At 35.9% G+C, this 144,179-nt stretch overlaps 10 protein-coding genes and 2 pseudogenes across 17 annotated transcripts; 6 read left to right on the top strand and 6 right to left on the bottom strand.

Annotated features, from left to right (window-relative positions):
• Nucleotides 1-28,323: 28,323 nt before the first annotated feature.
• On the bottom strand, nt 28,324-37,638 carry LOC121256934 (polyadenylate-binding protein-interacting protein 12-like). Of its 3 annotated transcripts, none has more exons than XR_005939133.1 (12): nt 37,108-37,426; nt 36,410-36,995; nt 35,977-36,087; nt 35,726-35,770; nt 35,557-35,629; nt 35,360-35,472; nt 35,147-35,206; nt 34,960-35,007; nt 34,807-34,875; nt 28,814-28,875; nt 28,571-28,710; nt 28,324-28,477 (listed from the first exon to the last, which is right to left on the bottom strand). XR_005939133.1 is itself a non-coding variant. In XM_041157743.1 (11 exons), the coding sequence occupies exons 2-11, from the start codon at nt 36,938-36,940 to the stop codon at nt 28,653-28,655; spliced, it is 1,170 nt and encodes a 389-aa protein (XP_041013677.1). In that variant the 5' UTR covers nt 36,941-36,995; nt 37,108-37,638; the 3' UTR covers nt 28,324-28,652. The 3 variants fall into 3 exon arrangements, 1 of the variants encoding a protein (XP_041013677.1); XR_005939134.1 differs by having other exon boundaries at nt 28,324-28,469; nt 37,108-37,400; XM_041157743.1 differs by having other exon boundaries at nt 28,324-28,710; nt 37,108-37,638.
• Nucleotides 37,639-51,580: 13,942 nt separating this feature from the next.
• Nucleotides 51,581-53,351, top strand: LOC121258112 (60S acidic ribosomal protein P1-like). Of its 2 annotated transcripts, none has more exons than XM_041159479.1 (4): nt 51,581-51,741; nt 51,853-51,949; nt 52,633-52,845; nt 53,113-53,351. In XM_041159479.1, the coding sequence occupies exons 2-4, from the start codon at nt 51,881-51,883 to the stop codon at nt 53,167-53,169; spliced, it is 339 nt and encodes a 112-aa protein (XP_041015413.1). In that variant the 5' UTR covers nt 51,581-51,741; nt 51,853-51,880; the 3' UTR covers nt 53,170-53,351. The 2 variants fall into 2 exon arrangements, with proteins under 2 accessions (XP_041015413.1, XP_041015414.1); XM_041159480.1 differs by having other exon boundaries at nt 51,598-51,741; nt 51,826-51,949.
• A 2,599-nt stretch (nt 53,352-55,950) lies between these two features.
• Nucleotides 55,951-57,218, top strand: LOC121258110 (annotated as a pseudogene).
• A 5-nt stretch (nt 57,219-57,223) lies between these two features.
• On the bottom strand, nt 57,224-58,467 carry LOC121258111 (annotated as a pseudogene).
• Nucleotides 58,468-61,366: 2,899 nt separating this feature from the next.
• On the bottom strand, nt 61,367-70,174 carry LOC121258644. The gene is made up of 8 exons (XM_041160188.1): nt 70,169-70,174; nt 68,564-68,852; nt 64,107-64,296; nt 63,414-63,576; nt 63,018-63,194; nt 62,833-62,916; nt 62,035-62,116; nt 61,367-61,806 (listed from the first exon to the last, which is right to left on the bottom strand). Exons 1-8 carry the CDS (start codon nt 70,172-70,174, stop codon nt 61,367-61,369), a joined length of 1,431 nt encoding a protein of 476 aa, XP_041016122.1.
• Nucleotides 70,175-74,736: 4,562 nt separating this feature from the next.
• LOC121258183 (ABC transporter F family member 4-like) lies at nt 74,737-79,746 on the top strand. Of its 2 annotated transcripts, none has more exons than XM_041159570.1 (3): nt 74,737-75,938; nt 79,009-79,109; nt 79,225-79,746. In XM_041159570.1, the coding sequence occupies exons 1-3, from the start codon at nt 75,105-75,107 to the stop codon at nt 79,355-79,357; spliced, it is 1,068 nt and encodes a 355-aa protein (XP_041015504.1). In that variant the 5' UTR covers nt 74,737-75,104; the 3' UTR covers nt 79,358-79,746. The 2 variants fall into 2 exon arrangements, with proteins under 2 accessions (XP_041015504.1, XP_041015505.1); XM_041159571.1 differs by having other exon boundaries at nt 74,739-75,938; nt 79,009-79,088.
• A 1,514-nt stretch (nt 79,747-81,260) lies between these two features.
• Nucleotides 81,261-83,650, top strand: LOC121258643 (transcription termination factor MTERF8, chloroplastic). The gene is made up of 4 exons (XM_041160187.1): nt 81,261-81,290; nt 81,547-81,937; nt 82,022-83,351; nt 83,450-83,650. Exons 1-3 carry the CDS (start codon nt 81,261-81,263, stop codon nt 83,314-83,316), a joined length of 1,716 nt encoding a protein of 571 aa, XP_041016121.1. The 3' UTR covers nt 83,317-83,351; nt 83,450-83,650.
• A 2,409-nt stretch (nt 83,651-86,059) lies between these two features.
• Nucleotides 86,060-91,188, top strand: LOC121257763 (two-component response regulator-like APRR9). Of its 3 annotated transcripts, XM_041158977.1 has the most exons (9): nt 86,061-86,485; nt 87,734-87,895; nt 87,983-88,113; nt 88,226-88,381; nt 89,049-89,220; nt 89,295-89,616; nt 89,977-90,226; nt 90,332-90,745; nt 90,834-91,188. In XM_041158977.1, exons 1-9 carry the CDS (start codon nt 86,194-86,196, stop codon nt 90,954-90,956), a joined length of 2,022 nt encoding a protein of 673 aa, XP_041014911.1. In that variant the 5' UTR covers nt 86,061-86,193; the 3' UTR covers nt 90,957-91,188. The 3 variants fall into 3 exon arrangements, with proteins under 3 accessions (XP_041014910.1, XP_041014911.1, XP_041014909.1); XM_041158976.1 differs by having other exon boundaries at nt 86,060-86,485; nt 89,977-90,745; nt 90,851-91,188; XM_041158975.1 differs by having other exon boundaries at nt 86,063-86,485; nt 89,977-90,745.
• A 4,291-nt stretch (nt 91,189-95,479) lies between these two features.
• On the top strand, nt 95,480-96,509 carry LOC121258142 (NDR1/HIN1-like protein 26). Its single transcript, XM_041159515.1, has one exon. The coding sequence runs from the start codon at nt 95,707-95,709 to the stop codon at nt 96,337-96,339; it is 633 nt and encodes a 210-aa protein (XP_041015449.1). The 5' UTR covers nt 95,480-95,706; the 3' UTR covers nt 96,340-96,509.
• Nucleotides 96,510-104,355: 7,846 nt separating this feature from the next.
• On the bottom strand, nt 104,356-105,671 carry LOC121258146. Its single transcript, XM_041159521.1, has one exon. The coding sequence runs from the start codon at nt 105,466-105,468 to the stop codon at nt 104,596-104,598; it is 873 nt and encodes a 290-aa protein (XP_041015455.1). The 5' UTR covers nt 105,469-105,671; the 3' UTR covers nt 104,356-104,595.
• Nucleotides 105,672-107,173: 1,502 nt separating this feature from the next.
• On the bottom strand, nt 107,174-110,982 carry LOC121257700 (protein TRANSPARENT TESTA GLABRA 1). 2 transcript variants are annotated; one of them, XR_005939264.1, is made up of 3 exons: nt 109,780-110,982; nt 107,511-107,650; nt 107,174-107,353 (listed from the first exon to the last, which is right to left on the bottom strand). XR_005939264.1 is itself a non-coding variant. In XM_041158863.1 (2 exons), the coding sequence occupies exon 1, from the start codon at nt 110,771-110,773 to the stop codon at nt 109,781-109,783; it is 993 nt and encodes a 330-aa protein (XP_041014797.1). In that variant the 5' UTR covers nt 110,774-110,982; the 3' UTR covers nt 107,174-107,650; nt 109,780. The 2 variants fall into 2 exon arrangements, 1 of the variants encoding a protein (XP_041014797.1); XM_041158863.1 differs by having other exon boundaries at nt 107,174-107,650.
• A 27,644-nt stretch (nt 110,983-138,626) lies between these two features.
• Nucleotides 138,627-143,903, bottom strand: LOC121257803 (caffeic acid 3-O-methyltransferase). The gene is made up of 4 exons (XM_041159042.1): nt 143,256-143,903; nt 140,294-140,604; nt 140,002-140,066; nt 138,627-139,197 (listed from the first exon to the last, which is right to left on the bottom strand). The coding sequence occupies exons 1-4, from the start codon at nt 143,672-143,674 to the stop codon at nt 138,895-138,897; spliced, it is 1,098 nt and encodes a 365-aa protein (XP_041014976.1). The 5' UTR covers nt 143,675-143,903; the 3' UTR covers nt 138,627-138,894.
• Nucleotides 143,904-144,179: the final 276 nt, after the last annotated feature.

Here is a 144,179-nt window from a genome sequence, read left to right as displayed (position 1 = left end):
TGTGTGAAATTTGCCTACTTTAAAGCTGTAACTATCATTACTCTTTAAATATACTATATTAATATAATTTTCTAATTGTTGTTGTACAACAACTTAAAGAAAAATTATTTATGTAAGTCTCATATAGATAAATCTAAGTATTTATAAAAAAAAAATCCCACCTAAAAAAAAAAAAAGAAACTTAAAATCCTCCATCTCGACAGTCAGTAATCAAGGTCATCAGTCACGACTCACACTACTCATGAGTTTCTGTCGAACTCACATTTTGTTGTTGCTTTGTTAAGCAAAACAACCAACTTCCCATAAAAAGGTCTTACAAAGAAGGATATCTTTGTCCTTATGATCATCATGGCATTTCTTAAAGCATACATAAAATTAGGATTTTTGGCACAAGTTACACGATTTATTAATCATGCGGAATAGCTGATGGTCATATTAATTCCAAATATTTGCATAATAGTTGGAAAGGATATTTACGTCTCTTGGTTATAAGCCCATTACTAGTGGACGGGTTCAGCCCATTGGTTCGAGATTGGGAGACATACTATTCAAAAGCCCATATGACCCGCGGATTTAACTGTGTGATATGATAACGTCGATAAGTTAGAATTGGTTAAATCATTCGCTTCTTAAGGGATAACTAGTCATTATCTATATCTTCAACACTTCTATAAATAACACAAATAGGTAACACTAAACTCTAACTTTGACTGATATACGCTTATTGAGATCACGTTTTTCTAACTTAGGCATCGGAGCTTTCTTGAGCGACTAGTGTCGTCTTTTTCGTTTGTTGCAGATCATCTGAATAGTTAGTGGTGTGAAACACGTCCTTTACAATAATAATACAAACAGTGATGAATATTGGGAAGATTCGTTGATCAGATCTTATGATTTTGCTTCTTTTTTTTTTTTCTTTAAATCAAGGTATTTGATTTTAAAAATTTAGAATTACGACCAGATTTTAAATTTAGAAATAATATTTACAATTTTAGGATGTACTAGTCTCTCATACTTCTTTTAATAAATTAAGTAAATCTAAAATTCACATAAAAAAATTATTTTTTTAATAGTGGATGTTATTTTTTTAAAAAAGAGTACACGAGACTTACACAACATAAGATTATATCTAACATTATTCTTTTAAATTATTCATTTTGTCAGCACTCCATTAGATTCTTAATAGAAAATACTAACGTGGCTGTTGATGAGCCCATTAACACCAATCGAAAGACAACACATAACATGGTATTTACAAGCATATATTGCATCCTAACCATAATGCAAACATTGTACAAACCTTTTCATATGCTGAAACATGCATCTAACCATTGCTTGTTATTTTGTGATGTTTTTCTATCTTGTTTTGTTGTTAGTGTAGAATCCGAATTAGAATAAGTGGCCAGAAATTGCAGCTTAGCATAATGCAATTAGTGGTGCTTTCGCAGTGAACCTGATTCTACAAAATATGGACTTCTCATTCGTTAGACCCCACCAATCTTACCGCTCTTCAATTACTCAAAAGTAGATGAAGCACCTGTATATATGTTTGGCAAATGATCCATCCACCGAGGATATGCGTCCCATAAAAATTACCCATTTTATTTTTATGGGCAGGTTTCGAATTTTTGTGATTTTTTTAATATATAGTGATTTAAAAATATATATATATATATTATATATAGGGGTCAAATAAACAGTCTATAATTTAGCTTCGAGATAAGGCCGAAAATCAAGCTAAGAGATAAAGTCAAAAAAATATATGACAAGTTGACTCAGACTCTTAAAAAGAAAGACTCAGACTTCTAAAAGAAAAAAGATTTCACAAGACAAGTTAGACTCAATCACTCTAAGCAAATAGACATCTATATAATGAAGAGATCCTTCACAAATCTAACAGACTCTCCATGAGCTCTCTACACAAAATATCACCACAGAAACTCTATACGCCAAACTCCACCACACATAGCGATTCCAAAGGATCTCCCCTAAAATTTTTCATTATATTGTGAGATATGTGAAACCATGAGAGATTGTAAAATCATCCATTATAGTGGATTTCACCCCCAAACAACCTGTGGATGTAAGCATTATGCCGAACCACGTAAATTCATGTGTCTCTCTTTATTTGCTTTTATTTGCTTATTTATTACTTATGTTATGGATGAATGCAAAGAGCATCGTATTGAAGCCCGAATTATCATCGTGGATCGAGGATGATTATTTCCTCCCTTCTAGTCTGTTGTGTAAATTAAGGCATTAATAGTTGGCGTCGTCTATGGGATCGACTAATCTTTTGTATCGAAATTAGGAGAATGATATTGTTCGACTCATGTGACCATCTACAAAAGTTCATATAAGTTTTTCCACTTTTTACCTTTTAGTTTTATTTTACTAACAGTTTTATTTTACTAACACTTGCACAAAAAAAAAAAAAAAAGTCTCCAGTTGCATGTGCAAGATGTATGGTTTGTACTGTACCTATAAGGCATGAGCTGTGCACGTGACACAAATTGTGCACGTAAGGCAACAACTGTGCATGGCACGCACAGTGGGCTTGACAAGCACACACCACCTTGCAACTAGTGGCCTTAGTTGGTAGGCACGAGGGCCCGACACCTCCTCTGCCCGGTGAAGGGAAAGGCCGGTAGCCCAGTCGAAAAACCGGACGGAGCCATCGGGAGCCTTTCTATCACTGATGATATGCTCCCCGACCATGGAGGCTTTGTTTGCTACCATTCCTTGCCACTACCATCGACGTTCGACACGGGAGCAGCTCAACTCCTTTCCACCATGACGAGAACGCCTCCTGCCATGAACCTCAACCCGGCTGTACACACCCTCACGACATTGCAAAGTGATCATCAGCATGCATGGCGTCAATCCGCTAACTTTTTCCGCGAACACCACCGCATCCCCAACCCCACAGAGAGCTTGAACACATTGCACCCAAAGATCGAGCCTGCTCAAAGTTCAACCGTAAAGCTCCTCTGTAGCCCCATCCACCATGGCACTCCTAGACCCAGAAGTTGTCGACAAGATCGACCACTGGAAGCTAACTAAGGCGCAGTTCAGCCGCGCCATGTATGTGCAACCAAAGCCAGCCAACGGCCAAGGCCCTGCCCGCGTAGCAAGATGCAACCCAAAGTCTCATCATGCCGCCCGCCACCTCATCCAACAGCATGGTTTGAGCACAACCATCACCCTAGATGGCCAAAAAGGGGTAGTAAAAGTCCTCCTGCGAGGTCCTCGCCATTGTAAGAGTCCTCGCCAAGTCCAAGTGTTGCGGCCCCATAAGCTCAACGGCAGTTTTTGTCGCTAGCACATCAACATTCAACCACCGTAGAGCTCCTCTCCACCTCCACTACTCGCAGCAACACGCCTCCACTGCTGCAAGCCTCCTCTGGCTTCAAAGCTTGCCCAACCACTAAACGAGAGATAGAGACTGTAGTCTACAATTCCTGCCGCCAGTTTCTGCGAAGACAACAAATAGTGTGCAAGTTCACTGCCCACACCCACCACTCCTCGCCACCGTTGTGGTCGGCAACAAGCGCGTAGCACCCCCAATGGGCAACAACCATGAACCGGTACAACATGTCGCCACCCCATGGCGACCAAGGTTTAATGCCACGGGAGCTCCCCACCTACGATCTACACGGAAACCTCACCGCCACTCGTACCAGTGCTCGCCACAGAAGCACTTAGCCATTGTTCGCCATGAAGCTTCCTCACATCCTCGCCCAAGCTTGCCGCGGAAGATGGCGAGATAACATCTCACCAGCCTCACCCGAGCAGCTCACACGACCCTAGGCGGTGGACAACCACTCCAAGGCAGGCAATTGACTATGGCAGGAAAGATGGCGGTACACTTTGATCGCTAGTTATAATCAACTGGGAGTGACGATTCACACAAGCAAGAGAGAGAGAGAGAGAGAGAGAGAAGAGAGATAATCATTTGGAAACAGACAATCTCCATTTGGTACAAAAGACAAACAACATCTCTATGCAAAAATTATTCACCAGCGAACAATTTCAATAAGGAAAAATGAAAAGCAGGGGAAAAGATTTCTCTAGTTTGTCTCTCTCAAATATGCTATTTGAATTTCCTTTTTCTACTAACAAATTTGGTGTTTGGAGATTTTCCCCACCAAAAGTCTTCAAGGTTCCACGAGAATCCGAGTGGCTACACGCACGGGAAATATATTTCACGGGAAATCGCCCGCGTGACATGGAACACCGACCGCAAAGCCCCTCACAGGCATCACGCAGGCACCTTAATCTGTTTGCATCAGAATAAACCGCTCGATATTGTAGGCATCCCAAGCCTTCATCAATGCTAAAGCATCGCTATGCACAGGCATCACCCGTGTATCACCAACCTTCACCACACTTTGGCTGAATGTCTCAGGTTTACAAATCTCAAACTTATAATTTGATTATACTAACCTATTTAGTTTTTGGTGAAAACCTTTCAGGGCAGTCGAACTCAACCTCCCGCCACAACAGTGCGGTCGAGCATCCCCTAAACACCAATGATGAGTATAAAGATTCACGGTGCCAGGGAAAAAGGGTGGAGGTCAACAGGCTAGGCGACCTTTAAATACCAATGACGAGTACAAAGACTCGCGGTGCCAAGGCAAAAGGGCGCAGAGATCAACAGACCATGCGACCCTTAAACACCAATGACGAGTACAAAGACTCGTGGTACCAAGAAAAAATGGCACGGAGGTCAATAGACCATGCGACCTTTAAACACCAGTGACAAGTCAAAAGACTCGCGGTGCCCATAAAAAAGGGTACAGAGGTCAAGAGACCATGTGATCCTTAAACACCAATGATGAGTCCAAAGACTCGTGGTGCCCATGAAAAATGGAAAGGCCAGGGACTATCCGACCCCATTCATCTCTTGTTGAGGGTTAATAGGCGGGACAAGTTATCAGACTTCCCGACCTCCTTCGTCAATAGCCAACAAGCGGGAGAGGTCAAGAACCCCCGAACTCCCAGGCGCCTGACAAGTGAGCAACTCTCTGGATTGCCCGACCTCTCTCACATGGATAGCAATACAAGCACAATATCTTCTCCACCAAACGCCGAGTGTGGGTTACCTTCGAAACGAGCCACCGAGCTCTACAACTACATCGTGCAGATTTCATTTGGGAACGATTCGATGGGCTTGGCAAGCGCCTAATGTGGACCCAAGGAGTCGAAAGGCTTTTTGACCACTTAAGCTTGGGTTATTACTAACAAACAACAAAACAAGAACACTAACAACAATTTACACCAAGGGGCAGAAAATCTATTACTACCAACAAAGCAAAAACGATCACAAAAATAGAAATAAAAAACCAATCATGGAAATATGCAATCTTCGCCGACAATAAACAATCTCTCATGGCAAATATCTACATAAATAAACAAACTCAAAATCGAGGTTCACGCTCACACCTAATGCGGATGAGTATATCTCCTGCCAAAGCAAAACTCCACGCTCACACCTAATGTGGTTGAGTACATCTCTCGCCAAAGTAGAGCTCTATGTTCACAGCTAATGCGGTTGAGTATACCTCTCACCTATCTCCCCAAGCTAAGCTCCTCACCACTTAGCACAAAACAAACAAGGACCAATTTTCAAAATTTATTCTACAGATTATTGATTTGAAGATTCTCAAGACTTTCTTGTCCAGCAAATCGCCCTTAAGAATCGCTAGCATCTATATGGGTCAAATCAACAGCCTATAATTTAGTATCGAGATAAGGCCAAAAATCAAGTTAAGATATAAAGCCAATAAGATAGGACAAGTTGACTCAGACTTCTAAAAGGAAGGATACTCTCCACAAGCTCTCTACACAAAATATCGCCACAAAAGCTCCATACGCCAAACTCCACCACACATAGCGACTTCAAATGATCTCCCATAAATTTCTTCATTGTATTGTGAGATATGTGAGGTCATGAGAGATTGTAAAATCACTCATTATATTGGATTTCACTCCAAATGGACGTAGGCATTATGCCAAACTACGTAAATTTTGATGTCTATCTTTATTTACTTTTATTCGCTTATTTATTATTTATGTTATGGATGAATAATGTAAATGTAATTCATGTTTGGCTAGGATTAGATGAGTCTACTTTTAAATTCAAATTATGGATGAATGTAAGTGTAAATAGGACTCTAGGATTGTATCCGATAAGGATGAGTATTTGAATAGAAGTTATCCGACAAGGATAAGTGTTTGAATTGTAACTCTTATCAAATTTTGTTTATATTATAAGATAAGAGTTTACAAGAGTTTTATGTATGTTTCGAGTCTAAGAGTCAATTGAAGAGATAACGATGCAAGCTTTATTGAAGAAACTAAATCTGATTTGAACTCGAGGCAATCCAGAAGAAGTGATCCACTCCGAGATGTTTGTAAATAGTTAGCAACGTATCAGACTGAGATTCTGGATAAACCTGTCAGCAGAGTCCTTCTCCAAATCAATCACAATATTGCCTATTTATAGAGGAGTCGGTTGAGGGTTTTAGAGCACACTTGAACATCACATATTCACAAGTATTCAGAGCTTGAAGATCTGGATAGAACTTCAAGAGATCGTACAAGAGAAAATTCTTGAGAGAAGGATTTTTCAAAAAACTCAATCCGTGAGATTGAGTGAAAGCATACTCCAAGGGGGAGTTGCCATGCTCGAGTTCAACCATTGGAGGTTCCAATAGAAAATACAAAGATTGGAGAGTGTCAAAGGTTCTAACTACCTACTGTGTTAGAAGACAAGCGAGTTGCGTGTTTTGGATAAACGTGTCTAGTTAAAAATGTTTTGTAAACGTTTTACTTGTAATATTCTCAATCGATAAAATTGGTTTTCCTGAGTTTGGTTACTCCGTAGAGTTTTACCTTTGATGAGTTCTTCAAATGGTTTCTCTTCGTAACTAAATTATTGTATAAATGCTCTAATATTTTATATTGGTTATTAATTCGTACTAATAGTTTTTGTTTAGTATTAACGTGCATAATTAAGGATATTTGGACAATTTTAAACGTAAAAAATACCATATAGAAGCCTAAATCATCATTATGGGTCGGAGATTATTATTTCCTCCATTTCGATATGTTGTGCAAATTAAAGTATTAACATTATATTTTTCGGTAGAAACTCGAGGCAACCTTTGAGTGGTCCTAGAAGTCCCCCGTATGTTTTGGGCAACTCAAAAACTCACCTTTAGTGCTCAATATTTTAGTACTCAATATTTTAGTACTCAATATCGCCTCGTGGACTTTCCCCATTTTACTTTTATAATTTTTCGTAAATCTTTAAAGTAAACTAATTTTTATATTTTTACAACAATAAATTCAAACAATAATGTGCAATATGAAATTGATTAGGTTACATTAGTTTATATGATTAGAGATAATTAAATTTAAAATAAGGACTATTACTCATGAAACTTAATAATATCCTATATTTTCCTAATTTACCAGCTAATCAATTTCATGAAATTTAATACAGTCGTAAAGGCTGTAATTATAGAGTAATATTATATATAATTATAGAATAAGTAAACGTCGCGCAATATTTTACAAAAGAGTAATTAAAAAATTAATTTTTTTCTTTTATATAACTCTCGCATTTATTATTTTTTATTGTGTTGTACCTAGGCATTTCTCTAAGGATCCTTCTAGAGTCACCGCATGGGCAGGGGCTCCCGTTAGTGTATTTGATATGATTTTTTTTTTTTTTTTCATTTTTTACATACATCTTTTTAATATTTAAAAAAAATCACATCACTATTAAAAAACATTTTTTAATCAAGAAATAAAAGGCAAAAACAAATCCCAACGGGAGCTCCGGAAGACTAGTATTATCCTTTCTCTTATCCACTGCAGTAACAGACACTGCGAGAAGGTCATCGTTGTTTAGTGTTCCAGACCAATGCCGAAATGGGTCCCACTAATTCCTCATCTAATTTGTTATTGTGCAACTTGCCCAGGATGACCTCCACGTGTCCCTTTGATTTGGTGGAGCAGTGGACAATCTTGAACGTTCCGAGATATCCGTCTCAAAAACGCTGTCGTATTATATATAGTTTTAGACCATTCAAACATACATATTTGCTACTCCTTGACAGCTTGGGATAAACGACAGAATTGGATAGACTTCAAAAGCAAGAGCACGTTATCAATTTGGATTGTAATTCTCAGCTGTATTTATTTCATCCTAGAGATAATATTTGGTCACTATTTATAAAACATGACATTTGCAGTTTTAACGTAGACAGATCGGATCTGTACATTTTCTTATTTAGAATTTATATATAAAAAATAATTATTATTTTTTTAATAATAAATCTTAATTTTTTAAAAATAAAATATACTAGACTTATACATTTTAAACTGTATCTATAATTACTCATTACTAACGAGCTGGTTACAATATATTGTTTAAGGAGAATTTCATTTTTATGTTAAAAATTACCATAATTCAAATTTTTATTTAATTCAAATAATTAAAATTTTTAAGAGATTTATCGCTCCAATATATATTTATCTTGTTGTATATATCATATGTTAAAAGTGAACGACAACAAAGGGATTACTGAAAAGATGAACATGAATAAAATGTTGGGAGATCAAAATCATATATTTGATTTCATCCATGATATATAATTTTGAACTAAAAATAAAGAGAAATGTATCTTACATAAATAAATTTATAAATTGGTGTAATTTTATGTGAAACGTTATATCTATTTGATTGTATAATAAATTTTACAATCTGACGTATAATATTAAAATATATTAATTTATAAGTTTAATTTTTCATAAGATTATTTTTTAATTAAATATTTCTAAAAGGATGCTCCGCCCAACATTTATCGTTGGGGGTGCCCCTAATATAATTATTTTTTTTTCTTTTAAATATATTTTAAATATCTTTAAATATTTAAAAAATACACAAATATATTAACAGTTATTTTATTAATCATTAAAAAATAAATTAAAATATATGAACTATTCAAAATCAAGAGAGAAAATGAGAGACAAACCAGCATTTTCCTAATCCAAAACAAAAGAAACTGTTGCATGGGGGAAATCGAACGCTTTGGTTTGGGAGCAGCGTGGACATAGGGATCTATAAGGTTCACGCATGCAAGCAAAGTCAATGCTGAGTTTGTTGGATAAGGAAGTTTGATTGTAACAAGTGCGTGTGCATTTGTTGGCAAACCTAATTATCCCCAACTACCAACCCCCAACTTTCACGTAAACTAGGCCGAGGTATTTTTCAAGCATGATACACGTGTTCAGACAAGTGTATTGATTCTAAAAAAATACGAAGTGAAATTATATTTTTTATTTTAAATTTTATTATATATTATTTTAATTGTAAGTTGATATCCCTCAACTTTAATATAAATCAGGTTTTGTTATATCAATCATTTGAAATTATGTTATCTTTTGTAATGACTTCTAAAAATTTTTTTTACATAATTTACGATCATAACAGCTAAGGAAAAAAAAAAAAAAGAGTCCTCCATCTCGACAGTCAGTAATCAAGCATGCATCAGTCACTATTCATGAATTTCTGTAGTACTCACATTTTGTTGTTGCTCTGTTGAACAAAATAAACAACTTCCCAAAGAAGGATATATTTGTCCTTATGATCATCATGGCATTCTTTCTTAAAGCCTGCATAAAATTATGATTTTTGGCAAAAGTTACAAGTTTTATTAATCATGCAGAAATAGCTTATGGTCATATTAATTCTAAATATTTTCATAATGGTAATACAAACAGAGATGAATATTGGGAAGATTTGTGATCAGATCCTATGAGTTCGATTTTTTTTTCTTTTTTAAATCAAGGTATCTGTTTTAAAAAATTTTGAATTACGATCAAATCTTAAATTTAGAAATAATACTTACAGTTTTAACATGTATAAATCTCGTATAGTTCCTTTTAAAAAAATAAGTAAATCTATAATTTATACAAAAATTTTATTTTTTTAATAGTAGACTTTACTTTTTTTTAAAAGTAAGTAAATCTAGAATTCACAAAAATAGCGGGCTGACAATGACTATTTCTCTCATTCTGCATTGTTGTGCGATTTTTGGCATTAATAGTTAGCGTCGTCTGTGAGATTAGAGTTACTTTTTACATCAGAAGTGGAAAAATGATGATTTTTTGGCACGCTAAAATCACTAAATGAGCAGATGAAGTTTTTCCAAATAAGTGTTCTCAACCTTTTGGCTTTTATTTTTATGAAAAATACTATTGCAAAAACTGGGCAAGTAAACCTTTTCTCACCGAGGTGGGAACGCCAAGTTACTCGTCGCTTGAATTGCAAATGCTCAGTACCCTCTAAGGGAACTATACAAAAGGGCAATTAAGGGAGGATGCAATACACTTAAGAGTACACAAGCAGGAACAAATAAGCGCACAATGCACAAGCGTACAGTGCTCCAACGCACAGTGCACGTACCGTGCATGGCATGAACAGTGCCATGCACAGTGAGGGGTGCACGTTACCGTGCACCTTGGGCTCCCCTCAACCACTGGCCATGGTGCCGACGAAGATACCAGCGACCACACCTTGGCTCACAATCTTGCTCTGTCAGCACAAAGGTGGTCGTCGGCAAACTTGATGGGTTGAGGGTGGCCCACGGCCACTCATCGAGGCTCACAATGTATTCGCAGAAGCACACCGCGAGCCACGAAGACCTGCTGGCGGCCACCACACAGGCTGCCGACATCATCTGGACCTCCCAAGGTGACCCTCGGCCACCTCCCTTAGGCGGAGACCCGCCACGCCAACCAAGTGCATGCACAAGACTGCACATGGTCAAGGTCTCCTTGGCCCAGTCCCACCACAGCAAGGCAAAGGTACTCGCGGCCACTATGTGTACTGCTGACGAAGTCTGTCTCTACTTGAGTGCCTCTGGCACGCCCCAATGCACGACGGGCAACAATGGTTGCCATGTACCCCATGCACACAACAAGCTCATGGCAGATCGTCATGAGCCTCTTGATCCCACCAGCGGTCACCACTTGGATCGTCGGCATCCTTTGCCGTCTAAGGGGTGGTCCCCGACCACCACGGCTAACCCCGGTGGCCCCTTGGCCACGCACCCAATGCACAAAATGTGCCCTGGACTTCTCGGCTAGCTCACGACAACTGTCGTGAGCCGCTGGAGTTCACCGACCACTACGGCTTACCCAGACATTCCTCTCGACCACACACCCAGTGCATGAAACGTGCACTGGACTCCTCGGCCAGTTCACTGCCGAGGTCTCCCCTCGCCCTCCGGAAGACCTCCACTCCTCGGCCATGCTCCATGGTCGAGGTCTCCCCTCGGCCAGTAACTTACACAGCCATGGTCTCCACAACCAATACATTCGTCGCAAGCAACTCATCAGCCAGAGATCTCCATACACCATGGCCATGCACCATATTAGATATCTCCTCGCCCACGACCATGCACCACTAACAGAGGTCTCCTCGGCCAGTGACAACCCAGCCAGTGTCCTTGGCCAGAAATCTCCTCGGGTAGTGACGAGTCAACACCTAGACTCCACGACCATGCAACTCCTCGGCCATGTGCCGCCACTAGCATTTTCTACCACCAAGCTGCCCCCACTCGACCCTACAGATAGAAATCACGGACAAGCATGCATCTCGAATGATACTCATCGAATAAAAAAACATAGAAAGACCTGAAAGGAAAAGGACACCAAGGAAGAAGAGAAAGAGCAATTAGCATACAATTTCAGTTGAACAAAATTTACTCGCAATGGCTAAAATGCTACGGTTTGTTTCTCTCCAAATTTACATGAATTCGATTTTACTAACAAAATTGCTTCCTATGATGCGGAACATCAGCTACATAGCCCCACTCGAGCACCTCTCGGACATCCAAGTTTGTCTCCATTAGAATTGATCTCTCGGGATTAACATGCACGCGGGCACCCCAAATCTCTGTCACTGTCGAAACATGGTGGCTCACGAGCAATGCCAACATGCCTTAAACTTTCTCTACAATCTAATGGGACAATTCAGGTGTGCGAACCTCACACTTGTGATTGAAAATTGTTTATGCTAACCAGTTTGAGTTCCGCTTGGTCAAGTACCCCAACTTTCTGCACCGACTCCCAAACTTCCATCGACAAGAAGACCAAAAGATCCAAGCATCCTGTCTGCATGGGCTTGCCTCATCCCTTACCTCAATCTACGAGGTCGGCGAGAAGATCAAAAGAGCCAAGCACCGTGTCTCCAAAGGCTTGCCTCATCACTTGCCTTAGTCTACGACGTCGGCGAGAAGACCAAGGGAGCAAATCACCGTGTCTCCACGGGCTTGCCTCATCCTTTGCCTTAGTCTACAAGGTCATCCCTTGCCTCAGTCTACGAGGTCGGCGAGAAGACTAGGGGAGCCGAGCACCGTGTCTCCACAGGCTTGCCTCATCCCTTACCTCAGTATACGAGATCGGCGAGAAGACTAAGGGAACCAGGCATCGTGTCTCCATGGGCTTGTCTCATCCCTTACATCAGTCTACAGCGAGAAGACTAGGGGAGCCAAACACCATGTCTCCACGGGCTCGCCTCATCCCTTACCTTAGTCTATGAGGTCCGCGAGAAGACCAAGGGAGCCAAGCACTATGTTTCCACGAGCTTGCCTCATCCCTTCCCTCAGTCTACGAGGGCGGACGAGAAGAACCACGGGACAACATCTCCACCAGCTAATGTCGGGTGTGCACACCCTTGCCATAACCGCTGCCAGCGGGTTTCCTTCAAGAACGAGTTGACGAGCTCAGGAACCGCTTAAGGTAGATCCAGAGGGTCAACGGGCTTCCTGACCACCTTGAGTGGGGTACAGGATACAAACTTCAATATTGACAATAAAATGGAAACGTTAACAGCAATTCATGATGGTAAAGGAAAATCTCACCAACACCATCGAAAACAAAAACATCAGATGAATATATGTTTTTCGACAACGACAAACAAGTCCAGTCTTACGAATTGCTCGATCTCCATCACGTCAAATAGGTGGGTCCGACATTTTGGCTACTCGGCTTACCCTTATTTTCATAAAAAGTTAACAGACGGGAAAGGTCAGGGACCACCAGGCGCTCGAGTAGGCAGGCAAGTCACTTGATTGCCCAACCACCCTCGCCACGTCCGAGCTCCACGCTCGTTTTACATTGTTGAGTATACCTCTCGCTACATCGAGCTCCGCACTCGCTATTTACGCAGTCAAGTTCATCTCCCGAAACGCCTAAGGTTCGCGCTCGCATCTTATGTAGTCAAGTACACCTCCCGCCTAACTCCACACCCAGAAATCTAAATCGCTTAACGCGAGAGAAACGGATAACCAGGAACCCATTCCCAAGATTTATTTCTCTACGGACTTTGGTGGACCATTTCGACTGCAAATTTTATATTTAAAGATTCTCAAAATCCTTTTTGGAACAAATGGCCATTAAGAATCATGAGATGTTAGAAGAGATAAAATATACATTGTCCAAAGTAAACCTACTAGACCCAACCTAAGGGGGAGATCCCACCACTATAAGATAGAGGAAGAGAGACAAAGGGAGACAAAGAGGGGACAAGGAAAAAGAGAAGGTGTCAGGAGGAAGGGAAGGTGGACATAGAAAGGAAAAGAATAAAAAAGAAAGGAAATGAAGATGACAGACAGGCAAAAGGAAGCGGAAAATTCTCACAACTCCCTAGGGGCACGTGAAAAGAGATATAAAAGGAAATAGCAAGACGATTTCAAGAGACTTCTTCAGCTTCTTCAACCTCATGACGAGAGCTCTAGCGACAAGAGATCTCCACCAGAAAAATAGAGTTCTAATCTGCATCATACAAAAAGTATGAGAGACCATGAGAGACTGTAAATAAGCATATTATAGTGTAGTGGATTAGATACTCATGCAGAAAATTCAAAAACCAAACAGCTTGCAAGTTATAAGGATAAGCTTGAAGAGAACAGCAAAGTGATAACTTCTCAAGTGCTAAGTCTTCAAACAAACTTTGTGTATAACTAACTCAGTGTATTGTTTTAAATTAAATGTAATATTGATAAACATGTAGAGTTAGAGATAGAATCAAATATCAATGTGTGACTAATTGTAAATAAACGAATACTTCCTCCAAATATTATTGAGGAAATCATTCATTACAAATATTGTGTACTTGAGTGTTTATATACTGGACTCTCCCCTTCTCAAAAACCTCCAAATAAATATGTGTGTTTCTATCTTTTTACATTCTCGATATTTATTTTTCATTTACTGACGTATGCATAGCCGTACCGGACCATGCCAGGGGTCTAGACTACACCAATCGAGACCCCAATCGTCATTGCGGGTGAGGAATAACTCTTTCTCCCCTTCCAGATTGTTGTTCGATTTTTTGCATTAACACCAACCATAATGCAAACATTGTACAAACTTTTTCATATGCTGAAGCATGCATCTACCCATTGCTTGTTATTTTGTGACGTTTTTCTATCTTGTTTTGTTGTTAGTGTAGAATCCGAATTAGAATAAGTGGCCGGAAATTGCAGCTTAAGCATAATGCAATAAGTGGGGCTTTCACAGTGAACTTGATTCTACAAAATATGGACTTCTCACTCGGTAGACCCCACCAATCATACCGTTCTTAAATTAAAAACCCCAAAAAGAGAAAAGAAAGTAGTCAAGAGGAGATGCAGCACCTGTATATATGTTTGGGAAATGATGCATCCACCAAGAATGCATCCGGATAAAAACTACCGATTTTTTATTTATTTAAAGAAGTATTTTTAAATAAGTTTGTGATTTTTTTAAATATTTAAAGTGATTTAAAAATATTTAGAAAAACACACACCAAAAATAAAAAAAAAATACATTTTATACTTTTCGATAGAAACTCTTGAGACAACCTCTCAATGGCGCTAGCAGTCCCTATATGTTTTTGGCAACTCAAAAACTTATTCTTTGTTTCTGACCAGGGATGGAAATTTCCTGGTAGGGAGGCCAATAAGGCAGAGTTTCCGATTTGTGTTATTCGTAGAAAAGTCCCCGATGACAGAACTATAGTTGTTACTCTCTCTCAATAGGAGCAAGTCCGTGTGGAGAGAGTTACTTCCTGGGTCGAGCACAACCAAAAGTTTGTTTGGACGGAGGCCTTGCTGACCAAGGCCCACATCGACAGGTTCTTGGTGATGCCTAACTATTCCGCATCAGCATCATTGCTTGCCGAAGTAGCCTAGGGCTTCCCAAGATAAGAAAAGGCCAGCCACGAACCCACTAGAGCAAGAAGGGAAAAGGCCCCGTCGTTAAGCTAAGGGGGCATCTGAGTCTTGTCCAAATAAGTCTCATGTCAAAGAAGATTCTCTAGACTCGGATGGTTTGGGTGATTTCATGGGGCAGGCCCTGTCAGATCTGGCCACCGCCCTCGACTTCGAGTTCCCTTCGTGGGGACTCAACTCTACTCAATCACCCCACTTTGCTCTCCTGTCGACCTCGCCAATCTACCTAGGGTTGGTTGATGAGGAGGATGCAAACATCGACGTCACTTTTTCTTGTTGCCTCCTGGATGCTACTATCCCACATATGGCGCCACTATTTCGAACGTGTTTCACCACGAATTGATCTCAACTACAAACATACAACAGAGATAAAGGGTAGCCCAATGTGCCTTGTACACCTCTGATGTCTAAGTAAAAAATATGAATGTATCGCTAATAACAAGGGGTCTGAGCCTATTACCTAGGACTGCTAGCGTTGATCCTTTATATAGGGGCGAATTGTTGTTGATAAGGATAGTTTAACCCTTCCCCAAATGTTGAGGTCTTGATTGCCAAATTCTCAGGATATGATTTTAGAAGGAAATGATCAAGATATCGAGAATAAATATCCTCAATATCTTGCTGTTTCTTTAGGGGTAAATATCTTTGATCAGTGGTAGTTACCATATTATTCCAGTTGGAGGTGATATGATCCCATAGTAATGAGTGCATGGTGCACCTGTTTCTAACCTGTTGGGCCCATTGCATGGACTTCTTACACTGTATCATTGGGCCCGTCTAATAGAGACTAAAGTGACTCTTGGTCATTAACTTAATCAAGGAGGAATTGTGGTGCAAGTTTTGTGGGTTTCTCAAGAGTCTTCAATCTTGATACAGCAATTAACAGATCCAATTAACTACAAATTAAGGTCTTGTCAACACTTGACTTTTTTCATATTAAAGGGCTAATCCTTCGACCCTTGTATCCCACTATATTAACTTCATATTATTTAATTAAATTATTTTCTTAAAAATATTAAAAAATAAATAAAACGGCACTTCATCCAAATGGGATAATAAAAAAAAAAAGATAAGAATATATAATATTTATTAAGGAAAATGTTAAATGTACTTAAAAAAAACTTATTTCTTCACATATCAGTTATTGATATGCTGAAAATTATAAAATTCAAAATTTAAAATTTAAACCTTAAAAAAAATTATTAAGATTGAGATTAAATTGTTAAAAAATTAAAAAATAATTTATCATCATTTTTTATTATTATTTGAGGTGACATCGAATAATTCTTTAAAAATTTAAATAATAAATATTTTTTAACGATTTAAAATTAGGATAATGAAATGATAATGATAGCATTTATTATAAAAAGTTGAGTAATTCTATATACAGTCGTAGAGTGTACAAATATTATACAATCGCGTTAAAAAAAAGTGAAGTCTACTATTATTTTTTTTTATGTAAATCTCGTATTTACTCATTTTTTCAAAGAGATTACACGGCGCTTGCGTACTCTACGACTGCAAATATTATTTCTCTAAAAAAAATTTTTATTGTTTTTACTTATTTGTTAATCATTTAATGTCTTATTAAAGAACAATAAAAATATGAAAAATAAATTAAGGACTTGCTAATATTATTTTTTGATACATGTATTAATTAATGGATTTTGCTACTCATCATCCATACACACCACACATCACACTTATTTTATTTTTTTAATTTTTTTTTTGTTTTATGCTTCCCAAACTAATTGAATTATTCTACTTATCATCCATACACCATACATTTAATAAGGGAAAAAACTTAAAAATTAAAAAAAAATTGTGTAGTGTATGGCAATGATGGGTATAATTTTTCGTAATTAAAATTAGGAGGTTGCTTATAACACCTCAATATTGACTCCACACTTTCAGCAATATAAAGATTTAGGTATTGTATTACTTGTAAAAGTTCATGATTATCATGCATTATCGAATAAATACAAAACAGTCTCTTCAATATTATATAATTGAAAAAATCTATTAATCATCTATTTTCTCATCATCCTCTTATCATCTCATTTAAAATGAATAATTATAAATATCTATGGCCAATCATACAATAAAATTCATAAGAAATAATAATTAAGAATTTTATAATTAATAGCCATAATTTATATTTTTTTTTTTTTACCAAGTTAAGCATTATATAGATAAACTAAATGGTTACAAGGATACAAGATTCAGTGAGGTGAAAGTCCCCAACAATCATCACAAACACAACAAAAGTAGCACCGAAAATAAAAATTAAAATTAAAAAGTGGGTTTTTAAGCCAAAAGCTTGACTCCAACCCAACCCAATCCCACGAGGGGATGTTGCTTTAAAGCGGTTTTAATATAGTCTGATAAACAGACTATAAACCTATGACTAAAAGCCTCAGTCAAGAGGAGTGCGCTACATTTTGTTGATCCGGTCTAACTGTAAGAGACTATCACGATCACATCGTCTTGATCGTTGGTTAGAGAAAGCAGGAACATAGGAGAATAGCAACCTAAAAATAATCCGATACACCGGCGTAGGATCACCACCGACGGTGGTGATACGTGTGGGACGTGCCACACTGAGAACAAAACGAGCACACAAATCTGAAAGATCTGAAGCCGCTGGCCTCGATAGTGCTGCACGTGGCGACAAGAAACTCCTTCTGGTGCGGCGGCGCGTGAGGTCTACACGCACTGTAAGTTGTGCATGAGCCACACGCGCCACTCGATTGGACAAACTTTTTCCACCACCCGACAGATTAGCGGTTGAGATTCCTTTGGAGGGCGCGTGGTGGCCGGATATGTCTAGCAAGCAGCAGATCGGAACCTCTCGACACTTTCATAGGAAAAAGTAAAAGGAAACCTAAAATAAACCTCTACACAGGATTTGAGATGACAAGCTATGGGTAGAGAGAAAACTTGGCGGGTGGAAGGGGGGGGGACCGAACACAACTTTCTTTCATTTCCTGGCATAATTCATATATTTATTAAATAATAAATGATATGCTTGAGACTTCTTTTGTTTTTTTTTTTTTTATTTATTTATGAAAACAGACTCATTTCATTAATGAATTGAAATTACAATTGTGACTTATCAATACATAGAAAATCCAGACTATAAGTCAAGCTATCCATCAGCTCTGGGGCTTTCCCACACACAAATTCCTTTGTGGCGGACATTGTCTTAACTTCTAAAAAAACTCTCTCCTAACAGAGAAAGCGCTCTATAAACCATAACTTAAAGGCCCCATCTATCCTTTCAGAGAGGAAGAGTACGAGATACTATTATGGACACCAAATTCAATAGTCTATTTCTATTTTATTAATAACTAAAATAACAAATAAAACACATTAACAACTACAGATCCACAAGCACCAACGTGAACCCAGACATCACGCCTACCGCAAGCCGAGCATCTCGAGCCTCGACAGCACAAGCACCCAGTTCACACACGGACAAATAGCCTCCACTGCACAGGCTACACCTGTGCACAAGCACTGGTCGTACGACCACCGGCCATAGCATTGCTCGTCTCTCTCGAACAACTCTTACCCCAGATTGCATCTGATCCAAAGGCTCAACACCTTACTCGGGACAAAATGAAGAAACGGAACAACAACACTGAAATGAAATGTATGAACAGTGCACAAAGCATCGACAATGGCGCATGTAGGACACTGGTCACTCTAGGAGGAAAGTCGACAGTCAATCTTAAAAGTCCTGGAGTCAGGGATTCTGGAGAAACCGAGCATGGCATCGGCAAAAGGCTCCTTGGTGGCTCGTGATGGCCACGAGCTGACGAGATCCGGAACTTCCTCCTGCACGTGCGGGCTACGCTCCACTCCGATGGACGCCGAATTCGGGGGTCTTGAAGATCAGCGGCTGGGTATCGTCTCTGTGGGACACATGTTGAAGGGCAACGGCTGGAAAGACCCAAACGGCGATCCTCCCTTACTTGACTTGAAAAGCACAAAAAAAATAAAACCAAAAAAACACTACATAGAAAATAAAATGGACAGAGGAGAAAGGAGGTGGAAGGAAAAATGGGGGGGCGAGGAGCCGAAGCTCCCACCCACTTTCGTTAGATCTGAGTTTGGGAGAGTTTAGAGAGAAGGGAGAGGGTTTTTTCTAGAGAGAGAGAAATGTATGATATGCTTGAGACTTGAGAGAGAAGAAAAAAACATTTATTAAATATTACTAATTTTAAAATAATCTGATCGGATCCGGTCGTTCAACCCGGTGTGCAACCCAGGTCGGTGTGTGGGTTGGGCCACAAGTCACTAGCATTCTGGTTTTTATTTTATTTTATTTTTGTTTTATAGTTGTTGGGCTGGGCTATGCTTCCAGGCCTCTATGCTAGCCCGCAAGGTTTCTACCTTTTTTTTTGTTTTGTTTTATACGATTGGGTTGGGCTGAACCCATAAGCCCACTTTGCTAGTCCACACTAGAAACCTATATCACATCTCTTAATGGGTTTGAAACCCAACCCGATTACGTGATCATTTTCCTTTTCTCCCATACCCCATTCACGCCACCGCCCACCTGGCTTTCTAGTTTCTAGCCACAATGGCAACATAACTAGGTGCCTCTGCACCCATTTCCAGTGCAGAGGCACCGACGATAAAGTTTCTGGCCTCCTTCCTCCGATACCGACAATCTTCTTTATTTTTTTTTCTCTCTTCCTTGGTGCCATCACTACTGTGCAGTAACTCCACTCATCTCAGTGAGGAGGCGCTAGTGATGTTGTTTCTGGCTGCCTCCTGCCATTGTTAGCTTTTTCTTTTTGTTGAAAAAATAGAAATGCAACTCACTGCCACTGTTCATGGCTTTATTGCCTTGTTTAGGCACTGCCCAAGCGACGTCCGACATGCTAAAACCATAATCACAAACTAGACAGAAAACAAAATTGGACAACACATTCACTTGGACTTTACGTACATCGAGCAGTTCTTGGTAATACGAGTTTACTCACAAGAAAAAATACATAAAATTCAATATGTTCTCACTTTAATCAATCCATAAATTATGTTTTTATTCAGGATTGAACATAGAGAGTATAGTTTCTTTGTAACGATAAGTTCTAATACCACATCTTAAATATTTTAACATGAAATTGTACTTTTAAAAGGATCTTTGACAATCTATGATCCACAATATTATATCTAATAAAATTACATGAAATCTAAAACGTATCTCTTTTTAATTTGATGAAGAGCTGATCTTATCATAAGAGAATGATCACCCTAACAATTTTATTTCCGAATGTCTCCCGATAGCTAGAGGTACAATTATGTTGTTGGTGAAAACCTTTGATTCTCTCGATACTTTAAATAGATTTCTTGGCCATCATGGAAACCCTAGAGGTATTTGTGTTAACTATGACTCATTAACTAAGGATGCGTTTGGATTTTGAACTGAGTTGAGTTCTCTATGAATAGTAGTGAGTTGAAATGGTGAATTAAGTTCTGTGGGTCCACTTAAGATGAGTTTAGATGTATTTATAGGAAATTGAAAAACGTTGTGAGTCCTACGTGTAAAGAGGTTTTGAGTTGATATGAGTTTAGTGATTTGAGAGTTGGGTGTTTGGATATTAGAAGAGATTTAAATCTAAACCGAATTCAGCTGAGCTTAGTGCAATCAAAGAACCAAACGAGCCCGTGATTCAATTTAGGGCAGTGTAAACCCATTAAAATATGGAGTGTGTGGGACTCCTTATAAAATTAAAATCCTTACACAAACAACTATGCGGAATGCAACAACAATTCACCACTTGGTCATTTGGCAATAAGACCCTATAAAATAAAGGGAAGTGCATAAGTTCTTGGAAAAAAAAGAGCCAGCCTATATAGAAAATATAATAAAGTAGATTCTAAAGTAAACGGTATGACAGACAAGGTTGCATACAGGCGAATTAGCTTTCAAGGTCGAGCCATCTCAATTAAGTACAAGATTTGCAAATAAATCTTGGGTTGGGCCACCAAATTCAAATACAAATATGAGAACACATTGATTCCCAACATACTATTTATATACAAGACCAAAGTTAAAGATATTTTTCTAGTTAAATCTAGACATGAAAAAGAGAGACTCAAGTAACTATATGTTATAAGATTTGGATCCATACCATGAATGAAAAGTCATAGTAAGGCAAGCCTGCATACAAATCACTCTTAGGAAGTTTGTCGTTCTGACGAATGTCACTATCACGTTTATCCCTCGGCAGAGGCCAAATTCTGGTGAATCATATGAAACTAATGCATGCTACATGTAACAACTTAATTAAGGAAGGCCAGGCCATAATTGGATTAATTCTCCAAAATGATTATTCAAGTTATAATTAGAGACCCTTAAAATCATTATAAAGGACTTGTACTTCTCTAGAATTCTAGTAGGAATTGGCTCTGACAGCAATAGTAACAACCCAAAGATGGCTTAAGCCACATTTGAATCCATACTCAACAACGACTTATCTATATTGAGAAACAAACCATCATGGGTCTGGAAAAGAAGAAAGCACTTCCAGTTTCACTTGCGTCCTATTGTTTGGCATTGAATCCCCGCTGCATATGGTGTTAGGAACAAGGACATTGTATATAAGCCTTTGGAACTCGAATACTTGTATCTTTTTTGTGATTGTTGTTGAACTCAACCAGAGGTTAGAGAATCTTCAAAATTCTCTTCCAAGAAATATCATTCCAGTTCTTGGATCATTCTTTTGTTTTCTGAATTCTTATTTCCTTCATTCTTTAGTAATTGTTTGAGGAAGTAGCAGACCCATAACAATTGGTATCATATAGGCGATCCTCTCATGCAGAAGGTATATGACTAGCAGCTCTGAAGTTACAACAAGAAGGTTCTCAAAGACAACAAGAGGCATTACAGAAATAGACGTTGGATGATCACAATCATTCCATACATGGAATCACAGATAGGTTAGATCAACTGATAGACATGATTAGAACGTTGGTTGAAAGGCAACCAGGGAAATCTTTTGGGAAGGGTTCCCAAGGTCCAAGATTGTTGAATAATGAGGAAAGAGGTTATGTTCCAAGGAGAATCAGACTTGAATTTCCCCATTTCAAGGGAAGCAACCCTGTTGCTTGGATCTTTAAAACCACCCAGTATTTTGAATACCACCAGACACCATTTAATCTAAGGCTTTTAATGGCCTCTTACCATATGGAGGGTGAGACTTTGATTTGGTATCAAGATGCTATAGATTGTGGAATTTTCACGGATTGGGACTTTTTTGTGAGAGTTTATATACAAGATTTGGGTCATGAGCATATGATGACCCAATGGAAGCCTTGACTCGATTGAAACAAATCTTTACTGTTGCTGCCTACAAGGCTCAGTTTGAGAGGTTGTCTAATAGATTGAAAGGCTTGTCAAAGAGACATAAATTTTGCTTCTTTTTGAGTGGATTAAAGGATGAGATTCGTTTGCCAACTCGAATGCTCAATCCTATTAATCTAAATGCAGTTTTGGGTTGGCCAAGATCCAAGAAGAGTACTTGTTGTTTTTTAGAAAATCTTAGAGGAGTGGTGGAGGAATGGCAAGTAAGGATAATTCTAAAGTGTTTATGGAGATAGGTAGGGTGCAAGGCCTGGTGCACTAGTTAAAAAAAAAAAAAATTCTTCACAAATGGATGGGAAGAGAAGAAAAGGGTTTTGTTACCGTCGTGAAGAAAGATGGAATCCAGCACATGTGTGCAATAATCCCCAAGATTTATTTGTTACGACTTGAAGATTCTGTGTCTAAAGAGTCAAAGGATGTAGATGACTATGAATTGGGTGCAGTGGAAGGCAGGACATGGGGATGAGCAAGAAAGTTTGGAAATTTCTATCCATGCGATCTCAAGGTGTCCAAATAACAATGCCATGAGATTGTTTGGCAGAATGGGATCTTCTTGTGTGAAAATTTTGGTTGATTCAGGAAATACTCACAACTTCCTAAATCCATTAATGGTTCAAGCTACTAAATTGAAAACTCGAAATGACACTAGTTTGCAAGTAAGAGTGGCTAATGGGGATATAGTCATAAGCAAGAGAAGTTGTGAGGAAGTGATTAACATCCAAGGTTTCAAGTTTGGAGTGCCCTTTCATGGCCTCACTTTGGGTGGCTGTGATATTGTACTTGGGGTCCAATGGTTGAAGACTCTAGGCCCAATTAATTGGGATTTTACTAAGATGTCTATGAGCTTTGAAGTAAAGAAGAAGCAATTAATGTTGCAAGGGTTGGATTCTAAAGGCTGAGGTGCAGCATGCAGTGAAGTGTTTTGAAATCCTCCCTTGTGAGGAGGCAAGGCTGGATTTTACAAAGGGTAGCGGTGGATTGGAAAAAAGAAGTTGAAAGTCCTCAGGATGGAGTGACAAGACTGATTAAGGTGTTGCAGGAGGTTTTTGTTGAGCCAGTGGGATTGCCACCCATGAGATCTTTAAACCATAGAATTACTTTGAAAGAAGGTATTGCTCATGTGTCAGTTAGGCCTTACAGATATCCACATTATCATAAAATAGAAATTGAAAAGATTGTTCAAGACTTGCTGAAATCTGGGATAGTGAGGCCTAGTCATAACCTTTTTTCTTTACTAGTGTTGTTGGTTAAAAAATCAAATGGCAACTGGAGGATGTTTGTGGATTATCGAGCATTAAATCAAGTAACTATCAAGGACAAATTTCCTATGCATGTCATTGATGAGTTACCTAATGAGTTGTTTGGTGCCAAGGTGTTTTCTAAGCTCGATTTGAGATCGGGCTATCATCAAATCAGAGTGAATGAAGAATACATGCAAAATACTACTTTTAGAACTCATAAGGAATACTACGAGTTCTTGGTAATGCTTTTTGGCCTTACCAATGCCCAAGCTACATCTCAAGGTTGATGAATGAAGTATTCAAACCATTTCGTAGAAGCTTTGCATTGGTCTTCTTTGATGACATCTTGGTTTATAGCAAGAACCACGATGATCATCGGGAACATCTCATATTTGTGTTGGAGCTTTTGAGGCAAGATAATTTGTTTGCAAATGTCTAAATGTAGATTTGGTGTGGGTGAAATTGAATATTGAGACATGTAATTTCTACAATTGGTGTGAAGGCAGATCTAACTAAAATTGCATACATGGTTGAGTAGCCTATTTCAACAACCTTGAAATCCTAAAGGGGATTTTTCGGGCTCACTGGTTTCTATTGAAAGTTCATAAGGAATTATGGAACCATAGCAACGCCTCTGACTCAGTAGTTAAAAAAAATTATTTTGCTTGGAATGAAAAAGCAACCAGGGCTTTTAACAATTTGAAAGAAGCTGTCGTTCAACCTTTTGTGCTAAGGTTACCTGATTTTTCTAAAAGGTTTCACTATTAAATGTGATTCCCCTAGAGTGGGATTAGGGGCAGTCCTCATGCAAGAGGGTCATCACATTACTTTCTACATGAAGGCATTGAAAGAGAAAGCCTTGATGTTGTCAACATATGAAAAAGAACTGTTGGCATTGGTTTCTGCGGTTAGCAAGTGGAGGCCTTATTTGTTGGGTCATTCTTTCAAGATCAAAACTGACCAAGAGGCTTTGAAATACCAGTTGGAGTAAAAGGTGGGTACTGAGCCCCAGTAGAAGTGGATATCGAAATTGTTAGGGTAAGATTTTACAATTGACTATAAGAATGGCAGTGAGAATAAAGTGGCTAATACACTTTCCAGAAAAGTTGAAGAGAAAACAACTACAGTGGCTCTTATTTCATTCCCCCCATTGTGGATAGATGAACTCAAGCATAGCTATTTGCTAACCCCCAAACTGAGTGAAATTTATTCTCAATTGCAACAAGGTTTGAGTGGCCTCAAACATTACTCAATGCAACAGGATTTGCTGTTAAGAAAATGAAGACTTGTAGTGGTTCTTGATTCACCTTCAAGACTAAGATCTTGCAGTACATACATCATAGCCCACAAGCAGGTCATTTGGGCTATCATAAAACATTGCAGAGGGCTAAAGCAGATTTTTACTGAGAAGGAATGCGCAAGGATGTTAAAAGGTTGGTGAAGGAATGTGCTATGCGTCACGTTAATAAGTTTGAAACTTTACACCCTCTTGGATTACTGTAGTCCTTGTCAATACGAAGTTCTCCATGGTTAGACATTTTCATAGACTTTATTGAGTATTAGAGAGGAGTAAGTGTGGTGTTTACAATTGTGGACAGATTGACAAAATTTGGCCATTTTTTTCCTTTTTCCCATCCTGACACAACAAGTAAGTGGATTGAAATATTTTTTCTAAGGTTTTCAAATTGCATGGTGTGCCCAGATCCATAGTATCAAATATCAAATAGGGATCCTATCTTTACTAGGTTTTTTTTTTTTTTTTTTTTTTTTTTTTTGAGTTGTTCCAATTGTAAGGCACTACATTGAATTTTGGTTCTAACTATCATCCTCAATCCGATGGGCCAACTGAGACTTTAAACAAGTGCTTGGAAGGCTATCTCAGATGTTATACCAGTGACAAATCCAAGGAACGGAGTTTGTGAATTCCTTTGGCTGAGTGGTGTTATAACACCACATGTCACTCTTCTACTGACATCTCTCCCTTTGAAGCTCTTTATGGGTATCCTCCACCCAAGCTGCTTACTTATGTTCTAGGTACTACTGCTAATGATGCAATAGATCAGCAACTGAGATCAAGTGAGCAACTTATAGGCCTTTTGAAAGAGAATTTACAGAGAGCTTAGAAAATGATGAAAGAATTTGCAGATAGAAAGAGGACTAAAAGGAGTTTCCAGCTAGGGGATTGGGTTTTACTTAATACTTCGACCTTACAAGCAAAAGTCAGTTTCTATGCGACATAATTTGAAACTTGCTCCAAAGTTCTATAAACCCTTTCAGGTGTCGGAGAAAATTGGTACAATGGCTTACAAATTGGACTTACCAGCTTCCTCCAAAATTCATTAAGGTTGTAAGAGGACTGAACCAGACTGAAAAAATCGACTGGATCGAATGGTTCGGTCCAGACCAATAGTCTTATTAGTCGGTTTTGGGGTGTATTTTTTTGGTCAAACCAGACTGGACTGAGACCGATCGAATGTGTATATATATATGTTTAAATATTTTTTTATATATAATATATTTTTTGTATGGTATTTGTATAAGTTAATTATGTAATTTTTATCCAAAAAATCACCATTGACCATATATACAATAAAATTATTTAATATTCATTAACGATATATAAAATGTTAAAGAGGTCACTTAATTTCATTAACCATATATATACAATAAAAAAATATTTATGGACCGACTAGACCGATAGCTAACGGTCCGGTCTGGCAAAAATGATAGACCAAAATTTTCGGTCTGTGACTCCCACCTTGTAAAGTGCTGGGGCACCTGTAGAAGACAGCTCATGGGAGGCTTTTTGGAAGTTAAGGAACCTCTACCCACGCCTGGTGGGCAGGGTCCTGTAACAATGTGAAGTATTGTCGGTGGCCTTGAGGCCAAGGGCCTTAAAGCGGGGAGGATTGTAAGGGGTAAGTAAGTGCTCTAGTGAGAATAAGTGATGCGGGGCGTTTGAGGAGCAAGCAACAGTACTAACCAACTAATTTCAACACGGGGCGTTTTGGTTTCAATCAAACGGTGCATTTCGACTACGCAAATGGAGGGACTGAGGAGTTAATGAAACGATGCGCTTGATCTTTTATTTGTATCAAAACGCTGCGTATTGTGTTAGAAACATGGTCATTGTATATAAGCTTTTGGAACTCAAATGCTTATATCTTTTTGGTGATTGTTGTTGAACTCATCTGGAGGTTGGAGAATCCAAGAAAATAACATAAGTTTATCTTGCTTTCTTGCTCTTGCAACGAAATTTAATATTAAGTTTATCTTACAAATTAAATCATGTAATGTCAACCCTCCACACTAAATTGCAAGTAGATAAACTCCACCACCCTACTATATTAGCTGCAAAAGCCACTAACATGAGATATTTCAAATCATGTAATGGTAACACAAACATTCTCGAGTATTTTCATATATTTCATACACAAACATCACTCAAACACAAAACACTATGAATTTCAAATCTTCAACTTTTTAATCTAATCATTACCTAATAATTAAAATTTTTCCAAACTCCCAAACAAAACACAAAACCCTATACTAATTTTTCAATTTTTAAGTTTATAATATTTTTATTCAACTTTTTATCTCTTCTTTCCTAAAACCGAATCAAACATCTTAAACTTAAACCATTTCACTACTATTGACAAATATACTGATATATTCAGTTTGGTTTTTGAGTTTGCAAGCTTAAAATGTGCTATTTGAGCATACCATTTTAATAAGGCTCTACAATTAAGACCCCTGCCATAAAAGCTTTATTACCTATGGCAATCCCAAACAGGCACAATGTATTTTCTACCACGAAATCTGTAATGATAATTCTAATTAGAAATGATGCTAACTGCTCAAACACATCCGACTTCAATCTGGAGTGCCAACCCAAGACCAGTATTTATTGAGCCTAGACAACCCCCAATCAGTACTAAAGCTTCAGCGTTCATGGATTCAAACATTTAAGTTACAAGAGAATGAACGAAATCGATGACAAATAAAAATCTCTTTCGATATTGATAAGAAATTGGACGGTTACCTTCAATCAAAAAGCACAGAGAGAGAGGGAGAAAGGAGTTTTGTGTGGAACAAGTGTGGAGTGGTGGTAGCTGCGGTGACGGTCGTCGGTTGATGACCACAGGGGGCAGAAGTTTTGTGTTGAAGTTGGTTGCAGCAACAGGATTAGATGACAACTCGGTAGGGTGGCAAGTGGCGGAGCAGCAATACAGGTGGTGATAATGGTTGGGACAGCGGTTATGCTTTGTTGCAGGGAAAATTCAGAGTCAAATTCACTCTCCGCCGTACATCTTTGTTAGAACATAGAGAGTCAGGTAGCAAATAACGCAAATTGAAATTGGAGCAAGCAGGGCACCCAACTAAACTCTTCACACTACCAACAACGACAAAATAGAAAACATCAAATGATCATGAACAGCAAATTGAAATTGTTGGACACAACCGACGGGCATTAGCTTTCCTCAGGACCACCCTTACAGAATTCATCACATTGTGCAGCATAATAAACCATTGATAGCCTCGAAATCCCATCCAACTCTACAAAGCTAAACAAATAACCCATAAATTACCCAATCTAGATAACAAAGATCCCGACTGCAATGCAAAGAACAAAAGGATGGATATAAACCCGCAAGTACCTTAAAACATTTCTGCCACTATGCATATATGTAAATATAAACTATCAGCAGTACATCAGTCTGGAAAACATTAAAGTATGATTCAGTGCAACTGCGGGCGAGGATAACGGGGTCGAACAGGCGTCTTTGATGGGCTTACCCTGCATACACATGGCATAAAAATAGTTTCAGAAACCTGGGAAAAAGAAACTGAAATAGTAAAAGACAAAATCAGTTATTACAAATACAGTCCGCCACACCAACCTTATTGGCAATGAACCCAAAACCACACCACTACAGTTAAGAGCAGCAATTGCGCTTTCCGCCTGCACGAGTTTAAAGCCGAAAATAACAATCACTCTTATGCATAGAACTGATGAACACTTCTACCAACCGAGTTGTAACATGAACATCCAAAGTTATCACCTCCACAATCCACAATTCATAGATGTAAAATTTCACCACATACAAATTATGCAGGCAAAAGCATGTTCACCAGCATAATTTTATATCAACAGATTTAGCAAGGAAAATAAAACCAAGGACACACAAGATTAACGGCATGTCATCAAGAGGCCAGCAACTGAACCCAGGCACAATCATAGAGATTTAAGTGGTCCAAGAACTCTCGAGTCATTAATCATAATTTCCTTTGGACAGAACATGATTATTTTAATAACCAGTTGTGCGACTGATTGTGGAGTAATTTGATCGTGACCTTTTGTGGTACTCGTTGTACCAGATTAAATATAGAGGTACGAAGACAGAGTTAAATAGGAAAGAAGTGGAAGTGTCTCAATTTTTTCCAATTTGCATAACATTTATTAACATGATCTTTCAAATAACCTAAAACCTAAATTACCAAAGTTATGGACATTTAACATAAAAATGGATGATGTTGCAAAGCTTCCGCTTCAAAAATTATATATGTTATCTAAATTAATATAGATAACCCGGTGTAAAAGTCATAACATGGCAAACACATGTACAAGTGATCCATATTGCATGACAAGATAGAATTACATGGCATTGTAAAGGTAAGGGGGATCAAGCAAGATTGTATTAGGAACGATATAACCATTAGGGAAAACAATGAAAATAAACATATGAGAATCTCTCCACATGATTCTAATTCAGATGACTCTTCCAAGGAATTGCTTCACATTGATTTCCAAGTTAAAGATGGCAATGAAGAGCATTGATGGACTATGGAGATTGGCGTTGAGCCACTTGATTTGGTACTTTCAATCCCTGGAGTGGTAATTAGGAGGTTAGCAGAATGATCTAACTGCCAGGAAAAATCTAGAAATTCATAACGTAGACGGTGAAATGCTATATCTTCAATGTCTCAAGAGAGAATCAATGTGCAGAATTTTTTCTAGAATGTCTCTTGGGACAACTTAGAACATATGTAATTTTAAATAAATTTCATATTTGATTCCAAGTTTCCAATTTAGGGCTGCTCAAAATGACCAAGTAACTGAACTGCACTGACCAAACCAAGACCGAACCAAACTGTTTGGCGGAGTCTATTCACCAAGACTGAACCAAACTGTTTTGACAGAGTCTATTCACCAAGACTGAACTAAACCGACCCCTATATCTTTATTACTTATTTTATTGATTATTTACTCTACAATTTCCAATTAACTGAATTTGATGGCATGGAAAGTTACCAGATAGTGTCCTTCAAACCCATTTCTGGACATTAAACCTTGATTATATGATCCCGCTAACCATAATTATATCTTTATTACTTATTTTAATAATTATTTACTCTACAATTTCCAATTAACTTGATTTGATGGCGTGGAAAGTTACCAGATAGTGTCCTTCAAACCCATTTCTGGACATTAAACCTAGAATATATGATCCCGCTAACCATAATTATATATCAAACATCCGAGGCAACTAGTGCAGAATCAAGCTCAGGATGTCTAAATCTATAGCTCTTCCGAAGCCCAGACCAAAATATTTGGTCGATAGGTGAGTAAGCCCAGCCCAGCCAAAATATTAACCTTATATGGTACTTAAATTCCAACTGGATCAAACCCAATTACTTGAAATGATGCCTACCCCGGCCAATTATTTAAAAAAAAAACTGACCACCCTTGATCGTGGGTCCATGTATTAGCTAGCCTGGGGCTTTAAAATTGTAATCTCCCCCACCCCCTCCCTAGTGCCATTGTCCGCCTTCCTCTCTTTGTTGTTATTTGTTGCCATCAATCATCCCAACTCTACCTCCCTCACCTCACATTCTCTCTCCATCATCACAGATCTTTCTCTCTGAGAGTTATTTCTTCAGCAGATCACCAATCTCTATCTGGGTTTTGCTGTCTTCATTGTTTTGGTCAAGTACTCTGCGATTCAATGTGTATGTTTGTGTATGTATACGAGGAATTGTTTTGTAGCTAGAAAAATATTGAGTTCGATGAATTTCTGTTTGGTGTCCGAGAAAATGCTGAAAAAGGGTATATAATTAGCTACTTTTTTTGCAATTAAGTTTTCTTTTTGTTTTATTGGATCAAGCCCAAACCAACCAAAGGAGCCGGTAGCCTGGTATCAACTAAAGGAAGTTGGGATCGATTCCAGCTGGTGGAAGTCGCATCATTAGATGAAGTCGAGTTGACACACAAAGATCCAGACCTCCTCAGTTCTGTCCATGGTTTGACCCCCAAACCAAACCAACAGGGTCAATTTACAGGCCTAGTTCCCAGGTACTTGCTTCCAATTTAGTTTAAAAAACACTGAAGAATCTAACCATCATCATAAAAATACAAAAAGAAAAAAAAACAACAACAAAACAAAGAAAACACCAAATAATCTTTAGAAATTATGCACATCCAATCAGAAAGTGTCATAGTTTTAATATGAATAATTGAAAAGGTCATAGCCTAAATCCTTCTAACTACTAATAAGATCAATTAAGCAATCAAAAGATATGTAACATTGTTGAGCTAAGTCAGATCAAAGTTTCAAACAAGGCAACAAAACCAAACCAAGACAAACAATATGCGAAGTATATTTCCACTTATAAAACAAATGTACATTTCCTAATACTAGATTTTAACAAGAACAATATCAGTATTGTGGAATTTGCTGCAGTGGACGTAAAGTCTAACCATATTAATCAACTTTGAGAGAGAGAGAAAGTACTGTCATGAAATTAGGGTGCAAAACAAATAAAAATATCCTCATGTAGTATACTAATACAGATTATATCCTTTTTTATTTTGAACCACCCACGGCGAAGCCCTTAAGACTCACCCATGGAACCTACACCCCTGGGAGACTAGCACAGCTACCCACCACCATGGTCTCCCAGTTAAATCGCAGTTTGATCCCAGGGGGAATCGAACCTGTGACTTGGGGCTCATGCACAAAAGTCCATCCTTACCACTTGGGCTACCCACGGGTGGGTTATTATCCATGTTTCAAATCTATCTCATGAAAGATGTTATGAGAAAATAACAATAACAAAAACAAAAATCCATTAAAATTTATGCAGGAATAGCTAGGCTAGAAAAGAGCATCCAGAGGTTGCAAACTGACACAAATAATTTTCTTATTGACTTTAGGAAAGATGCTATGAGAAAACAGCAAAGTCTGCCAATGGTCCAAGAGGATGATCGACCACATTGGGACTGAGACATAGTCAAAACTCCTATGGGAGGTCACAGTGGAGAATTTTCCAACAAGTTGACATCAGTTTGCCCCAAAGAACGATAATATATCATCTGCGTATAGAAGACATCATAAGTTAAGCAATACAGAACTCCTACACCCCACAGAAAAACCAGATAGAAAACTTGTCAGCAAAAGCAAAGATCATTTTGCTAAGAGCCTCATGGCAATGATAAAAAGCAAAGGAGACAAAGCATCTCTCTGCTGTAAACCACAAGAGCTATTGAAGATACTGAAAGGAGTTCCATTCACCAAAATATAAAAGCGCACTGTAGAGATACAATGTGCAATACAAGGTCACCATATTCTCCCAAAACCACATCTCCACATTATGTATGGAAGGAACTTCCAATTGAGATGATCATAGGCATTCTCAATGTCTACCATATAAAGCAATTCAAGCTCTCAGATCTCAGCTTACTATCCAAGCTCTATCAGCATATGCAATCTATTAACAAGAAATTTTAAGACAAACTTCTAAACCCCACTCACTAAGATAATAGGTATGTGATCTTTGACATCCACAGAACCTACTATCTTCAGTATGAGAGCCGTGTAAGAGGCATTAATACTTTTTTCAAACTTGCAATTGGCATGAAGATCATTGAACACTAGCATAATATCTTCTTTGATCACATTTCAAAGCAGAAGACCTGCTCTCCATTGGATTCAAAACTAGGCATCAAGCTTAGGCCTCTGAATCTCTTTAGATTAGAACCATGCAATATGAATCCTAGTCTCTTCTTGATTGGTAGAGAATGGCCCAACAATATGACTCCTAGTCTCCTCTATAGTGTAACCCACTCCAGATCACTTCTCACTTTGGTTTTTCTCATCTTCTCTACAACAAATAATTCTCTCACTTCACCCACGCTCTCTCAATAGCTTGCAGTTCTTCCATGAGGGACTTTACCTGCTGAATTGCCAAAAGTTTGTTCATTCAAACTTTTAAATCCACTTTCAATGCCTTAATTTTCTGGGCCAAAATAAAGCTTTGGATGCCTTGAAAATTGTAAGAATTCCACCATTGTTTAACCTTCTCAACAAAGCCTCAACCTTTTCACAATTACAGTTCACTGTGCTCTTTACTGATATAAACAGAAGTAAAGGGACTTGCTGGTTTTCCATAAAGAAAAAGTCAAGATTTGAAATAATGACCAAGAACCAATACTCTATCTTACCCTTCCCTCCCACCATCTACAGATTTGGCTCCCCTCTAAAATCCACTTGCCACTCAATTTGGCAACGTAGAAGGGGAAATGATGTTTTCTCTAACAACTCTAATTCCCCCACATCTATTATTGCAGACAGCATCTACAAGTGAAAAGCAAATAAATAAAGTATACAACCTTCTAGTCCAAAATAATTAGTAAGATATGTTTTTTTGAATCGAGTACTTTCCTATGCAGGATTACATAATAAAATTGAAGCAGTGATCTCTTTTGATCAGTAAAAAATAAAAAATAAAAAATAAAATCTGTTACCAAAATCCATAGTAACTTATTACCAAAATCCATTATTTGCTTTTGCTAAGAGCCATAATGGGTAATAAGTTACCTTTAAAATAATGGATTTGGTAATAAGCAGTGATCCATAGTAACTTATTACCAAAATCCATAAAATTCTCTTACCAGTGAAAATCAAAATTTTGTTACCATCTCTATCGACACCTCAAAGTGTTCAGAAAAACTAAGAAATACTTTTCCAAGTTCACTAATTTAACCACACTCTATGTCTCAAAGACTTCTAATAACATCTTCAAGGATGCATAGCACAAGTGCCGTTCTTGGCAAAGTCACATGCTTACACACAAGGTTTATCTATTTTCCTTTACAAGATAATTTCTATTCTTTTTTTTTATCGGTAATCAAAGTATTTTATTCATAAAAGTAGGCAAAACCCAAGTATACAGGGAGCATACATGAGAAATACCTAACTAGAGCTCAAAACTGATAGTAAAAAGTCATGGGTTTTGCCTGAGAATACCTGAGAAGTGTTGATAATGTTTATGAATAGTAGAGAAAAAGTAATGAAAAATTAATAATAAAATATTAAATAGTAGTAAAAAGTAGGTGAAAAGTAATAATAAAGTAAAGAATAGTAGTGAGAGTACTTGAGATACTCTCACTTGCCAAACAAGCCAGTTTGTTGCAAACAATAGCCCCCACCCATGAGAACAATGTTTTAAAGAAAAAAACTTTCAGCTCCTCCATTGTCTTCTCGCAGTACAAGATAATTTCTATTCATGAAACTGCTAATTGGTTTGCAGTACTAGAAGCTTAATTATGCTAGGTAAACATTCACAGCGTATTTAAGGACTCTACGAGTATGTAAAGAAAAAAGCTGAACACTCTAACTAAGAGATGTGAGTCAAAAAGAGAATGCACACAAGTGAGACCAAACTGTTGAGCCAGAACTGCTAATATAACTTCAGATAATATTTTTTTATCGAGAAAATAATATAACTTCAGATAATATGAGAGAGTTATGTGTGTATCTAGTCTCATATAGTTAGAACGCAACAAGAATCAAAATTCTCAGCATGTAAAAATCAAGAGCTCAGAGGTACGTACCATTGTGAACTCGACAAAAGCAATACGAGTTGAATGATGATAGTCTCCAAGTAGCCTCAGGCGTTGCACCTATGCAAGGAAATAATTCAAGATGTGGAAAGAATTCATGAAGAAATAACAGTTTGGGGTTTTAGCACAGGAAATATTACAAACCTCCCCACAAAGTGATTCAAAGAAAAATTTGACATCTGCTTGGGTAACCTGCATCAAATGACGGAAAACCCAATTACTTAAGGCCAAAATCAAATGATGACAAACTAAGCCAATTATTTAAGGCCAAAATAATGGGCCATTTTAGCCCTTAATTACATAAGAATCAAGATAGATAAGTCCAAATTACCTTCTTGTCAATGTTTGTACAGTAAATAGTCCTCGAGCACATCTCACGTTCATCTTCAGACTAACCATAGTGAAAACATCAGGAAGCCACAAAACAGAAAAGAAATTATAAAAATCAGAACACTCTACTGATGATTCGGATTCTAGAACCGACAATACGAAAGATCATCATTCAAAGAGAGAGCAACAAGTGATATCATATATAAGTCCTCACCCTTGGCAAAAATGTTGGATTCACTGGTGAAATTGCTGTTTTGGAAGGCAGCACTCTAACAGGGTAATATCCGAGCATAGTCCCAGACAGATTCAAAGCAGCCCTTGCTCCCTCTGCAAGCATATCAATATCAATCCAGTAGGACAAAACATTTACCATACATGTATATGAAAAAATACATAAATTTATGGCAATACCTTCATCCGTAAACTCGACAAAGGCAAAATGGAGAATGGAGTTAGGATCGCCACAAACACGGCAATCAACAACCTTTGGCCAAACAAAAAAACAGAAGACAATCATAACTATAATGCATCATTATAAATTCGAAAATGATACATATGAGCAAAATAAAATACTCCTTACCTGTCCGCAAGTAAGAAACAAAGCTGCAAGCTGCTCTTCGGTAACCTGTGCAAAAAACAAAGAGGATCAATCCAAGAAATGAAGGGAAAAAAAAAACATGATTATAAAGAAATGATATATAGTTTACATAATCACAAGCAGGGGGGACTACTCTTTTACTAGGGGGCCCGAAAATTTCTAAAATGTACTAAAATTAATATTTTAAAATTTTCTTATAAGGTAAATTTGACATAAATGACATAACTATTTACCTGTTGATCAATGTCAGACACATAGACAGTTCTCCTAACCATAGCCTCTCTCTGTGCCGGAGTCATTCTACCGTTCATCCTACGCTTCCCCTGACTATAGCCGTTCCTCCTCTACAAGATGTCAATAGAACAAAAAAATAAAAAGAATCAACTAAAAAGCAAAGTGCAAAATAACCAAACTACCAAAATAAAAGAACCAAGAACCATGAGATAAACTGCAATATCAACTTGCTTGCGACAAAATGTGTAATAGAGGACATAAAAGTTGCAGCACCTCTATGTATTTTACTATACAACACCCTCAGTGAGCCCTTCATTTCTCAGAAAACAAAGAAAATGAAAACAAAATACTAAACATCCCTTTTCTCCCTTTAGCTACCTCCATTTTACAAGAAACCAAACAGCATAAAAAAGACAGTAAAAACATACATACCCTTCTACCAGTATATCCATTGGCATTAGCATTGCCAAAATTAGCTTGAAGTATAAAACTGTTAGCATACCCAAACCCACCAGCACCACCATCAAAGAAAGCATGATTCTTGGCTAGTGAAGGAGGCACAAATTCTTCAGCCATGGGATTCAACTTGGATAACAATTCTTCCAAATCCCTCATATCCCTATTGAAACTCTCGCCCCCATCCTCTCCATTTCTCACCATCACCCCATTAGCCCTCTGATTATTACTCCCATACCCACCACCAGACTTCACCGTCCTCATCTGCTGGCTCTTGACCCCATTAGAGTCAAACCCAGCCACCATCTGACCCATCTGAGACTTGTAATTGTCCGTCGCCACTGTGAAAGTCGTTGCTGCTGATATTTCTTTCTGATCATTCTTACTATCCATGGAATCATTTCTGGGTTTTGATATTTCGAGATCATTCTGCGCATTCAAGTCCGATGATGATACTACAGTAGTAGTATTCTCAAAATCTTGACTAGCATTCTCAGCAACCGCCATGATCACGCAGACCGCTTGTATCAACAATTGTCCTTTCAATTGTTTTCAGATGTCTCTGTAATAATCGGGTATAGCTGATCAGGTCTATTATCTTGGAAATGAACAAACATTAAAAAAATTACAAATTTTATAGACCCAGAATAACATAGTCCTCAAAGAACACGTACCTGGCTTATCTAAAGCATTTGCATTGAAATAAGACGAAACCCACCTCAAGATCGTTTAGTTCAAGCGATTAGAAATCCAAAACCAACAAGAAAAAAATGATATAAAATAATCTGCAGAATTATAAGAAAATTGTTGAAGCGGAACAGAACACAATATTTTTTTTTTTTTTTTTTTGGTTAAATAATATATACGGAGTGTTGTCTTTACGGAGGAGTTTCTTCACAGAGAGAGACAAAGCAAGAGAGAGAGGAATGGATCGTCCGTTCAAGCTGCAGTGCCTTTTTGGAACTTCTCTTTCACGACGCCCCACGATGCTGATGCATATAGGCTATAGCCGAGCACGACCCATAAAATCAAGCTAAATTTGTATTTCCGAAAATGTCCATGTATGTATCTACCATGCCATACATAGAACAATGCAGAATACATGGATGGTCAATGATGGATGCATCAGATGCAGTTGCGTTACGATACATGGGAGCACAAGTTCAGTTTTTTCTCCCCTTAATCGTACTTGACCAAACGAACCTACTGCTCTGATGATGGTACCACTATGTATTATTTCGTGGATTATTAAAAAATTAAAACCCAAATAGAAAAAATGTAGAGAAAATTTATATTTTTAAATTTGAATATAATATTTTTGTTTTTTTTTTTTTCTAATAAAGCACATAACACTATGTAATACTGCCCGTTGAAAAGACCATCGATAAATTTCTAGTAGCTCAGTAGTCGTACTATTTTTTATTTTGCTGCTTTTTTTTTTTCTCTGAGCATATATTAGTTTTCATTGTTATATATTAAATAACAATTGGAGATACAGTCAAAAAAAAAAAAAATGGAAATAAAACAGCGTCATATATTAAAGGGCATCACATCGTAGACGCATATTCCAATTTCCACCCGCAGTCTTTACATTTTCCTATCATAAATGTAAGGAATTTTTCCCTCTATGGGCCCGTGTAGCAAGCTCATTAGAGATGGTGTGAATAAGAGAGTCCGATCAAATTCAACGATCCTCTTATAAAAAGAGTCAATATGTCTCTATAGAGTACTCGCTTATGAACAAAATCCGCCCATAAAGCAACCCACGTGTAGGAAAAGTAGACGATAGAGGCAGATGAGACTCGCCGCCCTAACACCTTCTATGACATCCAACCCTTGGGAACCTGTGCAGGCAAGTAGATGAGAGATACAAAAAAACCCTCGATCTCCAGATAGCAGGCATGAAGAGGCTTAACAGGAAACATCTACAGGGTAAAGTGAGTTAGGAGTCACGCTACATTAAAGGCTTCTAACTAAGTGAACAGTTGAAGTGACATGAACTCCCTAAGGCTAGGTATAAGCTTTCCTCACCCAGAAATCTAGTATAAAAGCCAACCACAGGTACGAAGAATTCTCTCTAATTCCACTAAGCTCACGTACAAACTACTAAAAAAAATACTGACTTAAGTATCGGAGACTCCCCGACCTCCACCAAGGCCTCCACTTTCTGTGTTTTCTTAAGTGTGTAGGTAAAAGGTCCAAAACCTAAGTTCTAGAATCCAACTCAAATGTATACGAAACACAACGTTAACAATAAAGTTGCTTTCATAGAAACAAAAATTTTAGTGCAAAGAGAAAAGCTTCTATGCCCTCTACGTTTGACTGCCCTACTTGACTGCTGGTCAAAAAAAATTATTTTTTATTAAGTGATTAAGGATGTGATTTTAAGTATATTAGTGTATTTTTTTATTTTTTAAAAATATATTAAAAATGTGAAAAGAAAAAAGAAAAAAAATAAAAACAAAAACACCTGGGCGGCACACCCAACGGTAAACGCTGGACGGCATAGTAGCTTTACCCTAGAGTAAAATATAGTGAAATAAAAACTTGGAACTTTCAATTACAATAAAAATATATAGATGCAATTAGGGAAAAAAAGTACTTAATTAAATCAAATTGAATTAGAAGAAAAAATTCAAAAATAAATTGCGATCAAATATAAAAATGCAGTTACAAGAAATCCATTACTATTAGCGAACATTTATTTATAATTCTTAGATTTTATTTGAACATTAAAAGTAGGAACCTCTAATGATAATGCAAATTCATTATCCTCTCGTGTTTAGCTCTTAAGGTTTTGGTAAATTATTGGGTGACAATGAATATCAAAGATTGAGAAAATACATTTCAATAATTAGAGATATTAGGGAAACTATTGGGGATTTACTAATATTTTCATGTAAATATAACTAATCAAAGCACCATTGTGGAAATACACATGTTTAACAATTTGTTTCCAATGTATGGTATGAATACACATGTATACCATATAGGGCACGAATGGCATGTGTGCACGTCCATGATTAATTTTCCAAACACGTCGGCACCAACTAAGCGAGAGATGCAAAGGAAATCTTATAATAAAATTCTTCTCAACAGTTACTATTTATTATATTTGAAAAATACTCTAAGAAAATCTTATAATAAAATTCTTCTCAACAGTTACTATTTATTATATTTGAAAAATACTCTTACACCTTATGAAAAGTTATAGGTGTGGGGTGTTAAAGTGAATAGTAATTGATATATCAAATTACTCAATATTTAATATCGTATAAATATTTAAGACAGTATTAAATAAACTATAAATATTATATGACTCACTTTATAGATTCCTCTTTCTTTCAATCATAGACAATGGTGCTTGGATACACAAATCTCATTATCTCATCTCATCTAATTATGATAATTTTTCAAATTCTTATACGAAAATATAATAAACAATTTAACTTTTTCAAATTCCAAAATAAAAATAATACTAAAAAATTATATCGAACAATATTTTATTCAACTACTATTCAAAACATCTCATTTCATCTCATCTGAACTATCTATCTAAATCCAACCTTAGATTTTCAAGTTGAAACAAAAATTTGAGGAAACCTTTTTTCCATTACACTTATAATTTTCTTGTAAAATTTTAATTCAGTCCATCAATTCTCAGACCAATTATTATTTTTTATAATAATAAATTCAAACAATCATGTGTATAAATGAAAGTGATTAGCTCACGTTAATTTATATGATTAGTGATAATTAAATTGAAAATTTATGCTCATCATTTTCACACTACACAATATATATAATTTTTTATTTTTTTATTTTTTTCTCTTATCAAATGTTTGATAAATATAAGAACTCAATTAGTTTAGAAATAATACTATCAAAAAATTAAAATAAATAAATAAAAAAAAGTGTGATATATAATATATGAGAGTTATGAGTAGTAAAACTAAATTTAAATAAAGAGAATGACTTCTTAAACTTAAGAATATCAAGTATTTTCCTAATTTATCACGTCTAATAGAGTCACGAAGGCTCTCATTATCTACTGCAATAACAGACATTTATTATTTTTTAAAAAAAATTCTATGTATAGTTATTTTTACGTACTTTTTATACAATCTATTAATGTGATTGACTACATCATCTTTTTTTAATATAAAATAAATATTTTGATCAATCGTATCAATAAAATATTTAAAAAATATATAAAAATAGCTGTATATAACATAATTTTTTTTTGTTCTCTTGAGAAGGGCATCATTGTTAGTGTTACGAATCAATGCCGAAATGGGTCCCAATAAATTTATAAATTAATATATCTTAATACGACATATTAAATTATTAAATTATTTTTTATTATAAAATAGACATATCAATTTATAAATTTATAACACTTATCTTATCGTTATCAATTAGCGGTGCTTTCGTCAAACAGTGGCAGTGAACCTGATGCTCAAAAATATGGACATCTCATTCGGTAGACCCCACCAAGGCACCAATCAGTTTACGACCCTTCGATATTACTTCACCTCAGCCGTTGGTTCTAATGGACCACAAATCACGTATCTGATTTTCAAGATCTTAAACAGAGACAAACTTAGTCAAATGGTCACGTTCTTGCCACGTATACCATGATGTTCTTAATCAGCAATTCATCTGGGGTCAAGAGAAAGGAACTGGGTTGACTATTTCACATAAGAAAGAGGTTTGTTTATACTCTCTATCTGGATCAAATATTAGACTGATTTGAAAACTTATCCACTCAATTATCATAAAATTAAAACTCTCTTTAAGTTCAATTTTTTTTTTATTTTCAAGTCAGAATATAAAACACGTCATTCATATCATTTAAATTGTAATATTTGATTTATAAAATTTAAAATTTAAAATTTAACTTATAAATTAAATTATATCACGTAAGCAATGTATATATAGTGTGAAGGCTTTAGAGTGACAGTCTTAAAATGAGGAAGTCCCCCGCATTTTCTTTAAAACAAATGAAAAATCTTAAATTCATATAAAAAATTAATTTTTTAACTACGAATTCTAATTTTTTTTTAAAATGAATACACGTTACAACTATATTTAACATTATTTTTATACAAACCTCAAGCAGCCAAGCGTTGATGATTGAAAGTGTTGTTTTGTTTATATAATAGACAAAGAAGCAAAATAAATTTGATTCATTTGAATAAACTCAAGTCCTAATATTAGTCACGTTGTAGTTTGTGTCACTGCAGCTATCATGTTAAAAAAATGAATAATTCTACATATAATCATAAAATATATAAACGTCACGTAATCGTTTTGAAAAAGAGTGAAGTTTATTATAAAACATTTTTTTTATGGATCTCATATGTCATTTACTTTTTTCATAACGATTACGCAGCGATTACACAATTCAAAATTATAAATATTTTTTTATCTAAATATATATATATATATTCTATTTTTATTCCTTACAATATGTACAGTAGTTATTCTATTCCAGTCAAATCATGCATTCTGCATTATTAAATTGGGATAATTTATTTTTATTATTATTATTTTATAAATTTTGAGCACTACTTTCTCTTCAAACTGTGTTAGGTGACAGTGAATTGATAGTATAATATAATTATATATGTCTGTTAGGTGATGTTATTGGGGAATAAATCTAAGCATGTCAACAATACATGCACATCATAATATAAAGGTAAATTGGGTATTTTATAGTTTTTATTTGGGAGGTATGGTAATTTATTTATAGAGAAAATCTATGCCTTTTGTGTTAATAATTTTTTTTTTTTTCCTAAATATTGAAATCTAAATATTTATTTGAGTCATTTATTAAAAGAAAAGGAATTTGAGATCATGACATTATTTTGAAATCTAAATCAAAATTTGTTTCCTAACGTAATGTCAAACAAGCCGTAAATGAGTATTAATTGTCATAAAAGCTAGGCTGTAATCGTGGTTTGGTGTAAGATAATTTTCACTCCAAAAGCAAAGTTGCTTGAAATGATTAAGTAAAGCTTTTTACAACACATCTCATCTAATAATTTATTTTTATAATATATATTATCTCATCTCATCATTATAATTTTTTTAAAATTTTTATAAAAAATAAAATAAATAATTTAATTTTTTTAAATCTCAAAATAATAATAATAATAATATTAAAAAAAATATTTTAATAATATTTTATTTAATTTTTAATTTTTATCTAAATTCATCTTTATATTTATGTTTTGGGCAACTCAAAAACTCACCTTTAGTACTCTATTTATGGGCAGCTTTCTAACTCAAACGCCCAAGATTTTATTTTTCTTGGCATCGCTTTGAAACTCTCCCTAATAACTAATATTATTGGTTTGAAAAGTGAAAATTCGGGTTGCCAAAGATTTTGGAAGAGTCACGAGTTCACTCTCTTGAATAAATATGTGCTCAAATTGGACAATCATCCTCTCCTAGTACTCTTCATTGGACGAGAAAATGATAGTGGACATCCAATCACGAGAGATCCATGTGTTATAAGGCGAGGCAAAGTTTATAGCTAAACAAAACGCGCCGTTTAAGACCATAGGACAAGAATCTTAGTGGGCTATTTTATTTTTTATTTTTAGTAAAAAAAATCATTCTTATATCATTTCTATAAAAATCATGTCTTACATCCCTTTTCTCTCAACACAATACTCATAATTACAGTTAGCTCTTCCTCTATCCATACCCTCTCTTCTTCGACACCTAGAGCATGCTTTGCTAATATATGTGCCACTGTGTTCCCCTCCCTTCTATTAAATTCCACATTCCATTCCTCTCACCTTCTAAGAGCCTCTTCAGATCTTCAACACTATGACCATTGTATGATAGATCTTCCACTTCACTTTTGACAACATTGATAACAATCTGTGCATCACACTCAAATATCACCTTCCTAAAAGCAAGTTCTTCACACCATACTAGAGCTCTTCGAAAAGCAATGCACTCCGCCAATACAAGTTGAGAAACAAACATCTTCTGTGCACATACAGCTGCTATAATTTCTTCTTTTTCATCTCTGACAATGATTCATATTTCCATTTTCATTTGTTCTAAATCCAAGGAAACATCCCAGTTCACCTAGGGCTGTAAATGAATTAGTCTGTTCAATAGCCCGTTCGGTATTCGCTCGGTTAAACTTGAATCAAACTCGAAACGTGAAAAAAAAAAAGCTCCTTCGTGAAAACAGATACCCGCTCAAATTATAAATGACACATATCCGACAAAACTCAACTCGACTCAACTAAGGCTCGCTCGTTTATGCTCGAGTCGATTCATTAGTTCGACTCGATTAAAACTCATTCATATATTGATAAATACACACACACACACACACACACACATATATATATATATGTAGTAACTAATAATATAAGCATACCACTTTTATAATTAAATATATAATATGTAATCTAATTACTTATGTCTATATAGTGAATATATTTCATAAGTATATTTTATAATTTGTATAATAATTAGTCGATAAAATTTAATAATTTCATATACTAATATGTGGGAACCATATATGAAATAGATATATGCTATTATATTAAGTGTATGTATTAATAATATATGTAGGCATATAATATATTATTATTTTGGATAAATATCAACTAGTTAGATATTAATTATTTATAAATTTTTTAAAATTTTATAATTCAATAGAGGTTCTACTTGTTAGTTGTATAAATTTAATATTATATTTTTTTATTTATTTAATTTATTAATTATTAAATCTTATTCAAAAAATAAAAATAAACAATTCGAGTTCGAGTTCGAGCTTGAGCTCGGCTCGACTCAAACTCGTTTATAGGACAAGCTCGAGCTCGGCTTAGCGCGAACTTGTTTGTGGGATGAGCTTGAGCTCAAGTTGAGAGTTTAGCTTATCGAGTCGAGCTCGAACAAAGAATATAAAAAAATCTCGAGCTCGAACTCGAGTATTTTGAGTCGAGCTGAGCTCGGCAAACCAAAGACCGGCTTGGCTCGGCTCGATTACAGCCCTAAGTTCACTTTTATAAAACCCTTCTCTGGTTTTCTCCACCTATGTACAACCCTCTCAATAGTTGCATATGTCTGCTTAACTCTCATCATCTCCTGTGCAGTCTAAAAATCTTCTAAGATGTCTTTGGTCCTTTGTTCCACCTTCCGCAGACCATCAAAACTCTCTTGATATAATAATTCATTTCTTCTTGTCCATATCATGTGCATAATACCAACTATCACTTTCACTTTTGCCTTCTTCAACTTTACCAGCAATTTCTTCGAAATCTCTATAAAGTCTACTTCATCTACTGCCCATTTTTGAACTGGACTAATGTCCTCTGCCCACACATCACTTGCAGCTGGACAACTCCATAATGTATGTGTTATTGTTTCCTCACTTTTATTACATATTGGGCACATGGAGTTATCCACAATTTTCTTTTTGAACAGATTTTTGTAACACACCTCTAGTTATTTAGAATAAAAATAGACTAAAATTGCTCACTTCGAGGGGAGCACCTCCATAAAAGAAATGAAGAAGAAGATAAGAGAAAGGAATATAGACTTTCATTAATTTTCTTAATGATCAAACCCTAGAGCCCTTAGCTCATACATAAAGGAGATAACCCTTACATGGGCCTAGGCTAACACTAAAACATACAGGGAAATAAAAATAAGGCCCAAGGCCCACTAGCTATCTTGCAGTCTAAATACATGCTAAATTGAAATTGTAAATGAAACTGGCCCAAGGCCCATAGCCCACGTCCTTCAATATTCGAGGACGGTGACAAACCATTCTCCATAGAAGTACCTTGTCCACAAGGTGCGTTATCCTTACCCACCTCATCAAGAGTACTAGTTAGCACAATCTTATTCCAAGGCATCCCAAATTTTCTATACACGTTTAGAAAGACATTACAAATTATCAAAATAGACTGAGTCAAGAACAGGACCTTATCAGATTTTACCCTTCTTTCAAGCCTTTCATCAATCATGTTAGGCTCAAAATCATCTCTAGATCTAAGTACCTCCCTCAGTTTCTTGTCAACTTCAACTATCAATGATTTATTCATCTCTATATCTTCAATATCACCAATTTCTTCTTCCCGTGCATAAGCAATAGCTGTATCAGCCGAGATGAAGCAACCAGCATTAGTTTTCGCAACAAGTGAAATTCCATAACCAGGTGAGTTTCCAGCTTGTGTGCCTGCCTTGTGATCAGTAAAGATATGAACATAAATTCCACGAGCAGCATGTATCATGGTATTTTCAAATTGGGAAGACACCTTGGTTGACAAAGTAACTCCTCTGATCCTTTTGACCATTCCAGCATCAGTCCAGGTGACCGCATTCAGACTTTGAACAACTGTAATTGTAAAAAAACCTTCACCACCTCCATGAGGAGGGGATCCACGAGACTCTATTTTTAGATCAAATCCTTCTGAGGGAACTCCAAAGCTCTTTAACAAGGGTAAGGTAGGAGATCGGAAAGTATCCACTGATGGGTCCTTAAAATCATTTGTAATACCTTTGAGCCTTACAGTGAGAGGTTTCTTTGCAAACAAACCAAGCAAAATCAATTGCTCCAAGAAATAGCCAATGGACCGACTGACACCACAGTCATGGACAAGATGTCTCTCACCCATCACAATGCCGGGCTTCCACTTCAATTTGGTTCCGGTTTCATTAATTTCAACGACGCCATCATCAGAGACCTTCTCAAACAACCGAAGGAGGGAGACCTCGTGTTGACAGAGGCCAGGCAGTGAATCAATGGCACGGATATCCTCAATTAGAACGGGACTAGACGAGAGCGTGGCTAGCAAAAGCCTATGCCTAAGGTTCTGACTCCCCTTCAAGTCGAGAGGAAAATGAGAAGTTCGTGAAAAAATAGAACCAAGCAATATATCCAAGGGCCCCCTTCCTATATCAAATGGCTCAAACACACCTCTCAACAGCAATACATCAAGCATAAAGGAAGCAAAAAATTTTTTACTCCTCCAACTCTCAGCAAACTCAACCCCACCCGTTACGGCCTCAGTCTTAGAATGCAAAACTTCAGAATTATCTAAGACACCAACCTTCACAAGCTGAACCACTTTAACGCTCCAGGACTCAAATAGTTCATTAAAATCATCGTTACTATAGTAAGGTGCTTGACCATTTATTAGGTCTCGATGAGTTTTGATGGCGCTCCCAAGATTTGTGTCTACAACCATCCCTGGTCCTAGAGTCGCAGGTCCAGATGAAAAGACCATGATACGAGAGCCGATATTTACTAAGCCTCCTTCCAAAAGTCCAAGTGCAGCTAATATTGTTGTTCCTGTGGACCGTAGAGGGCGATGACCCAGCTTGGCATGCGATGAAGAATGGATCTCTTCTATTGCAGTAGTTACACTGAATTCACATTTAGACACTGGGAACAAAAATCCCTGCTGCCAGATAGCAGGTGTCTTTCCAAGATGTTGTTTCTTTGTGGGATTGAAAACCAGAAATTGTTGGGTCTGCTCTGCACAAAGCTCGCAATCTCCATGATACAAAACAACTCTCAAGCACTCGGAAAATCCAAGATCATGGACACGGACCATAGAATCAAAGGTAACCCATCCCACCAACGCATTATCCGGCAACCGCTCCACCAAAAACAACAACTCGTTCTTAAGTGCACGTGGCTCCTCCTCGACCGTGCAGGTGTCCACAACAGATACAAATGCAGATCCTCTTGGTGCCAAGTCATTACTGATGGGTGTTTGCAGCTCCCATTCAAGCAAACCGAGCCCCGCGTTCACTATGAACTGAACCTCAGTTTGCCCCCAAAGCTCATTCGGGACTTCAATCTCAACCATACCTTCGGTCTCATCCCTACTCAAACAATTATTTTCCGTTGGGACCTGAATCGCAAGAAGAAGACGATCCCTCGTCCAATCTTCCTCCGACATCTGCCGCCTTGTCGTCTCCCTAGATGGCCATGGAGGATGCCAAACTAAACGGGGCCATTTGCTTGGAGCTTCTGACGGAAGGAAACATGGGGAGAAATAATTTCTTAATGGAAATGAAAGTCGGAGATGGAAATTTGAGTGTCCGAAAATTAATTTCGGATTTGTAAGAGAATTTCTGGAAAAAGGGATATCGACGGGATGACCCATGACTCGCTCATCCTCTTCCTCTTCCTACAATGCACGGAGCTCTTGTTCTAGACAAGTGAACTCTTCGTTGAAATTGTTCCTGAATTTTTCGAAGTCATATTGGACATCTTTGAATGTCTGTGAAATAACTTCGTAACGTTGTTGTGACTGCTCGGCCATCTCTTTAATTTTGAGTAATGATGAAATAATTTTATCCATTTCTATGATTTGATAAAGTAGCTGCCAAGAAAAGGCTGGCTCTAGATACCACTTGTAACACACCTCTAGTTATTTAGAATAAAAATAGACTAAAATTGCTCACTTCGAGGGGAGTACCTCCATAGAAGAAATGAAGAAGAAGATAAGAGAAAGGAATATAGACTTTCATTAACTTTCTTAATGATCAAACCCTAGAGCCCTTAGCTCATACATAAAGGAGATGACCCTTACATGGGCCTAGGCTAACACTAAAACATACAGGGAAATAAAAATAAGGCCTAAGGCCCACTAGCTATCTTGCAGTCTAAATACATGCTAAATTGAAATTGTAAATGAAACTGGCCCAAGGCCCATAGCCCACGTCCTTCAATATTCGGGGACGGTGACAATTTTCCTTTGTAAAAAGTATATTATTCCCAACTCTCCATAAGAACATCTTCACCACTCTAGGTATATTCAGACTCCACATACTCTTCCATCTTTCATCAGTTGTCTCCTCCTTTGAGGTTTCTTCCTTTAGTTTTCTTTTCCTATTCAACTCTACGAAGTAAGCACTTCTGACATAAAAGTACCCGTCCTTTGTATATCCCCATATAAGTTTATCCTCAGCTTCCATTATGCTTAGAAGAATACTACAAATATGACCAACTTTCTCTTTCTCAAATGGGGAGAAAATGAGAAAGTGATAAGGAACCTCAACTAATAAAGTCTATCTCGAAGTCACGCTAATAAGATAAGTCATGATGAGATACCATCGCTAGAAGGACACTAGCAACTACCAAATCGTATTACAGTATATGAGATATCTTGATCCTTATAATTACACCCTCACGTACAAACTGCAAACATGATTTTCACTTTATTAACAGAATATAACTTCTTTTTAACTTAACCATTAGAGGCATCCTCACTGGATTCACTCGAAATTGTTTATCTTTGTAGGTTAACTGGAAACTATATTAAAGTTATGTTAATACTATTACTACACTCATATCTCACTATATTGACCTCGTCCTATTTAATTGAAACCTTTTCTTAAAAAATATCCATAAATTATTGGTAGCATAGCATGAATGAAAAAAAAAAAAACAAACAAAGGAAGGGGAATAAGAATATATAATATTTTTCAATAGTAGTAGTGTGATATAAGCAATCCACAAAAGGCAAAGAAAGAGCTCTTGAAAGCCACGTGTTACTTGGGATTGCTTTTGTGGTTGGGGGCATGAACTGCATGTTAAATGCGAGGGAGAAATGATCTACATTTTTTCGCTGAATTAACCAATCAAAACTGTTGAACATTGCGCAACTATGGGTCAAAGCTAGCTCAATTGGTATAAGTTGACATTTCATGACTTTGAGGTCAGGAGTTCCAATCAGAACATAAGTTGAAACTACTTGTGATAGTAAAACCTGACCTTTAGACTATGGGATGAGATTTGGACCAGCTGGATACTTTGAGGGTGCTGTGGTGACCGGCTCGCCCATGTCTCAAATCAGACATTTTACAATAGAGAGAGGCTCATATGATCACGTCTAAAAAGAATTGTGAATTGTTACGCTGATCGCCCCTGCCTCACTTTTCTTTAAAGGGAAAAAAACTGTCTTTCCTCACAAGAAATCGTGGAGATAAATATTTAATAATTAATTAAACGCTGGCTGAAAAAAAAAGAAGAAAAAAGAAAAAAGAAGAAGAAGAAGAAGAAGGGGAAAAGTAGTCTCTTATCTCTGTTAACCATTTTTCTCATGACGGACCGAGTCAATTTTCTTAGGCTAAAACAAAACCGAAAGATAAGGTCATGTGGTTGACAACTTTGACTTTGTGTGTGTGAGAGAGATTCTTATCTCTCTTTTGAATATGAAATTGGTGTCATTATCACCTTCTTTTATTTTTTTTAAATGACTAAAAAATAAAAAATAATTTATCACTCTTTTAATTATTATCTGAGGTGACATCAAATGACTAACTAATTAAGAAAAAATAATGAATAATTTTTTAATGATTTCAAATTAGGATGATAATTGAGAATTTTTTACTTAGTTTTAATTAATAATTTAATTTTTTTACTTATTATTAATAAAAAAAAAAAGAAAAATTAATTAAGGACTTGCTATTTGCTAATATTATTTTGTGATACATGTATTAATTAAAAGGAGGATTGCTTATAACACATGCAATATTGACTCCAAACTTAATATAAAGATTTAGATAATGTATTACGTGTAAAAGTTCATGATTATGGATAAATATAAAAGAGTCTCTCCAATATCATATAAATATATTGTTATTTTCTAATATATTTTCATCCGATATGGGACTTTTATTTTATTTTACTGAGATTTCAAGATATGATTTACTCCAAACAGGATTTGCAAATGAATGCTGGGCCACCCAATTCAAAAGCCTACATGAGAACACATTGAGTTCCAACACATAAGTTAGAAGCAAGAGTAAATTTAAAAGTCAGAGATATTTTTTGTGATTAAAGATAGTTTCATTTCCAAACATACAATATATACAATGTAAAAACTTCTCAAAATCTTTTCAAGCACCCAAAACCTCAAAAAATTATATTAGAAAATAAATTTTTTAAAAAATTTTAAAAACTAACAATTAAAAAAGTCATGTTAATCGACTACTACAGAGTGGTCACCTTGCCACCACCAGCCACCCAAATTGAGCTGTGGCCAAAATACTCTAGCCATGGTGGCAAAATATGGGCCACCCTATGGTGCCTAGAGTTTTCTGGCCACCATGTGGTGGCAACCACTACGAGGCAGCCATCGAGTTTCATGCTTTTTTAATTTAAATAAAAAAGATGTTGTTGTTGTTGTTGTTTTTTTTTTTTTTTTTTTTTTTTTTTTTTTTTTTACCCTGAATTCTATAATTTCTAATCATATCATCGCCAAGCATTTATCTTCAAATTGGACAAAGTGCTTTAAGCCTTTTACACCTTCCAATAAGAGGATGACATATCATTAATCCATTATACTTTACCGTGGGTCTACTTACACGTTACAATTACCGTTCTTTTGACTTAAGCCTATTCCTCCCCCTCTCTTTGAGTTCACTCTCTCAAGCCTAAGTCCGTTCCTCCTCTCTTCCTTACCGTCGATTTCTCTATAGTCTTGACTTGAGAAACATAAACAGCATAACGAACAACTCCCAACTTTTCATTCTCTTTCTCTTATTCAGCCTACTCAGTATGTTTCAGTTAATTTACAAATAATTGTATTACTTTTCTTCACGGAATGCTCCAAGCTTTCTCATCTCTTTTTCTAAGATGCGGTTTGGATAGTAAGTTAAGATGAGTTGAGTTAAGATATAAGTTAAAAGTTGAATAAAATATTATTAAATATTATTTTTTAATATTATTATTGTTTTGAGATTTGAAAAAATTGAATTATTTTTATATTTTGTGTGAAAATTTAAAAAAATTGTAATGATGAGATGATATGAAACGCTTTTTATATCCGAAGAGGAAAGTGATTTATTTTTCATTTCCAAATCAATCCACATAAATATATGTGATTATGTCTTTGCCTCCACATTATGATTTTATTTTCATTTTTGGTGTAGATTTGAACATGCTTAGAAAATAGTTAAGTTCAAGTTTTTTCTCTCCAAATTTAAATTTTCATTTTAAGATATTTTAAAATACTTAATTTTATTAAAGTTTTTTTTTAATTAATATAGAGGTCTATATTAATTTTTAAAAAAAAAAAGAAAAAGAAAAAAAGAAGACGGCAAATCTATGGGCTTTTATATTTGTGTTTCTTATGAAGCTAAGGCCCGTTATAGTATCTGAGCAAGTCTGAGCCCACTCCGTCATGCAAAGATCGAAACCCTAACCCTAACCCTCACCAAATAATCAATATATATGCATCTTCTTAGCCGTAGCGATATCTTCACCCAAAAACTCTCTTTCGCCTCAATCGCCTGTTCTGTTCTGTTAGGTTCTTTCTCTCCCTCGCCTTCCTTCATGTCTCCTTTTCAATCTCTTTTGTTTTTAATCATCAGCTTGGACTAATTTTATGTAGGCTTACTTGATCTTCTATTATTTGAAGGTTGTGATTGAATTTCAGTGCTGCTACAATGTCTTCCAGTGAGCTTGCTTGTACCTACGCCTCTTTGATTCTCCACGACGATGGGATCGCAATCACTGTAAGTCCCGCTTCTTTTATTTCCGAAAAGGGATTTTTTTCTTTGCTCTGGTGCAAAGTTGTTGGATTTTAGGTTCTTTAGATTTATATTTCATAATGTTGTTTATATGGGATATGGATGTGAGATTAGATTAGATTCATTGTTTTCCACTTCTTTTTTTTTTTGTCTTTTGAAAAACTCAGCGAAATTCTGTTGTGGTTTTTTGGTGACTTTTTTTTTTTTGAAAGTGGAAACACATTCATTATTGTTATGGCTTTCAGCCAACACATGACTCTTATTTTACTAACAAAGATAGTTTTTTTAGAGCCAGATAAATGTAAGATCCCTTGGTATTCTATCGTGTTTAGCATAATTATATTTAATTTTTGTGTATATGAAGTTTATTAGTATTTTTTGTTGGGAAGCTGTCCGTCTTGGTTGATTAGTTTTTTGGAATACTTTTATATTATTTGTGTTATTACACTTATTAGTGTCGTTAAACTAATTCTTTAATATATAGGAATGCTGTACATTATTTAAGTTGATGTGTTCTTATTTTTATTTTTTTCATTCGTTTTTTTAAATGAAATCTTGTATGGAAGATGAAACCCTTGTTTTAATTCACTCTTTGTCTTCTATGCATCGATGCAAATTTATTGCAATTTTGTTGATTACTGTTTAATTATGGAATAATTGTTTGACAGGCAGAGAAGATTGCGATGTTGGTAAAAGCTGCAGGCGTCTCTGTCGAGTCTTACTGGCCTAGCCTTTTTGCAAAGCTTGCAGAGAAGAGGAACATTGATGATCTCATTCTGAATGCTGGTGCTGCGGGTGGTGGTTGTGCTGCTCCAGTAGCTTTGTCTGCTCCTGCCGGTGGTGCTGCCGCTGCTGCTGCTCCAGCAGTCGAAGAAAAGAAGGTATATGTTGATCTGGTCTTGATAGTTTGGTGCCTGGCTTGCATTATGCTATGCAAGGATACCAAATTTTCTGGCTATAAAAGTGGCACTTCTAGACGTTGCACGATGGTCTTGTCTTGTATTGAAAGTAAAATATATCCTCTAATAGCAGAAGAGATTGATAAATATGATTCTCTTCCATATCTACAAAGAAAAGGAATTGGGTAGAAGTTTCTTTTTATTTGACCTGGGTTTTGATTAAGTTTCCTTTTTTAATGGTGTAAACAGGAAGAGCCAAAGGAAGAGAGTGAGGACGATGACATGGGATTCAGCTTGTTTGATTAGGTTGTTCTACTAATTTGTTTTCTTCTATTATGCTAGGCAGGTTAAGACCTGGGTGGCGGCATCTTTTATTTTTTGCTCTGTTTTTTGGTAGTTATCATTAGAGTGGTGCAAATTGAAATGACTATTAAATACGGTTATGGAGTTCTGATTCAAATCTAGCGGGAGTTTTATGATTTTGTTAAGTTTTGGGTTTGTTTCTCAAATCGTCCAAGCCATGAAATCAAAATTTACTTCACATTGAAATATGCGCAAAGGCAGCTTCATGGTAGAATTTATTGTAAAGTTCAGAGGGGGTGGGTTGGGCCACTGAATCATCTCTACCATGCTGACCATTTTCTCTACAAATCAAAGTATGAGATTTTGAATCTTGGGCTTGCTTTTATGCTCTTTTCCGGATGTTGCGTTTTTCTCGTGATAAGCCCTACTTGCATTGGGTGTTTTTTTATGACCGGAAACCTAGAACAAATAACATCTTGGGTTTATTCCAAGTCCTGTTTATATTTCACCTGTATATACTGTAATTGTGGTTTGTAAAACGTTATTCCTATTTACATAAACGTGTAACATCATTGCATGTTGAACTGAACCATCAAACTCGTGTGCTTGTGTGCTTGTGTGCACCCGATTGCCTCAAACATCAAACTCGTTCCTCTTTTCCAATTCCTATTCCGTAGATCTCTTTCAAACCAAATACCCACCCCTTTCAGTCTCTTTGGGAATAGTGATTGTGCTTTCACTCCTTGCTTCTCGAGTGTTAATTGTTATGGGGCTCTCGGGAATTTGTTTCTTCGAATTATTGGGCTCAATTTTTGGGGGTTTCCGATTTGAAGGGAAAGGAGGCTGTGGATTCATAGATGTTCTAGATGTCTATGCCGACAATGGGTTGGGTATCTTGATGTTTGTGATTGGACTTCTTTTTCTAAGTTCGTAGATTCCCCCCTTGACCTTCAAATCGAGAGGTTGCAACTAGAGATCTTCAAAGTTCCTCTCAAATCGTTTGAAGAAAATATCTTATATAAAGAAAAATACTTTAGTCACAAATGGATTATACAAAAATAAATTTATAAATTGATGTGACTTGATGTGGTATGTTAAATTATAAAGTTATTTTTATTATCATGTAGATCTAACATATTTTATGAAGTCACATTAGTTTATATGTTTATTTTGTGTAATCTCTTTGTATCTGTAGCAGTTCTTATATTTTAATAATAATAATAAAAAGAAGTATTTTGCAGCATATCATTGTAAAAAAAAAAATATTTTGACAATTTTTAGAGTTTTACTACAGATTAGTTGTATGGCTGATCTGTAGCACACCTTGCATGTCATCTTATATATATATATATATATATATTGCTTTTAACAAAATATCCTCTACACTCACGTTGGTAGCACTCCCTCCCTTTTATCCGATTCCCTTTCTCAGCTCAACCAATCCTGCCATGCGCCACCGGCCACCACCACAGGCTCCCCCTCAAGCCAATCAACTTCAAGCCTCCACGACAGCCTCCATGCGTAGCCTCATCTCTTAACCTAAAATGGGTTCTCCTCCACGGTTTCTCCCTCTTGCTGCTGCTACTGTCGTCGTCGTCAGCCTTCAGACCCACAGTCAAGCACCACCGAGCCCTTGACCTACCCCCGAGCCACCGTCGAGCTTCCATAGCATGACAGCCCTCCCCCTCTCTTTCCCGAAATGGGTTTCACCAATACACGGGTTCTCCACCTTAGCACGACGTATGCTGCCACCCACGGCCTCCAACTGCCACCTCGAGCCTCCCATAGCCACCATTGATCTACCCCAGCCACCCATAGTTCTGATCTGCCCCTCACGCAACCCTCACTCTTCTGTGAGTTTCTCCACCCATTTGGCCTAGATTCGCCATCCTCTAGCCACCGTGTCGCCTCCCCCTCGCCACCACTAGCTCCACTGCACTAGTGGTTGCTCCCCAATTTTTTTTTTACTTTTTAACTCATGTTTTATTTCCTACTATTTCTATACTCAAGTCAAGTTTGGTGTGCCCCGATGGACTTGAGAATATAATAAATCTTTATTTTCAGTTATATACTCATTTTTATTCCTGTCTTTCATCCAAACTAGTGCAGGACTAGGAAAAGACGCGCATTGACGATGTTTAGGTTTATAAACAACAGTTCTTCTACATACAATCGGCGGTGGAAACCCTTGGGTAATCGTCTGACATGGCTTTATACCATGTCAGCGATATATTAAAAAAAAAAAAGAGCTCTATCCCATTTTTCTCTCACTAGTCACTCCAGATTAACCCAACACCAGAGTCTGGACACTATCCTCTCTCTCTCTCTCCAATTTTCTTACTTTGCAAAAGCCATGTTTGAGTAATTCGTATCGTCTTCCTCAACACCTTCAATCTGGGTTTTCATTAACAACTGGTTCACATCCGCTATTCTCTTATTCCTCCTCAATCTCATGATTATCACCATTGGCGTAACTTCAAGACTTGGAAACCAAAAGCACCGCGACCAACAACAAAAAAATCAAGAAGTGGCAGAAGCCCAAGAACAGCTGCAACGTCCACAAATTGCTAGATCTTCATCTGTGTTGCAGAGGCTGGAACCCATCAACTTCTACTCCTGCAGACAGATTCAGAACCCCACAAACCATACACACCACCATTCTAATGACATCCATTGAAGAAGAAGAAAAACATGTCATTATTTTCTCTCTTTGAAAGAAAATGAATAAAAGAAAAGATCTCAGCACTAAGAGAGAGAGAGAGCAAACCACCTAAAGGGGTAGAGAGTGTCAGACAAAAACTGAAGGATTCACTTTCAAACTTGGTTGGGTTATGTTCATCTTACCAAGCTCAATCTTGATTAACCACCTTTTGTTTTTTGTTTTTTGAATTATGTGAAACATTGATCTTGAAGAAAGCAAGAGAATGAATTACAGTGTTTGGTGAAAGATGAAGTTTTGCAAAAAATACCAAGAGTACATGCAAGGCCAGGATAAAAAAAAAACTACCTGGGCTTGTCTTCAAGAAGCTAAAGAAGATGTTGAAGAATTGCCGGAGCGATCTTCAGTCTGGCAATGGCATTGACAGGGTCCATGACAGCTAAACATGTCCTGACCATTGCCCAGTGTGTGATGGAACCTTATTTCCTTCTCTTCTCAAGGAAATGTCTGCAATCGTAGGTTGCTTCAATGAGCGTGCACAGAAATTGCTTGAGCTGCATCTTGCTTTTGGCTTTTGGAAGTACATTATTTGGTTCAAAGGCAAGCTACAAAAGAATCATGGCACCTTAATCCAAGAAGGAAAGAACCTTGTTACTTATGCACTGATCAACGCTATTGCAATAAGAAAAATTCTGAAGAAATATGATAAGATTCATTACTCTAAGCAAGGCCAGGCCTTCAAGTCACAAGCACAAAGCATGTATATTGAAATTCTTCAGAGTCCCTGGCTCTGTGAGCTCATGACTTTCCACATCAATCTAAGGGAAAGCAAGATCAAATCTAGGAAGACACCAACATTGTTTAAGGGCTGCAACCTCACATTTAATGATGGCAAACCATCACTTACTTGTGAGCTCTTTGATTTAGTCAAAGTCAATATGATTTGACTTGTTCTATATGCTTGGACACAGTCTTTGATGCAGTTTCCCTCACATGTGGCTATATGTTCTACTACATGTGTGCTTGCTCAGCCGCAGGAGTGACTATTGTGGATGGACTAAAGGCAGTAGAGTCTAAAGCCAAATGCCCTCTTTGTCGAGAGGCTACAGTTTATAAAGGTGTTGTACACCTGGACGAGCTTAATATTTTATTGAGCAGAAGCTGCAGGGAATACTGGGAGGAACAACTTTAGATGGAAAGAGTAGAGAGGCTTCGACAATCAAAAGAGCACTAAGAGAACCAATGTCGAGCGTTTATGGGGGTCTAATTAGGCAATTTCATTCCTAGTGCTAACTATAGAATCAGCATCAACGATGCATCTGAAAATAATAAATGTAGATGCCTGTGACCTTTTTGTGTTTATTTTCTTCTTCTTCTTCTTCTTTATTATTTTCAGGTCATAGGCATCTACATTTATTATTTTCAGATGCATCGTTGATGCTGATTCTATAGTTAGCACTAGGAATGAAATTGCCTAATTAGACCCCTATAAACGCCTGACATTGGTTCTCCCAATGCTCTTTCGATTGTCGAAGCCTCTCTACTCTTTCTGTCTGAAGCCGCTCCTCCCAGTATTCCCTGCAGCTTCTACTCAATAGAATATTAAGCTCGTCCAGGTGTACAACACCTTCATAAACTCTGGCATCTCGGCAAATAGGGCATTTGGCTTTAGACTCTGCTGCCTTTAGTCCATCCACAATAGTCACTCCTGCAGCTGAGCAAGCACACATGTAGTAGAATATATGGCCACATGTGAGGGAAACCGCATCAAAGACTGTGTCCAAGCATATGGAACAAGTCAAATCGATATCGACTTTGACTGAATCAAAGAGCTCACAAGTAAGTGATGGTTTGCCATCATTAAATGTGAGGTTGCAGCCCTCAAACAATGTTGGTGCCTTCCTAGATTTGATCTTGCTTTCCCTTAGATTGATGTGGAAAGCCATGAGCTCACAGAGCCAGGGACTCTGAAGAATTTCAATATGCATGCTTTGTGCTTGTGACTTGAAGGCCTGGCCTTGCTTAGAGTAATGAATCTTATCATATTTCTTCAGAATTTTTCTTATTGCAATGGCGTTGATCAGTGCATAAGTAACAAGGTCCTTTCCTTCTTGGATTAAGGTGCCATGATTCTTTTGTAGCTTGCCTTTGAACCAAATAATGTACTTCCGAAAGCCAGAAACAAGATGCAGCTCAAGCAATTTCTATGCACGCTCATTGAAGCAACCTACTACTGCAGACATTTCCTTGAGAAGAGAAGGAAAGAAGGTTCCATCGTACACTGGGCAATGGTCAAGACATGTGCTGTCATGGACCCTGTCAATGCCATTGCTAGACTAAGGATCGCTCCAGCAATTCTTCAACATCTTCTTTAGCTTCTTGAAGGCAAGCCCAAGTAGTTTTTTTTTTTTATCCTGGCCTTGCATGTACTCTTGGTATTTTTTGCAAAACTTCATCTTTCACCAAACACTGTAATTCGTTCTCTTGATTTCTTCAAGATCAATGTTTCACATAATTCAAAAAACAAAAAACAAAAGGTGGTAAATCAAGATTGAGCTTGGTAAGATGAACATAACCCAACTAAGTCTGAAAGTGAATCCTTCAGTTTTTGTTTGACGCTCTCTGTCCCTTCAGGTGGTTTGCTCTCTCTCTAAGTGTTGAGATTTTTTCTTTTATCCATTTTCTTTCAGAGAGAAAATAATGACAGATTTTTCTTCTTCTTCAATGGATGTCATTGGAATGGTGGTGCGTATGGTTTGCGGGGTTCTGAATTTGTCTGCAGGAGTAGAAGTTGATGGGTTTCAGCCTCTGCAACACAGCAACACAGATGAAGATCTAGCAATTGCTGGACGTTGCAGCTGTTCTTGGGCTTCTGCTGCTTCTTCATTTTTTTGTTATTGGTCGCGATGCTTTTGGTTGCCAAGTCTTGAAGTTACGCCAATGGTGATAATCATGAGATTGAGGAGGAATAAGAGAATAGCGGATGTGAACCAGTTGTTAATGAAAACCCAGATTGAAGGTGTAGAGGAAGACGATACGAATTACTCAAACATGGCTTTTGCAAAATAAGAAAATTGGAGAGAGAGAGAGGATAGTGTCCAGACTCTGGTGTTGGATTAATCTGGAGTGACTAGTGAGATAAAAATGGGATAGAGCTCTTTTTAAAAAAATATATATATCACTGACATGGTGTCAGACGATTACCCAGCAGTTTCCACCGCCGATTGTATGTAGAAGAACTGAAACAACAATGAATGGATGACACAGATTTCCAAATCCCAACTCATCCATCTACTCTCAGCCCCTATTCCAAACGCCATCCAATCTACAAGCATCAATAAGATCGTAAAATCTTCAAGAAATAATAATAATAATATTCTTATTATAACACGTTAGCAATGGTTGTGGTCGGCGCACTTCATATGACGTAGCTTACTTTAATTATATATAAAGTTACCCCACAAGATAAGGTTATCCTCTTCTTGTCTATGACAGGGAATGAAATTTCAAATGAGGTTATATCAATGGATTTTGACAAGAGATGGTGCTAATAATGATTGCTTTCATCTTTGATTTTCTAATTTTTCGTCACATCCTTAAGTGGTTTTACAGATCAATTATTTAAATAAACAAATTAGTCAAAACATGATTTTTTTTAAATAGTATAATTATAAACGATAAAATTTAAAACGAAGAATAGAATTTCTCGATCGATAAATCAAAATCTCTTTAAACGAAGTATTAGGAAGGTTACTCTTGGCCTTACAAGCAAAATGGAGTCTAAAAAGGAGCTTTTATTCCATTCAAAATATTAAAAGTTGCATTATTTCATTGTATGGTTGAGACAATGCTCAATATTACTTAGATTATAGACACCGACACATCAGTAAAGTATAGATAATGGTGTAGTAGTATTGTAGTTTCTAACATTAATCTTCTCCTCCTTGCGTTTTCTTCCACCATTTTCCTCCTTTTCACACCATTCCTTGCTTAACTTCACCACCAAGGCATCCATCCTAAATACCTTTGCTGCACTTTCTCCCTCCCTCCCTCCCTCCCTCCCTATATATACACGTGCCATTAAAAGGTCTCTTTTAAGAATCATAGAAGCTCTCTTCCAAGGTGCAATGGCTTTGGGTACTATTTATGCAACTGTGCCTGCTTTTGTTGTTGCTGCTGCTGCTGCTCTTTATTTCTTGGATAGAAAACCCTCTAAACAACCGCAGGTAACAAATCCTCATACATTTATCCAGTGCCATCTCTAAGCCTTTTTCATCATCCTGCAACTCCAACTTCCTTTTCTTTGGAATTTTAGAACTGTACTGTGCTTGTTTTACATCCAGGAACATGGAGGTGGGATTGGGGCATATATCAGAAATATGGTGACAGAAGCAAAGGAAGAGGTGAAGACCTCAAGGATGCCAAAGTTAGCACCACAGTTCGATGGATTGCACTGCTTTGAAACTTTGGTGGGTCGGTAGTTTCTGTCGCAACCGTTCAGCAAAGATTATTTGTTGTTTAGTCATCTAAGATTCGTCTACCTTACTCTTGAATTAGCAGATGTCCTAAAAAGAAAGAGAAATTAATTAAGAAATAAGGTAGAAAATCTTTTTCCAACCAAAAGAACAGAGTACTGGTTTTTCAATGTGTTGTTAATCTGTTTCTTCTTATATTGCTCCGGGAACCAATTGCCAGAATGAAAAGTTCTATTTCGCATTTTCTTGTTACATTTTGAGATAGATACAGAATGCTTACTAGAAATTACTTGCACAAAAATTAAAATGTGTTGTTAATGAGTGGCACATTTTGTTATTTCATAGAGAATTTATAAGTGAGATTTTAGATTTGGAAAGCTTAGTGCTAGAACCTCCACAGCATTAATCCAAATGATACTGAAAAAGGATAGATCTCAAATTTCAGTGTCATACCAGCATTGTGTTCTATTTAACATGACATCAAGTTTGTGGAATTTTTCCCAATACTGATATAATTCTATCATCAATCAAGATGAGGAAAGCAAGATTTGAGGTAGAAAGCAACTAAAAACAAGTGTTAAGACTCATATCACTTCCAAAGCCAAAACTGAGATGTTTAGATACTTTAGTGTGAGACAACACAGATACAAGCATAATCCTCACAGGTTGCTTCGGATCAGATACTGGTATCAAATTCAAAAAATTTAATAGATTACCTTTTGGTTTAAATGGGGGGGGGGGGTGAATAATTCCTAATGAAAAAAATAGAAAGCATTTCATGCAATACAATATCATATTTATTTATGAAAATGCTCACAGGAAGATGAAAATGCAATGGGAAGCTTGTTCTTTTAAACAAAATCCTGCTTTCATATATACATTTGGCCAAATTTCTAAAATATTAGGGAAAAAAAAAAAATCCTAAAAGATACAACCTTTTATCCCCTCTCTATAAAGTGTTTGGCAGACAGAATTCTGATAAACTCTCTCACTTGAACAGAATGACGTAGAGGCAACTCTTACAATATGAGTAACATTTTCACATTCTCAGATAAGAGCTAGCACTTCACTTTCCACTTCCTACATTTGCAAGCCTTCTGGCCGCACCAAATATAAATGCGTTAGTCAAGCGTCCTCGATCAAGACTACAAGCAAGTACAACCACCCAACCAAAAATGAGGAGCTTCGATATAATCCTCCCTGGTGATTTGTTTGATGCAGAAGTTATTTGTGTCTCTGCCAAATCATCAGCCCTTCCAAAGGATCTTAGGTCCTCTGAACTAATTTTGGAGTTGATCCGGGCCATAAAGGCTGGCCGAGAGAGAGGTGCACCTGATGCTCTTGCTTTTTGGTATGCACGAAGCCCAGGCTCTATCTTCTTGACAGTTCCCCACATTCCTTTCCGCACTCGAAGTTTTGCAATTTCCCATGGGATACCCATATCTTCATGATGGAAGAGCAATACCTCACAGGCAGTCAGCTGGCCATCACCTCTTTTCGATTTCACTGTTTCAGATACATTAGAATGCAACTTTGATAAAACAGATCCACTATGAGTCTAGATTTCATGAAATGAAATATACTTTTGGAAAACAAATCTAAAACGACAAGTTGAATGGTAACTTAAACATTGGGATTAGTTACAAATTTTGTACTCATCCAGCTGGATGTGTGAGTCAAATTACCAAGAAAAACAAATTAATTGAGTCAAGAAAGTAAAGCAACATGATTTACCAGCTCGAATGCACCAACTTGAGTAATAAAGGTCAACACGTCTTGGTTTGTCGCACCTTGGGACAGAAGGACAAGATACTCCCTGAGATACGGAAAGAAAAACAGATGGCTATTCAGGTTAAAACCCCATAAACAAAATAACAGTAAAAATTGAAAAAAAAAAAAAAAAAAACTAACATAGAAAGTGAAAGAAGAGATTGCACAAAATTTCTGTTGGATATCAGTACATGTCCTTTTCCTTGTTCCTCTTTTTCTTCAAGTATCTAAGATCTAATCATTCAGCTCCTCTGGGCAGAAACACTCCCTTTTTTGTACATGTCAAAACTAATTGCCATTCTATCCCGAAATTACTATATTGAGATTACATCCAAGTTGTTTTGAAGTGCCCTTCTCTCCATTCTTAGCTTCTTTCTAGGCCATAACTGTCCCGTGATCATCATGATACTTGGTTTTGCAACATCACCTCCAAAGACTTATTTTATATTGATCTCCTCACATTAATTAATTGTTTGCACCTAACTATGAAGGTGACACTCATGTAACACAAAAAGTATATTACAATGACTTCCATGGCATATCTTTTTGATCAGTGACTTCCTTGGTATATCAATATATGGTCGAACTCAGATACCAAATATTTTGATTAGTAACTAGGATACCAAATAAGCAACCTAATACAAGTCCCCCTTATCAAGACATGACTTCCTAAGGAAAACGAATACAAATCCTACTTAAGTATACATATGTTTCGGTTGTCATCATTGTTACACAATTCAATTAATGTTCAAAACATAGTACCTTGGTTACACAGTAATATGATCTTCCTGATTCCCATATACGACGACCAATTATATATTCCCTGTCTTTACAAAAGAACGGAAACTGCTCTCCAAACCATTGGCAAAGATAAGCACATGTGATCAAGAAGATCTCAGCATAAAACGGAAAGAACTTGATTGATCAAAATGATTTGGAAGTATCACCTTTCGTATCCATTGCACTATCATGAGCCCAGTGGTGGGACACTCTTCTATAGTTGTAGAAGATGCAAGCATGTCATCCCAATTTGAACGGAACTCGTCATCCCAGAAAAAGTCCCTAACTATCTCTGGCGTGGCATCCTCAAAGACACTGCTGCTGCGATATTGTGGAGGACCTTGCTAACAATACCAATAAAACAAAAACCAATCACACAAATGGTCTATTGACAAAATTAAGGATTCTGCAGGAGAAGGAGAAGTTTTTGATACAGTCTGATGTAGGTAGAGCGCAAGACCTAATATTCCAGTTAAAGCAATTGGTTTAGAGACCCAAATCAAATCGAGTATCACTTAATTGGTTTTGAGAAATCCTTTAAACAAAATAGAAGGTATCCCTACCTTGGGATCTCTTCGCCATGCTTGGTAGCTCATATTTGGGGTGGAACGATCCATCATTTCTATCCAACGAGGACCTCCATCTTTCATCTCCACAAGCTCACATAAATGTTCTAAATCCTCCTCAGTCACTAAATCAACCACATCTTTGTGTAGCTGCGACGTTCTAAATATGCCAAATCAAGCAGTGAGATATCTGTTTCACATCAAGTTCTCCCCCTATCTCCAACAGACACACAAAGAACACAATTGGGCTTATATAATCCTAAACAAAATATTGAAGTGTAAGAACTATAAAGAACTATATTAAGGCGCATTTGGGTAACCCCTGGATAGTAAACGTCCTGTATGTAATCCTCAACTAGGCCATTCGAAATGTTAAAGACTCAACCATTCATCCAAAAGTCCTAGGATTGTTAGATACTAATTTGGTTAAACCTTTAACGGATCATAACATATAATGATTTCATGATACGATAAATTGCTCACTACTATCACAACGACATTAGAAATCAGAAGCACAATAACAACCATCTGATGATACAAAAGTTTGATGTACAATAAAAACATGAAGAACCTGAATAACAAGTACAAACTCAGGATCCAAATGGTAACACAACACAATAACAACCAGAGAACGAGAGAGCGAGAGACAGAGAGAGAACGAGAGGCGAATAAACCCCAAGTACCCAGTACCTGCAATCTTCATATTCAGTGGGCGATACAGAGGATTGTCTCTTATCCTTCCAGTTATCCACGGTCCAAGAGGGCGATGAACACGATGATGATTCAGAGCCTTTTGACTCAGAACAAATCAATTCATCTCTTGCCATAGTTGCCCATTTGGGTCTCCATGCCCATCCAAGGAGAATTCCTATAACAAAGGCTACCACCAACATAGGACCCATAAACACCATCATACCTGTCCCCACTCCCCCCACCGGTTGTCTTTCCAGTACATCATAAAAAGCCTCCATCAAAGCCATAAAAATGGTTCAAAACTTCAAAGCACTTCATCAATCAAAAAAAGAAAGGAAACTAAAAAGAGAAGAAGAGATAATAATGGGAAAGAGATGTTATTGGCAAACGTTTGAATGAGAGCAAGGAGGGATTGTGTAGAAGGGAGAAAAAAATCAGACCCAGACAAAAACCATCAAGCAAACTTTGTAAAAAACCAATGGTAGAGGCTGAAGGATTGGGTATCATTGATTGGGAGTACTGATTAGACATGACAGGTGGGCAGAAGGTTTGAACTTTAAAGAGAAAAGGGGAGGCTAGTTTTGAGGTTCATGAAAGCATGCCGTTTGATTGGATTGGAAAGAATGTCGTGGTGCAGAAGTTATTCTTGAGGTTCTCCCAAAGAATACGAGGAGGAATCAAAGGCCGAGCCTTGGTTGAGAGCGAAGCCAATAAAGTCAAGCGTACGAACATTGAAGTTGGAGCACTCCACTATCCTTTTTTTTTTTTTTTTTTTTGAATCAATAATGTGAAGGAAAACATATCAGATTCAGAATGATTTTCAAAATCCCATAATCAAGAAGATATCACTAGAAAATAAAATATAAGAGAATAAAATAAGACAAAAAGGGACTAGAGGTGAGGGTGTCAAGAGGTATGGAAGTGTAAGGAGAAAGTAAGAAAGTGAGAGAGGATCAGACATACAAAGTAGACATCTCTCACCACTATCGAAATGCATGTATGAAGAGAGTCAGATAAAAATGGCATGGTGCCTACCGTTTCAGGAACTCTAGGACTACTTCCACTTTTGGATTGGCTTCGACTTCTCCTTCAACCTCAGGACAGACAGTTTTAGAGAGAATATATTCTCCAGCAAGTAGATCTATAACTCTCATTGTACAGTGAGAAATGAGAAGTTATGAGAGACTATAAACAAGCTTATTATAGTGGAATCTCCTTTCCCCAAACTCCCGTGTACGTAAGCCTAGTGTCAAACCACGTAAATATATGTTTTCATCTCTTCTTATTTTCTCTGTATTTAAATATTATTCATTACTATAGATGTACGCATCGACACTGTACAACAGTAGCAGACCATTGCCGAGGTTCCAAATAACACCGATCGAGGCCCAGCCCACCTCAATGTCCTGAGAATGGATCTTTCTTCCCTTCCGAACTATACTTTTTTGGCGTTAAGAAATAATTTTATTTCAATACCAAAACTCAGTCATTACAATATTTGTCCTTAGGAAGAAAGGATATAGATAGAAGAAGGGCCTTTAATTGAGTAGTATTATATATACTTACAGTTTTACTTACAAGACTCATTTTATTAGATTTATTTTGAAATTCAAATTTTATGATTTTCAATATATAAATAACTGACATATAGAAAAGTAAATTTTTTATAAGTTTTTCTTAAATACATTTATCATTTTTCTTCTAAATTATAAATATCATCTCCTTTAGGTTTGTGCCACTTAGCACTCCCAATAGTTTATGTATCCTATCATTTAAAATACATCACTAAAATTCATTTTTTCTATTTTACATATTAATTTTTATAATATATCATATATAAGTTTTTTTTTTATCTTTTACATCATTTAAATGTTATATTATTTAATAGTTTGTTGGAAAAAAGTATAAGGAGAGAGAAACAATTGTGGAAGACAAAATACATGAAAAGAGAAAAAATAAATAAAATATTTTTACATTTATATACTGTTCATGCTACATGTAGCTGAATACTGTATCAAAATGAAAAATAGATTTGAAAATATATGATCCGTTGAAGGTAGTTTTGGGCTACTTTTCTTTAAATTTGACATAAAATTGGATTTTACAAATAGGGATTGCTGTTAAACTTACTTTCCATAAGAGTATTCATATCTCATTACTCATAAAATTTCTTATAATTTAGTTAAAAAGTACATTTTCTGAATTTTACTCATATTTCAAAAACTTCATACATCTCATTCTCTATATTTTTTTTTAATAAATTAAAATAATATTTTTCAATTATTTCTTTATTATTTTTTTCTCTCACTTCCATTTACAAATTTAACTATTCAATATTTTTTCTTATATTTTTAACTATTACTCTAGTAAATATTTTAAACAAAAAATTAAATTATTTTTTTGTGGATATGATAATATTTTTAAAATTAATTTTTTTTTTATATTTTTGTAATTAATTAAATTATTATTAAAATTATTATTTAAGACTATAACAAATATGAATATGAGAGAAAGTATAGAAGATTAGAAAAAGAATTTATTTTATATATTAGAATAAAATATTAATAAAAAATAGTTTAGGAGATGAATAATAATTTTCTATATTTGACAAATCACTGTCTATCTTCTAAATTTTTTATCTAAAATAGGGATTGAGATGTCGAGAGTATTTTTATCAAAATCTTAAAATAAATCTCAAATTATAGAGAAAGTAATATTTTAGGGTAGATGTGAATGCTCGACTTGCATCGGAAACATGTTGCCATATTCTTATCTTCTCTTCATACTGCATTTGATTGGAGCGGATCACGACGAGCTTGAGAATTTTGGTCGGTCAAACTCCCGGGGACCCTCAATTTCATCACTTTAATAAATCTTTAAGTTATAACTATTGGGAAAAATATATTTAGGATTGAATAGGGTACGTTTGGATTTAAAAAATATTTCATTTTATCTTCTTTTATTATTATAATTTTTTTAAAATTTTTATATAAAATATAATAAATAATTTATTTTTTTTAAATTTCAATTTAATTTATTCAAATCTCAAAATAATAATAATATTAAAAAATAATATTCTAACAATATTTTTTTTAACTTTCATCTTTTATCTAAAACTATCTCATCTCATCTCTGAATCTAAATAACACTTAATAAAAAAATGTTGAATCATAATTTTCTCTAAGATTATCAGCTTATTGTCCCTTACATCCCAAACTTTAATTGGGTACAACTCGCTCCTTAATCTATATTGTACTCCATTAGTTAACAAACAAATCATATATATATATATATAAAAAGAGTTTACAAAGGGAAAAAAATCTTTTTTAATATAAAAATAAAGAATTAATTTAAAACAACAAAATATTCTGAAGGGCCAGACCCATTAAAAACATCGAGTACGTGGAACACTTTAAAGAAATAAAAGTTTATCACCTTCAACACTATTAATTTGCAGGTCGAGCAGTAACCGAAAATCAGGTATATATCATGAGGGTCTGTCTATTAGTAAGCTGTAAGCGCTTTGTTTCGGGATCTTAATTATCTCACATAGAGGGTTCTATGGTGACTGTAGAATCATCACTAGTTTTAGAAGTTTAAACTGATGAGAAAAGATAGATTTTATTATTTATTTTATATTTTAACACTCTCTTCACGTGTGGAGTAGACCGTCCCTCAATAGGTAGTTCAATACGTAGAATATTTAATTAAATGTGATAGAGTATATAAAGATGACTTAATGGCCTATTAATAACATCATTAACGCAATATATAATGAAAGTATGATATATAAGATAACTCGAAAAGCTATCTGAACCAGTAGAGATGGCCACTTAACCGAAGTCACAAGGATCGTCATCTCATCTTTGCAAGACTTGAAGGAGGCTGAGTTTGAGAATGCATGCAGCTTGGAGGCTCTGAATTTAGAATCTGACATAGCTTTCTGTGTTTTGTATTTCTTTTTACTGTGTCTGACTTTTGTTTTGATTGATATCAGATATTAAAAATAATATCTGGACTAATCTTAAAATGCACGTATTCGATCAAGAGGTTTTTGCATCTCAACAAATTCTAATAGAAGTTTTCCCAATTCGATTTTCCAAAGCGTATAATTCCAGCCGTCCGATGTATAATTTTTCTAAATTAAGTACTGCTTACAAGACATAATTTAATTTAGAATATAAATTTTAAATTTTAAATATTATAAATAAAATTTTATCATTTAAATGATGTGAAATGTATACTTTATACACTAATTTAAAAATAAAATAATTTATTTATAAGAAAAGTGTGTAAGTCGTATATTCATTTTTAAAAAAGAGTTATTCTACATATAGTTACTTTTGCGTACTTTTTGTGCATTCCACTTGTATATTTAATTGGCCAAAACAGTTATTTTATATTAAAAAAAATCATCTTTTGCCCAAATTCCATGAGCTCACACCAATGCATACAATCTGTAACTTCTCTCAATCGAAATCCCACGCCTAAATCCCATGATCTCATGTCATCGAAGTGGATTGCAACTTCTCTCCGTCGAAATCTCACACCCAAATCCCAAATCGCCGTCTCCCACAACCCAGTATGTGTGCTTTTCTGCAACTTCTCTCCGTCAAAGTTGTCTGCAATTCCGTCGAAGTCATCTTTCTCTGAAACTTCTCTCTGTTGAATTCGTTGCAATTTCTTCTCCGTCGAGTTCTTCCTCTGCAATTTCTTCTCTACAATTTGTCTGCAATTTATGGTCTGATTGGTTATTTCTTCAGAATTCAAAAAACTTGAGATGGGGTTTAAGACAAATCAAGATTGTGCAGCTTTGACTGTTATTATAGATTGTTTTTTGAATTCTAGACCTCATTTTATTTCCTCTTCGTCTAGTTCTATTGTTAATGAGATGGTTGATTGATTCATAAATTATGTCTATAGCCTTTGGACTCAATCAATGGTGAACAATTTTTTTTTTTTGGTTGGTGGTAGAACAGAACAGAACATAATTAGAACAAATTTTCTCAACTTGGGTTGCATTCGCATATCATATTAAGCCTTTGGATTTTTGTGATTACCATTCTGAATACGTACTTTTGTGCAGCTTTCAGATTTTTGGCCAGATGTGCTCACTTCTGAATACGCACTTACATGCAGAATTAGTGATTTTGGTTGCTATTTACAATATGTAAGCTTCTGAATTTTTGTGCTCTTGAACTTGGCCTTTTTGTATCTCATGATAAACATTATGTGCTTGTCATTCTCAATTTCATTTGCTTATGATAGATGGTAATAATTATATATATATATATATATAGAGAGTACTGTTTTGCCTCATCTTTCAAAAACAAAAAAGAAACCCAAAAATCAGTTTTGCCACAGGAGCTGAAAAACCAGAGAGAACTCTTTAACGCTGTTTTTGCACAAAAATAGATTATATGATTGGTTGTTCTCATAAGCTAGATGGTTAAGGCTTCTCAACAGTTGCTATGTAATCTCGATGGCCTCTTATTTTCATCATCTCATCTTTAAATAGTTCAAACTGTTCATTTAAAATCCTCACATATCTTATTAGGAAATAGATCCATACATTCATTATGATGCTTACGTGATGCCTACTTCACAAATATTCTAAATCACAATGACTTTTTGATAGGTGCCACAAATGAGATTAATGAATAACAACTCTCTCCACCCCAAGTTGAGGTTATTGAAGTTGAATCGAGTGGACGAAAATCACAATGAGGTAATAATTTTAGTAACGAGGAAGATTTGATGCTTGTGAAGTGATAGCTTGAGGCTTCCTTAAATGCGGTGTAAGGAAAAGATCAAAAGCACATGATGTTATAGAAAATAATCCATACTTATTTTGATAAAAACAAGAAATTTGATTCTACACGTAACTACATATTTCTAAAGAATCGGTGGTTGAGGATTCAACAAATGATAAATCATTTTTGTGGTTATGTAGCGCAAGTTGAAGGAATGCATCCAAGTGGTTGTAATGAAAAAGACAAGGTATGCTTTCCACCTTTTAAGCTTTTTACTTAATTATATAAAGTGATTTTCTTACTTACCTTCATGGCGCTTTATGCATGTAGGTTGGCAAGGCAAAGATCATGTACCTAAAATTAGAGAAGAAACCTTTTTACTTTGACCATTGTTGGCACGTGTTGAGATTCCATCCAAAGTGGGTGGAATATATGGAAATGGTGAAGCCGAAGAAAAAATCAAGTCCAAATGCTACGACACCAAATTCAGTAAATTTAGGCGAAGATAAGGATTTTCATGTAGTATCTTCAAATTTGGATCGACCAATAGGCCGTAAAGCAGAAAAAAGAGAAACGAAAGAGAATAAAAAGAACAGACTCGGATTTTCTTGTGGTACTAAATGAGATGAAGAAAGATAGAAAGAGTAAACTCGTACTTATACAAGAAACACACGATCATGACAATAAAATGTTGTGTCTTAGACAAGAGGAAGTGAGTCTTAGGCAAAAGGAACTGAAGGCTTGGCAAGACGAAGTGCGTATTCAAAAAGAGAATGTGCTACTTGAGCAGGAGAAAGTATGGATTGAAGAAAAGAAAAAAGAGGAAAGAATTATGACGATAAATACAAGTATCATGCCTCCAATACTACAACAAGACTATCTTCAATTACAAATGAAAATACTTGCAAGTCGTGCTAAGAAAAACTAACTATTATGTATTTTATGGAGTATCGTTTATTTGAATTTTGAATCTCAGATTGTATTTGACATTTTAGGAGTCTTTCACTCCAAAGTTGTTTATGTTTTATGGAGTAACGTTTATTTGATATGTTAGGAGAACTTTATGTTTGTTGGCTTCTTTAATACAATCATACGCCATAAAACATTAATACACCAATACAACCATAAACATTAATACAATAGTAAAACATTAAGAGCACCAATACAACCATAAACATTAATACAACAATAGAGATTAATACACCAATACAACCATAAACATTGATACAACCATAAACATTAATACAACCATAAACTTTAATACAACTATAAAGCATTATGCAGCACTATATTATTGTCATAAGTGCTCAACGAGGTCTGCTTGGAGATGACAATGAATTTTCTTATCTCTAAGACCATGATGACGTTGAATGAACTCAGGACCTGTTGACATTGGATCATGTGTGCTTTCTGCCAACTGTTCATATTCAAATTCTTCTTTAGTGTCACCCCATTCATCTTCAATGATCATATTATATGCACATGCCATCATAATATCGTTGAGTGTTTTAATGTGAAAAAATCGTGCAGGTTCACAAATTATAGCAAATCGTGCTTGAAGCACACAAAAAACATGCTCCACATCCTTCATTACAGACTCTTGGGCTGCATCAAAGTATTTTTTCTTGTTTCCTTGGGGAGCGGAAATGGTTTTAACAAATTTTGCCCATTGCGGATAAATGTCATCAGCAAAATAGTATCTCATTGCATAATTATGACCATTAATGGTGTAGAAGTAAGTCGAAGTATGCCCTTGAGCAAGGTTAGAAAATATAAATGATCTATTAAGTACATTTATATCATTATGAGACCCCGGTAATCCAAAAAAAGTATGTTAAATCCATAGATCGGAAGTCACTACTTCTAAAATAATTGTCGATTCATGGATATGACTAGAGTATATACTATGCCAAGCAATTGGATAGTTCTACCGCTTCCCATGCATACAATCGATGCTCTCTAACATACCTTGAAATCCACATTTCTCACTAACTGCGAGCAATCTAACAATGTTATCACTGTTGGGTTTCCTTAAATACTCTTCAGAAAAATTGAAACAACTGCTTTGAAAAAATCTTTTAGGCTTCTTACTGCGGTTATCTCTCAAATCTTCAGATATTCATCCATAAAATTAGCCGCAACACCATATGCAAGCATCTTCAGAGCAGCTGTTACTTTTTGAATGGAAGAAAAATCAAATCTTCTGACTCTATCTCGTCTTTGGACAAAATAAGTTTTATGGGCTTTTACCGCAGGTTGGATATGGAGAAATAGAGAATGACTCATTCAAAACCTCATTTGAAAGTATTTGTGAGGATAGATTGGAGAATTAACAAAATAGTTGTGTAAAAGATTTTGGTGGGTTTGTAATCGATCACGCTTGATGAATCTACGTGATTTTTTAGAAGAATCACGTGAGCTTGATCATTCTTCTTCCAAAACAAGTTGTCTTGCTATCTCAAATTTTTTATCAGAATCTGAATCGATAAGTGTCATTTTGTAAAAAAGCCTAATGATCCATTGAGAGAAAATCAAGATAAAAGGTTTCACAGTGATACTTGAGTTGAAGTGAATGAAATTGTTAAGAAAATATTATGTTTTGTAGTGAAAAATATAACCATAGGATAAATATAGCCGTTGGAAAAAATAAGGGAGTAAAAAATATATCCGTTAGAAAGATATGACCGTTGGAAAAAAATGACTGTTGAAAAAATATAACCATTAGAAAAAATAGAAAAATATATCAGTTAGAAAAATATGACCATTAAAAAAATATATTAGTTGAAAGAATATGACCATTGTAAAAAAAAGACTGTTAGAAAATTATATCCGTTAGGAATAATTTAAACGTTAGAAAATTAATGTGTACTTTTTTAATAATGAATAAATATTCAAATTACAATTAGAATTAAATAAATGAAAATATTAAAATCAATATTTTAATATAATAATAATAGATTTGATGAGTCTATTATTTAGTGTTGTTGAAAAGTGGCTAATAAATTTATCAAAGTGAATTATCTAGCCAAATTTTGATTAAACTTTGTTGATTCCACTACTAGTGCTCTTAGTGGGCTCAACAAAGTCAAAATTTGTCCAAAGTTTAAATAAATTGCATAAAAAGAAGTTATAGTGGACTCAATAAAGTTACAGCAATTTTAGCTTTCATCAATTTTACTAGCCAAATATATTGAGCCCCAGCTACTGGCCAAAAATTCCCTCTCACGTGCGGTTCGTTTTGCGCATTCTTATATGAAGCTTGATTTCATTTCTTTTTAAAAACAAAAGCATGATTTCATCTTCTTCAAAAGCAAAATCACGATTTCAGAAACCAACTACGCCACACCAAAAATTGTGAAGAACTTGAGAGATCAATTTCCAGAAGTACGATTTCCATTTTCTTAGAAGCATTACCACCAGCCGAAATCCCAAAATTCCATGCCATCGTCTCATATCTCATCTTTTGATAAGCATCTATGCATGTATTTGCTTTTCCATTCAAACTAATAACGTGTAGAGTGGAAAAAAAATTTGACAATTGTGTTTGGAAAGGGATTTTTTTAATTGGCATAAGCTGAATCGAGGAATTGTCAATGTGCTTGCGTGAGATTTGTATTGTCAGAGTGAGGAATACACAAGATGGTGGTTTTGTAAAAGCTTTCAAAATGGGTATGGCCTAAAATGGGAAACTTTATGTGAGTTTTTGTATAATTTAATATAAGAAACTGCATTAATGGTTTTAGTTTGCCTGACTACAAAAATCATTTAAAAAAGATAACATTTTTTTGGATTAAATTTTAAAAATAAATAAAAATTTCAAAATCAATATTTAAATAAAATATTGATAGACTTATTGAGACTACCATTTGATGTTATTGAAAAATGGCTAGCTAAGAACATTCACAATGATTTTATAAAATACAAATTTCTATAAAATATATAGAAAGATAGCCAAAAGTCCCTTCCATTATATCATCTATTCTATTTTTATTTTACAATTAGCTACAGTAAATCCTCTACATGTAGAGGTTATTGTTCATTCATCTAAACAATTTTTTATTATTTCTTTCTCATTTCATTATCTTTCATTTTTATCTTATTTTTATTTTAACATTTTTATCACTTTTGCACAGGCCTCACTCTCTTATCTCTCATCTACTCTCTAGCACTTTGTTTATAATCATTTCAACTTTTATACATGTAGAAGTTTTGATATTATTAATAATAAATACATGTATTTTTTTAATCATTTTACTCTTTTTTTAAAGTAATTTAAAATATTACATTATATATAAAGAAATATTGCAAATATATGATGTATAGTGAAATATTTGAAATATATGATGTGCAGAGAATATAATATTTGAAATAAATAAAAAAATTAAAAAGTATAATATTTAAATAATATAAAAAAATAAATAAATTAATGTATAACTTATTATAAAAATTAGTATATAAAATAAAAAGTTGAGTTTTTCTGATGTATTTTAAAAGAGGATAAAGAAGTCATTAAGAATGCGCTAAATTTGTAAAAATAACTTTTTAGCCAAATTTTGATTAAGACTGCATTTGGATGTTAAACTGAGTTGAATTGAGATGATAAAATATTGTTAAAGTATTATTTGTTAATATTATTATTATTTTAAGATTTGAAAAAGTTGAATTGTTTATTATATTTTTATTAGAATTTAAAAAAATTATAATGATGAGTTGAGATGAGTTGAGTATGATTTAATTTCTAAATATACCCTAAGTTTTATTGAATTCATGATTAGTGCTATTAACTGGCCGGTTTGGGCCGGTTTTAAACATAAAAGTTGTCGGTAAACCGAACCGTAGCTATCGGGTTTCAGCCCTAGACCATTCCAGGGTAGTGTACTGTTACTACTGTACTGAAGTAGCTGAACCCTCTCTTTCATCTGTAATGGAAGTTCAACCTCAACGTGTTTTGTCATTCCGACAGCCAGACCGAGTCCACTTTTACCAAAATACGCTTTCGATTTCTGACACGTGCCCTTCATTGAACTGTGCTCTTTCAGACAATAGTCTATCGCAGCACAAGGAAAAAAGAAAAAAAAAAAAAAAAAAAAAAAAAAAACTCAAAGACCTCTCTATCTCCGGTCCTCAGAGTGATTCAGGTTCTCTCCTCCGATTCTCCGAATTCACACTGTCGCTGCGGTTCGAAGATTCTCGATTCTGACCTATACCACAAGCATCTTTCTCGGTGTCCCGGAAAACGAAAATGCTCTGCTCAGTTCCCTCTTCCGGAAAGTCCGGTACGAATTGGCTCGACCGGCTCCGGTCCAACAAGGGCTTCCAGACCTCTGCCGACGAAGACAATGTTGACAACAACCTCGGTCTCGACCACTTCCTCCATAACCAAAACCCTAGCGAGTCGACCCGCTCCAACTCCGGCTTTACTCAGTCCGACCACGAACGAGTAGCTAATCGGGCAGGGCACGGAGGCGGACATCAACAGCAAGAAAAACTGTACAGTATCATGAGCAATGTCCTCTCCGAGCTATTCTTTATGGACGGTGATGCCCACATCAAAAGCTCCAAACTTTCCGGGAAAAAGTTTCCCAGGAAACAAGCAATCCCCAAATCTCTAACCACCTCAACCATCAGTAATACGCATCTCCAACACCAGAAACAACAAGAAGTGAAGAGTCCCGCTTGTGCCTCGAAAGACGATAATGGCCCGCGAACGGCGTCGTTAAATTCCGATAACAGTTCGAAGGAAACGAAAGAAGGGAATGTGGGAGAGGAGGAAGAGGAGAGGGTGGAGGAGGAGGAGGAGGATAAGGGGGAGAGAGAGCTAGTTGGATATTCGAGAAGTGAGGTGACGGTGATCGATACGAGTTTCGGGGTGTGGAAGAGTGACAAGGTGGTCTATAGGAGAAAGAACATGTGGAAGGTTAGGGAGAAAAGAGGGAAAGTGAGGAGCTTTGGTAGGAAGAAGAGGAAATTAGGGAGTGGTGTTAGTGACTATGATAACGGTGATGATGAAAATTTTGGTGGGGTGATGAAGAAAATCAAGGTTTCGAGCTCGGAGTCTGTAGCGGCTTTGAATCAAGTAAGAAAATTGTTATGCGTTTTGTTATGTTTGATTGAAAGTATGTAAATGTAATTGCATGTAATGTAGTTACGTACAATGTAATCTGTCATGGTATTGATGCATGCAATCATTTTTAACGACATTCTGTTTTGGTGAATGGGGGATGTTCTGGTTTCTATCGAAATACAATCTTTTGGGGTTTTTGTTATTGCATGTTGACATCTTTGTGTTTTCTGTTGGTTTCGATGGCAACTTGGATTACAATTGATACGAGGATGAGTCTTATGGTTTGGTAAAATATTATGGAGTTTGAAACTCCACGATCCAGAGTTGGGGTTGGCTACGATAAGGGGGGAAGCACATTGTTTAGTTGTCTGTATTTTGCATTTGTTACATGAATGCCCTATGGAATTGGAGTTTCATATTCGGTTGTAATGCTTGTGCTTTCGGAGTTTTGATTTCAGTCTCAGTGTGATTCGTCTCGTTTTCGGCTGTTAAAGAGACTAAACTGGAGATGCTGTTTCTTTTATAAGCTAGTATTGGCATACTTCTCTAACTTGGTGCCTGTTTAGAGACAAGGACTTGAGCTGCGCGCATATGAGTGGGTGTTTCATTTTTTGACAAGTATGATTGGGTGTTTCATTATTTACATTCCATAGGATAGTCTTAATTTCATGTGAGCATTTTAATTCCATTAGTGTGTTTGGACTTTGGAAACTATTGTGAATTTTAAGTCATCTCCCTAGACTTAAAATTAGTTGCTTCTATATTTCACTTTGTTGTTTATTTATCTTATGAACGAACTGTCAGCTTATCTTTGATTTTTTGTATTTTATGGATCATTTTCTGTTCAACATTGGCAAAAATAAGGGCTGAGAAGTGTTGGAACAAATGTGGTTTGGACTTTGGAAAAGTTCATCACACATATACTTGTTGTATATATCCCGTATACTTGGGCTCTTGCCTATTCTTATGATCAATAAGATCATCTTGTTTACCGATAAAAATAAACCATGAACAAGAATCAGAAGAAAAGATGATTATTTTCTCCCTCCATGATATCACTATAAATTATATTTAATAAGATATTGGTCTACTTTTAAAAGATGAGCGGGAGCATACTGCATAAGCATTATCGAGAGTTTATGTGCATGGAGAGCATTTTTAATTATTGCCTGTTTCTTCAGCATTGAAATGATTTAAATACGTTTAATTTTGATTTTTTGAGAGTTCTGACAAAATATGATTTGCAAGTGTTGATCAAATATCATCTGCAGTTTGCTTTGAACTTTTTCAAGTTATATGTAGCCAACCATATGATTACTGTTTGGATGTAATAAAAAATTTCTTTTCAGGTGACTTTTTTCATGAAATGATTGTTAATTTTAAGAGGCTGCAATAGTATTTTGTTAAAGAGCCTGCTTTCAATTGGATTTCTTTAAGATAAACCTGATCCAGCAGATTTTTTTTTGTTACCTTGTGTTGTTGCTCCAAGGGCAAGAGACCCCTCTAGCTTCTTTTTCTTTGGGTGGTACATGTTCTTCTGTATTGTTGTGTCACCTTATCATTTTCATTTTGACCTTGTTTTCTTCATCCTTTTGTGCTCATCACGTGTAAGTTGTTTGATCATCTTAAATTGTAAACAAGTTGAACTTAGAGGATGTGTCTATAACTAGATGTGTGGGCACAATAACTATTCTAGTGGAGGATTGGAGATTTTCATGGGTTTTTGTATGCCTATTGTGGTCATTATACTATTATTATATTATCGTTGGATCCTCTATTTTGTTCAAGTGTTCAGTTGTGTTGGATGAATTAACTGATAGAAATGGAATGGTTGCCGAATTTTCAATTATTTTATCTACACCGGTTCATGTGGTGATGACATCCATTATTGTGCCAAAAAACAAAGACCATTATTGTGCCAAAAAACAAAGTAGGTCTATCATATCTAGCTTGAGGTCTCTACTGATTCCTATCTCCTCACTTTAATTGTTGCTTCATTGTTCTGGTTTTTGACACTCTTGAACTGTCTCAGTTTGAAAAGGCTTTGCATGACAGTGTGTGACTAACAACTTTATCTTTTTCCAGTGTTATATTAGTGAAATAAAAGTGGGCAAGCAACTTTCTTCTCATGCTTTTGTGACAGTATGTGACTAGTAACATTATCTTTGTCCAGTATTATAATGGTGCAATAAAAATGGACAAGTAATTTTTTTCTCTCAGTAATCATTATCATGTGTTGTAATAGCTGTATTCAATTATTTTACTGTCCATTCAATGTTAAGAGAGCTTTGATTTTTACTAACTTGTTTGTCCCATTGTTAGTTGAAGATGTAACTCAGCAGCCTCTCTCTCTCCCTCCCCCTCTATGTGTGCATGTGTGCGGGCGCATGTGATTGTGTCGATGCACACATGCATACATACATCCATGTTTGTGCGTGTATAGAGAGAGAGAGTGAGAGAGAGAGAGAGAGAGGCTGCTGAGTTACATCTTCAACTAACAATGGGAGAAACAAGTTAGTAAAAATCAAAGCTCTCCAACATGGATGTATGTATGTGTGTGTGTGTCGACACAATCACATACGCACGCACACATGCACACATAGAGGGAGGGAGAGAGAGGGAGAGAGAGAACAAAGCTGACTTTGATAGAGAGGTCTGCCACACCCACGCACATTCCTGCACATGTGCTATAACACACACATAGTTGACTCTTTGCTGTTTGAGGTACTTGCTCATAAAACTAGACGTGGCGGAATTAACCATCTTTCTGTAGAATTCACTTTTCTTTATAATAAGAAATCATGCAAATATATATATATATATATATTTTCTTTCAGTTGCATACAAGTATGTTTTATGCATCTGTAAGTGCCACTCTGGTAGAAAAGCTGAAAATGAGAGCATCATGTATTACTGTTAGAGGGGGTTGCTCCCATCATTTTACCTCAGGGACAACATGCTGGGAATCACTTATAAGTTCGGATCATCTTTCTTTTTAAAATTTCTCAAAAATGAAGATACTATCTTCCTTTCGACTATTTTTAGCATGCTATGAGCTGTATCCTCTGGCTGCCTTTTTCAGGGACAGATTTCTCAAACAGACACAAAGGAAGAGGTTTGTAAAGACAAACGTGATGCTCTTACTCAAGTCCCTAAAAAGAGGCAAGTGCACTTGCTAGCTGCGTAAAGGTTTCTTACGTTATTTGATCCCAACTCCTATTGCCGTCTGTTTGTGTATGACAAATGTATCATTATGTTTGTCGCCATCATCATCATCATCATCGTTATTTTCTTGCAGGTTTCATTTTTCCAGATCACCCAGAAAATCAAGAAAGAGAGGCTCACCAGTTATCCTTATTAAAGGAATTCCCACAAGCAAGAAACAAGATGAAAAGCCTCTTAGAAAGTGTCACAAAGATGCCGAAAGATAAATCAGAGGCCTGATTAATATGCTGTAAGAAAATTTTGAATTGGGCACAGCTGATCGTCTGATAATGCAATCAGTATTGGGTCCTATTTACTACTACTACTTGTATCTGGAAGAAGTTTAAGGAGTTCGAGGATAACTCACACCTGGACGTAGAACTCCTCTGCAATTGGCTTAATCAATCAAACATGGCGTGAGTATTTATTTCTTCCCTCAATTGATGATATCTATTTATTTTGTGACAGGTCTTTCTTGTGTTCCTCCTAATTTAAAATTTGAGCGTAGATAATGCTTCTGCATGGGTTAATATGATTGATCACCATTGCCCCCATGCATCAAACTGAATGAATGTGCTTTTGATGAACTACTGTGAATGGTTTCAATGATCACCAACTACACTGGAATTTGATTCAGCAAGATGAATTTTTTGAGATGTAGTGATCGATAGTCTCTCGGGGGTTTTGGTTTGACGACGGAGACTATGTCGTCTAGACCGATATAAAAAATCAAACACCTCAACAAACATCTCTGTCGGGGACCTAGGATTGTGTCGCCACCTCTTTTAAGGTGTGCGAGTTTCACTCACTCCATTTGAAAAAAAGTTGAGTTCCAAATTTAAAAAAATTAGCAGTCAGGTTTGTTAACATTCACCTGCAACCTTATTTAATCAGCTTTAGCAAAGGTTGTGCCATTGACTCCATATATCTTAGGATGAGATCCTAGGATTGACTCTTCCAATAGCCTAGAAAAACACTCATTTATTTTGCATAGATTTCTCTCCAGTATATTAATGATATGTTAGGATTATTATACCTTCTACGTTTTGAGCAAAATCCTGTTATTTAAAAAAAGAAAAAAAAATTGTGTGGAACATGTTGGTTTAGAAAACCTTGAAGGCGTATAGTGCTATAAATAAACGAAGTTGCTTCACACGTCAATCTATGTTGCTCAATATCGTCACGGTCAAACTTGAACTAGGCTTATTTTTTTAATAAATGAGTAATGTTACATGCAGTCGTAAAGTGTATAATTAAGCACAATGCAATCACTTTAAAAAAGAGTGAGATTCAATATTAAAAATTAATTTTCTTTTTCATGTGCGTCTTATATTTATTCACTTTTTTCAAAGTGATTGTATGGTATTTGTGCACTTACGATTGTAACTATTATTTCTCTTAACAAATAAGTCATTTGTGAGTTTAAAATTATGATAAATTATTAAATGATATAATTCCTATAAAACTCGACTTTACTAGTTTAAACTTGTACAAACTTAAAATCTTTTTTATTTTTTAATTTATAATATTATCTCTAATTTTATAATGAGAATATCTTAAAATATTTATAAATATAAGATGAAATCATATTCCTAATACTATGCAACTTGCTTGGATCCTTATGTATATATTCATTAATATATGTATGTAAACTGTGTAATTATTTAGAAAAAAATAAAATTTTATTCCTCGAAGTTTGTACATAAAGTTGTAAGACGTAATTTAAATAATTTATTCTCAAAATTTAATCGTGAATAAACTTGAACTTGTTTGGATAATTATATTAAAAAAAACTCGTTGGAATAATAAATATATTATTTATAAATATAAAATATAACTTGAGCACAATTCAAGCTCGTTTGGACACTTGGATTATTTTAGAATTATGTGAATAATAGTGAAATAGTTTGAGTTAGAATGTTTTATTGAGTTTTGAGAAAGAAGAGATAAAAAATTGAATAAAAATATTATAAAATTAAAAAGTTGTTTGAATATAATTTTTATTTTGAAGCTTGTAAAAGTTGTATTAATTTTGAGTAATGTTAGAGAGAAATTACTGTAGCAGTGTACACTTTGCACTCACTACATGACTGCTTTTAGTTATCTATTTTTTTATTTTAGACTTGGGAGATGTATGGTTTAGATGATGTTACATCATGTGTGCAAAATGATTGCTCCTAACAGTGACTTCTATCTATATTTATTCATTAATTTTTATGTTTTGTCATGAAGTTTATAAAAATTGTATAGGTTTTTGTATTTAGATAATGATTAAATAATTATTAGATGAAAAATATTTTATATTTGATCGATATTTGAAAATGAAATTACGAAAATGTTAAGAATTAAAAATTTTGTTTCTGATCCGTCTTAACCACCAAAAACCACTCTAATTCGTTTGCATTTTACACCGCAGGCCCAGCCGCCCCTGCATTTAGCTTCAACTCCTCTCCGAGTCGGCGATTTCGCTTCCCATTTGAAACACCCGTCGCGGCAATACCGCGAATCCCCTTGCAGTATAAATGGATGCTCTACTCACTCTGTCCGCAAACCCTTTTCCCTCTTCTTCTTCTTCTTCGTCTTTTACTCTTTTCCCGCACCCGTTGTTCCTTCCGACAACTGTTCGATTCTCACTCGCTTCACTTTCAGCTTTCCACCCCATGAATGCTTCTTTCTCTCAAAGCTCAGTAAAGCCTCCAGAATCGAACACAAACTGGTATTTCCTCACGTGGGCCTTCGACCTACTAAACAGATTTCAGTCCTATGCAGTGGCATCAACTCGACCGCCAATCTTCAAGCTGATACGAGTGAGTAATTCTCAGAGTCCATTTCTCGAACACAATAGAGTCCAAACTTGTTAACCTATTTTTGTTTTTTATGTTGGGTTTCAGGGTTTCTCTTTCCTTTATTCAGAGAAATTGGACTCAACGAAAAAGAAACCGAATTGCTTTTGGAAAAGAACCCAGCTATTGCATTGACATCTTTGGATTCATTACGTGCTCGGGTTCATTCTTTACAATCAGTTGGGATTGATAGCCTTGCACTTTCTTACTTAATTACGAAATGCCCTACTGTGTTAACAGCTGAGGAAATTGGCCCATTTCTATGTTTTGTGCGCGATGAATTGGAGTCTAAGATTGAGCCTGCACAACTCAAGCGCATTTTGACTAACACGGATCCAAGATTCTTGGTCGGATTTGATCAAAAGGTTAAACTGCTTCTTCATCGGGGAGTTTCGTGTGAAAAGATTGCTTTTGTACTTAACAATGTTAATTTAACCAAGGCGTTATGTCATAGGCCAGTCGAAGAAATTGATAGGAGTATTGCCTTTTTGGGTCGCTTTGGTGGCATTGATTTGATTGTAAAGCGACCGGTGATTCTCAATTATGATTTGGACAGTGAGTTGATACCGAGAGTCAGGTTTCTCGTGGAGCTTAGTGGGGGAGATAAGGACGCCACAGGGAATGTGCTGCGGAAGTTTCCTATGATTTTGAGTTATAGTGTGAAGCATATGGAGGGCCATATAGAGTTCTTGAGGTCTTTTGCTGGCCTAAATGATCATGAAATCTTCAAGATTCTTCTTGTGTTTCCGAGTCTAGTTACTGCCAGCAGGGAGAGAAAATTGCGTCCTAGAATAGAGTTTCTCAAGCAATGTGGGTTAGAAACCGATGATATTTTCAAGTTCTTGATCAAAGCTCCCTTGTTTCTAGGCTTGTCATTTGATAACGTCGAGTATAAACTTGTGTTTTTATTGAAGATCGGGTATAAATATAGAACGAGGGACATGGCAGTGGCAATGGGATCTGTAACCAGAACAAGCTGTGAGAATTTGCAAAAGGTAATTGGGTTATTCTTGCGTTATGGGTTTTCGTGTGCTGACATTGTTGCCATGAGCACGAGGCATCCCCAGGTACTGCAATACAATCATAATTCTTTGGAGGAGAAGGTGGAGTACTTGATAGAGGGCATGGGTCGTGAAGTTGGAGAGTTATTGGCTTTTCCTGCATTCCTTGGTTACAAGCTTGATGAGAGAATCAAGGCTAGGTATGAGGCAAGGAAGAAGATTGTTGGAGGTGGAATGTCGCTGAATAAGCTGTTAACTGTTTCGACTGAGAGATTCTTGAGAAAGAAGAAAGGGACAAAGCTATTACACATGATTGAGGATCTGAATGGCAATGGAGGTTAGATAAATTGGATAGCAGTTATTTTCCTTTCTATAAGGTAGGTTTTAATCACTCGTGGAAGCTTTATTTGAACAATGACTTGAATCTTTCTCCTCTTCCAATTTTGACTAACAATAACTATACTTTTTGATGCAGAGAATTGCAGCTTGGGAGTATAGAAGATTGAGTTATTTCATCTAACAATCTAAGGCCTGATGCTTGAGTAGGAGGAAATCTGCTCTGAGATAAGATTTGTTATGCTCAAATATCTGGAACTGACAAGTATTTTTCTTTGATACGTCAGATCACATGAAGAATGAAAGTGAAACTGCTTTCTCATCCATTACTGCTCTTTTTAAATAACAGATTATTGAACTTGTATGAGGCTAGTATGATGGAACTGATCCACAAACTTTTTTAAGTGTTTTGCAAAAGGGACCCTTGGTAGTAGAGCAAAATGCTCTTAGTTCTTAAAATCTTGGCTCTTGTGCCCTTATTATGTGTGCTCTGGCATCTGGTGCTACATGGAAGTTAAGATGGCTTGTAAACAAGAACAATGGACTGGTTTTCGATGTTGATTTGAGCACAATTTTTGCTCAAACAGGTAAGATAAGAAGTGAACAGAAGATCTAATACACGCAGCCGTTCCAGCTGAAATACTCAGTAGTGTACTAGTACTTCTGTCTTGAATGATCAAAATACTTCTGAATATTTCATTTTTCCCTCGAGTGGTTCTTTGAACCGAACGTACCCCCCACCCAGGGAGCCTGACCTCCGCTCCCGAGTCCCATTGCTTGGATCCATTCCATTCTCAAATTCAAACTAAGATACTGAGATATAACTTGTCTTGACCAATTCGAAACTGCTGCCTCAGAGTTCAGTCGAAAAACTCACTCTTGCCGTCGCCACCCTCTCTCACCGTGTATTCCCTTTATGAATTTTACAACCAAGCATGTTGGTGCCGTAAAGGTGACAATTCTCTCAAATCCTAAAATCTTCCTTATGCATAACATTAAAATTTATTGTAAAATTGACAATTCTCCCAAATTGCAAATGGATCCAGTTCAAAATTAGAATATGTCTTATTAAAAATAGAATTAAATATTAATGTAGTTTTTTATGTTTTGACCTTCTAACAAATTAATTTTCAATTTTTAAATAATTTTTTATTTTTATTTGTATAATTCAACTTTGATCGCTTTGATCCTTATTGTTGATGATGTGTTTCGCATATTGGGAACTAGGCTCAGTCACCTGCAACACAGAAGATGAGGGGCTCGGGGTTGAGGGTCACCTTCGATGCCAAAGTTAGGTTTATGTTCCTTGGGAGAATTCCTGTAAGCAAAAGAGTATAAGTTCTAAATTCTAACATGACATTTGGCTTTATACTGCTTGTCGAGTGAGCTCTATAGCTCGTATTAGAGGCCCTAGTATCTCGTATGGGATACAATGATGTTGTCTTTAATGTGGTGTGGCTTTCCTGGGCCATGCCTTGGTAGCAGGTGTGTGCGTGGGATTACCTTTCGTGCGCTATGTCAACGACAAGCGATTTTGCCGTGATTTTCTTCCATGTCCCGTATTCGATCCTTAAATGTGGCGTGGCTCTAGCACAACGTGCTTTTGCAGAGTAGTGTTGACACTCTCGAGGTAGGTGGTGTCCCACATTTTCATGTCAATCAGCCCTCTTATCTCGTACACAATTCATAAGTCAACTGCACTATTGAATTTTTATGCAATCTATAGGCCGACTGCACTACTGAATACTGGGCCTCCAAGGTGAACTTGGCCCAACCCGAGAGGGATGTAAATAGCCCTCCTAATTAAGTCCAGTCTGATAGGGATGTAAACAGTAAACACCCCCACCACTTACTAAGGGAAGTCAATAATTTTGTGGTAATTACATTCTAGAAGCCAAGCGAGTGGAAGTCCATTTTGACAAGCCGAGGAAATAGACAATCTGGTCAGGAAGGGTATGAATGAGTAATGCTACACAACCTCCCATCCTCCACACATCACATTTTTTTAAAATTTTAAAATTTTTTAATTTTTTAAATTTTTTTTTTGAATTTATTCTTTTTAAACTAATTTAATTTTTCTATTCATTATTTATATATTAAATATTTGATAAAAGAAAAAAATAATAAAAATTTAAAAAAATATAGTGTGTGGAGGTTGTATAAATAGTAGGAAGTTGTGTAGATTTTTTGGATAAAAAATTATTAACATTAGCCGCTGTAGCCGTAGCATACCGTGATGAGAAAGAAAAAAAAATATCACGTTGAGTGTGTGGAGAGTGTGATTGATGCGAATCATTGCTTTTTTTAGATATGAATAACGTTGGACAATTTCGAAGCCACAAATCCAACCCTCCACTACAATGTCTCCACGTGTCGAAAGCTTCTCTCAATTGGGATTAATTTTCCAAAGGGGATCGCAAGTTGGTTGGTTTATCACCCCAAACATAGCGCAACTCCCAAAAAAAATATCTTTCGCAACGAATGGGACCCATAGAAAATAAAGGAAAAGGAAAAATATCCAACTTCCGTTCCTTCCACAGCCACATAACATAACCCACTAGACTCGTGGCCTTTTTGATCTGGCTCACATACATATGGTCTGCTGACGTGGCCAAACCAGGCCACACATACAAGATATTTTGATGTGCTTCGGATTATTATATTTCGCACCGTTAGATCTGAGCCCCGTCGTCGTTGGAGTCGATCTTTCAACTGTCCGATTCCGTTCGAGATATTAGAGCTCCCCCCATTTCAGATATTTTCACCTCTCTGCAATTTAGGGGGGATGAACGATGATATTTTTCTCCTCGTTAGCTTTTGCTTGAATCTTATGCGATCTACCACGCCCCCTGGTTCACAGAGAGTTGAGAGATAGAGTGAGAAATGGGTGAGGTGGTTGTGAGCAGCGAGGAACTGGAAGCGAGAGCTGAGAGTGAGACAGAGAAGATGGAGGAGGATGTGGAGGTACTTGAGAGTGTGAAGGAGAGCGGCATCGAGAAGAAGAAGAAGAATAAGAATAAGAAGATGAAGGAGAAGAGGAAGGGTGGGCTTTCGAGTGGGGTTGTAAGGTGGGAGAGGTTCTTGCCGAGAATGATGCTGAGGGTGTTGCTTGTTGAGGCTGATGATTCCACGAGGCAGATCATAGCCGCCCTTCTCAGAAAGTGTAGCTACAGAGGTCAGTATGTGTCTTTCTTATCGTTTCTCTGTGTTTGTGCGGGTTCCGGTTTATTTGGTTGCTTAATTTCGAGTGTTCTTCCAATTTTGGAGTTTTGTTTGTCAAATTGTGAACTGGGTTTTCGGCTTTTGCCAGAAAAATTTTGAGCATGTCAAGTGGGTAATACTGCAGTTTGAGTTCTAAGTTATGGGGATTAGATAGGGGTAGGAAGTGATGTAATCGATCTTAAGCTTGTAAGGTTGGCTTGTCCATTGCTAGGCACGGTTAGCTGGTTTTCTTTCAAATTTAGGAACTGGATCTTGGTGGAAATACAACGAAGAAGCCTTTTCTTTCCGAGATGCTACTCATCATTACATACCACACACTTTACATATTTTAAAATTATTTTTTATTTTTATTATTTTTTATTTTAATTATTTATTATTTTATTTTATTCTTGTTAAAATAATTGAGTTCTACTTATCATTCATACACCATATATTTGTTATAGAAAAAAATAAAAAAATAAAATAAAATAAGTGTGGTGCGTGGTGTATGCGGATAATAAGTAGAATTATTCTTTCTTTTATCTTCTACTGTTTACTCTGATGGGGAGATGTGAATAATTATTGTGGCCATTTGGTAGAGTATCGAACCCACCGTGTCACCGATTGAATTTCTTCATTTACCGGCTATAATTTTTGGCCTCGAGCACCACTCTTTTGAGTCCATTATCATTAGACGTTTGTCTGGATGAACTTGTTACACCATGTGAAGGGGGAAAAACCTTAAGGGTCTCTGCAAATTCTGCAGACAAAAAATGGAAGAATCACATACAAAAAAGTATCAAGGGAAACTGGAAAGAAAAGAGGATGAAACACCATCTCGCATGACACAAGGAACAAGAATTATGACAGGAACATATCAAATGCTGCCAAATGGGTTATGAGCATCCATTTCCTTCTGGCGTTCCAACATGCTGTAGCTCGTCATGGGTCTTTTTATTCAATAGAGTAGTTTTGCTTGAATAAAGACCAATACTTCCTGAAAAAAAATCAATGTTTGGAGGATCCTGAAAGGTTCTAGTGGGCTTGATCACAGAACCCCTAGACAGATAATGGAATTGAAAGTATCCGGGTGCCATGTATATGTTCATTTCTACCACTGTTGTTGCTTCTTTGAAGATTGAGATTTTGTTGACTGAGTTTTGCTTATAACCTGATATTTGCTGTTCTAGGAACTAAAAATGTTTTATTACTGTTTGAGCAGTTGTTGCTGTTTCTGATGGCTTAAAAGCGTGGGAGATACTGAAGGAAAGAGCCCATAACATAGACCTCATATTGACAGAAGTGGATTTACCGGCAATATCAGGATTTGCTCTTCTTACACTAATCATGGAGCATGAGATTTGCAAAAATATCCCAGTTATAAGTATGATTTGCAGAATAAATGCTTTGAATGTTAGACATTGTATCTGAAAATTATGAAACTAATGGTACAACTTCTGTTATTTCACAGTGATGTCCTCACAGGATTCAATAAGCACTGTTTATAAATGCATGCTGAGAGGTGCTTCTGACTATCTTGTAAAGCCTATTAGGAGAAATGAGCTGAGAAATTTGTGGCAGCATGTTTGGAGAAGACAAACTGTATGCTTATTGCTTGTACTTTGCCTTATTTCCCCTTTGTTTTCTTTTGCCTTTGGTCTTGAAGGTTATGAGCCTCTTTCTCAGTCTTGATATGTCCCTTTTGATCTATCAGTCAAAGGCTGGTGTAAATAATCCCCAAGATGAGAGTGTTGCACAAGAAAAGACAGGAGCCACTTCTGAAAACAATGCTGCAAGCAACTGTTCAAATGGTCGTATGGCTTGTGGACAGGAAAAGAATGAACTAATTGAAAAAGGAAGTGATTCTCAGGTAGTGTTTCTAATTCAGTGTATATGCTGAGAATGCACTGCTTGGTGATTGGATTATTATGAAATCTGTATGAAAGATTTGGCTTGTTCTTTTGATTTTTTTTTTTAAATTATTTATGTGGTATATTATTGCTTTTCTTTGGATACATACTAGTTCACTATTTTGTTTAGAGAAGTAATGTCCAGTCTTTATTAACTCAAATGGGAATTTTTTTGTGGACATTAAATGGAAATGAATGAATTGATAAAATATGGAAAAAAAGAGAAAATTCATTAGTGTTTCTAATTACAACCCAAATCCAACCTGACAAACTAAGTGTATTAAAAAAACGATGAAAAGTAGAGATATTCAAGATTAAATAAAAAAAAAACTAAACATACAAAAGAAAAGGTAAAATAAAAAAAAGCTCCATTCAGGTTGGTTGAGTCTGGGAACATGATAGTGATCAAGATGAATATGGCATGTTCATACTCATAGACGTTAAGTTACCATAGATTGCTCTTGAACTGTCAAGTTGAATTGCCATGATTGCTTGATGTGCGTTTCATCCAGGGTATGTGTGCCTATGTTAAATGAGGGCCAGTTATGGTTAAAAGACATTTCCTCGCAGTTTAGGGTGGATACAGGAAGTTTCATATAGAGATTGCATGTTTGCTATCTCTTGCAGAGCTCTTGTACAAAGCCAGAGTTGGAAGCTGAAAGTGCCTCCATGGAGAATATGAAGGGCTTCTCACAATCAAGATGGGGCAAATTGTTTCCAAGTGATGTAATATCACAAAAGGATGAAACATGCATCCGTTTGGGTCAGAAACTGCCAATGCATGAGACTGATGATGGGGGTAAACACCTTTAACATTAGCGCCATCTTATATTCTGTTTGGTGGGAAGCATCTAACTTTCTGAATATCTCTAGGATCGGTGGTAGATGCCTGCAAGAATGCTAACAAAAACACTCTTGGCAAGGATTTAGAACCAGAAAGTCAAAGAAGGGAGGATTGTATCGCTAATGAGGCTTCTGATAATAGTTATGTCATTGTCAACTCTTCTAGAGAAGCTGCTGATTTGATTGGAACATTTTGCAATTATCCAAACTGCACTGGTAAAGGCATAGGGGAATTTGATTCTTCACTTCACTTGGAACTGTCCTTGAAAAGATCTCATCCCGGTGGCTTTTGGAATGAGCATGCTGAGAAAAGGCGTACCCTTGGCCATTCTAACTCCTCAGCCTTTACTCGGTGAGTTTTAGTTTCCTTTTAAATATTTCACTAGGAGTGACTCGTTATCAGGTCCTTTAAAAACTTGTTAAATTAGCACTAGTGTTATTTATTTATTTATTTTATAAGTTGCTGTTTAGCTGCATTAATGCGAGTGGCTGGATCAAATAAACCCAAGAAGTGTGTAGGTTATGTTTAAAACATGACGCTCCAAGTAAAAGTTATACATTGTGATGAGAGTCTTGTGTGTGCAACGTTTCAGTATGATCTGTTTGTTTTTCCCTCTAATCTTTTGGGCTAAGGAAGGTGGTCTCAATTTTGTGATTAAATCTTCAAAAATTTTCTCTATTGGGTTTTATGTACTAAAAGTGGTCCTTGCAGGTACACTAACAAGCCATTTGAACCCCCACAAACAATAGTTGCTAATTGTGATCATCAGAAAGAGCACGAGAAAAATTCTGAGAACATGGTATCCAATATTTTTACCAGTTCTAGTTCTGATACTGCTGGTTTGACACAAAGTACACAGAGAAGCATTGTCACTCTGGCCACTGGTCAATCTAGAGAATCTGTAGTTGCAACTTCAAGCTCTCAACAGAAAATATTTCCTGTGCCAGTTCCAGCAAAAGGGGTACGGATTAATAATCTATGCACTGGCTTTGGTTCTATACTCTCTCCAAGTTTTTGTCCATCACCAATATCACCAATGCTGAGTCCAGGTTTATTCGCCCAGCAGGAACCCTCCTTTCATATGGATATCTTTTACCAGTCAAATCTTAGAAATGGTAACCCTGAGCAGCACCATGACCCACATATTCCGTATGCAATTAACACCTTGAATCCGACTATGCACAAGCATGAACACAAATTTGATTTTCTGGAGGACCGAGGACATATATCTCCTGCCACTGATCAGAGTGAAAGTAATAGTTTCTGGAATGGTGGTGCAAGTAATCATAGTAGCATTGGGGATGGAAGTACTTGTGGGAGTAACGGCAATGTTGATCACATTGCTTTTGCCAAGGCTGCTTCAGAGAACAAGAATGAAGGTTTTCTCACTCCTAGCGGAAGTGCTCATCGATCGATTCAAAGAGAAGTGGCTCTAACCAAGTTTCGTTTGAAGCGGAAAGAAAGGTGTTATGAGAAAAAGGTATGCTATTACATCTTTCATTTTGACTGCTACAATGTCCAACCAATAAAAATGGCCCCATATGTTAATGCGAAATATAACTCAACAGGTACGGTATGAGAGCAGAAAAAAACTTGCTCAGCAGCGTCCAAGAGTAAAAGGGCAGTTTGTTCGACAAGTGCAGAATTATCCCCCACCTGCAGGAACTGATGGCGACTCCTTTGATGGCTAGCAATTCAACCTCTGATAGTTAAAATGACTGATACATTTCTGCCTCATCCTTTGTCGAAACCCGAGAAGCAAAGAGGAGACAGAATACAAGTTCAACACCATTTCTGTATTGATCTTCTCGTAGGATGTTTGTTCTAATTATTTTGTATCCTCTGTATTTTAGGGTTGTTGATATGCAGATTTCTTCACTTAGAAACTTAAGAGATTTATTGGTATAGAAGTTATAGTTAGTTAGTTCATCTTCTTCTTCTTCTTCCCACCTACCCTAGCTATTGTTATTTCCTTTTCCTTCTGTAATGTTATGTTTTGATTTCCAAGGAGGGAGCCCATAGGGAAACCTGAATATGGGCTTCCGTTTAAATTGGGTCCTCAAGCTAAGCTTGCAGCGTCCTCAATGAGTGACATCTTTCAATGCTTTCATGCATCATTTTCCTCGGCTATTTTGTTGTTTTATTTTTATTTTCAATCAAAGATGCATTAAAATTAAAAGAGAAGAGTTATAAGAGGCAGGATTGAGGATAGAGTTTTAGCTTATTTTGTTGTTTTAATTCTTCAACATCAACTTGGACCAATTGCAGTGAACACGAAACTCCATGTAATCTCGTCCGCCTACCTAATCTAGTGCAAGACTCAATTCTAAAGTTTTGTTTGAATAATGAGATCAGATGAGTAATGAAATTGTTTTGAGTATAGATGTTTTATGGGATTTTGAGAAATGAGAGAAAAAATTGAATATAAAGTTAAAATATTATTAGAATATAATTTTTATTTTGAGATTTGAAAAATCTGAATTGGTTTTTATGTTTTTTTTATTAATTTGAAAAAATTGTAATAATTAGGTAATGATTAGATAAAAAAATTAAAAATTTGAAATTGAAATGTTTGTATTTATAATATTCGAATATTAAAATAAGATGAGAGAAGATGAGAATCCAAACCAGACCTAAGAATTTCCTTATCTTATGCCCCATTCCTCATTCCCTAACTTTTTTGTTGCCAACAACTCAAGTCATAGTTGGAGAGCTAAGAGTCAATACATTTGCAATAGTGACAATGCCTTCTTCCCACTAAATAAAGTTGGTAGTGTGCACAACTTCCTATAAACAACGGCTCCTACTTTCGTCCGACCGTATGGTATATATGGTGATATTGAAAGGTAGGTCAATGCAGTAAGTTTATCGATGAATGTTTTGTTGTACCATATGGGCTTTGCCAAATCTTAAGTTAATAACGCCATGATGATCATTATCACCCTTTTAATGTTTTAATTGAACTTTTAATAGGGACTTTAGGTCATGCATTCAATAAAGCTACTTTAGGCCATACATTCAAATTCATGTTGTTTTCCACTTCTTACTTGGAACAGTTGTCTAAGGTACAAATGTTTTCAGTCGTAAATTATGAAATTATCACTTCTCTTAAAAGCTCTCGAGTTTTCTACTCTGATATCATGTGAAATTATTACTTATCTAAAAAATTTAAATCGATGGAAAGATGAAGTTAATAATTCATATCTATCTTAACATAAATCATGTTTAGATATGAAGAATTTCAAACATAAAACTGTTCCAAAAGTATCACCAATCTAACTTACCCAAAAAAAAAAAAAAAGGTTTTGGACTCTTGACCCTACAATTGGGTGTTAAGTCATCCCTCAAAAATTGTTAGCAAATTGATTTTCTTTTTCCTCCACTTTTAACAACCAAAAAGAAAGGTGATGATATAAATTTGCTACGCATCCTCTCAACATGCTCTTGTAGGGTTCCTATGGTTTGATTGAAACAAGCTAAAAGCCAAGATTGGCTGAATGTGGTGCGTGAGGACAGAGGGGCTTCTTTCATCAACCCCTTTAACACAGGCATATCTCTCTCAGGAAATTTTAATAAAATCAAAAGCCCAAGAGATTTTTCTTCCTGTTACAATCAAAGACAAACAATGGCCTTATGGTCCCAGAGTAAAACAAAACAAATAAGCAAGTTAATTCTGGCAAGGAAAGAAGTTAGATGAGAAACCACTAAGGTGTTGGGGTCCTCAAACTTTCTCCTGATTGAAGGGCTCAATAACAACTGATCAAAACTTTCAAAAAGCAATGCATTAATAAATAAAAAACTCTCCCAATTTCCAACTCCTCTTGAACATGCTAATTAGGATGGGTCCCATTAGAGAGCTCTTTGTCATACAGAAGTGCCTGATGATAAACCAAGAGACTGGTCCTTGGATCAAATCCAATGGCAAATGACCTGCTAAAAGTGTCAAGGAAGTCTGATGGGGTATTCAAATCAAACGGCCGAGATTGAGGACAACTTGCAACTACCAAATACCAATCTTCTGTCCTTCTATTTGCCCTTTCTTAACCTAAAAGTAACAGCTGAACAAGACACTTGGAGCCCAAGAAATTATTATTAAAATCACCCTGGGCTTCTAAAAAGCAGACTTTCAGAGATTCTCCATGTTTTTCTCCTCTTCGACTCTGTGCATCATTTTCTTACTTCTCTCTAATCAAGAAGAATGGCCACTGGAGACCCTATCTCCTCCTATGGCTCTTTTGATTCTTTATGTTCAATTATTCTAAAAGTATTTCCCTCTCAGATACTGGCTAAGAAAGATATCCCGTATCCTCTGCTTCTGCTTTCAATGATGATAGATATAATAATAATAATAATAATATACTTCCTACTGTAAAAGTCGTACTTTTTTATTTTTTGACTGCTATGATCACCTATTGTCAAAGTATGAAAGAATCGGTTTCTCATGTTCCCACAGCAGTCCTTGTCAACTGCATTTGTTACATATATTATTGTGTAAATTTTGTGAGCTTTTCACAGGTAATGGGAATTAATCCTGCAGCATGGCTTAGTGTGTATAAAATATTTCTGGTTTAAAATATAGGATAACTGCATAGAAATGGAAGTCGGACAACCTGAAGAAGCATGTCTTTTGAATAGCATATATATAGAGCATGCATATTCATGATGTGAGAAGAGGTTCTAAAAAGAACTTTGGGGCTAACTGAATGATGGGTTGTCCCCATTTGTCTGCCATTTGGACTGTTTCTGTGGTTATAGCTGGTAATCACAATCAGGACCATGCATGCCACGCTTTTGAGACACTGCTTCTTGGCCCCACTCTGTACTAATATTCTTCATTTGTCCTATGTTTGAGCGTAGCTCAAATATGTGAAAGGCCAGTTAACAACACATATTCCTGTAAACAGAAGCATAAAGAATCCAACATTAGCTGAAATTACTCCTTTTGTTTGCCTGGAAATCTCTGTTTGATAGTTAAGAAAATGAACAGAAATGAAAATAGGAAATCTATTGAGACAAAGTTTCTGGTTTTGTTTGTCCAGCATGACTCTTCAACAACTTTAGTTTCGCCTGTTAAATGTCTAAGTTCATCATATTTATAGAGAAGCTAACATGGTGGCAGATTTTCTGGCGAGAAGGAAGGTGCTAAGGGTTCGAGTATAGACTTTCAGGATGAGGATTTTGGGGGGAGAAGTTTTCGTGGCCTTGTACGTACTGATAAATGGGGTCTTCCCTATATTAGGCGCTAGTGTCTTTTTGCTTGTATTGATGCTTTCCTCCGCCTTAGTGAAGCTTTTCAATAAAATTTGGAGCTTCTTCTGCCTCTTTTATATATATATATATATATATATATATATATATATATATATATCTAAAAGCAAGATATCTCCCACCATCATGTATCCAAATTGAACCTTCTTACTGGTAATGCTCAAATAATTGATTCATTTTCCCTCGGAAATGAAGTTTATGAGTGCATATGAGTCGTCAACTTCATCAAGCTTTGCGTATGTGTGTACAACTGTGCAAATGGTAAATGATTTATAGGTATGTTTATTAGCATTTCAAAACATAAATAGAAAAAGCTGTTAAAAGTAACAAAGAATCTCTAATAATGACTTTGATATTGTTATCATGCCTTTTGATCTCAGTGCGATTCATGAATGTACCTTCACAATTACAAGCGAATCTTGAACATGAATGTACCTTCACAGTTACTTGCTTTTGGGCAAAGGCTAGACTTATCCCACCCAATTAGCTTGTCTTTATTATGTGATTACCAAACTAGCTTGTGGTATCCAAGGAGTGCATGCAATTTCGTCAAGATACAACCCACTACTTACCATTAAAGTTATTAAAAAAAAGTCAAAATGTCAATATATATATTTTTTATATTAACTGATATAGAAGCTAGACTTTCATATTAATAGTGGCTTAATACCTTCATACCACCCTTTTACTACTCTATAATGTATTTAAAAAATATACGATTTCACTAATAATCACTTCATTAACTATTAAGTAAAAAAAAAATTAAAAAAATATAAAATGAATAGTAAATGGGTTGTAAGAAGTAGTAAGTCTATCATTATACTTAAATAAATAAATAAATAAAAATCTATCATTATCCTAATAGTGCCTTAAGTGTAACAAAAAGCAAGCTTGCAAGTAAATTTTCTGGGTCTAAAAATATTCTCTAACCATACGTAAAAAAGTCCACTCTGGTTCCAGAAATTACATGAAAATCTCTATTCTCTACCTCCCACAGGGCCACTGCAGGGCGTAGCAACTAGTCAAAAAGCATTTTAGAGAAAAACTATTGCTGCTTTCTGTTTCCTGCTGCTTCTTTATAGCCTGATCACCTCCTCTTCCTTAACCTTGTCAATTTAGTCCCCTCTCTTTTTGCCACTCTCTACCGCTCTCTCTTCTTTTTCTTCCCTGCAAATGTCTCAAGTGTTCGTAAAATCTCCTAAACACTGTGCACAGAAAGGATTGAACGTCAACAAGCTCTACAAGAAGCTGTTCTTTGCCTTCTCTACGTTATTCACCTCCATTCTCTCACTAATATTAATAATCTGGCTTATCTTACGCCCCTCAAAGCCTGAGTTCTCCATAAGAGAAGCTGGCGTCTACCAGCTTAGCCTATCAGACCCTCACCTTCTCAATTCATCCGTCCAACTCACCCTCCTCGCCAAGAACCCAAATCAAAAACTTGGGATTTACTACGATGAGCTGCAAGTTTATGCCGCATACAAGGGACAACAGATAACAACCTATACCTCTCTTCCACCGTTCTATCAAGGACATCAAGACAGTAATCTCTTGACAGCTTCTTTGGTGGGAGCAGGGCTGCCTGTGGCTCCATCTTTTCGTTATGAAGTTGGACGTGATCAAACAGCCGGCCAACTAGTTCTGAATCTGAAGGTGAACGGGCGGCTTCGGTGGAAAGTAGGGACTTGGGTCTCCGGCAGCTACCGCTTGAATGTGAATTGTGTTGCAGTTATGGCTTTTGGGCCAGCCATCCCAACAGGTCCACTCACTTCAAAGCAAGGGATTCAGTGTGCTACTACTGTTTGAATCAACATGAAGAGCCTCCTGATCTAGTGAGTAATGTATCTGCTGTTTTTAATGGGCTTGCTTTTAACCTAGTTTGCTGCTTTTATACTGATAATTACGGGTTGATAGTATTGGATGTAATGATTATAAGGAAGATATATATAAAGAATGAAAATAACGCTTGTTTGGAATCTTAGTTTTAATCTGTCTGTCATTCTGGCTGTTTCTTTCTTTGTATCTGATGGGTAAAAAGAGTAGGAGAAAATAAGGGCTTTTGGAGTTTCATTTTTCATGGTGAGAGTGGAAGGATGATGGTGGATTGTTTCACCTTTGCTTCTTTAGCTGTTCATTAGCAGAAAAAAAAAAGAGATTCCAAGGAGGAAAAGGAGGAAACAAAGTGGGGGAGAAAAAGGAGGAAACAATTGTAATTTACATGCCAAACCCTCACCTCTGGATTTAGAGTCCATGGAAGTGGAAGTCGCATGCAAAGCCTTGACAACTGAATCTGCATATACCGTTGGGTCTTGAATCTGTTGATCTCTCTTTCATTGCCTGCTTTTGAACCATACCCAAGTGACAGAATTGGCTTGTCGAAACGAATATACTGCACAATTAATTCTCTCTAAAGAAATGGAAAATGTTTCCAAAAGCTAGTCATGATCATGTAATTAATGGAGTGTTTGAAATTCATCATATATATATATATATATATATATACCACTTCTCTTTAATAGTACAGAATAATGGCTTCAACTTGAAAAGTTTTATTTATGGATTTATCTATTTTGAGAATAACTACTACATGAATACGGAGGATAAAGATTCTTCCCATTTCATTTAGAAAAAAATCTATTAATCATCTATTTTCTTATTATTCTCTCCTCATCCCTATTCATTTATGCGTTTCAAGTGAACTGAAATTTTTTATTTTCTAACTAACGACCCATCGAGTGAGAATTGTCGCATAATTAGCTGCTGCTCACAGCGCAGTCCAAATAACTTCCAGATTTAAAAAATAATTTAAAAAAAAAATCTCAAGTTTGAAAAATTATGATATATATATATATATATATATATATATATATATAGGTGGTCAGGCCAACCCTCAATTACTACATGGTCGAACAAGGAAAAAGGTTTGTACGGTAAAAAAAGTGGACACATTTAAAATTTACATGAAGAAATTTATTTTTTAACGGTATATCTCACTTTTTTCTTAATAAAAATATACGAGACTTACATATCTTAAAACTAAATTTAACATTGCTCGGTTAGACAAACTTTAATAGGGGTTACCAATAGTGCTTTTAATTCTTATTTTTATTTATGTTCTTTTAACAAGATTTAATTGTGTTTGAAATACCAAATAAAAAGCTGATATAACAACTCTTTATGAAATGGTGCAAAAGACTTCAATAAAATTGGATGTTTGAATTGAAGTATGAGGAGCTGATACAGCAACTTCGTTGGTAGATATTCTAGTTGAAGGTATTCTGGTATCGTTTTGGTTTGCTCAATCTTTAATCAATCTTTATTATTATTATTATTGTCAGTGGAGAGCACCATCAAGCGTAAAGGTCACGCAGCTATCCTTCAACTGAGAAATTATGCAAGAGTCAGATAAAGAAAACAAACAGATATAGACAACAAGGCTTTAATGATTGATCACCATCGCTTTTTCAGATAATTCAGAAGGAGAGAAATATAAGATGGGAGAAAATCCTTAAGCCACAAGTCTCAAAAAAGTAGTAAGCTTTTTGGGATTTGAAAAGCCAAGTGCATGGCTTCCTATCTGAGATATGTCCCTACAAAATAAGCATAATGTAACTGCTGTTCAACAAAATTAGAGTGTATGGCTTTCTATTGTCAGTTCCACCCCCTGGTTTGACAAGCAATGCCAACTTTTCTGCTATTGCAGTGAAAGCAGCCTAGGAATGAGATAAGAGTAAAACTCAAAAACATTCATATGAAACTATTTAAAATGTACACATAGATCCGTTGAAGATGAAAAAAAATCTAAGATAAAAGAGTTTTATTACACTAATAAACCTATGTCTGTTGTGCAACTTCCAAAAGACTTCCCAGCTATGCCATCCTTTAGATTTGCCCTAACATTTGCTAGCCAATATGGCTTATCTAAAGACAAAAACTAGTGCAAGGCTATGATTTATGACAATGACAGTTCCCCATATTGAAAATGTTGCTGCGTCCAATGCTTGAGGACAACAAAGCCTCGCGTCTAACAGTAGACAGCTAATGCCTTTTGCTTACCCATCTATATCTATATAAGGGTAAAAGAGCACAAAAAATAAAGAAATAAAAAGAAAAGGCAAAAGAAGAAATTTAAACCAATAGCGGCAACAGAGAAAAAAAAGAAAGTATGTAGCTATTTTGCTAATCAAACAGTCTAAATTCCAATTTGAGTTGCTAATCCAACAGTGTATACTCGGAGAGATGTGTTTGAGAGCCAGTTATACGTGAGTAAATAATGTAAGAATGTTAAGACACGATTACACCCAGAAAACAGCAGTGGACTAGAAAAGCTGAGCCTGAACCAGTATGTTAAGACGCAATTACACCACGAAACTCACTAAAGCATAGTATTAATCAGGGCAGATTTACATTTCATCCTGTAGGTAGCATGTTCTTTCCTCTCTACAGGCTTGGACTGGCTATGCTTTGGTTGCTATATAATGAAAGATCAAATGCAAGATTCATAACAAACAACTTATCAAAAAACACAAAAAGATTCATAACAAACTAGATAGTGGCCATGCTACAAGTTAATTAACATCTTTGCTGTGCCTGGCCTACACCCACCCACCCAAGATAACACATGCAGTGCTGTTTTCAGTTTGTGGAAAATAAACATGCAGAACAACATCACTGTAACTACTTCGGCAAGTCACATATTGTCGAGTGTTTTTCTTCTAATGTTTTTAAAAAGAAAATTAGAAGAAAAACACTCCTATAAATTAACAGGTAGACAGTTCTCCTTATCAACATTTTGCTCAACCAATGCAAGTTAACACGAAACCTATTTCCACTCATGTCCAACACCATTTTTTATCCACATAAAAGTACAACTTTATTCAGTAAAAAAAAATATAGAGCTTTGAAATCCACCATATATTAAAGGAGATCAGAGAAAAGAGCCCCCTTCTTCTTGCCCAAAAAAAAATTATTCAACTACTACGAATCTGAGATGCTGAGAATAGAAGAATTGAATATATCACCTTAAAAGGTATTAAACATTACAAACCACAGCTACCAATGGAAGATTTGCGGCCTCCAGGAATTGGAACAACAAAATTCCCACATTAGGTTCAATAACAACCCTATATTTATAAACTTATTATAACAAACATACAGACATGGCAAAGCTGCTGAGTGCTGTCAAAATGGTGTAGATGAGATGAAGTAGGAGAAACAGATTTGATAGGGGTTTGGTTTATATTTGGGCTCTTTACTTCCTTGTGTAGCTAAACTCATGCATAGGCAATGCTCTTGTATATGTCATGTATACTCGGGCCTTTGTCTACTTTATGCTCAATAAAATTTTGTTTCCCAATCAAACAGAAAATATTTGGGCTCTTTGGTTGTTATACGCAACAAATCTTTTTCTTTTTCTAATTCAGAAAAAGGCTTAAAATTGCGTCCTAAAAAGCAAGATAACCTGTCCTTCCTCCATCGTATCAAAAGCCACACAAGCTATATTCTAAATGGTAAAATAACAGCTGAAGAATGATTTGAGATTAAAAAATTCTTTTCGGCACATATCTTGGCACATGGAAAACTTCTGAACTGTGATATATAATTTGCATTGTGGGAAAACCTAACTTTAAAAAGCGTGTAAAAGATAAAGTGAGATACCATGAAAGTGGGATCATGAATCTTGAACACATGTTGAAGTGGTATTTCAACATATGCCTGGATAATTGTCATATCATAGCAAGAGTATTGTGGGATGCAATGGTAAGTGTCCAGCTATCAACACAACCGTGCAGTTTTGAGTGTTGAGAATGGCCACTTTGAGCATAAAGTGCTGAATGGTAGGGTTGTATCCAAGCCATCTGATCCAATGCCTCAGATAGAACCAATACAAGCCATTGCCTATTTCTTCTCAGGAGATATTCAAGGAAAAATAAGTGCTTTTAACTTGGTAAGAGATGGCACAGTTATGGCTAGCAGGATCAACAGTGGATAATGACATTTCCTTTATTGGGTGGCAGTAAGAGTTACAATACAGGCACTTCATTTATTTTATCGGATACAATGCAGGAACTTCGTAGGATATAGGAAAACACCAAGTTAAGGTTGTGCTATCAAAGATATTTAAGTGGAAGATGATCACAAAATAAATTTTACCATACCAGATGGAAGAAGCATCCTACAATGACAGTCCAAAAGCTCTACAAAGGGTACTGGGCTTCACAGGACAAGGTGACCTCCCTTGCATTTGCAGTTTTACACCCTAATCGCAACATCATAAGCTAGTTTTTAGACTTCTAATAGACACTAGCAAACAAAAATGGAAACTATAATCGACTTCAGATTTTAGGCATAAAGGAAATGAACACCTCAAATCTTTGTACATATGCTCTTCCCTCAAGATAGCCTCCTTTTTCCACGGAAGATTTGGAGATATAAGGCACCATCAGGGAACATATCAATGGCAGATAACTTGAGGCTGAGGAATATTGTAATAATGGACAGCTGTTGTATGTGGAAGCAGGGTGGAGAAATGGACATCATATTTTGCACATTTGAGTTTGGATGTGTCACGCCTTGATGGGAGAGGGATTTGCTCGCTTGTTCGTGTAGTGTGCTATTGGTACCCATAGCAACTTCAAGGTTGGAAGATTGTTCACTTATGTCTAATATGGCGTCTTTGGCGAATCGAGGATTGCAAGAGGACAGTGCAAGAATTCAAGAATTAAGAGCCCTTGTGCTCATTTCTTTTTACGTATAGACAGCAGGGCATAATAATTTGTCAAAATTGATTGAATTGTGTTTTTTTTCTTCATCTATATGGATGGGCGTTTTGTATTGTATACTTTCGGCATACTGGGGTTGTGGCACTTTGTGCTTTGAATAGAATTTACCTTAGGAAAAAAAGAAAAGAATGAACGATTTCTGTGTCTCCACCAAATTTAAAAACAAAGAAGTTAAATCTACAAAAGGTACTATACAACTTCACAGTTTCTCTTTCCCATAACTTTATACCTCTAACTACTAAGCGACTATAATAATAGGTCACAATCCTAACCTTACACTTCTCCCTAGCATTGGCCATTGCCAATATTTCCAGGCAACTATCACCACTCCAAAACATCTACCAAAATTCACCTACATAAACACTTCAGCCATAACTCCCTTCATAATGATTCATAAATAAGAATCAAACCTGACTCAAGCAATCACTTCTGGAATTTTCAAATAAGTTATGATCAAAGAATACAAAGTCATGAATTTGCCTCTCTGTATGTGCATGCCAGCACACAGACCCATGAATTTGGGACTGAAATTGAAAGGAAAAAAGAAAAAGAAAAAGAAATCAAAGCAATAAATTTATGACTGAAGCAACAACCAGAATTGGATACTCCAGAGTTGAAGTCTCTTAATTTTGATGCGGGTTTTTCAGGAATTCTTTTCCTTTCAAAAGTTTGAGAAGTCTCTTAATGCCACTTTTATTGCCCTTATTCCCAAGATATCTGGGGCTTCAGAGTTGAAGGATTTTCGCCCATCAGCCTTGTAAGTGGGATTTATAAGATAATCTCTAAGGTGCTAGCAAACCGTATGAATATAGTGATGGATAAGATTATTTCTAAGCCCCAAAATGCTTTCGTTCGGGATAGGCAAATACTTGATTCTGTACTGATTGCTAATGAATGTTTAGATAGTCGTTTGAGGGAGGGCATTCATGGAGTTTTTTGTAAGCTTGATATGGAAAAGGCGTACGATCATGTAAATTGGGATTTCCTTTTCTATATGCTCGGGAGATGTGGTTTTGGAGATAGGTGGTGTGGGTGGATTAGACATTGTGTCTCTACTGCTCAGTTTTCAGTGTTAGTTAATGGAAATTCCTGTGTTTTTTTTTTTAGAGTTCGAGAGGTTTGAGACAGGGGGATCCGTTATTTCCTTTCCTCTTTGTTATCATCATGGAGGCTTTGAGCCGTATGGTGGAGGTTGCTCTCGGGGGGGGGGGGGGGGGGGGGGGGGTCTCTCAGGTTTTTCGGTGGGAAATGCTAATAATGGAACTATCAAAATTTCTCATTTACTTTTTGGATATAACACTCTTATCTTTTGTGATGCTGATCGCGGGCAAATTCAAGTCTTAAGGGCTGTGTTATTATGTCTTGAAACTGCTTCGGGCCTTGAGGTGAATTTGGGCAAGTTAGAGATGGTTCTGGTGGAGGATGTGCAGAATAATAATTGTTTGTTGGATCTTTTGGGCTGTAAAGTGGCTTTTCTACCTATGAAATATCTTGGTCTTCCGTTGAGGGCGTCTTTTAAGGCTAAGAATATTTGGGATGGTGTGGTTGAGAAGATTGAGAAAAGATTGGCGGGATGGAAGCGGCTATACTTATCAAAAGGGGGTGGAATTACACTTGTCAAAAGTACCCTTTCCAACCTTCCGACTTATTATCTTTCTTTATTCCCATTGCCTGCAAGAGTGACAGAACGGGTTGAGAAGTTATTTCATGCATATCTGTGGGGTGGAGTGGGAGAGGAGAATAAATTTAATCTTGTGAGCTAAAATAGAGTTTGCTTTCCTATTGCAAATGGAGGTTTGGGGGTTCAAAAGCTGAGTAGTTTCAACAAGGCTTTGTTAAGGGAAGTGGCCATGGAGATATCAATTGGAAGGGGAATCGTTGTGAAGGGAGGTTATTGATCGGCAATACGGGAGTGATTTTTTTTTTTTTTGGGTTGTGGGGGGGGGGGGGGGGGGGGGGGGGGGGGAAGTTGGGACTTACGATGTGAGTCTTTGAAAATTCATTAAAAAGGGGTGGGAAGATTTCGGTAAACACATTACTTTTGTTGTTGGAGAGGGTTGAAGGATCCGGTTTTGGTTTAATGTTTGGTGTGGTAAGCGTGCTCTTTTTAGAGTTTCCCGGCTATTTTTCGTGTGGTAGCTAATCGGTATGCATCCATTTCAGATTTGTTGATCCGTTCTAATGGAGCCTTGCAGTGGGATGTTTGTTTTATTAGAGCTGTTCAGGATTCGGAACTTGATGAGGTTGCGGGCTTTTTCAGCTTCTTGTATTCTCTGGGTATTGGAGGTAATGAGAGGGACAGAAAGTTATGGGAGCATATGGGGTGTAAAAAGTTTTCGGTTCGGTCATATTATAAGGTGTTGACTGTTCAACATTGCCCTTCTTTTCTGTGGAAGCGTGTTTGGAGGTCTCACGTGCCGTCCAAAGTCGCTTTTTTTATATGGACAGCATTGCTTGGGAAAATTTTGATGATCGATAATTTGAGGAAGTGTGGCTTGGTTGTTATGGAGTGGTGCTTGATGTATAAGAAACATAGCGGATTAGTGGATCATTTACTTCTACATTGTGAGGTGGCTAAGGCATTGTGGGATGGTGTTTTTTGTAGAGCTGGGCTGGCTTGGGTAGTAATGCCTATGAAAGCAGTGGATTTACTTGCGTGTTGGAATGAGCTTCATAGTTGTACTCAAGTGGCTGCTGCGTGGAAGATGGTTCCTTTATTATGTCTTATGTGGCGTATTTGATGGGAAAGTATTAAGCGGTGCTTGAATAATAAGGAGCATACTGTAGAGGAAATTTGGAAATTTTTTGTATTCTTTACTTCAATGGTTTTCAGCTATTGTGCTTAATGGAGGGTCTGTTAATAAGTTTTTGTTTTAGTTTTCTGATTCCAGAATGTAATTACGTGTTTCTTTTGTATGCTTCTTGTGTACACGGGCTCGCCTATTTCATTCCATGAATAAAAGTGTGTTTCTTACATATCAAACAAAAAGAAAAGAAGGAATCACATACTCCAGAAAGTATAGCAAGAAATTGACTAAGATTTACACAAAGGCATACTCACATTAACATGAAAATTCAATCGAGAAGTCACAATGTTGTAAATATCACCAATCTTTCATACATAATATCATTATCAAGATCGACCACAGAAACATTATCGTATCATGCAAAAAAGAAACAAAAAAACAAAATTGTAACGCCATGAGCTTCAACAATACATTGAAATCTAAAATTAAAAAAAAATAATAATAATAATTCAGTTGCCCTCAACGAAAGAACTTCAAGATTTAATCGATTCGGCACTAACCCATTCCCAATAATGCTTCTTCACCGAGACCGCCTTATCCGCCGCCGCCGCCCTCATGCTCGTCTCCCCACAATCCCCATACTCATCACCCTCCTCCGTGCAAAACTGCCCTTCCGGCAAGCCTTCCACCACTGCGTCCATAGAATGCAACACATAACACGCAGGCAATCCCGGATAAGATGCCGAATTCCTCTCCTCCAACTTCATCCGATACGAGCCGGGAACAATTCTCATGACGCTCCCGCTCTCCAAATCGCCGACCGACCCTTTAATTATCGAACCGAGCTCCTCTCTAACCGCCCGATAAACCGCAGATTCGGGCGTCTCGTTGGGTTTCATTTTCTCCGACAAAGGTCGGTACCGCTCTCGTAAACTACCGTCGGACAATTCCTGGCGGGTTTCGATAAGAACGAGGTTGTTTTTGTCGATGATTCTGACCGTAACGACTTGAACCGTACGAAGAGGAGGGGTGGAGTCGGCGAGGGAAGTTTCGCCCTCAGCGAGCTCCAGCCAGAGGTTGTGGACGTTCTTAGTGCCGGGTTTGACGCCCCAGGAGGCGAAGGAGTCGGAAGGCAAGCGAGGCTTGAGCCATTCAGAGAGGGACTGAGGGGTGGAGAAGGAGTTGCTGTGGTGGGTGCGGGACATGGTGGGGATTTTGAGGAATCGGCGAGGAGGAGAGTTCAGAGGGAAAGGGATGAGGAAGGAAGGGAGTTTGGAGAGATTGGGCTTGGAGGGGAAGAGGAAGCAGAGGGAAAGGGCCGTGAAGAAGAGGTCAGGGAGGCTTGGGCTGTTGAGGAGGGTGGTGGTGGTGGAGTGGCTGTTTGTGATTGGTGGAGGCGGAGACATGTCAAGGATTTTCGAAGGGATAGCTTAGTTGCAGAAAAGGGTTATGGCGTTGGAAGTTGAACAAAATCAAGTCCATTACTAAGCAGAGCAGAGAAGAGGAGAGGAGAGGAGAGGAGAGAAAGGGGGAAGAGGGCTTTGAGTTTGTGGCGGAGGACTTGTTTGGCAGATGAGATTATTCTCTTCCATATTTCTTTGTTCTGATCCTTACGCTCTTTATTCTGCTTTAGAAAAGAAAATTATTGATCGTGGTTTTATGGTTCAGCATCAACCTCAAAAATTATCTAGCACTGCCTAATTTTTCTTAATAATAAAACAACTAATAATTAATTGACATCAAATAATCCATATATAAATAAGAATAATGCTAGGGCTCTCGGGAGTTACTGCTGGAGCTCTAGGATATATTTTTGTGTTTTTTTTTTTTTTGTTTTTATATAAATTTTTTTAATAATTTTAAATATTTTGAAAAAATAAAATAAAATTTATAATATCATTAAAAAATACTTTTTTAATTACGAGGTAAAATAAAAAATATTTTTTATAATTTTTTATTTTACTTTATTATTAAGAAAGTATTTTTTAATAATTTTTTTTTTATTTTCTAATTAAAGAAATATTTTTAATGATGTTTTAAATTTATTTTATTTTTAAAAAATATTTAAAAGTACTAAAAAAAACTATATAAAAAATAATTTAAAAAAAAAAACATATGAAAATACATGCTAGAGCTGAGAGTCCCCAACTGGAGCTGTAGCATTGTCGAAATAATAAAAAAAATAACAGATTTTTTTAATAATTAATTGATTCATTGTCAAATTTTCCTCTCTACCTCTAAGTTTTAGTTAAAAAATTAATTTTTTTAATTAAAATAATATTTTCATTGAATCACTTTTCTTTTGTTTTTTTTTGTCAACAGGAGGGAAGAAGGGAGTGGTGGGGCTCGGTCTCGGGGTCGACAGGAGGGAGGTCGACGGGTGGGGCTCGACAGGAGGGAGTGGGTTTCATGAGAGAGAGAGAGAGAGAGAGGGGGAGGGAGTGACGGAAAATTTGTTCCTCTATAGTGTGGCCAGACGGTTGGAAATATGAAGTGTCTGCGTGGAAATAATTTCCCATCTCAAAACTCGAGTTAAGTTTCAAATGAGGTTCTATTTTCTTTTAGTAAAATAAAATTTGATATTGCTAGACTTAAACCTCAAAACATGTTGAGCAGGACCCTCATTTCTTTTCAAGGTTTCCTTCTTCCTAACTTTTGCTGCCAGAACTTTCCTAAACAGATTAACAGAGGTGCAAATTGAGAGAGAGAGAGAGAGAGAGATTAACAAAATACAGTGTTAGGTGGGAATACTTTTCAATTGAAAAAAAATGAATCAAAATTCATAAGAATTTCTTATGAACTCTATGGAGAGTGGAAGAGAGATGGACGTATGCGATGAGTCCTACATCATTTAATGAGAATTTTATAATATTGTAAGATCCATTCGTTGGACAAAACCTACAAGGAATCCTAATGAAAAAATGACAACTAGAGTGTATATACTACATATTCTTATCAGAATTTTATCTGGAACTGGAAGTGGATGTCTAATAAGAATACAAATTTTATCTCAGTCTCCTTGTTTCATCCTCCATGACTTTCTCTTTCTAAATAGGCACTTCCTCATTTTTTCAATAGATTTATATTTTCATTACATCCAAAACCAGTCCATTGCATCAGTACAGCCATAACTATTCCCATTGAACTAAACAGAGTCAGAGTTAATAGTCAAAGAAACAGCATTACAACAAAGTTCCATTACATAATATTCTCCATAGTGCTCCAAGAAGCAGCACTACCGCATGAGACGTGCAGTAGGCATTGGCTAACTCAATCCAAATAGACGGGAATCTGAAGTGGGAATGGTTGTGGTTAACACTCTAGAATAGTTAGCTCTTACAGGTAATACACACGGAAAATAACATCTACACCCTACTAACAGGAGTCTGCTATCTCTATGTATAAACTGATGCGGAAGTAAATAGTTGCAAAAGTGACTTGCTTGAACCTGTTCCTTAGATACCAGAACATTCATCACCAGTAGCAGAAGAGATATCTCCGTTCACTAGCTATATTGTTTGTCTAAGATGCTATCAAGCGTAGAGCAAGTCCATTACGTTGCCGACCTTCCTAGCCACCATAAGACATCTGCATAAATGGAAGATGCAAAACACATCCGATTTAACAAAGAAGGCATATGCTAGAAGTCATAGCTAAAATATGAATATTTTCATGCGTAAAATCATCCTCTGTAATGTCTTCTGGGGCTACTCAGCCAACTAACAAGCTAATAGAGACAATTTTATCAGTGAACCAGGGTGGGACCAATATGAACACTAAAGTCAGTCTTTCTAAACACAGAAGAGTTAGCTCACATTGTAAAGGAAAATATATTAAAGGAAAAAAAAATATATATATATATATATATGTTTCCATCAGTAAAAAATAAAAAAGTTATATGTCATAAATGAAAATATAAAATGATCATTCAACATTTCACATTGCAACTCAAGCCACTGATTTAAGCTTCTTACAAAATATATGTTGTACAAGTCCATGTTTTACTTTGAGCACTTATTTTTCCTTTCAATTATATCCTCAGCTGCAACTTACAAGCTTCAGAAGATCACAACCATGTGGATAAGTTCATCGTTCTAAAACACAGGTCATTATTCTAAAAGAATGAATTCCATCCCATCCCATTGACACGCCTCTACTAATAGGGCAACTTAGGAAGTCTTGCTACAGAAAAAATAATTCAATAAAAAATTCAAAAGAATGTAAACCAATCTACCATCGTAAAAGCCACACTAAGCTATCCATAGTTGACTGTCATGATTTTCATAATCAAAAACATAATTCACCCTTCGACACATGAGAAGAAGTTAAGACCAAGTACAACAGTGTCATGATGAATAAAATATGAAACCTTGCAGGCCATAATGTGGATAGCGTTATGATGCCCTGTTCTGGGCAGGTTGGTTGCATCATTATGAAGCCATGGTAGGCAGATTGACGGCAATGCATGTCCAACGAGGCTAACAAACTGAAATGAGGGACATTTGCTACTTCCATGAAGAAGTTATGATCTGACTCCAACACCAAATCCTTTTCCCCACCTCTTGCCCACTTTTCATAGAAATAATAGAGAAAGTACATGCTTATAAACAAACCCAATAGCTGCCATGGCAAATCAATATTTAATTTTGCATATCAATAACAACCTTGATGCTTAAATTCCAGTAATATGCCCAAAAAAAAAAGTGCCACAAAAGCCCCAATGAATCCGGAAACATATAAAAAAAACTCATCAAACAACTACAAACATTTTTCTATAAGTATTAAACAACTTTATACATTGAGAAAGATTTATTACGTGATATAGAAAGTAAAAGAACTCGATAGGCCTAGTATGTTGATGCGTAGTAGCATTTCCATAATATATTAAATCCATTCATTAGTTTCTCCTTATCATTGTTAACATTGTCACAGTAACAAGCAAGTATCCCCAACTAGCATTTCCAAAACACAGGAAGAAAGAGAGGGGGATAAGCGATATGCTGACTACCCCAGAAAATGTGGCTGCAAGAAAGCGACAAAAATGAAGTAAGGAAGGGACCAAGTAAGATATAGAAAATTGAACGTTTTCTCAAAAGGAAAACTTCCAAAATGGCTTACGGCTTTCACGGAAAAGGGGATGGGTGATGAGACAAATGCATTGTAATGAAGCAACTTCCAACCAATAATTTAGCTTCAAACACCCAATTGAGAATCTTGAAAGAGTTCCACAAGCTAGAAAAGAGAACAGCACCATTGCTCTTAAAGTTTATATCCATACTTGTCCAAAAGACACCTCTCTAACTAAAGTTGTAAGGGAGGAAAGCTTAGTCGCTAGTAAAGGGGAGGTGTACGTAAAGCACAGGTTTTTTTCCCCACTTTTAGAGAAGAGATTGAGGCGTTAATCCACATCGATCATCATTAACCACAATATACCAGACTTTTTGAGCCTTTAAACTACAAGTCTACAATCATCTAGACTTGACACAAAGCAACACAAACTATGGTCAAATGCATCCTTTCAAGTGGTCAGGGACCAAATTCATTGCTCCCCAACAATCACAAAACAGTCATAACTTTGTAGCAGAGTCAAATTGGTTCAATCCACATGAGGTTGTCCGCATAAAAATACCAATTCAAGCATCCGCCCAGAAGTCTAGAACTCTAAGCACCACCAATCGAATATAATTGTAATGGGTAACAAGAAGTTTTGGGCGCACCTCAAACTTTCAAGAGCTGCATTTTGTTGGAAAACGCGATGGCAATCCAATCAGGCACCGCCGCCGACCACTGCAGCTGGTTAATCTCCGACCCAGCCGAGTATACCGACATCGGATCGATTCCATTGGGGCCAGCTACCGTCGGCAGCTCCCAAATGAGGGCCTGAGTATCATCCCCCGCCGAGCATATATGCCTGCAACTCTGGGGCGCCCAAGAGATTGCATTCACGCTAGCTGCATGCCTCTCAAGCTCTGCCACCGGGATCGTCGGCGACCGTATATCCAAAATCACGACCTTGTTGCTGTCCATCAGAATCGTCGCCATATACCTCAGGTCCTGCTTATTCCAGGCCAGCCTCAGAAGCGGCGTATCGGGCAGAGGGCTCTCGTAGATTATGGTGGAGTGCTCCTTGTCCCGGAGATCGAAGATCCGGACCGATCCGTCGGCGGAGACGGAGGCGAAAACCCTAGCCTCCCCCCAAGCGATGTCGTATACCTCCTTGTCGTGGGCGATGAGCTGGGTCTCAACGACGCCCTTGTCGACGTCCCAGATGGTGCAGGTGGTGTCGATGCTGGAGGTACCGACACGCCTGGGTTCGATGTCGTTCCAGTCGAAGGAGGTGAGCGGGGCGCAAAACTCGGAGGACTTGCTGTTGTTGAGAACTGAGAGGGGCTCGACGGAGTGGTCACGGAGGTCCCAGAGGCGGAGGAAGTCGCCGGAGGAGGCGAGGAGGTTAGGGTTGGAGGGGTGGAACATGAGCTTGGTGGGCGGATAGGGATGATCGAATGAGAGAGAAGGGAGGTGGGGCTTGAGGGTCAAGGCGTCCGGGTCGAAAGAAAGAATATCGACGCGATTGTTGTAGGTCTCAAGGAAGCTGCCGATGGCGACACGATAGGGGGAGTGGGAGATGGCCAAGGAGTACAGTGGGTAAGGGGATTCGTAGGTTATGGAATTCGAGTGTTTCATCAGGGACTCTTGGCTCGAATGCTCCATACTTTTTCCTCTCTCGTTTCTAGTTTTCTCCCTCTTAAGAGTTTTCTCGAGAAAATGAGGGAAGCTCTTTTAGCTATGGAGTTCTGTTTGGGTTTTATTTCCGGGAAAGTCGAGAAAGATATAGCGGGGAAGAAACTTGACTTTGGACTTTTCGGGGTTGGACTGGCTGCTGCTTATAGGCAGGCCCAACTCAGAGTCACACGTGAACTGACTGACATCTTTGAATATGGTTCTAAAATACTACTTGTCGTTAGATCAACCGTGACGACTTTTTAGGTGGTGTTTGGATCTTTACTAACAAAGTAATGTTAGAGAGTGTTGACAAATACTCATTCTTTAGCTGTAAAGGTCCTGAAGGACAAATACTTTAGACAAATACTTCAGACATTCTGAAATCTTGGCTTCAAAGTTGGGTTATAGGCCATCAGTTATTTGGAAGAGTTTATGAAATTCTTTAGAGTTGTTAAAAGGAAGGGTTGGTGTGGAGAGTAGGTAATGGGGGGAGTATTAACATTTAGAATGACAAGTGGATGCCAAAACTGTCTACTTTCAAGATTCAAACTCCAAGAACTTTACTAGCAGCTGAAGTAAAGGTCAAAGAACTCATTGATGTGGACACTAAGACTTGGAAGGTAGAAATGGTAAAAGACATTTTAAATGAACAAGATGCAACACTTGTCTGCAGTTTACCTATCAGTTCATCAGGTCCACCAGATAAATTAATTTGGGCTCATACTAAGAATGATCAGTATGATGTTAAAAGTGCATATCATCTGGAGTTGTGCAGAAAAAATAGAGAAAGGAGAGAGAGGTATCAAAAGGTGATACAGAGAACTAGAAGGTGTTATGGAATTTAAATGTTCCTAGTGTAGTAAAAATGTTACTATGGAAAGCAATGAATAACTGTCTTCCTACAAAGTTTAACTTATCTTGCAGAAAGGTTGTTAAAGATTACTATTGCCCAGTTTGTAAGATGCAGAAGGAAATAGTTTCTCATGCTCTATGGAGCTGTGGTGGAGCTATGGATGTTTAGGCAGGTAATCTCAGTCCTATGCAGAAATGGACATCTACTGAAGGAGATATGCAAGAGCTATGGGTAGACTGGTGTAATAAACTAAAAAGAGAAGAATTGGAGTTAATGGCAGTAGTATTGAGAAGGATTTGGTTGAGGCGAAATAGTTTTGTGTTTGAAAATAAATTTGAAGGGCCTGATGTGATTTTTAGGCAAGCTACTGACTGTTTGCTTCAGTTTCAACAAGTTCAACAAAAAGAACCCAAGAACCAGATTGATAGAACTCAGGTAAGAGGATCATGTAGATGGAAGGCTCCTGTAGAAGGCCAAGTGAACGTTAATTGGGATCTTGCACTAAAGGTTAATGAAGGAAGGATGGAGATTAGTGTAGTGATAAGGGATGTACAGGAGATGTGTTGGTCTCATTGTGTGCTCAAAAGGGGATTGCAACTTCTCATCTAGTAGCTGAGTTTCACGCTATTTGGCATGCTATGCAGCTGTGTGTAGAGTTGAACTTATCAGAAGTGGTTTTTGAAAGGGGTGGTTTGAGTGTGATTAAAGCAGTGAATGGTAGTACTGAAGCTAGCTAGGAATGACATGGTCAAATGGTTGAAGACATTAAAGGGGTTTTGAAGAATAGATCTAACTGGACAGTCATACATACATATAGGGAATGTAATTGTGTAGCTCACTTTCTAGCAAAAGCTTCTTTACTTGTACATGAGGAAATAATTTGGATAGAATAAGGACCTATAGGTATATAATACTATGTTTTTAAGGATAAAGAACAGTTGAAGAAGAATGAATACAAGTTTCGATGTTTTGATTAAAAAAAAAAAAGGTGGTGTTCAGATAGTGAGATGAGATTATATATCTTTACATAAAAGTTGAATAAAATATTTTTAAAATATTATTTTTTTAATATTAATATTATTTTGGTATTTGAAAAAGTTGAATTATCTTTTATATTTTGTGTGAAGATTTAGAAAAATTGTAATGATAAGATGAGATGAGATTTGTATCCAAACCTAGCATTGATACCATTACTAGGGGTGAAAAAAAAAACGGCGAACCAGTAAATCGAATTAGATCTGACCGAACTGGTACGTTAGGTCCTATATCGGGTTCGGTCTAATCTGGTATCGGTTCTATTCTTTTTAAAACCGGTCGAAATCGATCCAGTTTCGGTTTTCCTTTTTCTAACATTGGACCGAACGGGACCGGATCGGTTCATATATATATTTTAATTTTTTATATTGTATAAATATTTTTTATTTGATTTTTTATACTATATATAATTTTTATATTTAATATATATAATTATATATAAAATAATTTTGTATTATATGATAAATTACTAATTAATATAAAATTAAATTTTAAAATCCTTTAATAAATAACTATATATTATCACTATAGTCTATTGTATTAGTAGTTATACTAATATTATATCACTATATATTATAATATACTATAATATATCACTATATTATATATTATATTATAATATATCACTATAGTCTATAATATAATTATAATATATATTATAAATACTATATAATATACCTGAAAAACTAGACCGGAACTAATAAAATCGAAAGTACCGGTTTAGGAGTGCAACCGATACGACATTGATTTTTCAAATCTTAAAACCGATATATACCGATTTGGTCCTAAAATATGTCTGAAATTAAACCAAATCGAACCGATTACACTCCTAATCATTACTCCTATTATTAATTCAAACTACATTTTATATTAGCGAATTTTTTTCAAATAAGATTAATTCATAATAAATTATGGGTATTGATGAGCTGACATTATACATCAATTTTTTATTTTTTATTTTCCAGAAAAGATTGATAAAAAGTGTCATAATTATTAATTACTTTAAAAAGTGTCATACTTGTAAATATTAATAAATGTCAACTTTGTCACTATTGTTGGGGAGCAAAATTTAAGAGAAATGCTACAACAATAAATTTTTTTTATAAAAGTAAATTCACAAATTGATATAATTTAATGTGGTACGTTAAATTGTAAAGTTATTTTTATTATAAAATATAAAATTATGACAGTTTCTAAATTTACTTTTGATAGAAGTACCAAGATAAACTTTGCATTCTATGTTTTGATTCAAAGATTAGGTGCTCGATGGTTTTTAAAAAACATTGATTAGAGAGATAAATAAGCATTGGCTCTAATTCGACTCCTCCTTGGTTGAACTTTTCTTCTCTTTCAATTTTAATTGAAAAATTCTATATGCAATCGAGTGTGTAGAGTTGGGACGTAATCGTCTGACATTGGGTCCCACTTTCTTCCTCCACTTTCTCCATTTCTTCCTCCCTCTTTCTCTTCTCTTCTTTTTCTTAGTAAATGGCCTAACAACTCTTTTCTCTCGTCCGTCCTTGGAGCTCGTCCATTCGTTGGGTGATCATGGATGACCACTCATGCCATCCCTTTAATTATTACATTACAATGGCTACCAATGCTACCAAAACACGAAGCTGGTTCAAACTCCCCATGTTAGGTTTTGAAAAGAAAAACAAACACTACATCTGCCCTCGCCCTTTGTTGAAATATACAAGCAAGCATACAAGAATAACAATTCCCAAAGGTGAAGTTTTTATTGTACATTAGCATTTCTTCAACTATTTCGAAAACCCCCTCCTTGAAAATCACATTATTACTAGAAGTTCAGCCACATCTATGGAGTTCTCTGTTTTTTTTTTTTTTTTTGCTAGCAATGAAGCACTTCATGCAACCGAGGAACCCGATCTTAAGGAAGACGCATTCCACAGACTCATTATCTACAAACTGCAACCAGTGACAAGCTCAAGCCTCCACCTGATGATCGGAGGTTAGCCACGAGCACGACCTCACTTCAACCACCCACCATCAAAGCACTTCATTCATTCCCACACCTTTGTGCCTGTCTCTGCAAGCTATTTTGTCTCATTCCCCAGCTAATGCCCCTTCCTTTACTCAAGCAAATCTACTCTCTCCCCCTCTCGCGCATTTCCTTACCTTTTATCATGCTTGAACTCATTTCTCTTGCTATGAAATCTCTATCATCTTTCTACTACTAGATCTATTTTTTTTTCCTGTGATTCGATTGTTTGTGATGTAATCAACATACCAAATTGAGCAATGGAGGATTTGGAGACCCACATTGGTAGTAGTGGGAGGACAATAGGATCAGGCGAAAATAAGGCATGGAGAGGAACACAGAGTTGTGCTTTGTTTGTCAAATGTCGTGTTTTTTTAAAATTATTGATGCTGACATTAGCCGGTTGCGCTTTGCGCTTGTACCTAGCAGAATTGAAGTATCAATATCATTGCCATATTCACTTTGGTCAAGCATGAGTAACCTACTAATTTTAGCTTTCTCACTTCCACACAGCTTTTAGTTAGCCCTTTCATGTTTCAAGGCCTCAAGAAAACTATTTACATAAATCCGAATTGAGAACATTTGTTTCATTCAAGAAGCATACATTTTTCACAATATTCAAAAAGCAGCCAACTTGTCAACTTGGAGGGTTGGTTTTGAGAAATTGAAGCCATGAAGTCATGGTCACGGTGCAAACATGACCTGAATCATGGCTATCAAACATAGGATAGAATAAATTCAAGTATAAGGAATGTTGCTAAGTTTCATAATAAATATTGTGGCATGGAAGCAAACCAAGGGAGGTCTGAAAGTACTTACTAAAAGCGTGCTGTGTGAGAACACTGAAAAGTTTGAGAGATGAGAGAGAGAGATGGGACGAGAAGAGAGAGAGAGAGATAGAGACAGAGATGGCATTGGGACGACAGGGTGGGTGGGTCTCGCCATGGACTGCCGAAGGGAGAGTTGAGAGAGGTTTGATAGTGAGAGATAAGAGAGAAATGATAGTGAGGAGAAAATTGAAATGAAGAAGAAGTTGGGGGCTTTGTTTATTAAACCAATCCGCATCATATTCATTAATCTTTTTCTAACATGTAGATACAAAACAACACATTTTAACTTACTTAACTTAAATGACATCGTTTTATATAAAAGTAAAATAATTGGTTGGTTCACCTGCTTTAACACAATTTAAATTGGAACCAAACCAACCAATGTTGGTTTCCATCTATTTGTTGGTTGACCGGTTTTTCACCTATTTCAACCGGTTCCAGTCGGTCTTGTTGGTTACTCTTCACCCATACCCTAAAGTAGTTTAGGGTTTCAATCCGAGACCCTAATTTATGTTAGGGTCATGGATCAACACCTTAAATTGGGTTAGAGATTCATTATGATACCCCTAACCTAATTAATTTTGGGGTATCAATTTTCAAGCCCCAAAAACGTCCTGGATTGAGACCCTAATCTAGTTTGGGGTTTCAATTTTAAGCTCCAAAATAGGTTGGGTGATTTTTGTATGATTTTAATTTTTTTTGTGATTTTTGCATCATGTCAGATGCTTAATTGTTTGTTGGGTCCATGGATAATAATGATTTTGCATCAAGCCCTAACACTAGCACTAGTGCTGCCTGCTCTACACCTACTCCTAACCTAATTTATTTTGGGGTTTCAAAATTGAAACCCCAAAACAGTCTCGGATTGAGACCCTAATCTAGTTTGGGGTTGCAATTTTAAACTCCAAAACAATTTGTGTAATTTTTGTATGATTTTAATTTTTGTGTATTTTTGCATCATGTCAGGTGTTTGATTATTTCTCGGATCCATGGATAAGGGTGATTGTGGATCAAGTCCGAATACTAGCACTAGTGCTACCTCCCTTACACCTATCCCTACCCCCACACCCATGGGTCCACTAAAAAAAAAAACTCATTTACATCGTGTGGTGATCACAATAACCCATAAGTAAAGTATAATCATTGTAGTGTTATTTGTGGATGCTACTATAAATGACATAGCACATCCTAGTTGAAAAGTGATTTATAAGAACAATATAGGAAGAGTCCGATAAGATATTCATTATTGGAAAATAATCGGTATAGATTGGAGATTGGACTTAAAAAGATGGCAAACAGGAGTAGTGAGAGAGATTTGAGTAGGATCAATAAATTTGTCAAGTGAAAGTGTAATTGAGGAAGAGTCCGATAAGACATTCATTATTGGAAAATAATCGATATTGGAGATTGGACTTAAAAATATGGCGAACGGGAGTAGTGGGAGAGATTTGAGTAGAATCAATAAATTTCTCAAGTGAAAGAGTAATTGGATGAAATGTGCGAAACTATTGATCCTATTGTATGAATTGTGGTATTGAGTATAAGGCTTAAGTATGAAAAATATTGGAGAGATTTGAGTAGGATTAATGGTTTCCTATATGTTACTATTGTTCTTGACCCATGGTATAAAATTAATAGAATGATGTATGGCATGAAAAACACTAGTGGGAAGGGATGGACATATCAACTTGTGCTAAGGGTTCAGAACACCCTCAATAGGTTGTATGATGAGTTCACTACATTCAGGGGGTTAACATAGAGGTTCCACCATCTACTGCATCATCTTCTCTTGAAGCCGATAGGGCAAACAAGTGTAAGTGGGTTATGAAGTTTGGCAATACCCACAAGTTTGGAAGAATTTAGACGGCCAATAGATTTGGAAATATACTTGTCAGCGGAATTACACCTATATATGGAGGCATTTGATATCTTAGTTTGGTGGAAGATAAATGCCGTCAAGTATCTCGTCCTTAAAGATATAGTACGTAGTATTTGTTCTTCCCTATTTCTACCGTAGTCTTAGAGTTTGCATTTAGAACCGGGGGTGCATATTGAATCTATTTCAGAATTAATTTCTTCTAGCACTATAGAGACTTTGTTTGCTTTCAGAATTGGATTAAGGGAAGCCAATATAGGTTTAGGAGGTGGTAGACTTTGCAAAGAGCTACAAGGAGGATGATATTGATCAGTTTGGAAGTGGTAGTTGCTCTTAATTCATTATTTTGCTATTACATATAATAGATTTTGGTATATTTATTTGAAAGACTTAATTTCAAATTGCATTGTTGTAGAGATAATTTCGAAAAAAGAGCATTCTAAGCTTTTTGTACCAAAACAGTGCAAGCATCAATCATGGGCTCCAAGTAGTTCGCGCCTAAATATCACAAAAGTCAACCGTCTAATTTTTAGATGAGAATCAACTATTTAACTCTTTCACAAATATGCGACCAATAGTTATCTAAAGGCAACTCAAATAGTGCCAAGAGATGAATCCATACCTATATCAACTCCACTTTTTCTTTATCAATCAGATCAACAACTTCAGGTTGGATCATATAAGTGAAGTGAATCTAAGATTCTATGTTATGATTCATACTATGTGAATTCAGTATCTTTAACGAGGCCATATTACAAATATTCTATTAGTATCTAAGTGGCGAGAGAATACAAATATATAGCTACCATGCTATTTACGAGAATTTTTATATTCTATAAATTTTGAGAGTCACTATCACTAGTGATACACTATCACTGAAATGTATACTCATACTAGTAGTTGAATTACTTCTACTATTTTCGATGACCTTATATAAATTTTTTTAAAATATTAATATTAAGGTAATGTGAAACGCTCTTTCCAAAAAATAAGTATTACATAAAATCCACAATACATCACCCTTGTCAAAAATATGAGTGATTTTCTTGACTCAACAATATTCAAGCTTAAATCCTCCATATTTTCATTTTAATTGAATTTGCATTTGCACAAAATAATCACTTAGCCTTATCACAAAAACGAATGAACTTAGTCTAAGGATGACGTGTTAGAATTAAGATCTCAACCCCATATTACATCAACCCAAGTGTGATGTAACAATATCTTTGCACCATACTTTCCTTCTGGTTAAAATCAAACTTTGGAATCGCATTTAGACAATATTCCTTATTTCATGTCCTTAGTATGCATGTATAGGAATTTTAACATAGAAAATACTCATATTGTTTTTTCTCTTTGACTTTGTTAAATGAAGGATAGGAATCTCCTAGCAAGAAAACCTAAAATTTATCAAGTTTCACACCCATTATCCTATGCGTCCACGACATATTTTAGTATATCATCTATCCACCTAAGAAATAACATCATTGAGTCAATGAGTGACCATTTTGCTTTTAAACCTCTAGGTATTCTCATGAAAACCATTGTATTCATTGAGTTTTAAATCAAATTAGGTAGATTTTGTCAATATCACATTAAAAGTGCAAAAAACATTACATTATGCAACAAATGCAGTATGTGATGTTTTAGCCTCTTAATAGCAATATATCTCTATTTCTCGTTTAATTGATATTTTTTGTATTCTTCAATTCACTACAAGAGAGAAAAGAAAACTTTACAGAAATAATCTTAGCCTAAAACCTATCTTGTATAAGTGCAACCACGAGCAAGATTTTTTGTTTTAATTAAATTACACTTAATTATTCACACTTTTGTCATAGTTACTATGCAAACTTTCAAGGTGCTTGATATTACATTACTTTTAATGGGTGCTCAAAAGTTTGTATATCTGCAAGAATCTATTTGTTCTCACCAGAGAGAAAGAAAACTGTAACACCCCGCTCATTCCTTCTTATGTACGCTCCTTTTTTCAGATGTAAGCAAATTTCGAAGACATAAATTATGCAACAGTCAGCCCCTTCTCTCTAACAACTACGAGTCTCGTTATGCGTGTCGAACCCCAATGGTGTGTCTTCAAAGATACTATGTGATTTCTAAAGTACGCCCAGTATTTTAAATGCACTAAAAATATTTATATGAGGTATTTTCAGTATTACTGAATTAAACTTGATTTTAAATAAAACAATTATAATATTTTTGAAGAGCTCTAAAAATATTATAATTATCGGAAATCATTTTAATATTATTATTAAAATGATTTTAGTTATTTAAAATATTATGAGATTCAAATTATGTTTAAAACTCTAATTAAATTAAATGATTTTATTTTTTAAAGATATTAAATAAGACTTCATCATTTTATTAATGATGAAGGAATATTATTTTATAAACTAAAGTTTATTTTAAATAATATTCTACCTTAATTCCTCTCAGTGCTTTTAAATAAGTTAATGTTTACGTATTTCAAATCAGTGTTTTAAAGCCCACCGTTAGATCGTTTTAAAAATCCCAAGACGAAGGGATTAGGGTTAAAACCCAGACCCTCTCTCTTTCTCCTTCACTTTTCCCTTCCCTCTCTCTTCTCCCTCTCCTTTACATTGCGCACTACACGCTACCCCTCTCTTCCCTGATTCTTCCATAGCCCATCCCAGTGCCGACGTGTGCCGTCTGGCCTCACCACCGCCACCACCGACGTCCTCTCCTGTCGGCGAGCTCCTACTGGCAAACCCAACTCCCACCTTGCAGCTGTTCTCTCCCACGCACGCACGCAGCCTCTCATACACGGTTTCACCATGCACAGTGCCTAATGCTGCCGTACGCGGCCACCCAGGCCACCGCAACTCCACCACCTCATACCGACGACCATCCCTTATGGACTCAGCTACCACGAAACCCCCTCTCCCTCTACGTTGCACACACGCACCCAACCCAGAAATGGGTTTCGCATGGTTTCAATGCCACCGACGGCCCTAACGCCATCATATGCTGCCACCCAAGGCCACCGAGCACCACCACGAGTCCCCTGAGCCTCCTCCCTTCCTCCTCCCCTTGGCCCAAAGCCCATAGCCCCTTCCTCAGCCGCACGGAGCTCCTTTGACTCACAGGTTCTCCATACCCACGGCAGAGCTCCGCCTCCCACAGCCACTGCACCACCACCAAGAGCTTCCCCTTCCACCGGCGACCTCCCCTAGCCACTCCCAGGTCCAGCCGAGCCACCTAGCTCCCTTACTCTCCCACGTCTCCTCTCCACTCGTTGGCTTAGATCCGCCACCCTAGCCACCATGAGATCACCCTCAGCCTCCCCTAGCCTAGCCCTAAGTCCAAACTGCCACTTTATGTGGTAGATAGCCACTGTACGTGGGTTAGCTGCCACGTACAACCCTCCTGACGTTATCAACTATGGCAATCAGCGAGCAGCGCACGGGTTATCCTGTCGATAGTATAACCATTTATCCCTTATTATTTATGAGATGTTAATTAGTTGATTAGGTTGTGGAGTTCACTATATTGTGATGTGATGTGTAATGAAGTGTTTAGTGTCTGTGTAGTGAAGTGTTAGACATTTCTGTGTAATGAAGTGTTGGGTGTAGTGTTGTGGACTGTGCTGTAATGGTGGCATGGTATCCTGTGGATTGAGAAGAGAGTGTGTACTCTCATGGCGTAGTGTAGGATAAGGAGAGCATATGTAAAATATACCTATCTAGCATATTATAGAATGGGAAGAGTACATGCGAAGTATACTCTATGTGGCTTAGCGTGAGTAAAGGGAGTACACATGGAGTGTACTCCATGCGGTAGAGTGATGCACCATATGACGGGTATGCCGTAGTGGTGATGTGGCGGAGTGTGTGTGAAGGGACATGAGGTACAGCGACACACCGTGTGGTGTGTCGCAGAGATGATGATGATTGTGTGGTTGATGGGCGTAGAGCGTGATGCGTAGTGTCGAGAACTGTGGAACAGTATCCCGTAATAGTTACAGTGTAGCCTGCAGTCTAAGGTGATGGGTGTCATTGTGTAATTGACTTATGGCTAAGAGTATGAGTGAAGTAGCAAAATAAGTGTAAGAGTGCGCAGCGAAAGCACGACTGGGAAATGTCACAAAGTGACATGGTTACCAACAGTTGTGCTTATGATAGGTAAGGAGTTAGTGTGGGAGTAATCTCGCACAGTGTAGCTTAAGAGTAATCTCGAGCTATATGACGTGACGTCAGACATGGTTGTGAATGGAGTCTTGTTGTGTTGCATATTGGGATGAACTGTCAAAATGAATGGATAGCATGAAGAGTCATGCCAGCCGGGTTAAGAGAATGTTGGTATCGGAGTATGGTACTTGTTTACACAAGCAGGTGATCAACGTGTTATATGTTGGTCTTAAGTGATAAGGGGGTAAGGTACATGTATAATCTGATTAGAAACATATGCCAGAAGGATTCACCATACACGATGCTTAAGGCTCAGAGTTGGCTTAGAGCCGTGTGGCGTGTATGGATGAAAATGAGGATTTAGTGTGAGCTAAGGTGCATAAAGATAGTGACTCATGTATTGTCTAGGATTGAGATGCGTGATTCCATCGGTCGAAATCATGTATCAGAATGTGGTTAGTAAAAAGACTGAGACGAAGATCTTAGTGTCTTAATCGTTCACCTTAAGGGATGAGCACTTGAAGTAGAATGTCGAGTTTGGAAGAGGTAGTGACCGCAAATGAACCCCGAAGGTTTTAGCATATGTAAAGGGCACGTAAGAACATGAGATAGAAGGAGAGTGTTCCAAGTAAAATGTAGCTCTACTTATAGTTTAAGTTACTTATGCATTAGATAGAGAATGAATCTAAGATTATGTATATGCATGTAGGTTGCCATCTGACACGTACATAAATGAACTGCATAATATGAAAGTAGCATGGAGTCCAGGTAAGTATTACGTTCATACTTTTCTAGAGTTTTCTAAAATACAAGAAAATGAAAACAAAACGTTTTTCCTTTATGATGCCTCACAAAATGACACGAAAGATATTTTACGAAAACATACAAAGTATAAATGTTCAAATGTATAAGTATGTATGGCCCCTCCTTGGCAGCCCTTTTTTATGCACCCAAAAATATTAATTATTCACATGTGAATGGATGACTATACGATGTATCTATTGTATGTATTTTCTAAGAAAAATCAATGTTGCTTTAGCTGATATTGAACGACACGAAGAAAGTATGTTGTTTCAAAAAGTCCCTATGAACTAATGTTTTAAGGATGGCATGAACTGATATTTTATAGATGCCATGAAAGAAAAGTGTTTTCAAACGTCCCTATAAACTGATGCTTCAAATGATGCCATGAAAGATGATGTTTAAGCTCATACTCTTAAATGATATTTTTCCATGAATGAATTGTTAAATGAAAATGACTGAAAAGGAAAAGACTGAACTGAATGAAAAGATTGAATATTTAATGTATGAAAATACGTAATGACCATATGAATGAATGGAAAGGGTACCAATAAATAGGTAGATTGCAATACTGGATAAGTAGTACTAGTAGTGCATCCAGTGCTGCCCCCTGACTGAAAAGGGATTCCCAACCCATTGCCACAGGCGGAGTCCGGGTCCAAAGGAAGATCGCTAACCCCAACACACGGAGCGTAACAATGTGTACCGGCCAATGAAAATAATAAGAAAAAATGTATGAATGCATGAATGCACGAACCCTTTAAGAAATGAAGGCACTAACAAGAGAAACGTTTTATAAAGAGAAAACCAATTTTTAAAGACAAACCCTGTCCAGTAATGTTTTCAAATGAACGCACGCATGCATGTATATATAGTATGTATGGTATGATGAATGCATGAATGAAAACCTACGTTATTATATTTTACTTGTATGAAGTAATGCTTATGAGTCATAAACTCATTTTAATTTTTATGCATGTCCCTCCCTCCCATAGAGATGGAATGAGCAGCACGCATCAGGACGGACACAACCTAAGGAGAAGAGCACGGAATACTAGGCCTAAATGTTTAAATGTATGAGAGGCATTTTTATTGTTAAAATTAATGTTTTCCGCTGTAAACTTCTTTTATTCTCAAAACACATTTTATTCTATAACATAAAGTCTTCACCCTGGGTATGGAAGTAAAAAGTTTTAAATTGAACGGTAATTCTCGTCGTCTTTTCTAAAATCATTTTATAAAAAGTTTCACTACAAGGACGAGCGTTACAAAAACAATTGAGCAAGATTATCAATGCTAATACTACAGAGAGGTGCATAGATAACTTTAAAATAAGTATGCTAATCAAGAATGTCCTCCCCACTCTTGCACATTTAAATTTTAATGTCTCTACTAACTAGACATACTGGTAAGTTTTAGAGAGTATGTGATTATATGTGAACTAATTTAAACTGCTTTAAAATTATAAGCCTCAGCTAGGGTCGTAATTAGTCTTGTTTTAAATATATTTTAGGAACGAAATGGTATATACCGATTTTGAAATTTTAAGAGATGATATTGTACCAATTACAAGGGGTGTAAATTTTAACCAAAAAATCGGACCGGCCAAACTGGTGGTCCAAGACCCGTTCCTTTAATTTCAAAACCGACCGGTACTGGTTCGGTTCTTGTTCTATATTTTTTAGGATCGGACCGGTTCACTATATTATATATTTTCAATTAATTTTTTTAGTATTATATATAATATTTTTTATACAATATAAAATTTATATATATAATAATATAAATTATAATTATTTCTAAGATAATGATATTATAATTTATAACATAAGATTTTAATCTTAAACATGAAAATTTATTTGATCATATTCTTTAAACAAAAAATATATATTAATAATATTTTATGAAAAATTTGCATTTTAATAAAACCGAAAAATCGGACCGAACCGAACTGGATCGGAATTGGTAAAACTGAAGGTACCGGTTTAGGAGGGTAACCAGTGCGTAATCAGTTTTCTAAAATGAAAAACCGGTGCATACCTATTCGGTCCTAAATTTTGTCCAAAACTAGACCGGACCGGTTACACTCCTACCAGTTACAAACTGATACTTTCAGTTTTACAGGTTATAAAAAGAATCTGCCATAAAACTTGCTATAAAAAATATGCTATAAAAAAACAGTTATAAAAATAGAAAATCTATTGTAAAAAAAAAAAAAAAAAAATCTGCCATAAACAAATTCACACATTAAAAAATCTGCCACAGTACAAGCTACTATCTAAAATCTGAAAATTTTAAATTACAAATTTCACAAAAAATTTGGAAATTCCATATTACAAGTGTCAAGTCTAGATTACATGTCCATATTACAAAATAAAATTAAAAATAAAGTAGTAACAATCTCATCACGTGTCCACATGACAAAATAAAAATACAATACCAATATTAAATTGTCTATACAATAAAAAAATACAACCAGAACAATATGCTGCTATGCACCAAGGCAACAACTCCAATAGTCTCATTAGTCCATTCAAACAAATCTTGCAATTATATTCAAATAAATCAAAGAACCGTTAATTTCAATTAAAAGTTAATAATTACATGGAATGGTTAAAAAAGTGTAAAAAGGTGACCTACCTTAATCATCTCAAAAAACTTAATCAGGTTTTTAAGAACTTTCAACTTCTTCCATGAGCTCTACACAAAAGAAAAAGAAAAAGAAAGTAAGCATAATAATTAAAAAAATTTCAAAATATGATATACAATATAGAGATAATAAAAAAAAGGTGAATGGATGCTATATACTTGCATCAAAGTTCTCAAAATCCTAAACATTATCTATTAAATTGCGAATGCTAATTGGGGTGGAAGAAGAACAGAGCTAATTTTGTGCACAAATAATTTCTTTTACCATTAGTGGAGACAAGCTACTGCAGAAATGATCAAGTACCCGACTTGTTGTGCTAGAAGCAGACTCAAAGGCCACTGTAGATACTGGAACTACAAGAACATCTCACGCAAATGGAGTTAACCTTCCACCAAGTCAACAAGTCGAATTTATTATCATCTTCTTCACATTTTTTAGACAAACACCTTTACACTTCGGATTTACTTTCCAAAAAGTTTTCTGACTCAAACGCATATTGAATTGAGCCAACTTAAATAACCTCATATCTTTTACCCAACTAGTTGAACTTGTAGTACTAGTCCCTCACTTGCTTGATTGACTTATGGTTTGAACTTGTTCCCCAACATCACCTCTGTCATTTTCATAATAACTATTGTATAAACGAGTCAAGGCATCTTTAACTCGGTCTACCAACATAACAAAAATCAAACTATTATAAACATACATTTCTTCGAAACGAAATTCAAGACATCACAATTTATATCGAGGATAACCAACATACAACAAGGGATTCATTTTTTTCAAGATTCTCCCAATACTTTTCAAATTTAGACTTTATATTACGTGCCATTGACCTCAAATTATGCAGCCCCTTCCATACACTCCATATTAATTGCATCCTGAATGGTCGTTAGCTCTAGAAAAAAAGAGTTGCAAGTGACATAATTGGCCCCCAGAGAAACGTAAGGTTACATCATAAAAAAGTTTAAGACATTTTACAAATAATTTACTCATAGCCCAATCATCCTTGGTTGGAGGCCCTAACTTGGATGTCACTCCCTTACTCAACTCACTAATATCATTATCATCATCCTCACTATCATCCTTCCCAACACTCTTAACATATCTTGAGTCTTCCTCCTCTAGCCATTGAAATGCTTTTCGAAACTTTTCAACCCTATCCAACATCATATAGGTGAAGTTTCAACAAATTGCTACATCTAAGTATACGTGACTTTTACACGTAATATCTTCACTATCACAACATTGTCTAAACGTGCTCCACCTTTGTGGAGAAGATTTCATATAGTTCACAACCCCTCTAATTATTGCAATTGATTGATCTAATTCCTTCAATCCATCCTGACAAAATATGAGCACAACATCTCATATGCAAGAACTCATGTTCTAAAATCGTATCATTTTACTTTCTTGTCTTTCTTTCGATATACGAAATTACCTTATTATTTGAACTTACATTATGGAGTGTAATTGTAATTTTTTTTTTGTCTCCCCCATTTAATCAAATACATTTCAATTTTCTTATCAAGTGTCTCACCCTTATGGTTTTCAACCTTACAAAAGTTGATAATTCTTTTGTGCGTTTTTCAATCTTCATCAATAAAATATGCGGTGAGACACGTGTAATTAAAATTTTACACAGATGTCTATATATCCGTAGTAAGACAAATTCGTTGTCCCTTAAGAGCACTTTTCAACTTATCTTTCTCTCTCTAATAAAGTTTAAAAACATGTTTTGTAACCGTTATACGTGATGGAATCCCAATTCATCTAGGTTGCACAACAAATATCAATCTCTTAAATCTCTCCCCTTCTACAAATCTAAAGGGTAGCTCATCAACAATCGACATTTCTGCAAAGGCTTCTCTACAAGGCTCAACACTAAAAACAATAGGTACAAGCCCCACATTGGTTTCCCAAACTACAGATCTTTTCCTACTAGTTTCAGTATGTGTCTTACATTATATTTGGGTGAAAGTAGATCATGAGTCATTGTTAATTTCATTGTCCTTTCCATTGCAGATTGAACATTGGTGGATGTTTAATTTGAATGATCCATTTGTAACAATAAAATAACTCATATTAAGAATAAGTATTAATGAAAAAAATATTTAAAGTAGAAACAAGTACAACCCATTAAGCTCAAATAATCACAAAATCAAATTTATTAAAATACAATAAAATTGTAAACCCAAAAAATAATTGTAATTAAAACAAAATAATCACAAAATCAGGTTTATTAAAACACAATATCAACTTTATTAAAACACTCCAAAATAAGTAAAAATAGCAACCCTAAATCATTGAAATCCTAAATCAGAACAATCTGTAACAACAAAACATTGACATAAAATAATCAAAAAATCAATAACCCTAAATCAAAACAATCTGTAACAACAAAATATTGATAGAAAAAAATCACAAAATCAATAACCCTAAATTAGTACAATTTGTAACAACAATCAGTAACCCTAAATCACTGAAACCCTAAATCAGGACAATATGTAGAAAATAAGAGCAATAGTAGTGAAATTAACTTAGCTAAATTTTGGTCAAAGTTTAGCTAAGTTGCATAAAAATTGACTACAATGGACTCAATATAACTACGGTGTTTTTAGCCAAATGTATTTTCACTGGCCAAATTTGGGCAGCTCAAGTTGCTGGCCAAATCATTTTTGGGCAAAAAGAATTACTCTTCCCACCTGCTATCTATCCCGCGCAAGAAGAAAAAACATGAAGAAAAACTATTTCGGCCAAATCTCAAAAGTACGAACTCCACTATTTCTCAAAAGCACGAACTCTACCATTTCTGCCAATCCAGCAGCTACAGCCAAACGACTCCTGGTAAGTCATGCCGTCGACGTCTCCCACCATCGCAGTCGAACGCCTCCTAGTAAGCCACCCAGTTGTCGCCTCTTTTTTTTTTCCTCTCTCTCTCTGTCTTTCTCGGTTTTTTTCCCTAGAAAATTGATTTTCTCTTGTCCATTCCATTTGATTGCCATAAATCTGTGAAATATTTAGGAGATTTTTTGATATTTTTTGTCATTCTATTTGATTTCCATTTAATTGCCATAAATCCATATAAATCTGTAAGATTTTCTTGGTTGAAACCATGAGATTTGATGTTGATGGAAAATCATGTAGATGGGTGTTTCCTTGTTTTGGGATCCATGGGGAAGGTTTTCCATGGCCGAAGGTGACTCAAGGCTTGTTTGTTGGATCTTCTTGTATTGGAGTGTTCCATCTGGCCCGGGATTCTAGAGAACTCTGTTCTTAATGAATCAATGCAGGTGGCTTTTAATTTATGATTATATATATATATATATATATATATATATATATAAGTGCCTTTATACTTTGTAGCCTACAAATGTACTTCACTTCTTTATGTTTATATGTCTTCTTATTGATGCCTTCAAAAATTGTTTAGACACAGATGTCAGTGTGTGATCTGTTGGTTTTATGTTGATTGAGTGACTGTCTGCCTGGTAGGATATTTCTTTTTTAAATCAATGTATGATTTTCTTCATAATTAAGATGAAGTTACCATTGATCACCAAAAACGAAAAAAACAATAATTATGACTATCATTGATGCGGTGAAACATATTAGTGTGTTTTAGCAACAATAGTTTGGTGGAGCTAATGATGTTGTAATGTGTCAGTAAAAATATACAATTATGGTCTACTCATATAAGGAATGTTAAGAATGGCATGAAATAATGGTATAGTAGCCGATGAAGGCTTGAAGGAGTCAATAATCAAAATTTTGGGAGAGTAAGTTGATTGTATTTGTTTTAGAAATGCGTAAGCATAGAGGATGAGTAGGCTGTGCAATCCCCTTCCCCCTTTATTCTTTGAATACTTGACTCTCAATGCATTTTTATCATACTAATTTATCTCTATCATATTTCTCCTACATAGTGCGAGACTTAGTGAGTGGGACATCACACATATGCTTAATATTCCTCATTTTTTTTTCTTATTCACACATATGCTTAATTAGACTTAGTAAGTAGGCTATCATGGCTTTTTGAAATCTTTGGTCCACCTATTCAACATGTTGATGGGCTGCAATTTTTGAAATTATGTCCCTTGCTGCATCACCTAATTTTTTACAACAACAAATAATGACCATTATTTTTTGAGATTATGTTCATTGCTGCATCACTTCTTATAGTCTTTCTAGTTCCAAAAAGTATCAACAAGCACGATGCCACTTGACAACTTAACACTATCACAATGAATGAAAATAATGCAGATTTCAAACTAAATCAGTTGTCCATAGACTAACTCATATTTTTAATTAGCATTCTTGTAAACATTTTCTACCTTTAGAGTTCAAACTGCTTATTTCCTCACATATCTTGTTAGGAATGGATCCATACACTCACCGTAATACCAATTTCACAAGTCTTCTAGATAAAAGTGACCTTTTTATGGGTGCCACAAATGAGATTAATGGACAGCAACTCTTTCCACCATGAGTTGAGGTTATTAAGGTTAAACCGAGTGGACGAAAATCACCACAAGGTAATAATTTTAGTAACGAGGAAGATTTGATGCTTATGGAGGGATGGCTTGAAGTTTCCTTAGATACGGTGCAAGGAAAAGATAAAAAACATATGATGTTTTGGAAAAGAATTCATAAATATTTTGCAGAAAACAAGAAATTTGATTCTACACGTAACTACAAATCTCTAATGAACTGATGGTCGATGATTTAACAAGCGGTAAATAAGTTTTATCATTACTTGGCACAAGTAGAAGGAATGCATCCAAGTGGTTTTAATGAGCAAGACAATGTATGTTTTCCACATTTTAAGCTTTTTTTTAACATGCTAATTCTAATTACTTTGTACCATGCATTGCAGTAGTTGAATAACATGTATACATTTACTTAATTATAAAGTGAGTTTCAAACTGAGCTTCATGGTACTTCATCCATGTAAATAGGCAATGCAAAAGTCATGTACCTAGAATTAGAGATGACAAATTTTCACTTTGATAATTTCTGGTGCGTGTTGAGATTCCATCCAAAGTGGGTGAGATATATGAAAATAGTGAAGTCGAAGAAAAAATCAAGTTGAAATGTTTCGACACCAAATTCAATAAATTTAGGAAAATATGAGGATTTTCATGCAACACCTTCAAATTTGGATTGACCAATGGGCCGTAAAGCAAAGAAAGAGAAACAAAAGAGAAAAGAAATGACGAACTCAGATTCTCTCGTGCTACGAAATGAGATGAAGGAAGATAGACAGAATAAACTCGTACTTATGCAAGAAGCGCGTGATCATGATAATAAGATGTTGTGTCTTACACAAGAGGAAGTGAGTCTTAAGCAAGTGGAAGTGCGTATTCAGAAAGAGAAGGTTTTACTTAAGTTGGAGAAAGTATGGATTGAAGAAAAAAAAGAAGAGGAAATAATTATGATGATAAATACAAGTACCATGCCTCCAATGCTACAACAATACTATCTTCATTAACAAATGGAAATACTTGCAAGTCATGCTAAGAAAAACTAGCTATCATGTATTTTATGGAGCAATATTTTATTTGTGGTTTGTTGTTTTTTTAGAAGTATGGAGTAACTTTTATTTGATGTTTTAAATCTCGGATTGTATTTGACATTTAAGGAGTTTTTAACTCCAACATTGTTTATGTTTTATGGACTAACATTTATTTGATGCAAAGCAAAAAGTTTTGTAGCTAGTGAATCAATATGGCACGATTTTTTTGAAAAACTGTAAAGAAGGCATCCATCAACATAGAATAATTGAAAATAAAATTTCTATTTTCATATGCGATACTACCCAAGTATACAGAGTAAACATCAAAGATTCAAAATGGCTAGGAACACAGAAACTACCACGAAGGGAAGTCACAAAACAACAGAACCATGAGAGCTCCTCAAACACAAAATCCATAATTCTCATCCTTTTAGAAAGTAAGAAACATAAAGCTTTAATACAACCATACACCATAAAACATAAATACACCAATACAACCATAAAACAATATGACAACCATAAACTTTAATAAAACCTTACACCATAAAATAATAACACACCAATACAACCATAAAGCATTATGTGGTACTATATTGTTGCCATAAGTGCTCGACGAGGTCTGTTTGGAGTTGACAATGGATTTTCTTATCCCTAAGAGCATGATGGTGTTGAATGAACTTGCTAAATTCAAGTGTACGACTTGTTGACTCTGGATCATGTGTGCTTTCTGCCAATTGTTCATATTCGAACTTTTTTTCTTCATTGTCAGCCTGTCCATCTCCAATGATGATATTATGTAAAATTAGGTATGCCAACATAATATCGTTGAGTGATTCAATGTGAAAAAATCGTACAAATCCATGAATTATAGAAAGTTGTTCTTGAAGCACACCAAAAGCATGTTATACATCATTCTTTGCAGACTCCTAGGCTGCAACAAAGTATTTTATCTTGTTTCATTGGAGAGCTGAGATGGTTTTAACAAATGTTGCTCATTGTGGATAAATATCATCAGCAAGATAGTATCTCATTACATAGTTGTGACCATTAATGGTGTAGGAGTAAGTCGGAGTATGCCCTTAAGCAATGTCAGAAAATATAAATGATCTATCAATCTCATTCATATCATTATGAGATCCCGGTAATCCAAAAAAAGCATGTCAAATCCATAAATTGTAAGAAACCACTACTTCTAAAATAACTGTCGGTTCATGGATATGACTAAAGTACATACCATGCCAAGTAGTTAGGCAATTCTTCTACTTCCAGTGCATACAATCAATGCTCTCTAACATACCTTGAAATCCATGTTTCTCACCAACAGCGAGCAATCTAAAAATGTCATCATTGTTGGGTTTCCTTAAGTATGCTTCAAAAAAAATTGAAACAGCTACTTTGACAAGATTTTTTAGGCTTCTTACTGCGGTAGTCTCTCTAATTTTCAAATATTTATCCATAAAATCATATGTGACACCATATGCAAGCATCCTCAGAGCAACTGTTATTTTTTTAAGGAAAGAAGAACCAAGCCTTCCAGCTCTATCTCATCTTTAGACAAAATAAGATTCATGGACTTTTACCGTAACTTGGATACAAAGAAATAGAGAATGATTTATTCGAAATCTCATTTGAAAGTATTTGTGAGGATAGATTGGAGGATTAACAAAATAGTCGGGAAAAAGAATTTGGTGGGGTTGCAATCGATCGTGTTTGATGAATCTACGTGATTTTTTAAAAGAACCACATGAGCTTGATCATTCTTTTTCTAAAATAAGTTGTCTTGCTATCTCAAATTCTTCATCAGAATCTAAACTGATAAGTGTCATTTTGTGAAAAAGTGAACGATCCATTGAGAGAAAATGAAAATAAAGATTTCATAGATACACTTGAGTTGAAGTGAATGAAATTGTTGACGAAATGTTATATTTTATAGTGAAAAAATATAACCATTAGAGAAATATAATTGTTAAAAATATATCCATTGGAGAAATATAATCATTGGAGAAAATAAGGCAGTAAAAAACATATCCGTTAGAAAGGTATGACCGTTGAAAAAATATGACCATTGGAGAAATATAGTCATTAAAAAAATATATTGGTTGGAGAAATATAGTTGTTGAAAATAAAGTCGTTGGCAAAAATATTGCAGAAAAAATATATCCGTTGTGAATATATAACCATTGGAAAAATATGACCATTGTAAAAAAAACCGTTGGAAAATTTTATCCATTAGGAATAATATGAACGTTAAAAAATTAATGTGTACTTTTCTAATAATGAATAAATATTCAAATTACAATTAGAAATAAAATAAATGAAAAATTCAAAATCACTATTTTAATAGAATAGTGATAGATTTGTTGAATCTGTTATTTGATATTGTTGAAAAGTGGTTAGCTAAATTTATAAATGTAAATTCTCTAGCCAAATTTTGGCCAAATTTTGTTAATTCCACTACTAGTACTCTAATCATAAAATCAGTAACCCTAAATCAGAACAATCTGTAACGACAAAATATTGATAGAAAATAATCGTAAAATCAGTATACCAATTCAACAAAATTTGTAAGTTGATTGATTCAATAAAAATTCTAAATATGTTAGATGGAAAGGGCAGTTGAAGGCGTCAACGGTGTTGATGATGAGAGGCTGATAGTAAGAGAGGGCACTAAAACCCTAAATTTGTAAATTCAAAAAAATTAAAAAACCCTAAGTCAGATTTTCCATTCGGTTAAACACTTAAACTTGAAACAATGAAATGATTTATATAAGTGATAAGTCTCATAAGTCCCTAAACAAAAAATCCTAAACAAAACAAGTCACATAACTCCATTAGTGATAACCTACATTCAGTACACATACCGATGGTGTCGCAAGAGGCTACTCATGGCACTGGACTGTTGAGTGTGGTGAGAGAAGGCGGGGTTGTTGGCACTAGGTAGAAATCAGATGAGAGTAGAGGTGAGAGTAAAGAGAATTGCGTGCCCCCGGGGGAGGGGGTAACCCTAAACCCCAACCAATTAAAACGGCGTCGTTTAATCCTCTAAAAAGGACATTGTTTTAATTAGTTAGGGCTTATTTACGTTATTAGGTCATTAAACGACGCTGTTTCACAAGGGGCCAGTGCAGTCTCCAGGCCCCTGGGTTTCAAAACGACGTTGTTTTGTATTTTAGGACTTATATTTAATATATATAGTATATATATATAATATATATTTTATAGGGATATAATATATTTTGTTTAAATATTATATATAATATAATAGTACCTGAAACATATCATATTCAGGACATCTAATGGATCTTGGGAGTCCATTAGATGTACTGGATGATAAACTGAGTTGTCATGAGAAGAATAAGCCTGTTGAACTTGAGAGTGAGAGGCATGTGGAGCTGGTGATAATGTGGCTTGTTGTGATGAAGATAATTTGCTCTAATGCAAAGGATCTTCTTCATCATCGCTGTCTGAGACTTGTGACATTGCCTCAACTAACTAATTTCTTCAAGTCTTTATTGCTTGTAATCTTGTAAATGTCTTTCTATGTTTAATATATTATAATCTTCTTGATTGATACTATCAAGCTCTATAGGTATACTAGCTAAATATTCAAATTTGAATAAAGAATTCATTGAGACATAATTCTTAAGCAAGGATTTCCAATATTAAGATTTTGTGGGAACACTATCGAGACCACCCTTAAAGCTTTCTAACAAAAATAGGTTGACTAACGGATTTTTATAGCTTACCAACATAAGACTCTATATAGCTTATCGCTGTTTAAAATCTGTATCAGTGAATTTTTTATACTTTTTAAAGTAAGGATACTCAAATAATTCCTTATACTTTTTAATTTCGTTTATTAAGAAGTTACAATAATCATTACATTCTTCAATTGTTGCTTCTATACTTTTGAATACCCTATATCTGTTAGTCATTACTTCCTTATCTTGTTTCATTAGTTGTTATTTTTTTTTTATTTAGATCATTAATTTTATACATCATTATTTTTAATTCAAGTCTTGTATTATAATCTATACACCTTAAATCATATAGATCACGATAACAAGCACTATGAGCAAAATAATATTCTATAAAAACAATAGATATCATAACAATAATAAAATAAATACCAATATCAACAGCGAATAGCTCTAATATCAATAACACATCCCAGCTAATATATATATATATAATATTTAATGTATAGTTAATTAATTTATAATATAATAATAGGCGATAAAACCAGTCATATGTATGATATAATATATGCAGGCGGTATAAACGAGCATATGCATGAATTATTAATTATATATATATCTAAAGATAGAAATCATAATTGATAAACTTGACTTTATTAAAAACATAATACTTACAAAGAGATTAATTTTCAGAAGGATTGGAAGCAAAAGATATGAAAGAAGTTTTACAAAGAGAGTATTTTATTAGTGAGGACTGAGATAAGGGAAGGACTTCAGATCGAATTTTTCTAAATGCCTTCTTTTGTTTACAAACTCTCTTTTATAGACACTAGAACAATAATTTTTTACACAGTAATCAATAATGGAAGCCTTAAAACTTTGTCTTCATTCATTAGCGGATAGTTGAACCAATAATGGTTTTGGATGAGTGGAATCGAACAATTTTCTGATAATGTCCAAAGTTACTTATTTTTATGCGGTGCTGGATCTGGAGAGATAATGCTTCTGACACTAATCAATAATGCTTCTGATTTTTGTCTTCTCGAATCACATGATTATTTGAGTGTCATAATCTGCAAGCTCCAGATCAAATGGATCTTGAGAGTCTATTAAATGTACTGGATGATAAGCTAAGTTGTCATAAGAAGAAGAGGCATGTTGAACTTGAGAATGAGAGGCCTGTTGAGCTAGTGATGATGAGGCTTGTTGTGATGGAAATAATCTGCTCTTATATTATACTATAACTATTATAATATATTAATATATACTACTACTATATATTATACTATTATAGTGTTACTAATACATGTAGTATATATATTATAGTGATACTAATACTATATACTATACTAACAGTGATATCAATATTATCTATAGTTATAGTGATTAGTATAACTATATATTAGTATTAATTATTGTGATTAGTATAACTATATCACTAATAGTATTAGTATAACTATATTATATCACTATAATATCATATAGTGATATAGTATTTGATTATAATTTATATATGTTAGTGATAATATGCTAGTATAAATATGTTAGTGTCTAACTTAGTTACTTATTTATATATTTAATATATATGTTAGCGATGATAATTAATATGTTAGTGGTTACATATATGCTAGTGATAATATATTATATGATGGCTACATATACTTTTTTATACATTAATACGAGTGTATATGATCAAATGTATAGAACTGTATGTATCAAAAGGAATATGTTGAGAATTTATTAGGTCATAAAATGTAATTAACATATAGATATATATATTTTATATTAATAACATATGATCAAATAAATGTTCACGTTTAAGATTAAAATATTATGTTATAAAATTCAAATTTTTATATTAATTAAAAATTTAACTAAAATATTATATTAAGGTTTATAAGATTAATTTTACAATATATCGAATGTTATATTAATTTTATGTTATTTGATTATTATGAGTAATAGGATTTTAAAAATCAATCTTATATTAATGAGCAATTTAGCATATAAATCATAATATAAAATTAATTCATGTATAATTATATATTATATAAAAAAGTTTCTATAATATTAAAAATTAATTAAAATATATATATCCGAACTGGTCCGGTGTCGGAAACCTAAAACTGGAACTAGTCCAGTTTTGACTGGTTTTTCATATGGCGAAACTGGTCCCGAACCGAACCAACCAGTTTGGGCCGGTTTGGTTCAGTTCATCGGTCCTTTTTTTTTTTTTTTCCCAGCCCTAGGCTCAACCTCAAATATTGGAGCAATTAATGTTTGCGTTACAAAAAGAACGTATGCAACAAAGGGTTGCTCCTCCATAGAGGTGTGTGCCGCTCTGTTGATAGCAGAGTGCAGCGGACTCCATGGGTGCCATGAGCAATGCAGCACAATGCTGCAGGTTGATTTCCTCTCGATTGTGTTGTAGAACAGCTCTTCATGACAGTATTGTTGCTTCTAACAACCAACGCTGCCTTTTGTGGTAGCGTGTAGCTTGTCTTGTCACCGCAGAAGTGCATTCCTTCACCTATGGTGGTCAATGTATCGAGGTGGTAAACACGTCACCCGTGCAGTAACACCCATGATGTACACTGCACGCATCACACAAGTGGTGAGCATTGCTGCCTCCTGTGGTTCTTGTAGCACTTGGGTGCCTCCAGTGCAAGCTGCAGCCTCATATGGCACATACAACATCAATATCTAGAACGCCTCCACATGCATAGGTTCGCGCTGCTTTGAGTGGTTGCAGCCGCTACTTGTGTAACGTCCTTTGGTTGCATTAACAATGCTCGACATCCATTAGGTGACGAACATTACATGAACCACCTCTCATGGTGGTATGGTCAAAACTGCTCCGTGCACTCGGGAAAAAAAATCCTAGTATACACAAAGCATCGTCGGCAAATCTTAGATTAGTGCAGTTGTTCTACGGATTTTCATCGTCATCATTGTTCATCCGAAATCATCCTATCGATAGTAGAGTGTGCTACGTGATATAAAGCCAGAGCAACACTCACATGTTCTACAACGTAAAATGCCAGGACTAGATTGACACACATTTGAGAGAGAGATTTTCTATTTTTGCATGAAGTGCTTCATCCAAATGGGAGTAAATAACCCCTCCAAGTGCTGGCCAGCTATTAAGGTTCATGAAGTGCCTATTAAATCACTTCATAACCTATGGACATACGAAGAAAAATAGGTGCCCACTATAAGTATTCCTTTATTACAAATATAAATGAAAAATAAAAGAAAGGGGAAATGGGTATTTATCAAATGATTATTTATTGGGTACTCTCAATGTACAGACACGTGGTGTTCATATCCTATTCAATAAGCCTTGTCAAGTACAATCGATGCTTACGTAATTTTATTTATGTGACATATTATGATAGGACGGAAATATTGCATAATTTTCCCTTTCCAAAAATAATGGCTATACAAACTTCTGAGAGATGGACAAAAAAGTTGAAGGAACCTCTTGTTTCTTTTCACAATTCTTTTTAATTCAATTTATTTAATTTTATCTCATTTAATTATTTTAAATTTTTATATAAAATAATTTAAAAAATATAAATTTTAAAATTTTAAAATAAAAATAATATTATATTTAATTTTTAATTTTTATTTCAATTCATCTCATTTGTAAAAACAAATAAGATTAGATTCATCTTAAATTTCGAGTGCCAAGTGTGCCAACTAGGTGCCAATAAAGTGCTTACTAGATTCATCCTGCTGCCGAGTACACCAAGAAGTCACCACAAAAGTGACATTAGGATGAACAGTGTAAAGTCCAAACCCATGCATACACTCAAAGTTTACACTCTAAGCACAACTTTAAGGTAATGATACGTGGATTGCAATTATAATAAATGCCCGCTCTTCTTTCCTTCTCTCTTTCCTATAAAATTTAATTTTTAAAATTTAATTAAAGGATCCATCTCCTTAATACAGAAAACGCACTTGTGTGTATAGGTATCTTTGGGGGACTAAAACTAACCAGGAGAGCGTGATACATGAACCAAGGCTGCGTTCCATGTCTTGAATCAAAGATTTAGATGGCTTTTGACAGTGAGTTGAGATAAGATCAGTTAAAATAAAAATTAAATAAAATATTAGTATAATATTATTTTTAATATTATTATAATTTTCAAATTTAAAAAAATTGAATTATTTATTATATTTTATGCAAAAATTTAAAAAAATTATAATGATGAGACGAAACGAGACGAAATACTATCCGGGACCTTAGGTGCTCCATTTTTTGGAAAAACATAATAACTTCTTAGTTTGCTGCAGCAGTGATTAGAGAGATAAATAGGCATTGGCTCTCATTTGGTCCAGCATGAGTGACCTGCTAATTTTAGCCTTTTCACTTCCACACAGAAAGCAATTTACAGAAATCCGAATTGAAAACACTTTTATTTCATTCAAGAAGCATATAATTTTCACAATATTCTGCCATCTTTTTTCACCTCTCTTTCTGTCTCGATATAGAAACTACATACACCAGAAAGCCACCAGTGAAAAAGACAGTCAGATCCTCAAAAACCAAATACAATAGGTATGTACCCCACCAGCCGAGGACACAAAGCTTTTTAATGAATTCTATGCTATGGTTATTGAAAGCACAGCCCATTACTTGGGAACACTTGAACTCCTGCCTGTTTAGCCGAGGTCTCAAAGCTTTTTAATGAATTCCATGATATAGGTATTGAAAGCACAACACATAACTCGGAACCCTTGAAATCCAGCACCTTTTGCCAAGGCCTCAAACTCCCTCTCGGTCCTCTCCTTCCCACCAGGATTATGAGCCAACATGATAACATCGATATGGATGACTCCCTTAGCAGCAAGGCTCGTGTCTGGGGCTACCGGAAGAATGCATTCAGCAACAATCACCTTCCCGTTGTCTGGAAGAGCTTCATAGCAGTTCTTCAAAAAGTTTAAGCAGTGCTCATCACTCCAATCATGACATATCCACTGTTTAAGGGAACACACACATGTCAAGAGCAAAAATCAATAGTTTAAAATGTTTTCACTTGATAATCCTATAGTTACAAACGGTAAGCCCCAAGAAAAGTTTTTATATGAACTTGAAGGTTTCAAATAAGAGAAAGATAAATGCATAAAGTGGATCTCACAATTTTTTTTTCTTATTGGCCCTGGGTGTCCAGGAATAGCGTCTCGACTATTCCTGGAGGTGCACAGGCCCTCGGCAAGTTCCCCGCAAGTGCAGAGGAAAATCTCTTAATCCGATAACCTTTAAAGATTGTTTACACTCAAGGGGATTTAAACCTTGGACCTGGGGAGCATACCCCCTAGCCCAAAGTCCTTATCACTTGAGCCAACCCCTAATCACAATATTTATTGGCGTCCCATGTGGATTTTTGAGATAACATTAAATACTTAATAAATCTTATATGATCCCCTTCAAGTATCTTTTATCTCCCACTTAAGGTCCTTAAATTTGTATAAAAAACTTCCGAACATCTTGATTCCTTTCTACTAAGGTTCCCTTTACCTTAGGAAAATTCAACAATCCACTGACATCATTCTACTGCAACGTGGAAATTGGGGTTAATTGATTTTTCTTTGAAAATGAAATACCCTCTACAGTAACAGTATGAAATCTGAGGTCAGGGAATCTTGAGTACTAGTGGTGCCATCCATGTGTCAAGCATCAATTTCCCATTGCAGTTTTATACAACTGGACCCAACTACAAGTCAAGTAAGGGAGTAGGTAAGAAAGTGAAAGGATTTGAGATCATTTAAGTTCAAACCCACCTTCATGAAAATGGCGTCTCCTTTTGGAACACTGACAAACATGTCACCTCCAACATGGTCTACACCTGCAGTCACCATCTCCATCGCATTAGCTCATATCAAACCCAAAAAATACGAAAAAAGATTATCATGTGGCCAACAGGGTTTTAGTTTTAGATGGAACGACTAGTCTGCAGCCAACGTTCTCTAAAATAAGTCTAAACTAAAGAAGGAAGGTCTGATAGTTTGGTTCTTAAATTAACTATAAGTGAATTATGATAAATATCAGCTTAAATTAAGCATACTATTATACCGGGATAAGATGGTGCATCCTCGATGACATGCGGCAAATCAAAATTGATGCCTCTTATAGAGGGGTATTTAGAGACGATCGTACTAAGGACAGCTCCTGTCCCACCACCAACATCGACCAATGATGTGAGGCCCTCAAAACCTTTGTAGGTCTCAAGGATTTTTTTCATGGTAATGGTAGAGTGATCAGACATTCCCTTGTTGAAGACCTTGTTGAATCTAAGATCTTTCCCATGATATTCAAATGAGGTCATTCCATGCGCCTTGTTAAATGGAATGCCACCTTCAAGAACAGCATCTTTCAAGTAGTACCTGTGGAAAAACAAAATTAGGTGAACAACTTCTCGTGCCAAAGATCTTCATCCCTGATCATCCAATCAGGTTTATCAACTTTCATAGAGAATACAAGTCCTAACTTTATTTTGTAGTAGTTTGCTAGTAAAGTCCTAGTTTGGTAATATGGTGGAATTGTTGATTAAAATACTACCATTGAATTGTTCACCAAAATAAGTTGGAAGCATAGAATTTTTCCAAAAATTGTTCAAACGTGGTAAGGCCATAAACATCAAATACATGATAAGCTGGTTTGATAGTGTGGGGAGATTGTGCTTTCCTGGATGTGGGAGTCTTTTTTTTTTTTTTTTTTTTCCTTGAGAAAAAGGAACAAAATCTTGGACTTTTCTAACATGGAAAAAACTACTTTGCCTCTCAATTTGACCACACAAGTTGACCGCTTGACAATTTTTTTTTTTACTTAATGATTAAGGAAGTGATTTTAAGGGTATTAGAGTATTTTTTATTTTTTTAAAATATTTAAATATATTAAAAAAATGTGAGAAAAATTGAATAAAAAAAAATCAAAAAGTGAAAAGCGGTCAACTTGAACGGCTATTCTGGGCGAGAGAGTAGCCCGACTCTTTTAACATTTGTTAGGTGTTATGAGTTGCCCACTAGAACCGTGGAGAAAGAGTAACCAAGGCCAAAATATAGGGAAAAGACAGAAGAATTCATGAAAACGTAAAATATAACTTGATTTATATCTATTCTTCCTTGGGAAAGATAAATATTTGCATCCGAAAATGCAAACCCAGAACAAATGCTTCGCTAGTTTTCATTTCTTTCTTCTTTATTGAAGAGTATGGCCTACCAGGCGTTGGGGGCATAATCATTGGAGGCACAAAGAATAAAAGTAGTCGCAGCCTTTTATAAGGAGTAACTAAGGATATCAAATGTTAAATCTATATATATATATATATATATATATATATATATATATTATGAAAAGAAATATCATCCACAAACATACACTACTTGGTGGTGGGTGAAGTAGTGGTTCATCTGAAAGTGAAGGGTACCCAATTCCCATCAGATGTTGTCTAAGCAACAAGGATGTGGTGCCAATCCTTTGTTTGGCTTATAGTCACAATTATAACTTCAATTCATTAATGAAATGAGTCTGTTTTCATAAAAAAAAAAAAAAAAAAATCCGCCCCCGAGCTTGCCCTCAACATTTTATGGTGGTCCTAAGTTTTTTTTTTCTCGCTAATTTTTATGGCACAAATTCCAAAGCTCAAAAAAAGAGAAGAAGAAAAAACATACGTTGCATGTCTCCAATCTCTCAATGTTCTTATTTCCTAACTTCTTTACTTTTTCCTTTTGTAAGTGTGAATGGTCATGTGTTTAAGCTTAGGTAATAATACTCTTACACTTCTTTTATTACTATCTTACTATTCAATTTTTTTTTTCTTTTTGCTCTTTGAATCTGGATGAAAATTCTCAGAACATGACATTCTTACATAATCTAGACAAAAATAAATTGAATCAACCAATGTAATCATGTAAATTAATTAAAAATAAATTCAATTTTATAAGATTAATAAATTCAATTTTATAAAAAAATCTTATATTTTAATATAATATTATAAAAAAAATTATAAGTTTGATATTCTCCTTATAATTTACAATATGTATATCACATTTAAAGTGCTACGAAAAGGGAACTCTTTCTTTCTAATAGTGTTTTTGAAACTCAAAGAGCAAAAGAAGGGATAATTTTACAAAATTGAATTTATTTTTAATTAAATTATATGATTAGGTTGCTTGATTCAATTTATTTCCGTTTAGATTATACAAGAAGGTCATGTTCTGAAATTTTTAATTCAAATTCAAAGAGCAAAATGACAAAAAAAAAAAAAAACCAAAAAACTGAGTAGTAAAACAGTAATAAAGTAGATGTAAGTGTAACATTATCCTTAAACTTGTTGGTTTTGTGTTGACTCCTGTGACATCTTTGTGAACTTGGGTTACTGGGTAGGTTTCTTCTTGATTTGTTTTTGGATGGTATAGATGAGAGACTGGGAAGAGAGAGAGGCTACATGTAATATAGGATAAGACTGAGATCTACCCGAGGGGGAGGTGTTTTTCCCTACTCTAAACACGTTGATCAATTCAATTGTAGGAAAAAAAAGTTGGGAGTTGTTGCCATAATTGCTGAAATCAATTTGTTGTTATGTAACGTCTCAGTCAAATGCTTGTTTAGTGCATGTCTCCTTCCTTTACGAATTAGGAGATAATTGAAAAGAAAGGGGGTAAAATTAGGCAAATCAACTAACAATTGAGTCTTGGATTTGCACACTCGATTTTATACATATTCATGGAATAGTCAAATCCTGAATATATATATATATATATATATATATATTTATATGGTTGCTGGCATAACCAATGAATTAAATGAGGATTTTTATGTTCATGTGACAAAAATCTACTTGTAAAACAAAGTACAAGTTTCATCAAATATTTTCATAATTTCAAGAGTTTAAAGGCCATGTTTTTCCTTTTAGTGGGATTTAAATGGTTTGTTCACATTACGAATGGAAATTGGCACAAACAATCATTACTTACTGATATTGGAAAAGGAAATCAAACCAAGAAAATAGAAAAAAATTTGAAGGAATGGTTACCAGCTCTCCATGAGGACCTTATCCTGATTCATGAGACAGAGAGCAGCAATAGAAACACCATCCTCATTCTTGGTCAAGAATTTGCAAACGGGACCCACGCCATACAGCCTCTCAACCCTGCCGTCGGGGAGTGTGCGTAGAGAGTAAGTGAGAACAGAGTAGCTGGCGAGGAGACGCAGGATGCGGTCCAGCATAACCGGCGCATCTGGGTTCGTAGTCGGGAGCTGGGAAGCGACCTCTGAAGGCGAGAGATACGCACCAGGGCCAGCCTTAGCGATGATGTCCAAGAGGTCGAGCTCTATGGCAGATTTGAGTACCATGGGAAGGACTGAAGCGCTGGCTAGTTGCATGGCGAAGAGGTTGGCTTCTTCGTCAGAGACTTGGGTCGGAGTCATCTGGGTTTCTCCGGTGGAGCCCATTCTGCTGCGTTCTGCTTGGGTTAGTTTTGATGTGATCACTTGCGAGACGTTGATGAAGGTGGAAAAGACAAGAGAAGAGAGAGAGAGAGAGAGAGAGAGATGTTTAACTTTTGTATGCTTGGAACAAGGCTGCAAAGTGGTGATATATAGGTGGTTTCTGGCTCAACCACCACCTTATACATTATCTCTCTCAATTATAAGTATTCCAATTTCCAAAAGTACTTTACAAAATCTGAAATAGTAAGGAGACAATCAATTTATAAATTTTTGTATAACTGAATAATAAAATATCTTTTTTTTATTATTTTTTATTTAATATTTATGTATTTAAATTTTAAAAGTTATTATTTTATTATAAAGTTGTAAAATAGTTCTATATTAATTGGTACTGTATTGCTTGGATACAACTATTCTCCAACTTTTTATGCAACTCTTTAGTATAATATTGTTATTTTTTAAATTTATTTGATCTTATAGTTTTGAACTTAACTAATAATAAAATATT

This window comes from Juglans microcarpa x Juglans regia, chromosome 3S, assembly GCF_004785595.1.
Source record: "Juglans microcarpa x Juglans regia isolate MS1-56 chromosome 3S, Jm3101_v1.0, whole genome shotgun sequence".
NCBI classification, from domain to species: Eukaryota; Viridiplantae; Streptophyta; class Magnoliopsida; order Fagales; family Juglandaceae; genus Juglans; species Juglans microcarpa x Juglans regia.
This window is presented reverse-complemented; position numbering and strand designations above follow the sequence as displayed.

Excerpts from the sequence above, each read along its gene's own strand:
- LOC121256934 (XM_041157743.1), bottom strand. The coding sequence starts at position 36,940 with ATGGCGGTTGCTGAGAATGCTAGTCAAGATTTTGAGAATACTACTACT. Across the intron at positions 35,630-35,725 it reads TGTTTCTTACTTGCGGACAG|GTTGTTGATTGCCGTGTTTG; the intron begins GTAAGGAGTATT and ends GTTTGGCCAAAG. Across the intron at positions 35,207-35,359 it reads ATCCAACATTTTTGCCAAGG|TCTGAAGATGAACGTGAGAT; the intron begins GTGAGGACTTAT and ends CACTATGGTTAG.
- LOC121258112 (XM_041159479.1), top strand. The coding sequence starts at position 51,881 with ATGTCTTCCAGTGAGCTTGCTTGTACCTACGCCTCTTTGATTCTCCAC. Across the intron at positions 51,950-52,632 it reads ACGATGGGATCGCAATCACT|GCAGAGAAGATTGCGATGTT; the intron begins GTAAGTCCCGCT and ends ATTGTTTGACAG. Across the intron at positions 52,846-53,112 it reads CAGCAGTCGAAGAAAAGAAG|GAAGAGCCAAAGGAAGAGAG; the intron begins GTATATGTTGAT and ends TGGTGTAAACAG.
- LOC121258644 (XM_041160188.1), bottom strand. Across the intron at positions 63,195-63,413 it reads CATGGCGAAGAGATCCCAAG|CAAGGTCCTCCACAATATCG; the intron begins GTAGGGATACCT and ends TGGTATTGTTAG. Across the intron at positions 62,117-62,832 it reads CATATTACTGTGTAACCAAG|GGAGTATCTTGTCCTTCTGT; the intron begins GTACTATGTTTT and ends TCCGTATCTCAG.
- LOC121258183 (XM_041159570.1), top strand. The coding sequence starts at position 75,105 with ATGCTCTGCTCAGTTCCCTCTTCCGGAAAGTCCGGTACGAATTGGCTC. Across the intron at positions 75,939-79,008 it reads CTGTAGCGGCTTTGAATCAA|GGACAGATTTCTCAAACAGA; the intron begins GTAAGAAAATTG and ends TGCCTTTTTCAG. Across the intron at positions 79,110-79,224 it reads CAAGTGCACTTGCTAGCTGC|GTTTCATTTTTCCAGATCAC; the intron begins GTAAAGGTTTCT and ends ATTTTCTTGCAG.
- LOC121258643 (XM_041160187.1), top strand. The coding sequence starts at position 81,261 with ATGTATGGTTTAGATGATGTTACATCATGT. Across the intron at positions 81,291-81,546 it reads TAGATGATGTTACATCATGT|GCCCAGCCGCCCCTGCATTT; the intron begins GTGCAAAATGAT and ends TTTACACCGCAG. Across the intron at positions 81,938-82,021 it reads CAATCTTCAAGCTGATACGA|GGTTTCTCTTTCCTTTATTC; the intron begins GTGAGTAATTCT and ends GTTGGGTTTCAG.
- LOC121257763 (XM_041158975.1), top strand. The coding sequence starts at position 86,194 with ATGGGTGAGGTGGTTGTGAGCAGCGAGGAACTGGAAGCGAGAGCTGAG. Across the intron at positions 89,221-89,294 it reads GCATGAGACTGATGATGGGG|GATCGGTGGTAGATGCCTGC; the intron begins GTAAACACCTTT and ends GAATATCTCTAG. Across the intron at positions 89,617-89,976 it reads AACTCCTCAGCCTTTACTCG|GTACACTAACAAGCCATTTG; the intron begins GTGAGTTTTAGT and ends TGGTCCTTGCAG.
- LOC121258142 (XM_041159515.1), top strand. The coding sequence starts at position 95,707 with ATGTCTCAAGTGTTCGTAAAATCTCCTAAACACTGTGCACAGAAAGGA.
- LOC121258146 (XM_041159521.1), bottom strand. The coding sequence starts at position 105,468 with ATGTCTCCGCCTCCACCAATCACAAACAGCCACTCCACCACCACCACC.
- LOC121257700 (XM_041158863.1), bottom strand. The coding sequence starts at position 110,773 with ATGGAGCATTCGAGCCAAGAGTCCCTGATGAAACACTCGAATTCCATA.
- LOC121257803 (XM_041159042.1), bottom strand. The coding sequence starts at position 143,674 with ATGGGCTCCACCGGAGAAACCCAGATGACTCCGACCCAAGTCTCTGAC. Across the intron at positions 140,067-140,293 it reads GGATGCACCATCTTATCCCG|GTGTAGACCATGTTGGAGGT; the intron begins GTATAATAGTAT and ends TGGTGACTGCAG. Across the intron at positions 139,198-140,001 it reads GAGACGCCATTTTCATGAAG|TGGATATGTCATGATTGGAG; the intron begins GTGGGTTTGAAC and ends TCCCTTAAACAG.